Source organism: Dendronephthya gigantea, unplaced genomic scaffold, assembly GCF_004324835.1.
Source record: "Dendronephthya gigantea isolate DGI-Jeju-01 unplaced genomic scaffold, DenGig_1.0 000006F, whole genome shotgun sequence".
In the NCBI taxonomy this organism is placed as follows: Eukaryota; Metazoa; Cnidaria; class Anthozoa; order Malacalcyonacea; family Nephtheidae; genus Dendronephthya; species Dendronephthya gigantea.
In genome coordinates, this window is record NW_021163016.1 from 3,616,971 (window position 1) to 3,723,060 (window position 106,090).

At 38.3% G+C, this 106,090-nt stretch overlaps 10 protein-coding genes and 1 long non-coding RNA gene across 12 annotated transcripts; 5 read left to right on the forward strand and 6 right to left on the reverse strand.

The window, feature by feature from the left end:
* Window positions 1–8,401: 8,401 nt before the first annotated feature.
* Window positions 8,402–32,884, forward strand: LOC114516411. 2 transcript variants are annotated; one of them, XM_028535878.1, is made up of 4 exons: window positions 8,402–9,625; window positions 31,586–31,628; window positions 31,755–32,170; window positions 32,338–32,883. In XM_028535878.1, the coding sequence occupies exons 3-4, from the start codon at window positions 31,836–31,838 to the stop codon at window positions 32,657–32,659; spliced, it is 657 nt and encodes a 218-aa protein (XP_028391679.1). In that variant the 5' UTR covers window positions 8,402–9,625; window positions 31,586–31,628; window positions 31,755–31,835; the 3' UTR covers window positions 32,660–32,883. The 2 variants fall into 2 exon arrangements, with proteins under 2 accessions (XP_028391679.1, XP_028391678.1); XM_028535877.1 differs by lacking the exon at window positions 8,402–9,625 and adding an exon at window positions 31,326–31,453 and having other exon boundaries at window positions 32,338–32,884.
* On the forward strand, window positions 12,457–13,558 carry LOC114516412 (peptide deformylase, mitochondrial-like). The gene has a single exon (XM_028535879.1). The coding sequence runs from the start codon at window positions 12,509–12,511 to the stop codon at window positions 13,196–13,198; it is 690 nt and encodes a 229-aa protein (XP_028391680.1). The 5' UTR covers window positions 12,457–12,508; the 3' UTR covers window positions 13,199–13,558.
* On the reverse strand, window positions 13,624–21,131 carry LOC114516410 (membrane-bound transcription factor site-1 protease-like). Its single transcript, XM_028535875.1, is given in 27 exon segments — window positions 13,624–14,333; window positions 14,507–14,673; window positions 14,791–14,919; window positions 15,023–15,241; window positions 15,583–15,819; window positions 15,822–15,866; window positions 16,145–16,180; window positions 16,282–16,361; window positions 16,461–16,556; window positions 16,631–16,707; window positions 16,778–16,915; window positions 17,141–17,185; window positions 17,268–17,315; window positions 17,536–17,696; window positions 17,826–17,926; window positions 18,007–18,081; window positions 18,168–18,244; window positions 18,329–18,431; window positions 18,525–18,592; window positions 18,689–18,805; window positions 18,906–19,015; window positions 19,129–19,288; window positions 19,358–19,426; window positions 19,514–19,611; window positions 19,786–19,891; window positions 20,155–20,306; window positions 20,813–21,131. Coding segments are annotated over 27 exon segments (3,135 nt in total). The 5' UTR covers window positions 20,994–21,131; the 3' UTR covers window positions 13,624–14,093.
* Window positions 21,337–22,047, reverse strand: LOC114516413. The gene is made up of 4 exons (XR_003686293.1): window positions 22,018–22,047; window positions 21,825–21,923; window positions 21,591–21,680; window positions 21,337–21,445 (listed from the first exon to the last, which is right to left on the reverse strand). It is a non-coding gene; the product is annotated as an uncharacterized LOC114516413 (long non-coding RNA).
* Window positions 22,106–31,248, reverse strand: LOC114516635 (Fanconi anemia group A protein-like). Its single transcript, XM_028536162.1, has 44 exons — window positions 31,006–31,248; window positions 30,814–30,909; window positions 30,600–30,645; window positions 30,312–30,484; window positions 30,143–30,241; window positions 30,000–30,070; window positions 29,776–29,882; window positions 29,555–29,619; window positions 29,398–29,431; window positions 29,266–29,314; window positions 29,008–29,197; window positions 28,818–28,883; window positions 28,613–28,697; window positions 28,279–28,412; window positions 28,024–28,137; window positions 27,674–27,769; window positions 27,529–27,591; window positions 27,227–27,315; window positions 27,038–27,098; window positions 26,909–26,958; window positions 26,757–26,818; window positions 26,574–26,684; window positions 26,309–26,439; window positions 26,097–26,182; window positions 25,889–25,997; window positions 25,576–25,680; window positions 25,403–25,443; window positions 25,128–25,216; window positions 24,965–24,999; window positions 24,827–24,884; window positions 24,538–24,691; window positions 24,287–24,418; window positions 24,026–24,164; window positions 23,875–23,939; window positions 23,690–23,801; window positions 23,528–23,590; window positions 23,401–23,441; window positions 23,262–23,325; window positions 22,997–23,196; window positions 22,830–22,917; window positions 22,642–22,707; window positions 22,467–22,505; window positions 22,324–22,366; window positions 22,106–22,248 (listed from the first exon to the last, which is right to left on the reverse strand). The coding sequence occupies exons 2-44, from the start codon at window positions 30,889–30,891 to the stop codon at window positions 22,106–22,108; spliced, it is 3,846 nt and encodes a 1,281-aa protein (XP_028391963.1). The 5' UTR covers window positions 30,892–30,909; window positions 31,006–31,248.
* On the reverse strand, window positions 32,687–39,099 carry LOC114516636 (NACHT, LRR and PYD domains-containing protein 3-like). Its single transcript, XM_028536163.1, has 6 exons — window positions 38,542–39,099; window positions 36,753–38,259; window positions 36,474–36,575; window positions 36,251–36,298; window positions 34,565–35,230; window positions 32,687–32,717 (listed from the first exon to the last, which is right to left on the reverse strand). The coding sequence occupies exons 1-6, from the start codon at window positions 38,945–38,947 to the stop codon at window positions 32,687–32,689; spliced, it is 2,760 nt and encodes a 919-aa protein (XP_028391964.1). The 5' UTR covers window positions 38,948–39,099.
* A 130-nt stretch (window positions 39,100–39,229) lies between these two features.
* LOC114516637 lies at window positions 39,230–69,760 on the reverse strand. The gene is given in 85 exon segments (XM_028536164.1): window positions 39,230–39,621; window positions 39,695–39,874; window positions 40,003–40,182; window positions 40,523–40,615; window positions 40,710–40,805; window positions 40,881–40,982; window positions 41,156–41,248; window positions 41,358–41,475; window positions 41,611–41,713; window positions 41,832–41,979; window positions 42,164–42,442; window positions 42,696–42,839; window positions 43,386–43,685; window positions 43,855–44,143; window positions 44,259–44,467; window positions 44,632–44,796; window positions 44,999–45,292; window positions 45,549–45,837; window positions 46,031–46,398; window positions 46,475–46,780; window positions 46,908–46,976; window positions 47,181–47,456; window positions 47,538–47,576; window positions 47,666–47,968; window positions 48,077–48,124; window positions 48,389–48,673; window positions 48,825–49,106; window positions 49,210–49,485; window positions 49,643–49,951; window positions 50,113–50,395; window positions 50,529–50,893; window positions 51,068–51,097; window positions 51,210–51,236; window positions 51,339–51,614; window positions 51,795–51,821; window positions 51,957–51,998; window positions 52,093–52,374; window positions 52,510–52,812; window positions 52,903–53,202; window positions 53,506–53,794; window positions 53,887–54,257; window positions 54,362–54,382; window positions 54,456–54,740; window positions 54,842–55,123; window positions 55,212–55,496; window positions 55,607–55,763; window positions 55,766–55,881; window positions 55,960–56,061; window positions 56,137–56,229; window positions 56,450–56,632; window positions 56,780–56,971; window positions 57,079–57,132; window positions 57,267–57,526; window positions 57,607–57,759; window positions 57,874–58,063; window positions 58,158–58,166; window positions 58,397–58,576; window positions 58,692–58,823; window positions 58,909–59,085; window positions 59,236–59,412; window positions 59,625–59,801; window positions 59,993–60,169; window positions 60,345–60,491; window positions 60,594–60,764; window positions 60,867–61,043; window positions 61,146–61,322; window positions 61,577–61,753; window positions 61,877–62,053; window positions 62,227–62,502; window positions 62,599–62,808; window positions 63,027–63,920; window positions 64,034–64,203; window positions 64,335–64,393; window positions 64,470–64,576; window positions 64,734–64,884; window positions 64,979–65,199; window positions 65,326–65,535; window positions 65,763–65,885; window positions 66,009–66,212; window positions 66,335–66,682; window positions 66,799–67,743; window positions 67,872–67,952; window positions 68,117–68,380; window positions 68,747–68,850; window positions 69,383–69,760. Coding segments are annotated over 84 exon segments (17,052 nt in total). The 5' UTR covers window positions 68,802–68,850; window positions 69,383–69,760; the 3' UTR covers window positions 39,230–39,553.
* A 2,905-nt stretch (window positions 69,761–72,665) lies between these two features.
* LOC114516868 (probable D-lactate dehydrogenase, mitochondrial) lies at window positions 72,666–76,849 on the forward strand. The gene is made up of 12 exons (XM_028536461.1): window positions 72,666–72,855; window positions 73,927–74,172; window positions 74,261–74,402; window positions 74,532–74,598; window positions 74,801–74,893; window positions 74,960–75,065; window positions 75,191–75,284; window positions 75,478–75,609; window positions 75,692–75,819; window positions 75,956–76,046; window positions 76,167–76,278; window positions 76,482–76,849. The coding sequence occupies exons 1-12, from the start codon at window positions 72,778–72,780 to the stop codon at window positions 76,651–76,653; spliced, it is 1,461 nt and encodes a 486-aa protein (XP_028392262.1). The 5' UTR covers window positions 72,666–72,777; the 3' UTR covers window positions 76,654–76,849.
* A 271-nt stretch (window positions 76,850–77,120) lies between these two features.
* On the reverse strand, window positions 77,121–79,263 carry LOC114516708. Its single transcript, XM_028536259.1, has 4 exons — window positions 78,712–79,263; window positions 78,110–78,413; window positions 77,847–77,963; window positions 77,121–77,687 (listed from the first exon to the last, which is right to left on the reverse strand). The coding sequence occupies exons 1-4, from the start codon at window positions 79,237–79,239 to the stop codon at window positions 77,338–77,340; spliced, it is 1,299 nt and encodes a 432-aa protein (XP_028392060.1). The 5' UTR covers window positions 79,240–79,263; the 3' UTR covers window positions 77,121–77,337.
* Window positions 79,264–83,055: 3,792 nt separating this feature from the next.
* On the forward strand, window positions 83,056–87,020 carry LOC114516789 (A disintegrin and metalloproteinase with thrombospondin motifs 3-like). Its single transcript, XM_028536368.1, has 13 exons — window positions 83,056–83,265; window positions 83,485–83,527; window positions 83,958–84,049; window positions 84,153–84,369; window positions 84,489–84,616; window positions 84,805–84,888; window positions 85,142–85,260; window positions 85,373–85,392; window positions 85,746–85,848; window positions 86,024–86,149; window positions 86,274–86,424; window positions 86,549–86,659; window positions 86,819–87,020. The coding sequence occupies exons 1-13, from the start codon at window positions 83,185–83,187 to the stop codon at window positions 86,858–86,860; spliced, it is 1,317 nt and encodes a 438-aa protein (XP_028392169.1). The 5' UTR covers window positions 83,056–83,184; the 3' UTR covers window positions 86,861–87,020.
* A 4,568-nt stretch (window positions 87,021–91,588) lies between these two features.
* Window positions 91,589–105,691, forward strand: LOC114516514. Its single transcript, XM_028536022.1, has 23 exons — window positions 91,589–91,756; window positions 92,104–92,149; window positions 98,925–99,016; window positions 99,438–99,648; window positions 99,859–99,983; window positions 100,182–100,274; window positions 100,407–100,525; window positions 100,614–100,633; window positions 100,738–100,843; window positions 100,938–101,060; window positions 101,435–101,576; window positions 101,693–101,800; window positions 102,247–102,410; window positions 102,582–102,648; window positions 102,810–102,909; window positions 103,148–103,294; window positions 103,384–103,631; window positions 103,815–103,920; window positions 104,046–104,188; window positions 104,261–104,456; window positions 104,682–104,941; window positions 105,047–105,146; window positions 105,458–105,691. Exons 1-22 carry the CDS (start codon window positions 91,661–91,663, stop codon window positions 105,128–105,130), a joined length of 2,796 nt encoding a protein of 931 aa, XP_028391823.1. The 5' UTR covers window positions 91,589–91,660; the 3' UTR covers window positions 105,131–105,146; window positions 105,458–105,691.
* The last annotated feature ends 399 nt before the right edge of the window (window positions 105,692–106,090 follow it).

The following is a 106,090-nucleotide window of genomic DNA, read 5'->3' on the forward strand; positions in this document are numbered from 1 at the left end:
ATAGTACAATACCACAAATCATTCATAAACATCAAACATCTTCATCAACCTCACAGCAGTAAAACAGAGACAAAGATATTCAGACAGTCAACTCTGCGTTCTCGTTAGTACCTTCAGCCCCAAGAACTGTCAATCAAAAGTCTGGATAAATCCCCTGGCTTTCCCTGCGAGTTTTCAAATTCATATTTCAAAATATCTGACATTGAAAACAACTCAAGTTTTTTTACTAATTGCGGACTTATTTTATTCATTAGTACTGATCCATGAGATAGTTTGAACTGAAGACTTCAGCATTGTTGGGTATATCAGTGCAGTATGGTAATCCAGGTTATATCCCAATGGCAGACCATAATCTCGATGAATCACCCTGGAGGAGAGGGGAGGGGAGGAGGCCAGGAAGGGGAGGATGCACATTCGTTGGTCTGAACTTAAAAAAAAATTGCCTGTTGAAAACAAATTTCAGCAAAATCTCGTTGAGTTGCCACATTGAAACAGAAAACAGCAAAAACCCACTTCGAACGTAATATTGTAAAAACTAAAAAGAAGCTTTACGCCCGCAATTTTTTCACCAGCGCAGACAAAATTTCCACCACTGATTCCGACCGTCCCACCTCTTCACAGTGGGTAATTTTTTTTGTCCAATAGGATTAGTGATTCGTTGTCATGTGACAGCACGAGGGCGCGCCGGTATTTTCAAAATTTTGTTGTAAGCTCTGGTTTGCTGTTTGAGAACGGAATTACTGTAAAAAGTTTAATAAATTCATTAAATTCAGTTTTTTAAACCGTTTTTTTTAAACCTGACAAAGAAAAGAGGTATGTTCTTGTGTTTTATTGTAAAGTACTCCACATTCATGGCCTAAAAGTGATTAAATTTCTGTGTTGAATTCGACTTCGTATTCGGCCATATTTTGGCTGCGCCCGTGTTAAAAATTTTCAACGTTAAATCTTCAGCAATGTTTTTTGTTATTCGCAAAGAAATGCACGGATATGATATTCTGGTTGTGCTTTAGGTTGAAATTGCTTTACAATAACTGTTCATTTCTGTCGTTTTAGGCTTATAGCGAGCAAAATAAATCGCTTGTCAAGTGGCTATATTCAAGACTGAAAAATTCAAGTGCATTGAAGGAGTTCCAACAATCATCACTACCTTGCTCCATAAAAGGTAAAAGTTAGATGCTTTATTATGTATATTACATTTGTTTTTCTCGTACTTTATTAGTAAAATATGAAATGGTATTTTTCTTCGCTGTTATTTTTCGTAAATATAATGAATAATGTACCACATGTAGTGATAAAGTGAAGCGACGAAAGTGCTTACAGTAGCATAAATAATTCTTACAAAATAAGTTCAGGCGAAAAAGCCGCTAAAGAATTGTAGAATTGTACAAATCATGAACATGAATAATCTTTTAAGGCGTGGTTGCATATATTTTGTGTAAAGCCGAGAATGAAATGATTGAGCCGGAGTAGTCTGATGCCCTGGTTTTATCACAGTGTGGTTTTATTGATTAAACAATTTTGATTGAAAATACTTGAATTGAACTAAAATGCAACAAACATTTACATCACTTATTACACATTAGTTTGCATTTATGACCAACTAAAAATTGGCCAGCTCGCCAGGAGCTAGCTGGCATGCAAAATACAAAGCAAGTTATCATATTTCTTAAAATCTAATATAAAAAAATGATATAAAAATTATACAATATACGCGCCTAAAAACTGAACCTGCGGTATTCAACATGGCTGCTAATTGCGTTCGACAAAGAAGAAGGCATTCTAATTGTGACACGCGCGGTGTCCCGCGTGGTTTTGCATGCTATTCGATTTTAGACTTTGACGCCATCTTGGATGGAGTATGTCTCACGTTGCTATTTCTGAACATTAACTCTAGCACAAGTTGTTCACATTTTGTTCTGCACTCTTTCTGCAATCGTAATTTTTTTTCAATGTTTTGTTATTCGCCTTAAAGAAACTTCAACCAAGCCTTGTAGTTGTCTCTTTTGTCACTGCCAACCTAGCCTTGCAGTTGTCTCGTTTGTCACTGCCAACCTAGCCTTGTAGTTGTCTCTTTTGTCACTGCCAACTTAGCCTTGTAGTTGTCTCGTTTGTCACTGCAAACCTAGCCTTGTAGTTGTCTCGTTTGTCACTGCCAACCTAGCCTTGTAGTTGTCTCTTTTGTCACTGCCAACCTAGCCTTGTAGTTGTCTCGTTTGTCACTGCCAACCTAGCCTTGTAGTTGTCTCGTTTGTCACTGCCAACCTAGCCTTGTAGTTGTCTCGTTTGTCACTGCCAACCTAGCCTTGTAGTTGTCTCGTTTGTCACTGCCAACCTAGCCTTGTAGTTGTCTCGTTTGTCACTGCCAACCTAGCCTTGTAGTTGTCTCGTTTGTCACTGCCAACCTAGCCTTGTAGTTGTCTCGTTTGCCACTGCCAACCTAGCCTTGTAGTTGTCTCTTTTGTCACTGCCAACCTAGCCTTGTAGTAGTCTCTTTTGTCACTGCCAACCTAGCCTTGTAGTTGTCTCGTTTGTCACTGCCAACCTAGCCTTGTAGTTGTCTCTTTTGTCACTGCCAACCTAGCCTTGTAGTTGTCTCGTTTGCCACTGCCAACCTAGCCTTGTAGTTGTCTCATATTCACTGCCAATTGCTATAATTATGCACTAGACTAGAGTTTTATATATTTCGCCGTATATTAGCAAGAAAAAGTCCATAGAAAATTTATAGTACAAAAATCATTTGGTAATAAAAAATCGAACGCACTTGCCTAAACTTTGCCGGATTACTACTAGTATATTACATATACTTTGTATAACCAAAACATTATATCCCTACCCACGTTCAGTTCCAACTAAAGTTCCATCAACACAAACTGACAAAAAATAACTCAAGGATAACTATATCCGACAGCAAATACATAAATTATGAACTCATTTACAAAATATCAACGCAATTTATTTGTCTTATTATCTAACATTTTGTTCATCCCGATAGATCGGAGGTTGTCTTATCCTTTATAGTGGATATCTGCGCTGTCTTTCTTGACGTTCTGCTGGTTCTTCTTCTCTTCCTTTTGCATCAATGTCTTGAAACAGGTTGTTGGCCACTATCTTAACTCTCTTCCCACGACTTTCCAGTAAATATCTTAAAGTGAGAACAATCCTCGTGAATCGTGATCTGGTGGTCATGTCCTTAATTAATGGCTGTAATTTTATATGCTTTGTGATTGAACCTTGATGTTCGTTTATTTCGGTTTTTCTTGTCAAACCAAAACTTGATTTCCTATCTTAAAATTAGATTATTTCGCCCCACGACGTTTGTCAGCATAGGCTTTGGATTTCATTTTGGTTTTGGCATACGTCTGCTTCATTTATCCGTTTGTTTATCTCTTTCATATCAGTGTTCACTTCTTGGTGGGGTATCCTCGTGCGGTGGGGTATCCATCATTAGTTGTACAGTGTGGTGTTGCGTGTTGCGCGACTGATAATTCGTGAAAAATTTCTGTAATTCTTGCTTCCAGTCTTTGTTCTCAATAACTGCAGTTTGAAGACATTTCTTCAGTGGTTTCATGAATGTCTCAAAATAGAAAGCAAGTCTGAAATTTTATTCAACAAGCGAACTAAATGTTTTTGAGTTTTGACTTTAATACAAAGATATTGTCTACAACTACATATTCTGTGCATAATATTCAAGTTAACTCATTCCAGAGAGATGTATGTAAGAGTGTTATTTAATTTTGACTTAACCACACACTTATACAACTGGCCCCTGATCTTACAGATTATTCAACATCATCAACTCTTAAGAAATATGTCAACTATAAGCAACAATTTTTTGTTACAGTACTTGCCATGTTAGCTAATAGCTACCTGATAGTAAGTAGTGTTGCCAATCAGACAACAATTCAAGTAATGACATATTTTTTAATAAATATACGTAATGTTCTGACAGATTAGTGTTCAAATGTGCACAAGTTACAAGGCCAAAAACTGAAGCGGATCCTCATGATGAGCAACTGTGGGACATATCAACACAAATCACTCTTGGCAAATGTCGAAAGAAACAATGGAAAGATAAGTGCATTTACAATATTTCATGCAATATGGTTCATTCTATACCTTTCGTTTCCCTTTCCGGCATGTGTCAATTTTTTCGGAAGCATTCATTTTTTCGGTAGCGTTCATTTTTTCGGTAGCGTCCAATTTTTCGGTTGCGTCCATTTTTTCGATAGCGTTCATTTTTTCGGCAGCGTTCATTTTTTCGGTAGCGTTCATTTTTTCGGCAGCGTCCATTTTTTCGGTAGCGTTCATTTTTTCGGCAGCGTCCATTTTTTCGGCAGCGTTCATTTTCTCGGTAGCGTTCATTTCTCCAAACGTATAAGTCCCCTGTTAACGGCGGAAGGTATGCTGAAATATGCCACTAGTACTTTCTTGTTTGTTAATATGGCTTTTCGTTTCGCTAAATTGCGGCAGCGTTCATTTCTCCAAACGTATAAGTCCCCTGTTAACGGCGGAAGGTATGCTGAAATATGCTACTTGTACTTTCTTGTTTGTTGATATGGCTTTTCGTTTCGCTAAATTGCGGCAGCGTTCATTTCTCCAAACGTATAAGTCCCCTGTTAACGGCGGAAGGTATGCTGAAATATGCTACTTGTACTTTCTTGTTTGTTGATATGGCTTTTCGTTTCGCTAAATTGCGGCAGCGTTCATTTTTCCAAACGTATAAGTCCCCTGTTGACGGCGGAAGGTATGCTGAAATATGCTACTAGTACTTTCTTGTTTGTTGATATGGCTTTTCGTTTCGCTAAATTGCGGCAGTGTTCATTTCTCCAAACGTATAAGTCCCCTGTTGACGGCGGAAGGTATGCTGAAATATGCTACTAGTACTTTCTTGTTTGTTGATATGGCTTTTCGTTTCGCTAAATTGCGGCAGCGTTCATTTTTCCAAACGTATAAGTCCCCTGTTGACGGCGGAAGGTATGCTGAAATATGCTACTAGTACTTTCTTGTTTGTTGATATGGCTTTTCGTTTCGCTAAATTGCGGCAGCGTTCATTTCTCCAAACGTATAAGTCCCCTGTTGACGGCGGAAGGTATGCTGAAATATGCCACTATAGTACTTTCTTGTTTGTTGATATGGCTTTTCGTTTCGCTAAATTGCGGCAGCGTTCATTTTTCCAAACGTATAAGTCCCCTGTTGACGGCGGAAGGTATGCTGAAATATGCCACTAGTACTTTCTTGTTTGTTGATATGGCTTTTCGTTTCGCTAAATTGCGGCAGCGTTCATTTTTCCAAACGTATAAGTCCCCTGTTGACGGCGGAAGGTATGCTGAAATATGCTACTAGTACTTTCTTGTTTGTTGATATGGCTTTTCGTTTCGCTAAATTGCGGCAGCGTTCATTTCTCCAAACGTATAAGTCCCCTGTTGACGGCGGAAGGTATGCTGAAATATGCCACTAGTACTTTCTTGTTTGTTGATATGGCTTTTCGTTTCGCTAAATTGCGGCAGCGTTCATTTTTCCAAACGTATAAGTCCCCTGTTGACGGCGGAAGGTATGCTGAAATATGCCACTAGTACTTTCTTGTTTGTTGATATGGCTTTTCGTTTCGCTAAATTGCGGCAGCGTTCATTTCTCCAAACGTATAAGTCCCCTGTTAACGGCAGAAGGTATGCTGAAATATGCCACTAGTACTTTCTTGTTTGTTGATATGGCTTTTCGTTTCGCTAAATTGCGGCAGCGTTCATTTTTCCAAACGTATAAGTCCCCTGTTGACGGCGGAAGGTATGCTGAAATATGCCACTAGTACTTTCTTGTTTGTTGATATGGCTTTTCGTTTCGCTAAATTGCGGCAGCGTTCATTTCTCCAAACGTATAAGTCCCCTGTTGACGGCGGAAGGTATGCTGAAATATGCCACTATAGTACTTTCTTGTTTGTTGATATGGCTTTTCGTTTCGCTAAATTGCGGCAGCGTTCATTTTTCCAAACGTATAAGTCCCCTGTTGACGGCGGAAGGTATGCTGAAATATGCCACTAGTACTTTCTTGTTTGTTGATATGGCTTTTCGTTTCGCTAAATTGCGGCAGCGTTCATTTTTCCAAACGTATAAGTCCCCTGTTGACGGCGGAAGGTATGCTGAAATATGCTACTAGTACTTTCTTGTTTGTTGATATGGCTTTTCGTTTCGCTAAATTGCGGCAGCGTTCATTTCTCCAAACGTATAAGTCCCCTGTTGACGGCGGAAGGTATGCTGAAATATGCCACTAGTACTTTCTTGTTTGTTGATATGGCTTTTCGTTTCGCTAAATTGCGGCAGCGTTCATTTTTCCAAACGTATAAGTCCCCTGTTGACGGCGGAAGGTATGCTGAAATATGCCACTAGTACTTTCTTGTTTGTTGATATGGCTTTTCGTTTCGCTAAATTGCGGCAGCGTTCATTTCTCCAAACGTATAAGTCCCCTGTTAACGGCAGAAGGTATGCTGAAATATGCCACTAGTACTTTCTTGTTTGTTGATATGGCTTTTCGTTTCGCTAAATTGCGGCAGCGTTCATTTTTCCAAACGTATAAGTCCCCTGTTGACGGCGGAAGGTATGCTGAAATATGCCACTAGTACTTTCTTGTTTGTTGATATGGCTTTTCGTTTCGCTAAATTGCGGCAGCGTTCATTTTTCCAAACGTATAAGTCCCCTGTTGACGGCGGAAGGTATGCTGAAATATGCCACTAGTACTTTCTTGTTTGTTGATATGGCTTTTCGTTTCGCTAAATTGCGGCAGCGTTCATTTCTCCAAACGTATAAGTCCCCTGTTAACGGCAGAAGGTATGCTGAAATATGCCACTAGTACTTTCTTGTTTGTTGATATGGCTTTTCGTTTCGCTAAATTGCGGCAGCGTTCATTTTTCCAAACGTATAAGTCCCCTGTTGACGGCGGAAGGTATGCTGAAATATGCCACTAGTACTTTCTTGTTTGTTGATATGGCTTTTCGTTTCGCTAAATTGCGGCAGCGTTCATTTCTCCAAACGTATCAGTCCCCTGTTAACGGCAGAAGGTATGCTGAAATATGCCACTAGTACTTTCTTGTTTGTTGATATGGCTTTTCGTTTCGCTAAATTGCGACAGCGTCCATTTTTTTGGCAGCGTCCATTTTTTTCGGCAGTGTTCTTTTTTTTTCGGCAGCGTCCATTTTTTTCGGCAGCGTCCATTTTTTCGGTAGCGTTCATTTTTTCGGTAGCGTTCATTTTTTCGGCAGCGTCCATTTTTTCGGCAGCGTTCATTTTCTCGGTAGCGTTCATTTTTTCGGTAGCGTTCATTTCTCCAAACGTATAATTAAGTCCCCTGTTAACGGCGGAAGGTATGCTGAAATATGCCACTAGCACTTTCTTGTTTGTTGATATGGCTTTTCGTTTCGCTAAATTGCGGCAGCGTTCATTTCTCCAAACGTATAAGTCCCCTGTTAACGGCGGAAGGTATGCTGAAATATGCTACTTGTACTTTCTTGTTTGTTGATATGGCTTTTCGTTTCGCTAAATTGCGGCAGCGTTCATTTTTCCAAACGTATAAGTCCCCTGTTGACGGCGGAAGGTATGCTGAAATATGCTACTAGTACTTTCTTGTTTGTTGATATGGCTTTTCGTTTCGCTAAATTGCGGCAGCGTTCATTTCTCCAAACGTATAAGTCCCCTGTTGACGGCGGAAGGTATGCTGAAATATGCTACTAGTACTTTCTTGTTTGTTGATATGGCTTTTCGTTTCGCTAAATTGCGGCAGCGTTCATTTTTCCAAACGTATAAGTCCCCTGTTGACGGCGGAAGGTATGCTGAAATATGCTACTAGTACTTTCTGGTTTGTTGATATGGCTTTTCGTTTCGCTAAATTGCGGCAGCGTTCATTTCTCCAAACGTATAAGTCCCCTGTTGACGGCGGAAGGTATGCTGAAATATGCCACTAGTACTTTCTTGTTTGTTGATATGGCTTTTCGTTTCGCTAAATTGCGGCAGCGTTCATTTTTCCAAACGTATAAGTCCCCTGTTGACGGCGGAAGGTATGCTGAAATATGCTACTAGTACTTTCTTGTTTGTTGATATGGCTTTTCGTTTCGCTAAATTGCGGCAGCGTTCATTTTTCCAAACGTATAAGTCCCCTGTTGACGGCGGAAGGTATGCTGAAATATGCCACTAGTACTTTCTTGTTTGTTGATATGGCTTTTCGTTTCGCTAAATTGCGGCAGCGTTCATTTCTCCAAACGTATAAGTCCCCTGTTAACGGCGGAAGGTATGCTGAAATATGCTACTTGTACTTTCTTGTTTGTTGATATGGCTTTTCGTTTCGCTAAATTGCGGCAGCGTTCATTTTTCCAAACGTACAAGTCCCCTGTTAACGGCGGAAGGTATGCTGAAATATGCTACTAGTACTTTCTTGTTTGTTAATATGGCTTTTCGTTTCGCTAAATTGCGAGAGCGTCCGTTTTTTCGGTTGCGTTCATCAGTTCTCAAACTTAGGTTCCCCTGTTAACGGCGGAGGGTAAGGAGTAAGTTTTCGCTAATTTTTGTTATGTTTTAACAGCTTAACCGTTATACTGCTGAAAGAACGAAAACAGTAAGAAGTCTTATGAGCGATTGTGGATGATACCATAACAAAGAAGATCTGTACAGATTGGCAAATGTCGAAAGAAGCGTTGAACAGAAAGTGCATTTGACCAGAAGACTATACACTAGCATTCGCTTTTAATCAAGGCTGCTGAAAGGCCACGGGAATGAAGGGAACAGCATCTTCATAAAAATGCTGACATAATATCATGCAGCATTGGACCTATATACAGTGGGTCCAAATTAACGTCACCGTGAAGAAAGTTAGAATTAAACAACTTTTGATGAAAATATGGTGGCTATTGCTGATGAAATAAGAAGTTAACAATGCTGGCTAGCATTTTGTTCCAATTTAGCTGCTATCCACGTATCCAACGGTGTAATAAACTTTTAACAATTGGAAATGGTCAAATCTCACGTGTATTAAAACGAAATGACTGTAAAGTAAGTTCTCCGTGGCAAACATTCATTCGATATTACTGAAATGTGGATTTGAATTTATGCTTTATCATGGTTGCTGGGCAGTTCGCAGCTGAACAACCTAGCCTCGTGGTGGTGGAGTCCTAGAAGATAAGAATTAAGTCCACTGTGGCTTGTCAAACGTTGTCAAAACAGTTGCTATACTTTACAAAAGCTAATAGCTTAAATCGGAATGCTGGACTTTCTGTATGAGAGCAAGCATCGTAAAAAAACATCACCAAAGTACGACAATCCTTTCAACAAAATCCAAGAGTCAGTGCTTTGGCGTAATCCAAGAAAAATGTCAAAGTCCCACGTGATCCAGCACGACGTGTAGCATTTTGCACATGGCTCAGTTGTGCAAGGAGATGCTCACTTCTGGCCTAACCTTGTCATCGGCGATGAAGCATCAATAAAGCCTGATTCTCATATGTCACCGACGGTCGGCGATGTATTGTTTGCGGTTGTTGACGAAGAAGATTTATACAAAATAACAAAGATTCATTATGAGAATCAGGCTTAACGAATGAACGTGTGTTATCGCAACATCGCGTGGAAATTCGAATCAACTGATGGTAAAAGTAAGTTATATAATTGCTTTACTAACAGGTAATCAGATATTTATGAAAGTTGAAAGCAGGAGTTTGTGTCTTATGCATGTCCCATAGCAATTTCAGCCGGGGTGAGTTTTATTTATGAATGTACAGCTGTTCGATATGTCAGGCTAATGTTTTAAAACTAATGTTTACGAAAATTTGACTGGGTGATTTTCTCGAGACTGAAAAAATTCACTTTTGAAATTCTCCGAGATTATTTTTTTGACGAAGAAGTATTTTGTTTTGAGCTACTGTGCGTGTCTTTTTGAAATGTTTGAAATGTTTTGTTCGGTGTGTTGTTGCTATCACATCAATTAAGGTCAGTTTTGAATCTTGTAATCCTTGTTGGGACTTTAATGATTTGTTTAAAGCCATGATTTGTTTTAATAATGATGTGCTTGATTTCCTTGTTGTTTGGTTGTTGTAAGTAATCTGTATTTAAATCACCTAATAGAATGGTCTCTTTGTTTTCACAAAGACCGGTACTTAGCATATCTTGAAGAATGCTTTCGAAATCCTTTTGCAAGTGTTTACTGGGAATTTGGAGGTCGATATAAAATGCAAACAAGGAAGGATTTTGACTGAGTTTTTAACAAATATTTCCAACCATAAAGTCTCCTAACCTGCTCTTTCCAAGTCAGCTCGCCTTTGCCATTTTACATCTTCTCGAATAAAGCAACCGACACCACCTCTAACTCCGTATTCATGGTCTTTCCTGAAAAAAATATATTCGTCTTTAATATCATGTTGTAGATGGGTTTCAGTTATTGCAAATATATCAATACTTCGGTTGGTTTCTTTAAGTAACATATCAACCCTGTCGAGCTTCCGTATAATAGTCCGTTCATTTATATTTTGGTGAATTACCTTTAGCCCCTTGTATTGGCAAATTCTTTTAGCTTTTCATTGACCGAATTACAGCAGTTTGTATGAGGTTCGGCTGAATCCTGCGTTATTGGTGTACATGTCGAACAAAACGATGTCTCGCAGCCAGATATGACCGCGTCCGACAAACACTTTACATGGTATAGGCTGTTACATTCAGAGCACAAGTCTGAGCTTTGATTTCTTCTCACCGTCTTTGAGAGCAGATAAGGCATTTAGTTGCCGGTCCGGGGCAAAGTTCGACATCACCATGCAGCTAAAATCAGTTGAGTGTGAATGTCGTCCTGTAGTTATTCCTTTTTCTTGCTTGAAAACCCACAGAGAAGGTATAATTCGGGAGTTGCATATGTCTTTGGTTTCATCACCATAAGAAGAATAGAAAACTGAGTTTGAGCTGGCAAATCAGTGCTTTTTAACACTTGAAAATATAAAGATCGCAAGGACGAATTCAAGTGCAACCATGCAACATGGCGGATTTCAATAAGATACCCATGTGGCATCACAGTTAATAGCGAAAATTTCCATCTAAAACAAGATTCAAACCTCTGGATGTCGACACATGAGATCAACATCTTGACCATTAGACTACAAGCTCTTGTGCTGAACGGCAATGGTTATTTATAATAAACTCTATCCTTTTCCCGATGTTCATCATGGAAAACGGTGATGGTAGGATTCGAACCATCGATTTACCACTTGGGAGACCACTGTCTTCGCCACTAGACTACACGATTTTGTGCTGAAAGGCTATGGTTATTTAACTTTCTTATCCTTTTCAAGAAGTTCATAATGAATAACGGTCATCGTAGGATTCGAACCATTGATTTGCCACCTGGGAGACCACTGTCTTCGCCACTAGACTACAAGATTTTGTGCTGAAAGGTTATGGTTATTTAACTTTCTTATCCTTTTCACGAAGTTCATAATGAAAAAATGGTTATGGTAGGATTCGAACCATCGATTTACCACTTGGGAGACCACTGTCTTCGCCACTAGACTACACGATTTTGTGCTGAAAGGTTATGGTTATTTAACTTTCTTATCCTTTTCACGAAGTTCATAATGAAAAAATGGTTATGGTAGGATTCGAACCATCGATTTACCACTTGGGAGACCACTGTCTTCGCCACTAGACTACAAGATTTTGTGCTGAAGGCTATGGTTATTTAACTTTCTTATCCTTTTCACGAAGTTCATAATGAAAAAATGGTTATGGTAGGATTCGAACCATCGATTTACCAGTTGTGAGACCACTGTCTTCGCCACTAGACTACAAGATTTTGTGCTCAAGGCTATGGTTATTTAACTTTCTTATCCTTTTCACGAAGTTCATAATGAATAACGGTCATCGTAGGATTCGAACCATCGATTTACCAGTTGTGAGACCATTGTCTTCGCCACTAAATTACAAGATATTGTGCTGACTGGCTTTGGTTATTTAATTTACTTTATCCTTTTCACGAGTGCATAATGAAAAAACGGTTATGGTCGGATTCGAACCGTCGATTTACCACTTGGGAGATCATTGTCGTCTCCTACAAGATCTTGTGCTGAACGGCTAAGGTTATTTTATTTGATTTACCTTATCCTTTTCTCAAAAGACATAATGAAAAACGGACATGCTTGGACTCGAACCCCAGTGTGAAACATGAGAGAGCATTGCCTTCACCGCCAGACCAAGAGAACTTATACCGACTATTACTACACTATTTTATTTTCCTCAACCTTTTTTCGAAGGATTTTACGTAAATTTATATAAGTTTACTTGGATAATGATGGTTTATTCTCTTGTCTAAAACTGTCAAAATGGTAGTAGGAACTCTATTGAAGCCTTAAAAAAGACGGATGTTGTTTGTGGAATTATTGTTCGATTGATGGAAATTCCAGCCGTACTTGATGGACGTTTCAAATTTAAAAGTGGTAGCACTGGTTCCAGATGATATTTCTTACACGAAGTACTCCTGGACTTAGGATGAAAAGGAAATGTTCTTTCGAATCACAGCGCGGAAAGGTCTTTTAAAAAATATTCTAAAATCTCCAAAATGCTTTAGTATTCTCCGTAGAGAAAAATCAAGCTGGATGGAAACTCTAAAATCCACAATTGTCGGCACAAATGTGCCAAAAGTTCGTCAAATTGGTGACCCAGTACTACGAGAGGTCGCCCAACCAGTTGATCCAATTACCATCCAGACAGCCGATTTTCAAAAGCTTCTTGAGGTAATGATTAAAACAATGAGATCACATCAAGCTGTAGGCATTGCAGCGCCACAGATCGGAGTTGGATTGCAAGTTTTTGCTATGGAGCACACGCAAGGTCATATGAACCGACTGAAAGAAATGGGTTTCACTTTGGAAGACCTCAGACAGAAACAAATGGATATAGTTCCACTGAAAGTTTTCATTAACCCAGAATTGAAAATTACCAATTCTAAAATGGTTGCATTCAGAGAGGGGTGCCTCAGTCTTGAGGGGTTTTCAGGTGTTGTCCCCCGTGCACTCGAGGTAGAGGTGAGAGGGCTGAACGAGAATGGTGAAGCTGTGTGTTGGAATGCATCAGGATGGCCTGCGCGTATTGTTCAACATGAGATAGACCACTTACGGGGGAATATTTATATAGATTCAATGACTTATAAATCATTTATGAATAATAAGTGGAACGATTTTGTAGAATAATATAGTTGAAAACGAACACATGTTACAAGTTAGTACTCCATAAAATATATAGAGGTCACTGAGAACAGGTTGCTAGTCCTTATTATATATAGAGCTCACCAAACTAGAAGTAAAGATGAGCATAAGATGAGTTTTCAATCTAAGATTTTTTAGCTAATAACTATCTGAAACAAACAATTTTAAATCAAGTTTTAATACCATTTGTTCAGTTTGTGTATAGATCTCAGTTGTAACCCAACACCTTCACTTTCAATGTTTAATTCTCATAGACAAGAGCAATGGGGATATTAAACAGTTACAAAATAACAAAGGAAGAGGCAAATCGATTTTTTTTCTTAGGAAAGCGGAGATTTAACCCAGACCACACCTAATGACACAATGCCACATGCAAACAAATAGAAGAAAATATTTACTTTCATAATAATCATTTATATATTAAAAACTTTTTTACATTTCCCAATGCAAGCCCATTTGAAATATATTTACAATAATTGCTCTAACCTAATTACACATTCACTACCACTATGATTTTCTTAATGTGGGATCAGAAAAATTTAAAAAGGCACCTAGGTAAACGCACTTTGGTTGACATGGAAACTTATATACAATTTTCTGCATATCAGATCTTGTGCGAAATCTTGTCTCAGGGCCTAACACAGGTCATGACTTTGCATGGACTGTTTACATAATCTCACTCAGTCCAGACTGAATGAGAGTAAAACGGCTTTGAGATATTGAAATGAGTATATACCCTTGGTAGTCATGTACTCATCCCAACAATAGCCTGTGGTTATTTAGCTTCACAAACTTTCAATACCTCAAAATCTTGTGCTTCGTTGAAACAGCCCTTTTAGATGTGCCTGAATCGCTGAGCTCTTTATTGTCTGAATGGTGGCTAGACAAACAGTCTTGTTGTAGGGATACGAAATGTGAACGTCCTATTGTCTCCAGGCTTCTTTGGTTTTCTGTGTGACCTACAGGTCAGTATAGCACAGTAGACAAGGATAATGGATGATATCAGAGCGACATAGATTGGTATGGTGTACCAGATGTCTATTGTAGGACTGTCTGGTTCCCAGTCGTGAGGAACTTGGAAATTGACTTTCTTTCTTGAGGACAAATCAATCACCACAGGCTAGATGAAATTGCAAATACATTGTGAACCTTTGTATATAAATATTTGTTGGTAGTAGCTACATTGAAAGTGGATTCTAATGGCCTAGTTTAGAAAGTATGAATCAATACACTGTCGTTGGTTGGTTCAAGAAATGATGAGAAACCTACGTGTTTACCACATGCAGTATTTACCTGACCAATCCACAGCAACTTGGGATGTTTATATAAATCTCCAGTGGAAGATATATTCAATGCTTGTGCTTTAGACCATGTGTACTTGTGGCAAGCAGGAAGACTTTTTGCCTGCGCTGGTCCCAGCCTCGAATCCAGAACTTTGGAGTAACGGTTTAGTTGATTACCTGTTAATTGAGAAGAAGTCGGACAACTTTAATGTTAATGGGATAACACAAATCTATAAATGTTCACCTTGTGATACAACCTTCAGATATAGGAATGAGGGAATTTTGATAAGTTACCTTCCATTCTTTGAGGTAGACTATCATCTTTGCTTGTTTCAATGACCTGTCCTTTGAAATCACCAAACGTCGGAGATAACTCATTGCTCGCGGTAAACTGAAGCATGTCACTTAACAACCAAAAACAATCTACAAGAAGAATCACATTTTTAAAACTGAACAAAGCATCCTGATGAAAATACAATTAGTTGATTATGCAATGTAGACGGTCAACGGTGAACCAAAGACGCACCTCTCTGTAACGGAGCACCATCCAAACAGTTTGAATCACCATACAATACTATCCGACCACCTTCATCGAGAGTTGTCTGGTACAATCCCAAGATTGGCACGTCTGAAACGGTCTTCGTTTTTCCTGCGGTCACCTCGAAACCCTGGTCATTCAACGTCTGTTTTACCACGATACCATCCGAGGGGAATCTCAGCAAACTTGTTCCAGACGCGTAATAGACTAGAAGCATATCGTACAGTCTGAGCCACGATAATACACGCAACACAAGATCTCGTAAAAAATCTATGGATTCACCCCATTTTTGCCCTGAATTTGTTCAACTCATCAAGTAATGCTTTCACAATTTTGTGCTGAATTTATAGAAAATTGTGCACTTTTTTAATGGAAAACTTACGGTATTGCAAGGAGATATTGTATGTGTCTCTAAACATATGTAAAACTTTAAAAAAAATTCGGTGATAAAGGTGCAAAAAGGAGGAAATTCATGGCACCAAGTTTGGCTCATCGTCGTTTACGTGCGGAGTTATTTCCTAATCCAAAACTGGGCAAAAGAAGTTTACCTCCATTCTCAGCGAGACGATAGTCTCCCTCGTAAATCTGGTCACTAAATGCCATCCTCCAGGGTGCGAGCAGTTCATTAAGAGCAGGAATATTCGCTCCCCCCGTATCTGGCATCCACCATTGCCTAGTATTCTCATCGTAGAACTTCACTTTCTTCATCACCTCAACGTTGTACCAATCAGCGACGATGATCAAGGAGAGGCCAAGGTTTTCAACGTCCGCACGAAGTTGATTATTTCCTCTGGAAAATATTCCTCCTCGGGATCTACGATCAGCAATGTCCCTGGGGGAGAAAAGTTAAACAAAACTTAGATTTCAGCTCAAATATAATCAACTGACGAATCCCCTCAGGTCGAAACATCGAGAAGTGTTCTCTCTATTTTAGGCAGTTGTTATACCACATTTGATGCGAAGTTGTTTGAAGACGCTGCCACGCTACTCCCTGTACAGAAGTAGCTTGTGAATTATGACATTAAGTCCACTTTTCTTGTGTACAGTGCTCATAAGATGGATAAATATTTTCTCACAGAATTAGGAAGTTTTGCATATAAAAGCACGTACCATAATGTGAAGCATTGAAACACGTGAAAGGAGATCCTAAAAGTGAAGAACATTTTAACGAGTGGTTCTCTTTAGAATGTCCAATCAAAAAGAAATTTTAAAAGAATAAACCTCGATGTAATAGCAAAACAGCTCACCAAGAACTTCAATAAAGTATCCTTGTTTGGTGATGTAGTTAAACATGTCTCGGAAGTTCGTGTGGATGTGATCACCATTCCTAGAAAGCAACGAGTTTGCCATGTATTTCTTAGAAATATCATTGACGCGATGGGACCGTGGGTGAACGTACAGTACTGTATGTAAATGGGTGACTTACCAGTCCAATGGATTGTTTCTCATCTTCAAGTTATCGCGAGGAAAATAACCGGGAGGGTATCGTAGATTATGGTATTGATCCCAAAGTATTCTCTTGCTAGATGATATAATAGACAAATCATGAACAACGCTTGAATATTAGAATCTATTCTTAATATCGTGAAAACCAACCTTCGTTCGGGAGTTGGAATTACTTTGACTTTCACTGGTAATTTAATCATCGACATTCTCTTCTCCATTTCATCTCCCTGCAACAAACATTGGTATCGTTCAGAGCTCAAATAATGCGTCGAAATGGTCAAGTGTTTTTGGCCTCACCTGTGGAGGAGACGATATATTCAATGACACGTGGCCTTGAACTATTCCAGACCACGTGGACGAGGCTGGTGTTACCCGGATGGACAGCGCGAGGTACCCTGACCATGGCCACAAGATTTGAGAATACGAGAATGAAATCTAGAGAAGAAGTAATTCAATAAATGTTATAGTCCAAGTGATGGATATTATGGTATAAAATGAGCTATTTCTCTATCCCTTCTCTATACCTTCTACTGCCTGGTACCACCTTCTACTGCCTGGTACCAACTACAACAACCACACCAACTACTACCACTGTACTGTACCACATTCTACTGTCCATTGCTACCTTCTAACACCTACTACCACCTACTATCAACTTACGTCTATTCTGTCGCCATTTTGCGGTAGATATGGATGCCAAACAGGCTAGAATGAAAAACGTTCATTAAGACGGAATGAAAAATAACTATTATGGTATAGAAATCGGAATACGGAATTAGAGAGATACCTTTCCTACGATGGAACCGGTCACGCCCATACCATTCAATATCGTCACCTAAAATTACGAAGATAAAGAAGCGTAGGAATGGAAGGAGATGCGTTAGCGTCTTTCATGGAAGTCTGTCAGAGTGCTGGGGAAATGAAGCATTTAGGAAGCTAGACCCGAAGCAAGCATGGCCTAATAAAAGGCTGAAAAACAAGGTTATTCGTAGTTTATATATTTCGGGGTTATGTCCATGCTACGGAGAGAACTAAATGTCCCTTTTGCCACTTACGTTGACGATGACAGGAAGACCAAATGCGTAGAGTGGCTGAACACAATATGGCCACATGTAGGGACATTCTGTGAGGTCAATATAACTTGGACTCAAGCTGGCCTGAGGTTTATAACTTGATAAGACTTGATATGCTTTAATTAAATCCAGTTTGCCATGACCTGAAACACACAAGAATCAAAGTTCGTAAACCCTGGACAAAGAAATACCGGCCATGCGAGGACCATCTTTTGATATGAGACATGCTTGGGGAAAACTAAGAAACCGACGTGAATGTATTTGGCTCTGACCTTGCTCAAAGATATTAGCATCTGGAACGCGACGGGCGGACGCCAAAAATGCTTGCTTCATACTGGCTGGGTTGATGACGTCGCCGCGATGTCGCACAGAACTAGACAGATGAAACATAAAAGGAGTGAATTGATTTTCATATAACAGACATTGCACGAGACTAGATGATGAAATATTTACCTCAGCAATAATGAAACAGCCCCAGCAACGACTGGTGAGGCAACACTGGTACCAGACAAAGAACGACACCCACCCCTACAGAAGACAAGATGGTTTACGAAACGCAAATCTCAACTACTGTACGATGAAAGGACAAACACCACAACAGGAATTAATCGTACCTCAAACCTGAACCACGAACGCCAGATCCATACGTGACAATATCAGGTTTTACACGACCATATCCACCTGGTAATTCCTAAACAAATGATGAACTCTCATCAAGTATTACTCTACACCACACACACACACACGCACACACAGCGGTTTATCCAAGTCTTACCCATGTTGTCATTCCTCTAGAGGAAAATCTCGCAATTTGATCTTCAAAATTTATTCCACCAACACCAATGACATCCATCTGGTCTGCAGGATTGTTTAGCGTCCTGAAATATACATAAAATAGACATTGATCATTGCCATCCTTGATTTGGGTATATTCCAGTTTACAAATAAATCATCGTGGATTGTAATCTTACCCATACAATGGACCATCATTTCCAATCGCTGACACCATTATGACGCCATTTGCAGTTAACTCCCAAACCTGCAGATGAGAAATATAGATTTACTGCACTTGAAGAAGAACAGTTTAGAGCTGATAATTTAAATTAATAAATTGGTACATCCAAAGTTGAATAACCTTGTCAACAAAAGGTTGATCCATGAAGTCAGGTCCACCAATACTTAAGTTCAAAACATTCACTTTATTTAAAATCGCGTAGTTGAAAGCATCCAGAAACCAAGAGGTGTAAGAAACCTGCGTGAAAAACAAACAAGGTTTTCATATCAATTCTGAGATGGAAGATAACTGATGTTTCATTGCCACAAATAAAAAAGAAGAACAAGTAGGACCTTACCTGGTTATTTGTGAACACTCTGTAAATATGAAGCTCAGCATCTGGTGCAAACCCCAAACATTCCTTGGAGCTTGCAATGACACCTGCCACAAATGTTCCATGACCCAAACCTGAATAAAAAAAGATATTTTTAGGGTCTGTGTCTAAGGATCAAATAAAATCAGCAAGATCCCAAGACTGAAACTTGAACTGGTTTGAGAAACTGTGATGGAATATTTCTTACCATCGTCCATGAATTGTTCATTTGTCCAGTTAGTTCTATCTTTGATGTTTTTAAAGTGAGGATGATGTTTATGTAAACCAGTATCAAATATTGCCACCTTCACATCCTCTCCAGTATAACCCATGCTCCATAAGATATCCGCTTGCAATGCTTGCGTGATCTGAAATGAAGATCACAGTTTAATAACATCAGCTGACTAAATTTGAGTCTGTTTCGACTTTTTGCAAACCTGGCGTGGAATTGCTCGTAACAACTTCCTTCCTTTTGCAGCATCTTCTGAGAAAGAAAGTGATTGTCCCTAGAAGAGAAGATATTTACATAATACTACACCAGTTTGTTTTATATAAATCAGAGAATGGTTTAATAGAAAAAGCGAATGATTTACCATTGAAAGGCTTGAGCGAGTTCCCTTCCTTGCGCTCCAATCTTTAACAGACCAGCAATCATTGTGACATTCTGAGTTGTTCCCATCTTGTAAATCATCTGAACAATGGACGACAATGATGATGCAGTTCAGTAATGATACATTCATATCAATATAATACAGATAAATAAATGAGAGACAAAAAGAGTCAATTGCCTGTTGTCGGATTTGAACATTCGTTACCAAGCTCTAAGAGATGGACTATACTGGGGTGATAGGTCAAGACATTTTACCTTGGGTGAAATGAAGAAATCTTTGAACTTTTCTTTGTGGTGTTACTTTTCGTATTCTTGGATGCATCTGAAGAGCTTCCACCCCTTCTTCTGCATTTTGACGTAACTATTATAGCATAAAAGAACCCTGCTTCAGCCATAGCTAACACTAATCTTTAAAACTAGTGCTGGATTGAAGATAAACCAGGCCAACCAAACTTATTATTAAATCAACGAATCCTCCTCTGACCTCCAAACTAAAGCTAGATAGGTCATGTTCATTATAGATCTGAACTGGATTGTGATCCCGTCTCGAAACTATGCCTCATGAACAAACAACAGTTACTGATCTCTTAAAGTAGAATATAACCATATGTATCTAATTATTACCCTGATCAAGGAGAAGTCACTTGGGAACTGACGGGCAGGGTTATTTCTAGGAATTACTTCCCACGACGGAACATTGCTGATGCTCAGTGCTTCACTAACAATCACATCTCGTCTGGGTTCAGGATAGTACCCTTCAAACAACACTATGAACTCTAGAGAAAGAAAATATCAAATGTTATAACTAATGACCAGACAGTACCTGATGTATGTAACTAACTATTCATAGTTTGTAAACCCAAAAGAGACATACAACTGTGGTAATGAATGTTTAGTACATTTCCAAATAACTAGGGAGGATTGTATTGCTGAATGTTTGAGGTGTCTGTGCAAAGAAAAAGCACAAAATCTATAAACATGCCCGATTTGCAAACATTCTAGCGTGGTTTTTGGTCAGTAAGTGTCAGTTATGTGCACATTCTATATTCCCTGGTCTTATGCATCCTGTGCAAATGAAAACAAAAAAAACTAGTTTAATAAATCACAGTCTCCATTCCTGAATCAGATATGTATTCTAGGCATGCCTAAGAGGAACCCTGCCAGGAAGCTTTTTGATAACTCAACTTTGTTATTATCTTTCATCCATTGAAATAGCAACAGTAAAGTAACCAAGGTTTTGTTGAAAGAAACTGGGTTAATATCAAAGACAAGAAGCACTCACCATTTTCAACAACAGACGACTTGTAATCATAGCGTAGTTCCCCCGTCTGATTTAATACCACGCAATTGAGAGGAACATGAGTCCCTTTTGTTGCAACCGATATCAAAATAACCCAGACTAGAAAGCGTAAACACCGCTTCTTCTTCCACCACGATTTCGCGAATTCGACAAGAAAAACCATGGCAAATGCATTAAACACAACGCTCGGGTATCCGTCTTTTCCATATCGCTACATATTTGAGAATCTTCGTTCAATTATTTAGGGTTACGTGGATAATCTGACAATGAACCCTTATTCATTACTTCACTGCCATCTTGAAAATTAATACGTCTTCACGTGGTGTGTTTCGAGCATCGTGATTGGTCCATTTTTGTATGCTGCTTGGAGACTCGAATTTTCTCTCAAACGCGCTGTATTTTGCATTTCTCCCCCCCCCCTCCCTCCGCTATCAACATGTTTACTGGAAACCCCCCTTTGAAATAAGCCAGGAAATCCCCCTGAGATGAATGTTGAAAATACTTGCAAAAATATTTAATTTCAATAAATAACGAGTAGAGATAATTCATAATATATACAAAGTTCTATCTTTCGATATATCTTCGAACCTCCTGAGGTAATTTCTGGACAACGAACTAAATAAAGTTTAAAAAAAGTGAATTTTAAGCTCCTTCCAAAAGGATATCACAGACATCACAACATGACGTCATTGTACAACATCTTTACTAATGACATCATACATAACGTGAGTTGCAAAATGACGTCATTCAGACATCTTACTTCTGGAATTCTTAAGTCAGCTGAGTGGAACAAACGAAGATAATCTTTGACAAAGGTTGTAATCTTCACATAAACATCTAAATCGAGAAGCTGAAGAAAGGAATATGATCCTGTAAGATTTATTATGGTTTTCATTTTTAAAACTTTAAAAGCATTATATTCCAGCAAACTCCGACCAGTGGATATCTGACCGTACTGTCCTGCAACTAGGGAATCTTCATTCGGTAATTTTACCTGTTTTGGACAAGAGCGATCAGAAAAATTTTGGTAAAGATCTGTGTACTGAATGTACATGAGCAAAACAGCATGGGTAAAAGCCCCGTATGGTAATCTCTGAAATTCAAAAGAATTCGACCAGTCAGTCAATTTGTCTCGTGTGCTTCGTAAAGAGAGTACATGCTACAGAAGTGAAGAATCCCTGACTCACATCTGTTAAAATCTCATCATCTGATGCGTGACCATCCTAAAGGCAAAAAAGAAAAAAATGTTCCCTCAACAGTTCCACCAGACACGAGTTAAAACCTAGCGTCATCTCCTAAGAAAAAACCAGCACATCTTTCTCCTAACCTGAAGAACAAGATGGACAGAAAGCGACGAGTTTTCTTTTCAAACAAAACATATCTTGCTGACAATAATTCAGCGCCCTGATTCAATTCTTCTATAACGAAAAGAAAGGAAAATATCATTATTTTATACCCAGATTACAGATCGATGACTGAAATCGTAGACTTACGATTAAAAACGCACAGAACCTCCGGATACAAAAACAGAATAGTCTAAGAAGAAAGCGCGGAGGATTTGAACGTTTTAACAAATTATCATAGGATTTATATGATTTGAGCAGAGGAAAGATTTGTGCAATAGTTTACTGTTTACCATTGTTATTTCATACCAGGCCTCTTCAGATTCCTTCGTCTTTAAAGAAAAAGAGAAAACACTTTCTGTTTTATAATGTGAGCTAAAGCTGCACTAACAACGCTTCAAAATGGTTCTTCATTAGTTTCTGTCTAACCAATGCGATTATTATTATGTATTTGGATTGGATCCATACCTCATCATCTTGTACAATGTTCATAGCCAGATAACAGAAGATGATATCGTAGAGAAACACAAGAATCTGTATGAACGATACAAATAGAAAAATTGTTAACAGGCCAACAATTTTAGTATATGAAACCTAATAACCATAAATATCTAATGCCCCGTGGTTCTTTGAGGCTTCAATTGAAGATATCTTACTCTTTTTCCTGGCTGCGAAGACGACAGTCCTTTCAACAAGACAGTCATCCTATGCACAAAATTTTCGTCCAAGGTAGAAGCTTGTGATCTAAAGTATTTCAAAAGTTGAACATGATATTAAATAAATAAAAGGCTGACTTTGATAATAAAACAATTGTCATAAATACCTTTTTAAAATATGCAGAAATATGACATAACTTTGTCCAACTTCGTAACCAGCAAGAACTGGAAGAGTATTTTGTGCCACTGGTTGGTCCTTGCCGGTCAAAATATCAGTCAACCAACCATGGTAAGATTGCAATTGTTGAAGCGTTTCACTGGCGGTGACGTAGGGATGATAGAGTGGCTTGAGTTGGACCCAGTAGTACTAAAGAGAAATACTTGTTGAATTAGCTGTATCTGCATGGGTTGAATTCAAAAGACAATACTTACCATAAGGGAGGCAAAGATAAAATGACAATCTGTCAGAAAACATCGCAGTATCGATTCAGCTTTCCTACGAATAAATAAAAAAATTTCTCCTCTGGTATCTGCTATTCCATTTATCACAATTTTTAAATCTATCGCATACCTCGGCTCCTCTCTTTCCAAGTTAAATCGTTTCAAGAAAATCTACAGTCAATAAAAGAACCAGATTCTCAACTTCATGTATGGCCACAAGAACATATCCTGTATGCATGTGTTCTGTCGGTACTCACTTTTAAAATATGCGCCGTCAAATTGAACGGAAAAACCATAGAATCTGGAAACAACTCTGGTTTCTGGAAAAAAAACTGCTGCTTGCTCGACTTTGTTACAATGTATAGAGTATCTCATCCTCTTAATGTTAGACCACTGAGTTGAAATAAACAAAAACCTACCAAATTATCATTAAGAAACTGGGAGAATTTCTTCGTATTTTCGTCTTTCAACAATTTCCATTCCATCTCAGTGTTTGCTACTAACAACCAGGATGGTAATTGTGTCGCCAATCTTAAGAAAATATTCAATTCATTTGAAGTGAAGTGGTCAATCATGTGAGTTATTGCGTGGAGTAAAAGCTTACCTGATGAAAGCAATCGTTTCAGTTTGAAACTGAATTTCAGCGGAGGGATCTTCGCCTTTCTTTATCTACAAAGAGGATGTTCTCTCGTTTCAATTAAAACTGGTTATTCTATACTGAAAACTATTATCCACAGGAAACTCTTATTATCCACCTCATTGAATCTTGACTCAAAGAAATCTAAGAACCAAACGTCAGTTCTCTCTTCTGAAGACACGTTTGACAAATTCACGAGATCTTGTAAAATTATTATCAAATTTTTTCCCGCAGAAGAAACATCCTTCATCGGTGATCTTAAAAATATAAAACACGAATTAAAAATGTAACCAAAATATAATGAAACAGCCAAATCCAAACCAAAGGTATAATCAAAGCCGAACTAACTTCAACCAAGCTCAACTCTTTAGACACCAACCTCGTCCAATGATCCATGATAGCAGACACAATGTCTTTGGCTATTTCTTGAATTGCAGCCAATTCTCCGCTTTCAACATCTTCCAGTTGTGGTAGAAATTTTTCATAAACGATCCAGTTGTAATACTGCAGTCTGAGTGTGTGAAATCGAGCAGAATTGATGAGTAAGGTGAACGATTAACTGGAGGAATGTGTAACTAAACTTGCATAAATGGTTCATATGAAGTTATCATAAGTAATTTCATGGAATACCTCTCGTTTTCTACTAAAAAGTCTTCGCGGGTATCAAGCTCCCAAAGCAACCATTGTTTGAAACTCAAACACGGTGATTCACATCCTCGGTCTTCAAGAAGCCTGATTTCTTTTAAAGATCTTATCAGACTGTCCAAGACTTTCATTTCTTTGCCTATAAATACGAAATCAAAACAGCTTGCAGAAATATGTACAAATGATTTTCATTTTTGGCGGTTTTCGTTCGGAGATAAAAGCCAGTATATTCTTGTTACTCATTATTCCTGAAACCTGGCTTGCGTTAACTCACTTTCTAAGAAATCCTTTCTTGGTGCTTGAAACTTCAACTTATTGCACAGATATTGCACCTGTAATAACAACGTTATAATACAAAGATTAGGCAGTTCAGGTGACTCATTTTAAGAGGAAAATGGAGATTGAAACTTACTTTAGTGAGCATCGTTTTTGGAACATAAGCCTGACCTTGAAAAAAAAGAAAGAAATGAAATTTAGAATAAGATATTGTTGCAGATATTGTTGTACAATATCAAGGCATTCTTGCTAATAAACGAACTAGAATACGCGAAGAAAACGAGGCTAGGATACACTACCTAGTGGACCATCACATGTAAGCTGGTTTAGGTCTGTAGTGAGAGATTCAAACACAACCATAGCGTAGTGAAGATAATGAGAACACCATCTGAAATGAATGTCAAATTAAGTTTCGAAAGATAAGACTATTACAGCGAGTGGCTTCTGGTTTATGATGGAATTTTAATCATATGGCGGAGCTTTCTAATCGAACATGCACGCAAAGCATATTACACAAAAAAGAGAAATATATTTCGAAGCCACAAATGCAAGAGACTCAGACCACACACAATACCTTAGAAAAAACTTGGAGGATGTCTTTGATGATAACGAAATCTGACTTAAAATAAAGTCAACAAGTGTTTGGTGACAATCAGAACTCTGTGAAATATTTTAAAACAAGTGTCGGGACAATCTGTCGTGTGGTGGAGAGTTAGAAAGTAGCAAATGATACACCCAGATGCCCACCTCAGGGTTGGTTGTCTGAGCGCGAATGCTCCAAGTCTTGAAACATGAAAGGTGACAGGTTAAGATTGCCAGACCATGGATGTGTTCATCAGCAAGTACGTGAGACTGAAAAATCATTAAAGTCTCTTCAGTCCCAAGAATGAATGCTTTATCGCGAAGGTTGATTAACCAACCTGTTATCATGTCATTGTTAGCTATTACATGAGAATACTGGAGAACCTTGTGTTTGGTAAAGTCAAGTCTGAAGCTCTCTTCTCAAATGTTTCTCTGAGAACGATTCGTAGTTTAAGAAACTGTATGAAGGACCACTGACCTCATGACATATCGTACTCCAAAGATGAACGAACACACATTGAAGCAGACGAGGAAATGAGACCAAAATTGAGACAAACTTCGATGCCCAATGAAATTTGAAGAGCGCTCTAAAAATGCAATAATCAATACAATATGTCTGTAGCGTCATTAATCTGTTCCCAGTGTGTATAGATTAAGGATTGTCGATGGTTAAGACAATAGCTTACCTCCTTGGTGGAAGGTCGTTAGAAGTTGTGATATTTTGCACAGCAACACATGCTTTACAAAAGATGTTTATTACGACGTAAGATGCCTAAAAACATGAGGGGGACTGCACAAATAACTAAACGTCGGTTAGGCAGAATTTTTTATACTGAGATTTGGTCCTTTTCTTCGATTTCTTTCAAGAGATTGAACCTAACAATGAACTGCTACTGACCTGAAGGCAATCTTGGTCCATTTCAACAGCAGCCAAGTCAACGTCAATTAATTTCGTTGAGCATTCACGAGGGTCCGTGGAGAATATCAATTTTACTTTCCGAGAGAAGGAAGAAAACCAGGATTGTAAATCTGTAGCAAGAAATGAAGATGAACCCTGATTGGTCAGCTCGCCGGGATTGTCCAATCAGATACAAGCTCCGTCCGCAGACAACGTCATAATGCAGACTTCTACGAGCACACACTACTGGCATGACATACTAAACCTTGAGTGGCGTCATCGCTTGCTGCCATGCAAACCAGAATATTAGGAAGTTTTTCCAGACAGTCGGTGAGTTCTTTAACATTGTCACGAGGTTTATCGTCGTCGGGGAAGCCTGTCAAAGCAAACGGGTGTGATTTCTTGACGTGCATATTTCAGTGTGTTAAAATACGATCAATGTTTATACCTTCGAGCCGTTCGCATCGTCGTTGATATGATTTGAACATGGCTTGAGGAATTTTTCCCGCCCTAGACAGAAATTTTCGCAAAAGCAAAATGTATACAAAGTGTTATAATCCTTCGTGAGTTTACAGTTAGATCGATGGATGTTTCTCTGACCTGTTCAGCTCATCAATTAAACGAGTTTTGATGTCGCCTTCTTCTGGTAACTACGAGAATAGGGAAATAAAATAAAAAAACAAGTGAAAGATTTTGTGCAGCGATTCCTCTGGGCAGAGCAATACGTACATGTCTTGGTTGAAACAAGGCTGGAAGAAATCGGCCAATGAAATATGGCTTCCTGAAAATGCTGAAAAGATAAAACATTCTGTAAACATTTACCATAGAAACCTCCTTTCCTAATAGTCACTCTATTACCCTGAGCTGCAAAAAAACAAACATGAAAATATGACTTCAATTAGGATGGTTAATCGTCACCTGGCCTCCATGATTGAGATTGGTATTTTCCCAGATTCGTCATATAATAAAAGACATTTCTTAACATCAAGTCTCGCCTGTTCCATCACCTGAAAATAATCGTTACTATTTCGTTGAAATACTTCCCAAATCGATCTCAACTCTTTCTTTACCTGGACTCTAACAAGATCTTTTTAACCTAATCCTTCATTTGACGTCACTAATCTTAACTCCAGTCCTAATCCTTCACTTGACATAAACTAATCCTAACTCTAGCCTTAATCCTCGTCGATAATATAGAAAGAGAGTTACTTATTCCTGACCTTAACTTGCTCATCCTGGCTTGAATTTTGAGTAAAAAGTCCAGTGTTTTCTTCCAAAGGTATCTTTAGAAAAAATGAAGCAGCAGAAATCTTAATTATCCAAACCAACAATGTTTTATCAACGAACAAGTCGCAAAAATCTTACATTTAGGTCAGCCAGTCGCGTCTTTGCTAATGAAATGTAATCATCAGCATAATATTTATATTTCGACGGCACCTGAGGACACTTGAAGATATGCACCTGGATGAAACATAAATTATAAATATTGACTATTGTTTCTAATTTTCCATAAACTGTATCAGTTGTAATTGATTGTGTCTTGTAGAATACAGTGATACTACAAGAGCAAACATGATATACAGTATTACAGTATTCTATAAGTTCTGAACGCTTTTTCCTATAGAGACCGGACAGGATTATTTCTTATTGTTCCAGTACTAGGGAGGAACCATTAACCAGTTCTTCCAAGAGATCCACAAAGGATTGCCTCGTACCTTCAAAAATTCAGGTTTATCGTACGGAACTAGTTCTGTGAGACTTTTAAAGAAGAAGTGAATGGTTTTCTTCACGTTGAGACCAAACGACGATCCTCTTGTAAGAAACGTTTGCTGCAAAACAACGGGAACGGGGAGATTAGTATCAGAGTTCAGAAGTTGCCACGATCAAATTAAAGGAAAATATTCATTTCGTCGGATTAACTATTAAATGAGTGAGTGACGGGTAGAAATTAAGGTGAAGCGACAAATCACCTCAAACCAAGTTGCGTACGAAGGTGAAATGTGATTTCCTTCAAAGACAGCTTGTCTACGTAGAAGCAAAACTAGATCAAACTGTAACTCATCACAATTATCTAGCGAATCCAAAAGGCATTGTCCAAGGAAATCTATGAAGGCATTGCAATGGATTAGAAAAACGTTTGAAACAAACACAATAATATTCAGAAAAAACAAGCATCGTTATGTCAAACACGAGGTCGCATGCTTTGATAGAAATTATTTCCTCGAAAAAGGCATAGAGGCTTTGAGCAATAAAGCCATTACCTCCATTTCCAGATAAATGAATTCAAAAAATGAACTACTATACCATCAAATGATTTACGAGATTCTTCATTTTGAACAAGGGAAACAGTGAAAAGATGGCAGAGTTCTTTAATATTCACAGTTTCAGACTAAAGCGACATAAAAAAATCATGAACGCTCGAGCTGGTTCAAGAGAGAGACGGTTCGTCAATTTGTCAGTCAACAGTATAACTTTGCAGTAAACTCGGTATCTATGGCAAAACACTTACCTTGATTGACTCAACAGCATGTTGAATGATTTGAATGATATCCTCACTGCTAAACACTGAAACAAACTAAGAACAGAAAAAAATTGTTTCTTTAGAGGTCTAGTAGACAGAAAAGATCATTTTTATGATCTGCAAGATCCCGCATTCATCATGATTATCTCCTGACTTGACAAAAATCCAGCCAACAAACCTGTAAATATTTGATTCTTGTTGCTCCAGAGAGGAATTCAAATGTCCATTTATCTTGATGTGAAATGGCATCCTTGACTGACAAACTGCAAGGTGTTGATAAAAGATCTGATAACAATTCTCGGAGAAACCTTTGAATTATTTCTACAGGAACCTCTTCCAACTCACGGATAACTTTACACACAGATAACCTGAAATGAAAAAGAAAAAAATTAATACATTCTGTTATTTTTATTATAATTTTTTTCTGAATTCCTACCAATTATTCACCACTTCTTCTGCCTCATCTTGCTTTGCAGACTCTGTATCTTAAATTACGAAAATGAAGCGAGTCTTTAACTCTTATATAGTTATTAAACTGGTACAGGGTGAGATAAGAGTTTTGACTTACATTTCATGAGTTTAAAAAGACTTTCCTGAGTTTTCTTGTGAAATTGAGAAGATATAACATGATAAATTTCAAACATAATTCAAATGTTCGATTGTTTAAAAAGTAGATGTTAACTGCACCTGGAAATTACCTAATTAATCAAAACATGAAGACATACCTTAATAACCTCTTTGTTTTCCTGTAAGTTTCCATAGCCCATTAGCAATAAATCTCCAATGAAAACTAAATATTGAAAGATAATCATATTCACTCCAATTCTATTTATATTTAAGTACTGATGGCCATATTTTATGAAACAATTATGTATGTCAGCTACGTCTAGCCACCATCTTATCCAGATATACTGGTGAATTAAGGTTTATGTCTGACCAGACTGACCTTGAAGGATTTTCTTTCGAAGAACAATGCTATCTTGGTCACCATCACAAAAAAGACTTGCAATACCTTTACAAAACCTTTCCAACCATTCCTCATTAGAATACCAACTAAATAATAAGAATAAGCTCTGTAGATTCTCAGCTATCTACCATGAACATATTGATTCGATCTGTACACACAGTACGTGCTATACCTGATGTAACAATTTTGGTACAAACTCTTACCTTAAAAAACAAGTTTGGAAAGACACAACAAAATTTTCATTTAACAGCCAAATCAGTTCCATGGGAATTGCCTGGAATACAATTAATTAAACTGTCATAATTTTAGCCAACAAACAAATGCATTGCAAGTATTATTGCTGTACCATGGCTGGAAGACTTTTGATGAAGTTCAATTTGTCAAAACAATTTGTTTCTTTGTCTTTGATTCTATTCATAAAAACCAACAGGACTTCAACTTTTGTCTAAAAGAAGCAGAATGGATTGTTGATTACAGAATCTTCCAAGAGCTCCCTCTTGGATATCAAAACTCACCTTTACTTCATAAGATAACAGATGGTAGTAGTTATGACCAACATTTTGGTTGTGAGGTTGATCAACTTTGACTACATCCAACAACTGTTGTGCAAATATTTGAGAGGCAACCAGACTAACAGGGAGGCAGGTAGTCTTTGAAATTGCATGGAAATGTTGCATGCAAGAATCTTCTAAACAATAATGAAAAAAGGAAATATATTTTAAATATTCAGTAATCTTTACAATAGCAGCTGTTTCTGATAAAAAGGCCTGCATACTGTAGGCTTACGATAAGTTATTTCTCACCAGTCATTTGAATTATGTCATTTGAAGGAACAGCATCTTGAGAAAGCTATAGAGAGACATTAACCATAATTACTGGATACAGTAGGTACTGACGTACTGTTCAATTCTTTGGCTATTTGCTGAAATAAAATGTTTCATATGCAATTGCTCTGGGCAAGGCATTAGCTTCACTGCCTCTAGGAAAAATATTTCTACAGGGGTTGTAAACCTTAACCTCTTCCAGGACTTTGCTGATTTTAACATTGTCCAAAACAAAAGCCAAGACTTCCTTATGTAGCTCTTCTGCATTCATTTGAGAATTTTCTCTTTTCTATCAACAAAATACGTACTGAAATTTAAACACAGCCAGAAATACCTGGTACCTAAGTCAGAAAACAGAATAAAGAAAATAAGAAGTGGAACTTACTAAGCAGTTGATTAAATTTTATTGCAATTTCACGTGAGTGATTTGAGTCTTGTCTTCCGCTCCCAGGCTGTGTTCAACATTACATACGATGAAATTGATCTCAAAAGTCATTATTACAGTACATATTTTGAATCTTTGAGAATGTAAAATGCCCCATTTAACGCGCGGAATCTCTTAGCAACAAAAATTATATATTTTAAATCGAAACTTTTTGTAAAAACGTACATTTCATTCATTTCTTTGCATTCGATTTCGTTGAATTCAAAATTTTGCGCGAAAATTTTGGCGCGGCGCATTTTAATTGGCGAGAAAAATGGTGCTAAAAATGTTGCTAAGGCAATGTTGCAATTTGAAAAATGTAAACAAACAAAACTATTGAAATAAACATCACAGATCGTTCATCGATTATTGTAAAAGTTAAAAATATGCCAACGAAAAAGAAAGGAAAGTAGGTTTATTAAGCAGAATTCCTTTGTGTTTAAAGACATAAACTCCTTGTAAATTTTGTGCAAATGTCCAAACAGTTACCTTGTACTTTATTCCTGTGTAACCGTTTATAGAATTATATCGATGTTTATAGGAAGAAAAAACAACCAAAGAAATCTAAAGAAGAGCTAGCAAAGGTAGTTTTCAAAACCAGCATCGCTAAAGTAGATCATTATATGATTATCTTCATCTAATGACGAATGGTTACTTACAATAGCATTCAAAGTGCAGAACGAGCTAATATTTACCTTTTTTTTCAACAGGAGAAACTTGAGAAAGCAGCTGAGGCATTTGAAGCAGCTGAAGAGTTACATCAATCATTTGTGACTCGTATTGATGAATGGATGCTGCACAATTATGGTAGAGCTATCGACCTTTTTCGACGTTTCGACCTGAATGGTGATGGGTGTTTGACATACGAGGAGTTTTATGCTGGAATGAGAGATCTTGACGCACCCTGCAATAAAATTGAATTATATCTTCTTGCAAAGAAGTTGGATCAAGATTCGAATGAATTGATCGACTATTTAGAGTTTTCAAAAGGGTTAAAGTACTTTCGTAAATCAGATATTGTTCCAGACACGGATCTTCCCAATTTGACAATTGTTAGAGAGAAACTTAAAAATTGTCCATGTTGTAAACTAGGATTATGGAAGCCCATGAAAGAAGCTTTCCCAAGGTGGGTATAGTTCAGTATCTCATCTTTCATCAGATCACTACAGAAAATGGTTGGTCAGTTTGCAAGTTGCTTGCAACAGTCAGAAATGACATACTAGAATCATCTATGCTGATTTATAAAATCTTCCATACATCTTCAAAATTTCAGTGAAAAATATTTTTTTTCAGATACATACAACTAGAATTGAGGCTTGTCACGTTTGCAAATGTCAACAGCTATCCAGGGAACTTTGAAATCTTAATTCATGCTCATGTGAGTATCTACTCTATTGTGGAACTAATTCATGAGAGACTTGGTGAGTCAACACAGAATTTGACCATCTACAAAGACAATGAGAGAGAGATGGTGGTCCTGGATCCTAATGTGACATTACAGGAGACTGGATTTGAGGGTGGTCCCAAAAACTTGCCACAGGATGTTGCACTTTTGTACGATTATATGACAGAGTTTAATGACTGTCCCATACTAACATCAGATCATTATTTCTAAATACCATAGATGTAAGAAATTTTTCTCTCATTTTATTTTTGCAAGCTTGTTAGTCTGTCTATATAATGTTACAATTATAAATCACATGAAAGTTTTGGCATGCCCACTATCAAAACACATATTGTCAATTTAAATTTTTGCTAGTAACAGTTTGAAAGTGTTCTTTGTTAATATTATGCAACCTGGTAACAACAAGTTGGAAATCTGTCTTAATTACAAGAGGCAATAGTAGGTTGTAAAATACCTCATCAAAATCACAAGGTTGCAGGATTTATTACCTGCCACAGACAAAAATATGTTTTGCTTTAAACCCCTGGCTCTCTTTCTCATTTGAGATGTTTTAAACAATGGATGATCAAACAGTTCAGTATATTGTCAACAATTGAGCGGCATACTGGTAGCCTGTTGAGATAAATTTCCCCTTGCACCAACAACAATGTCCTCGCTCAGGGGTTGGTTTGTATGAAGATGATCCAGACCTGGTACCCAAGCTAGCACTTTGATGAGATCACTGAATGAGATGGATAATCATGGTCGCTAAGACAAAGCATAAGTAGTAATTTTTTTATTATAAAGTTGCCTGAGACCAAATTTATATTAGTAGTAAAAAGTTTATTTTAGCCTAAATGCTGTTTACATGATCCCGGTTAACGAAGCGTGAGATGACTTTGAAGTATTGAAATGAGTATGTGTAATCTTCCCGACAATAGCATGTGCTTGTTTGGTGTCAAACAATCAAAGTTGCTTTCCTGAGACAAAATTTATCCATGTGTTCATATAGGAAGGTCTTCGGACGAGATGTATAGAAAGACAAAGCATTAAGAGTAGCTGTAAAAAGTTTATTTTAAATACACAATGCAATACACAACTGTCCAATCGGCAATCACTCCAGTGTCCTGCGAGTTAGTTTAAAGAAATCTACCTTACGAATGATTCAAACTACAAAATACTTATGCGAAATACAATCATATACAATTAGAAATAGTATTTACAAAACAATAAAAACTTAATAGTCAGAAACTACAAACATTGATTGATTTTTAAACAATCTAAACTGATTTATTAAATGTTTGGTAAAAAATTCCATCAGAAATTTCGCATAACGTCTCATCAACATACGCAAAATATATTCCACAAAAAACATTTCAAAGAACATTTGCTCGTATAAAGGAATAAAAAAACTATGAGAGTAAAATACCTGATGTGTCATGAAGAAAAATATTAATATGATTTGCCTGCAATATACAGCTTCACAAAAACATTTCACAAGGTTTGACGCGTTTTACACAATTGCAGTCATTACGACTTTACATTTAGTAAATCAGTTTGCAGTTGTCTCTCTTAGCATCTCTTAAATATTTAGCACCTTCAGTTTTTAAACCATTGTAACTTACATTTAGTTCAGTAAGTTTACAGTTGTCACTCTTCAAAGCATCACTTAAATATTTAACATCTTCAGTTTTTAAATCATTGCTACTTACATCTAGTTTAGTAAGTTTACAGTTGTCATTCTTCAAAGCATCACTTAAATATTTAACACCTTCAGTTTTTAAATCATTGAGACTTACATCTAGTTTAGTAAGTTTACAGTTGTCACTCTTCAGGGCATCACTTAAATATTTAACACCTTCAGTTTTTAAATCATTGACACTTACATATAGTTTAGTAAGTTTACAGTTGTCATTCTTCAAAGCATCACTTAAATATTTAACACCTTCAGTTGTTAAACCAATGCCACTTACATTTAGTTTAGTAAGTTTACAGTTGTCACTCTTCAAAGCATCACTTAAATATTTAGCACCTTTAGTTTTTAAATCATTGCCACTTACATTTAGTTTAGTAAGTTTACAGTTGTCTCTCTTCAAAGCATCACTTAAATATTTAGCACCTTCAGTTTTAAAATCATTGCCACTTACATTTAGTTTAGTAAGTTTACAGTTGTCACTCTTCAAAGCATCACTTAAATATTTAGCACCTTTAGTTTCTAAATCATTGGCACTTACATATAGTTTAGTAAGTTTACAGTTGTCACTCTTCAAAGCATCACTTAAATATTTAACACCTTCAGTTTTTAAATCATTGGCACTTACATATAGTTTAGTAAGTTTACAGTTGTCACTCTTCAAAGCATCACTTAAATATTTAACACCTTCAGTTGTTAAACCAGTATTGTTACTTACATCTAGTTCAGTAAGTTCACAGTTGTCATTCTCCAGGCCATGCTTATCTTTCTTCAAAAACTCAGCCAATTCACGGATAGTAATGTTCGTCACAGTACAACCATTGATTTTAAGCTGTTTCAAGTTCTTGATGTGGCTTAAAAATTTAAACAAAGCCGTAGATTCTGCTGGTGCAATATTTAATCCAAACAAAGTAAATCTTTCATGATCATCCTCAGATGCAAACAAGTCATCATCCTCAGATGCAAACGAGTCATCATCCTCAGACGCAAACGACGAAATCATTTTCATGACGCGATCTTCTTGCATTTCCCAAACACTTTTTATCACGAGTAAACTTTTGTCATTACTCCAGTCAATACGTCGTTTCTTTGGCATCCAGTCTTGAAATCTAGATTAAGATATTTTGAGAGAAAAGTTTAGAAGTTTAGAATTATATTTAGATAAAACTTCGTAGTATAAATGGCCATTTCATCAAAAAGAAAATCCATTCACGGTGTAAAGACGACAACACATGTACAGACTAATACTGATTTTGTTTTTTGTAGAAACAAAACTACAAAAGTAAAAATTTCTGAAAAGAAAATATAAATTCTGTGACAGCTTTTCTTTAAAAAAAATGGTGTTAAAATGGTTTTTCCCTTTCGTCTGCAAAAATTGAAGGTTATCGTCTTTCCATAAGAAACAAAACTATTGAATTCGTATTAGCTTTTTGATAAATTGTTGAAAACAGTAAAATATTACCTCATATTTTTGAATTACAGCAACAAAAACGTCACTTAAATATTTTAAATACATCCATTCAGGTAATTTTAGCTTTTTCTTCTTTCTTTTTAATAATTTTGAATAGTTTTTCAAGGTTTTTTGTTTGTTTTTAACTAAGTTTTCTCCTCATCTTCGCGGGGCATAAAAAATACAAAATTGAGCCGCAGCCGAGTATCACGTGAATCACTGATTAGCCAATCATATCGCTTCAAACAACCTCAACTGGCACGTGCTTGTCCTATAAAGTCTATAATCAGTATAAACTGTATAATTAATATTTCATTGTACTCTTTTTACAGCATGCAAAGCTATTGACTTGGAGACTACACTGGAATCAATCAAAGTCATCAAAAGTTATAATTTCATTAAATCATCTGATAACAGATGATTATAATTATGCTAATAATTGTTTGAATAAAAAATAAGTACAGCAACCTTTCACAGAATTGGCTAATCAGAATCATTCATAATTTATACAACAGGCAGAGGTTTTATCAACTTTGGAAAATCCTCAATGTCGCTAATGCTGGGTAAGGAAGCTGTTGCAGATTTTTGTTAAGGGTTTTAAATTGATGCTAGCTAGCAACATGCATCAGCCATAACGCAATACAACCCAATATGCCTATAAATTGTAACAATTTTTTACCTTTTGCATATACGTTCAATCACTTCACTGTCGTCATGCTTTGCTGACCTGATCAATAATTAATGTGAATGAATACAAGATTATATAGACTAAATGTACAACAATGAATAAATAATATAAGAAGATTCCCTTACATGTATATGGCTATCAAATTGAGTTGTGACTATACAATATCACTGGCTACTATATAACTTTATCTAATTTGAAGAAAAATTAAGCATACCTTAACTCTCTCATTTTATCTCCAAGTAACCCAGCTACAAATCGGTTAACGAAATGCCACCTGGGTTCATCGATTACTTCACTGTTTTCATGCTCTGCTGACCTGATCAATAATTAAATGTGAATGAATACAAGATTATATAGACTAAATGATTCAACAATGAATAAATAATATAAGAAGATTCCCTTACATGTATATGGCTATCAAATTGAGTTGTGACTATACAATATAACTGGCTACTATATAACTTTATCTAATTTGAAGAAAACTTAGGCATACCTTAACTCTCTCATTTTATCTCCAAGTAACCCAGCTACAAATTGGATCACCAAATGCCACCTGGGTTCATTAATGTGATCTTCTAAAAATCTTTCAACATTTTTAATATCATCAACCACATGTAGTGCAGCCAGAAACTCTTGAATTGTAAGATGAAGAAAAGAAAAGATGTACCGATTTTCATCTTCTAACTGATTAAATACACCAGAATTTGCCAAGTCAGTTATAAATTCATCGCTGCCATCAAACTCAAAAACTAGTTGGTCATTTCCCATCCCTTCCCTTGCAATTTCTTTCAGTTTGTCTAAATCCTTTCGAAGCTGCTCTGGAAGTTTTGCAGTCAAGTAATTTTTTCGGGGTTCTTTATGGCGGTATTTTGAATTGTGTTTGAACAGCAAAATCTTTATAGCCCTTTTGTACAGTTCAGTTATTGTTCTGGGAATCCTGCTGTAGTTTCCATCTGTTGCATGTTCACCAAAATAAAGGCTTTCATGCAATGTCAAGCACACAATGGAGGAGTTAACCGGTACATAACAGAAGCTTAGTAGTTCTGGAGAGTTCTTGATTATGTTCCATATTTCTGAACTTTTCTGTGTGTCATCATAACAAAATTTCCCAACATACTCTTCTATTTGTTTCTCACTAAAACCCAATATCTCCACCTCTCTTTTAAAATCAAGATTTTGGTAGATGTGTTCTGCTGTGGGTCGAGATGTGGTTAACACAGTGGCTCCAGGTAATAGTTTGCCTTTCACCAGCTGTTTAAAAATCAGGTAAATATGTGCAAGCTCTTTTGGGTTGTTTATGATTTTTCCATCAGTTAAACATTTATCATCTACTTGAAGTTCATCTAAGCCATCGAAAACAAGGACTGCATTGCTTGGTTTCTGGCAAACATATTCATAGATGGACATGCTGTTGGACTCAGGTAATGATATTGACTTTCCAAGACCATGAGCCTGATGTAACATGTCTTGTAAACTTGTTTCTCCCTTGTTAAAATTACGGAATAGAATCAGAAGTACAATTTTTTCATGCCAGAATTCAGTTCTTTTATCTCGTAGCCACTCGTGAAAAATTTTTTCAGTCAGCAAAGTTTTCCCGATACCTGGTCTGCCAACTACAAGAACAGTTCTAGGATGGTCTTCACCAGCTTCTGCTGCTTGAAATAATTCTGCTGTACTCTCAAGTACTTTTGAACTGGGGGGCTTTTCCAATTGAATGTCATAAATCTCATGTCTACCTTTCTTCATAAATTCACTTCTAGAATCCCTTCCATCTTGAATTATAACATTGATATAAATTTCATCCAGGTTTCGTTTCCTTCTAAAGCCTTGACTCACATTAAACAAATTATTGGATTGTCCTTCCCGAATCAGATTAGTTATTTCTAGGATTGTTTTGGTTCGTTTTCGTAGAAGGTACACGTTAATAAACTCCTGATCAGTATGAAAAGTGGGCCTCTTCCATGCCGACCACAACAGATAAACAATCTCAACGAGTGTCACTGCATCGAAAAGAAAATTTATCGTGATAAAGCCGACAACAACTTGTTCTTTCTTTCCAGCCATTGAATAAGTGCAGTCCAAAAATGAAGAATTCGTAGTTGACCGTGTGACGTTCTCATGGGAAGTACTAGTTGTTGTTTTCATATTGGGCAAAGAACATTCAAAATCGGTCGGAAAATTGAACGAGGTTAAGAGAAATGCTGAGAATATTGTCAGTGGTATTATACGACAAACGAATAAATGGATTATGTAAGCCATAAATACAAAATAACGATTACTACCTTGATAGGCCACTGGTGTGGCTGGCGATGCCTCAGACAATGGCTGACTTTCTTCTACGCCCTCGTTCGTCGTTGTGTTTGGATTATTTGTGAACATGTCCACTCTATGTTTCACCAGGTAACCGTACACGACACTACATACAACGACAAGTCCAAAACTTATCACAATCTGGACATTGAGAGATAACGAAGGGAGGAATTCTTGGGCATATTGAAGACGACATTGTGTTTCAATGTACTTCCCCTTGAATAAAGAGCTTGTGAGGTCACATTCTAGACTTGATTTCGACTCGTTATCACTCGCGATTGCAACCAGAACCACGCCAATTGCTACAAACAAAGCAAGAACTACTGAACTGTACGTATTGTAACAGTTACGAGGAATCAGTTTTAAGCAACTATCCATGTCTGTAAACTGTAAAGGAGTACTTGTCTTTATTCTTTGCCAGAAGATTAGATTTGGTCACTTTGACTTTACCACAGAATACTTTCTCACCATCCTGCTGTTATTCTGCACCAACACCCTCCAGGACTCATATGATTGGTTAATATAATTAGGTCCGCGCAAGCGTACATGCATCTGCGCATCTCGCCCGCTGCTGCGAAAACCGTTGGGTCACACGAGCTCATCTCCGGTTGTCTCGACTCCTGCTGCTGGTTAAAATATCTCTTTTTTAATTTTGTCAGTTGTATGGAGTTTATTATTTCATATTTGCCATTCTCTCAATTTTTGCATAAACTTACAAAGACAATGAACACAGCTTAAGTAACACTAATGAACGTAAATAGGATCCTGGCAAACCAGGAAGTTTTGGCTGAAAAATACTGCAATGTTGGAGCTTCACTAAACAACACTTTATATACAAATATTTGCGGTCAAATATATCAGGTAGATATACAAATCTGCACTACCTCATACAAAATCATCTAAATATTTTACAACTTCATTAAATAAATCTAATAAATAAAATAAATGTTCCTAAAATTTCATAATAGTTTTCCGGGCTCACAGTTAAAACGGCCTCCTCAGAAAATGCTCCAAAAAGCCTGGCGTTCTTTGTCGTTTGCGTCTTCTTAGGTCTGTATAAGAAATCAAGAGATTGATCACTAAGTATTGTTGACTGAGAGTCAATCAATCACTCCCAGATCCTACCTGTGGAACATGCCTGGTTACATGCACTTTCCGAGGCGAAGTTATTCCTGTTTCCTAGGCAACCGGAGAACATGAATTGATCACATGTTCGAGTCTGCGCATTAAACCTAAAGCGTTTAGTGTCCGTCTGACATTTTGCTGGATTCCAAACTCTGGAACAGACTGTGTTTGCAGTCGGATCTATAATGCCATTAAAAATCATGTTAGATGAATTCTATGAGCGCATGCCAGACAATAACCCTGTTCGTGTAGTTCTCGTGATTACTACGTGTCAAAGTCCCGCACCACGCAGGGCACACGAAACTTACCACATTGTTTCTCGCACTCAGCCTGGGTGTAGGTTGAACCACGCGCTGGACAATTGTTTAATACTTCAGTGAGATATTTACTACATCCTTCGCTTCTTTCATCAGCTTTTCCATTCTTGATCTCTTGTCTTAGATCATGTAAACATGGTCCAATTTCAAGTGGGAGTTCACATGTGTGTTCTAAATGAATAAACCAGACACTGAGATACCAGAAAACTCTATCAGTTCGAAACTGTTCTTCCTAGAGGTCCAGTAAGGATCATCTCTTATTGATCCAGTGCTACTACAGGAGGAAACCTAAACTAAACTAACTTTATTTATACTGGATAGCTCTATCAGTTCTAAACTGTTCTTCCTAGAGGTCCAGTAAGGATCATCTCTTATTGATCCAGTGTTACTACAGGAGGAAACCTACACTAAACTAACTTTATTTAGACTGGATAGCTCTATCAGTTCTAGACTGTTCTTCCTAGAGGTCTAGTAAGAATCGATCCAGTGTTACCACTACCGATGCACTTACCAATTTGACAATATTCACCAGAATATCCCGAGGAACATTCACATTTGCCATCTTTGCAAGTTCCGCCATTGATGCAATCTGGTTTACACGAGGCTGGAAGAGTTGAACAAGGAGTTCAAAATGTTGTTTTTCTTTTTGTGCTGAGACAACGCCAGTAAAAGCGCTCGCATGGGAACACAAAACTTACATATCTCGCATCGGAGTCCAGAATACGCAGGCAGACATAAACAGCGGTTAGGCCCAATACAAATACCACCGTTGAGACATCTCAGCGTACACACAGCTGAACAATAAAAAATACAGTCACGTATTTGTCTCGACGTGCATTGAAAATTTTGAATTAAACCTCACACATTACCATTTTCACAATATTGTCCTTGGAATCCTTTTGCACAGCGGCACTCGTTTGTAGTCGGATTCACACATTCTCCGCCATTCTTGCAAGGCACTGGGCACAAGGCTGAAAAAGGACATGCGCAGTATTAAAGGGGTAGAGTGCTTCGCAGATTTTAACCATATAATTTCAGCAATTGGTTAATGAAAAGTTGAAACAATTCACTCTTAAAGCCGTTGACATGGGCGACGCAGTGTTAGCGTTAATATGAGTTAAAAGAGGAAGAAAAATTGTGAAACCTTTTTCGCAACTTGCTCCTTCAAATAGACTTGGACATTGGCACTTCCCTCCAATGCATTCGCCTCCATTCTTACACACAGGAACACACGTCCCTAGGAATGATATATCAGATAGCACTGGATCATGCAATACGAGATGAAATATGGTCCACTGGCAATAACTGGTCATCGATACTAAACAAAGTAATCTCAGGTAACTCACGTTTTCCATGAAACAACAGCAGCTGTTTTTCCACAGGTTCTGTCTCACTGTTTACGCCAGTCAACCAATCATAAAATGGAAACTCGTAGTTCTGCAGGTTATCATCTTTTACTATAACCTACAGCGAAATCCCAAAAATAAAACACTCAGCCAGACAATACAACAAACGCACAAGACATCTTTCTCGATTAATTCAACAATGTTGTTCTTCTGCCTTCAAATGTAAGCTTCATAAAACGTATTTAAAATTTACCTTGTTCAGATACCACGAAGGTGATTTTCCTCCACCGTCATGCTTTACTTTTACTTTAATAATCTTACCAATATCCAACGCAGGAACACGGAATTTGTCAATTCTAAATGAAGTCAAAGCAAGCAGTTAGCTCCTCGTTGAAATCACAGTTTCGGCGCTTGAGTGAGAGAAATAATATGTTCAACGAGAAAGCTTGGGTTTTATGTCAGATGAACACTCACTGTCCCGGATTAAATTCTTTGGCTCCAGAATGTTTTAAAGGTAATTCTTCAGTTCGACCTTGGTTACCAATCAATTGAACAAACACGTTTGCACTTGTTCCTGCGTCTGGCTGTGTCCCAGTGTGTGTGATTACTGTGTAAAAGTGACCTACAAATAAAAGATTTCAACGATGAACTACGAAAGAAATTGATTGCTTTAGTGCAGGCAGTATTCCACAATAAGCTATCGTGGTTTGTGTCTGAACTACCTAAAAAAGGTATCTCATATAAGTCATAGTTTGAACGTCAGAGTCTGAACTACCCAAGAGTCTGGTATCTGAACTGGAACTTACTTGGTTTGCTAATCGTGACGTCCATAACACGATCAGGATCCTCACCAAGTGTAACAGTTGAAAAAGCCTGATTATTTAACACTAACGATTCTCCGGTACTGTTGTCAATCGCTTCAAACTTATAATGTTTAGTTTCATGGCCAATTAATTTTATTTTTCTTATTTCACCCTTGGTAAGCAAGTGTGCTGGTTCCTGGCCGCCGCTCTCAACAATTTCAACATCTTTGCCAGCGTTATTGTGAAGCTGGAGTGTTGCGTAATACAGAGTTGGGAGACCGCCTGGAGGAAGAAAGAGAAGAAAGATGGCCGCTAGAGAGCCTTTTGACATGTAGTTATAACTTCAAAATAGAAGTTTATTAGTTTAATATATCAATCCAGTGAGTTTATAAGATCAATAATACGGCTATCTAATAAGACTACCAAATTCCTATGCGAGCGAGGAATGCAGCAAGCCTAATGCTCATGTAAGTGTCATGATCTGGTGAAAACCATGATATTATTAAACACTTCAAGTTCGTTCCCAATCCCTCACCTTTACGTTGACATGATTTCGTCTCTTCCTCCCATTTCATACCAATTCCACACGGTATTCTCTTGGCTGAACCCGCTGTGCAGTTGATGTAACCAAACTCGTTTGTTGGGTCCGGGAACAAACCATTTGGCGATAGACATTTCACTAAAACGCACATTCAGTTTCATTAAAAGTTTCATTCTACAGGGTGTCCCAAAAAAACCCGAAAACTTTTGATATCACTCATTGTTAAAATTTGAATGCCGTGTTAACGAATTTCAGCCCGTGGGGATTTAATGCAACTTATAAAATGCTAAATGCTTTGTGTTGCTAGAGAAAGGGGACATGTCGAAGGTCATGGTCCTTGAGATGCACATTTAAATAATGTTATCCATATTTGTAAATTGTAAATATTGTTAATAAATATCATTTTTGCGAACAAGCAAATTTTACTGCATCATATATGCTTGCGTAAAAATGAGTATGGTAAACATTTATACACCTGTGGGTCCCAACAGAGTGCTTAGGCATTCAAACTCTAACAATTGCATTGTTATGGGTGATTTCAATAGTTTTCGTTTTTTTTGGGACACCCTGTAGACTTCGAGGAGAAAAGAGAGTGATGTTATCAAGGAAGGGGGGGGGGGGTAAATGTCTTATACTGCAGTGAAACTTCAACTCGGAACTAAAACTTCACTGGTTCAACTTTACCTGACGAAGTTACTGTGGCAACGGTCATATGAGTCTTCGAGTCGCTTGGACTAACTGCCAGCGGTTCCTCTGACGTGTTAATCAGGAGCGAATCACCTGACATCTCATCCTGCGCGCGAAACGTGACTGGAACATTCGCAGACGTTCCCTTGGCAACAAAGGAGAGTTCCAGTGACATATGAGGCTTGATAGAATACCCTTGATCCTTTGCGCCGCCTTTACTTGGAGTAATGCGTACATTCGTACCAGCTTTGTTGTCAAACCTTACTTTGATGTAACGGTTTGAAAACGCGGGAGCTGCTGAAAAAGAGATAACAAAATCATGTTAGTACTGGTCTAAAACTACTCTACGATTAATCTCAAATGTTTGTGCCTATTTGTCATATCTTTGGTCATTCTTGTCAGACAAACTGTAATGCTACACTATCATATCTTGTGTTACGTCCAACAAATTCCGACCACAACTTACCATTTCCCCAGTAATAAATATACTCTCTGAGTGCATCAGCTTTTGATAAATGCTCGTCAAAGAAAGCGAGAGAGTTGATGGTGAACTGCGCATGCCCGTAGGGAGGGCCAGCGATATTTCGTGCGATTTCAAAACGAGTAAACTTGTCGTTATGGTGAAGACCTGGTTTGTTGACGGAGTGTTTCATATGATCTTCGAGATGACCATTCACGTACAGAGAAAGTCCTTCATTTTTCTTCCAAGTGAACATAACATATTTCCATTCGTGGAAAGTGATTGGCGCTGAGACCTGGTGCGAATAATCGAACGTACAAATAAAAGAAATTCAAACTTACAGGAATGGAACTAATCTTTGTCCAAACTTTCATCAAATGCATGAACCAAATCTTGGTCAATTTCCTTACCTTCCATTCTGCATTCGAGATTGAGGCAACACAATGCAATCTACCATCCTGGTAATGCAGACTAAAGCCACGTGACTGGGCGTCATGAGCACCGCTGTCCAGAATATACCGTGGCTCATCAGTGTAGTTCTTAGCCTCGTCATTAAACTTGAGTTTGACCGCCATCGCCATTCCTTCGTCACACATCTGTGGATCACTAATACACGAACCTAGACGTATAAATTTAACAAACGGGGGTCAATCACCCTTTATATCCTAAACCTCACTCAAAGTAACCACCCTTTAGACCTGGGCTCACTGAAAAAACTTCATACGGCGGTGTTTTGCAAAACATAGCTCAGAAACAATTTTCCCTCCTATTTCGATACCATACCTCTAAAATCTCCCACATCGACCCAGGTTTCGCCTGGTAAAAGACGCAAACTGTCTTCTTCTGGCTTATAGAAACCATGTACCATCAACCTCGGCTCACTGTCGCGAACCACGCCCATATCCACGTGTTTGAAACTCCAGATGAACTTGGGAAGAATCGAAGGGGCTGAAATATTCAGAAAAAAAAATTATATTAAGATATCCTTATTATCCTACTTAAGCTTTAAGGCAGACGTGTTGGAGCGATGTTTGATAAACAATGTCAAAAAGTGTGTTTTCGTATGAAGAATAATGATGTCTCACTCTTAGTCATTCAAATATGATCAGTTTAATCAACTGTGCCAAGACGAGAACTCAACAAGACGAACCTGGTGAAGTTATGAGGATTGTCGTCAATTCCTTCTTCGATTCTTTGGGGACCACAACAAATGGTCGTATAAAATGATTGATCATCAGTTTGGTTGAGGTTTCTGCATCAATTGCGTGGAAAGCGACTGGTTCAATTGGATTATTATCCGTGCTCATGGACATCAGAACGATCTGTTGTGTGCTGTTTGGTTTGATCGGGAAGCCATCGTCGTTGCCTCGGTTTGGTTTCAACACGGCTGGACGACCAGCTCCGTTGATGATACGAAGGGTTGAGTAGTAAATCTTGGCTGATTCTGTAAAGACGTTTATGGCAATATCGTTAGGTAATGTCTTTCTCATCTTTATAAATTAGATTCGATCTGATTCAGAAGGAAGCCTACACTAAACAAGATTAAACACTAAACCATATTTATAATGGAGAACGTTTACAGTTTTCATTTGTTCTTTCTACAGTTCCGCTAAGCTTCATCTCTGCAAACACTTATCTAAAGCAGAGATCAGCAAAACACTGCACTTCGGCACGCAAGAAACAGAGGCTGTTGCACTCACTTCCACTCCAGAAAAACAAGAACACACGACTGACGTCATCCTCGTGTAAATATTCCTCGAATACGGTCAGTGACGCCATATCAAATGCTGCGTACTGATAGGGTGGTCCTTCAATATTTCGACCAATCAGAAGATTCTTGTCCATGTCCACAGGATGCGTGTCAGGCACAGGTGTCCCAGTATTATCCATGCTTCGTAACTGAGCGTCGTAGTACAATGATAAACCAAGACCTTTCTTGAAAGTCATTATGACGTATATCCATTGGTCTAATGCTAGGGGAGTCTCCGTCTAGATGAAATAAACAATATGTCGCTGCTTGTCGCTTCCACCTACCCAACATCTAATCTCCCTCATCATTTTACTTCTCAAATTCCCATTTATCTCATCTTCCCCCAATCATCCCCTATCTGATCTCCCCCCTCACCAATCCTACATCTCAACTCCCCCCACTCACTCACCACCTCACCCTTTCACCACTTACCCTATATCTTATCTTCTTGGTCGTGACTTCAGCGACAAGTTTCTTATTCTCCACAAACAATGAAACTCCCCGAGTATTCTTTCCGTGCCCCCCCGTATCCAATATAAACTTCGGCTCAGTATAACCGTTGGCTATCTTATCGATCTTCAATTTCGCGCCAAAGCTAAATCCTTTCGCGCAGAGCTCTGTATCGTGGAGACAATGCGAGCCTTCGATATAGGTGTCCATTGATGACGTTGAACCATCAAAATGTAGTCCATCTCCAGCCTTGCTGACCTCACCGTGTACAGAGAGACTGGGACTGCCTGGTATAACTGAGCCATCATATGATGAGAAAGACCATGACTGGATGGGTCTGGCGTGCGGAGCTAAATAAGAACCAAGTTTGGGTTATATTCGTGTATTTAGAAGAGAGGATAATCACCAGAGGTTTCGGCCCAGTACCTTCCGCAGATATCGAGATATTCGTGACGGCTTTTGGTGTATCCGAAGGAGTGAGTGAGATTGGAAATAGAGCTTTATTAAGAAGGAACTTCGACTGAGTTTCCAGGTCTTCTCCTCGGAAGGTGATTGGTTCAACATACTTTTCTCCTTTGATGATAATGCTGACTTTGACAAAACTGTGCGGTCCAATGACGTATCCTCGGTTCCTATGTTTTCCCTTACTGGGTACGACTCTCGCTGCTCGACCCAGTTTGTTGTGAAGAATGAGCGAAATGTAACGGTCTGGGACTTGGGGAGGTTTGGGTGCTAAGGAAAATGTTGGAAAGAATTTAGGAATCATCCTTTGCTGCACTTGTCTGTGTTTGTGTTTCATGTTTCTGTGTTCGTGTTTCTGTGTAGTAATTACTAAGCAGTTCTAACTGGGTTAACTCACCAGCGCAGCTGACGATGTGACAATCTTTCTGAAGAGCGTTTCCATCAACCTTCGTCTCCGTCAATTCTCCTGGAAAACATTAAAAGCGAAATTATTAATAAACCCACCACATATCAGAGATTGAGCGCTCCATCGTGTCTTGAAGATTAATCTTTCAAAGCCTTGATCGGTGACGAAACTATAAAATTCTAAACTTGCATTACTAGAATCAAACCGGAAGTTTCCTCTGCGACTAATCTCACAGGGTCACATGAACAAAGCTAGCTTTCATACCTCGAGGTTTGGTAATATTCACATTAGTATTAAATGTTTTATCAGCGTCTGGTGTAACGGTGAGTTTTGCTTGATGGTTCAGTAATAATGGTTTATGATTATCTCCACTTAATGCCATGTACGTCATCGGATTACCACTATCCACAGTCTCCTTGATGTTCATAGCCGTGCCAGGATTCAAGTGAAATCCGCTCTTTGGAGACTCTTTGACTGGGAAGAAAACAGTCTCACCGGGAGACTGGTTGCTAACATGCAAGTTCACATAGAAAGGGGTCTCTGGAAATGAGTGGAATTGAGAATGAGGTTCGTAACTAGCAAAGGAAAGGCTCAGATTGAGGACAAATTACTTTCACTTACTTATTTCTGGCTTTAACTTTTCATCTTGCACAATATTTTCTAAGAAAGTAGTTATCGTTAAGGTTAAGATTATTTTTTTACTGTCACACTTTATTGTCTTGTTTCCTTTTTTAAAAATATCATGTTACCTTTGGTTCTCAGGTTTAACACAATGGGTTTTCCCTTTTTCAGCGTGGGCAATAATGAAACCTCGTCTTTTCCGTTTATACTCAAACGCTGCTCTGTTCCTGCCTTCACAGCTTTGAAAACAACAGCTTGCTTGCTGTGGGATTTCTTCGTCACCGTTTCGAGGTAGCCTTTTCTCACTTGGAACTGAGGCGGTTGAGAATCGTTTGGTATAATTGTGGCGTCAGAACCAGCGCGGTTCGCAATCTTTAGGACGAGGTAATAGATTGGCATTGCTGCTTGTTGCTCAAGAGTTGTTGGAGTATCTGGAAAAGATGAAATTGAAAATGTTTATGATTGAAATACGGTGAAAAAAACAGTACGAAGTATTTCATCAATTGAAGTTCAAAGCATTTTTCATGCAGGGTAAATACCTTCGGTAGTCGTTGGTCTTTCTACCTCAGTTTTCTTGGCTGCATTGACTAAAAACACAGAAATAGAAGTAAAAATGAATAGAAGTAACGAATGAAATATTTAGTCAGGTTTGCGCTGGTATCATTCTGGACAAATCTTCAAACCAATGCTAAGGTCGACGCTGGAAACTGGGAAGGGTGTTAAGCACCTAAGTCGTTTTTATGTCATAATATTTCTGCAGTCAAAATTAATGAATTTCCAGGTGACTTCCTCAGTCACTTTCTCAGACTTCCCCAGATCTCGTTAGTATGAAACATGAGCCCCACACTTACCAGTTCCACCTACGAGCAAACTAACAGGCTGACCTCGAACCAAATGAGGTTTCAGAGTTACTTTCCTGTGTTGATTCACCAAAATGGGTTTCTTCGTCTTCACGTCAAACACAGAGTAATCTACGGGTATGTTGCTGGATGATTTCTTCGTGATGACTGCGATGTTATTGGGCTTTATGATGTAGCCATTCTTGGGATATTTATCACTGGATAAGATAACAATATCGCTGCTGTGTTTGTTGATAACTTTCATTGAAGTGAAATAGACGGAGATGGCTTTTGAACCTAACAGGAGAAAGAAATATTTGTATAAGATTATGCAGATATACCCTCTGTTTCGAAACGTAGCTTTTTTCAAGTGATCCAGTCTTAGGAGGAAGATGTAGGATCACAGGGTATGTTGAAGGATATTAATACACTGAATCTTCATCTTCACCTGGAGCGGGTGTCATGGCGACTGTAAACGGTTGGCCTTTGATCGGCGACGGTTTCAAAATTAAATTCATCTTATTATTTAAGATAACATTTCCTCCACGGCTGTCGATTGCTGTGAACATGACTGGTTGAAGATTAGCGACCGTCTTTGTTATCAGAACTACCAAACCTTGCTTGATTTTAAAACCAGACTTCGGATTATGATCGCTTGTTTTTAAGATAACATTGGATCCCGCTTTATTGAGGAGTTTTAACCCAATGTAATACTTTGGTCCAACAGACCCTGAAGAATGGAAAAAAAGTCGATAGGAAAATTTATCTTAAATCATTTTCAATAAAATCTCATTTCTATATCCAGCAATTAGTTGAATGAGATGAATGCATACCTTGAGCGCTTTGAACAGTGATTTTTATTGGCTCTTGTTTTACGGCGCTTGGGGTCAGAGTCAAGTGACTTTTACCGTTGAGTACCACCGCTTTTCCATGAATATCATTGGCTGAGAATCCCACAGGTGTGATGCTATTGGTCAACTTTGTTATGACGACGATGAAACCCTTTTTGACAGCAAAACCTTGCTTAGGGACGCCGTCTGTGCACTTTATGAAAATATCTGAACCAGCTTTGTTCAGGACTTTCAAAACGATATAATATTGTGAGGTTTCTATGAATGAAAAATACAGATATTGCAGCTGTTTGGCTTTAAAAAAGACACGATAAATTATTGGGTATAGATGAAATGACACATTGTTTGAGAGTAAAGTTTCAAGAAGGATTGAGTTAGGATTTGAACTCAAATTGAAAATTTCAATTCAGCTTACCAGTAGAGATCAAACCAGGCTTTGTCGTGGCAAATATTGTGAATTTCTGCCCTTTAACACTGGATGCTTTTACTGTCAACGACTTCTTTCCATTAAGGAATATAAGCTGACCTGTCATAACATCTTTCGCTGTTAAAGTTACAGTGACAGCGCCGGTGAATTGTTTAACGAAGTCTAACATGACTCCTTTGATGATGGTTAATCCTTTGGGCGGAACCTTATCACTTGACATAAGAACGATGTCTCTTCCAGCTTGATTGGATATTTTGATGTCGATGAAGGTCTTGCCATCTGCGGGTTTGGCTAAACCTAAATATTAAATGAAGTTACCATTGAGATCACTGATCGTGAATATAGTTGTAAAAATTGAACGTTCCTACGTACAAAACTATCAGGACGTGGTACTTCTTAGTGGTCCAGTCAGTTACCACAGGAAGAAGATCAGTAGTTCTCCCCAGTCCATTACGTACCTATTCTCCAGTAATAAGTGTAAACAGGTCTCATTCCAGATTCTGCCAGGAAAGTGGTGAAGATCGAAAACGAGGCAAGATAGAATTTGGCAAATCCTGTTCCGGCTAACGACCGACCAAATACGATATTGGGCGATGTGGTTCCGACAGGAACCAGGTTTTGAGGTGTTTTCAACTTGGTCTGTGCGATTAACCTCCCGTTATTGTAGAGATATAAACCTTGGTTCTCTGACCAGGAAACGCCAATGAACATCCAAACATCACCTGATATTCTCATGCCAAGCTATGAGGAGATAAACAACACTAAAATAAACCTTCCTCCGTAGAAATCCAGTAAGGATTTAAATTAACATGCCTATCAAAGACTAAACTCTGCTGTCCTAAAGTCAAGTGAAACAACAATACTACGACTGTACCTTCCATTGCGACGCCATGGTCATAACGACACAAAACAATTGACCATTCTGTAAATATATTGAGATCCCTCGGGTGCCTTTGCTCAAAACACCAGTGTCGACAATATACCGTTCCTCAGGGAACTTAATTAATCCTTTAAAATTAATCTTAAAACCAATAGAAAAACCATCTCTGCAGTTAGTCGGAGCGATGAGACAATCTGTGCTGGGCAGCGTCGCACCGAGCCAAGAAGAAACGCCGTCGAAAATGGTAACACTGTTCTTCACTACAGTCTTGCCATGGACGGTAAGAGGAACGTCCCCCGGGATTTTGCCATTCAATATATAAGTAAAGATCCAGGAATGTCTGGCGGCCACGGGGGGAGCTGGAAGATAAAGAGATTAATTATAAACTGATAACTTTATCACTCTTTCGCAGACGGCCAAGCAGTTAGCAGGGGGATTTGTGGATTGTTATTTTACTTGGGATAAAAAAGGTGATTCTTGATAAACTATCAGCTGCATGATAAGTCAAGATGATCATTATCCAGCAAACTCACCTTCAACGTCAACTTCTCCTTTGTTGCTCTCTAGAAAACCCAAGAATTTTGTGGATTAATAATTTTGCTGCACAGGATATGTGTCTTCAGTTCAGCGACTGGTGCAAGATGATTGGAACAAGATTTAATATCGTTTGCTTACCAGTTGCAATCGCACCTCCTTTGAACGCTGTGAGAAAATTCAAAACATGATGTCAGATCAAAATTACAACAGAGATATGTCCCGGCTGCTCAGATACGAACGTACAGCAGTTCCTCGGCAGTAATTTACCTGTAAGAGTTACTGTGACAGGAGAAGGTTTTCCCTGCTTCGCTGACACCTCGATGCTCTCTTTCCCATTCAACAAAACCTTTGCTCTGCTGGGATCCTCGATTGCTCGGAATATAATCTGCTGTTTACTGCTCAAAGTTTTACTGAGGGTCACAATGAATCCTTGCTTAATTTTGAATCCTTGGGGAGGATCATTATCACTTGAGAACAGAATGACATTACGATCAACTTTGTTGACGATCATCAACATTATATTCCAGGGAGATGTCAGAATTCCTGCAATAGAAAAAAATATTAAAATATATCAATTTATATAACTTTCATCGACGTGCATATATCAAAGGTTTTTTTTCTGCCAGATATGCAGATCTAACTCAGTTTCTTCATCTTATATTGCCAGCTTCAAGAACGTCTTAAAAAAATGTGAAGATTCAAACAGTATCTAGGCAGGCATACCTGTACCATCGCCAAGCAAAGATTTACCTATTTCAAGAAAAATTGACATGAAATGTTTGTTAATTGTTGTATCCATTTCTAAACGATTCAATGCACATTAAAGACACTTGTAAATGCCGTAGTCCTCTATTATTTCCCAAGAAGAATTTTAATGTAACTTACTGATCGGGGACGTGAAGCTCTCAACACCAGAAGCAGTACCTCCTAGAACACAATAAAACGATGAAAACACTTTAGCTACAGCTCGATAACTGTCTTTTGAGAACTGAAAACAGCATTTTGAAAAGCACATTCTTACCATCCTTTATCTCCACTGTATGAGGCGCTCCTTTCACAGTAGAAGGTGTGATACTGACGCTTTTTCTTCCATTCATAGACAATCTTAACTCTGGTGAACTTGCATCAAATGCTTCAAAAATAACCGGCGTTTGGTTTGGTATATCTTTCGTCAGTTGTGCCACGCCATTAACCGGTATAACCTGATCAGCCGGTTGGTTGTCTGAAGATTTCAAAATGATTGGCTTGCCGTATTTATTGTAGATGTTTGCAGCCAGGTAAAACATGGCTCGGGGAACGGCGGCTGGAAAGGGAAAACTTGATATGAAACGCGGGAATTTTGATCAATTTTACGCGTATATTTCCTGCACTAACCATGTTTAGAAAACAAAAACAAAATGAATGATAATAATGACATTATGAAATCCTAATTTCTCACCCTGACCAGTGAATCTGTAAACAAAAATAGCGTTTGGTTTGCCAACTCCATTGCCACACTGCAAAGATTTCCCGTCTTTTGAGTAGGTCGAGTCCGCACTTGGTCCACTCCAACATTCACCAAACGCCTCAACTCCAAAATATTTATAATTTTTCTTTTTAGCAAGTAGCGCACATCTCATGACGTTGTTTTTAAAAGCTGATAAATCAGTTGGAGAACTGGGGAAACTCTGCAACATTTCAGGCAACGGTCTCGGGTTTCGTCTGTCGTTGAAGCAGCCTACTGGTTGGAATTGACTTGTGCCTGGAAAAGAGGATAAAATATGAATTGCATGTCCAAATTCTGCAACAATTTACCGTGTCGTTGTATACCATTGAATGGGCAACAACTTACCATCAATTCCAGATTTTGTAGAGACTGTAACAGTCGTCATTTGCTCTTCGAATTGAGTTGGTGTGACGCGAAGGTTTGGTAAATCATTTACAAATAGCGTCTTCTTTGTTACGGGATCCTCAGCATGAAGTGTTATGGCTGTTGGACTGTTTGTTTTTTTCTTAATATTGGCAATGACGTTGGTTTTCAAGAGGAATCCATTGGGAGGAATATTGTCACTGAACTTTATTTCCACTGCACCAGAGAATTTATTGATGACTTTGAGATTGGCGAAGTAGAGTTTACTTGGTTGAACGAGAACTGCAGAATACAAAAGAAAAGGAATATTTTTTCAACGACGGAGCGGAAGAGATTTGAGGTTTGTGCAATTCGATTCAGTCGTGAAGATTAGAAAAATGTAAATGTAAATTTTCCTTGTCAATTGTTGTAGCTGAATTGTTTGTAGAATGACTTGCAATGCATATGTGTAGCAAATCAGTTAAAACTAATGGAATACTCTTTATCAATAACAGACTACACTCCTATACATACATGAATTGGATACGACAAAATTGGATCGATGAAAAGGCGTTAATCATACAAGAGAAGATGAACCGAGCTTACCGTTGATCCAATAATACTTATACACAGGATATATCAGCGCATCTGATAGAAATTCTTTGAATACGACCAGAGATGCGAGATAAAACTTAGTGTAGTAGAAACCTTTCCCGCCAACATTTCTCCCAAGACAGAAATTCGGGGTTTTTATTGTAGGCGCTAGTCCAGGTTTAGGGCTGCCTTTGCGATCAGAGGATGTTGGAAAGCCATTCAGGGCAATGAAAAGACCAGAATCTGATCTCCAGTTGACGATGATGTAGAGCCACTTGTCGTAAATTAAGTTGATTTCCGTCTGGGAATTTCGATACACACAAAGTTAGATTGTAAAGGTGACGTCTGGACAGCGAATCCAGAGAAATCTGTATTAAAATACAATAAATTTACCTTCCATGTTTTCATAGGCGTTGCAAAATACGCGATCAATTTTCCATTCAAAACATAAAACGATATTCCTGTCTTTCCGCCGCTTTCTGCCCCAGTATCCAGAATATACCTTGGCGTGTCATATTCCTTTGCTGTGCCATCAAACTTCAGCTTTATGCCAAAAGCCAAACCCTGTTTTGCCAAACCTGGGTTAACCAGGATATCAGCTGGTGAGAGATATGCGCTCAGGAATGCAGTCAGACCATCAAAATATAAACCACCGTCGATAACCTCGATGTGACCTTGAACGTTGAAAGGAAGATGACCAGGAATCTTTCTATTGATGATTGTCAGGAAAGACCAGAAGTAGAATGGCTCGACCTGAGGTTGATCTGAATTGAAATAAAAAAATGAAATTTTATATCAATACGATGATATTTTAAGGCTTCCTTGCCTCTGAAATTGTAGATTGAGAATTTAGTATTTCAACACAAACCTATTTCTTCGCTTTCTGGATCTTAAATAGAAAAGAGAAAGGAATTGAAGATCATTTGAAAGCGAACTTCAAGCATCACAATATTCATATCTACCTGAGGAAATTGTCAAGCTTTCAATATGGTCTTTACTTATGGTTGGAACCAGGGACACATTTGACTGTTTATTTATGAGTAATTCCCCGTCACTCTCCGCATCAATTGCTGTGATTACGATCGGCTGTTTCACCCTCACGGTCTTCGTGATGAGAGAAACCGTCTTTGGACCAAGCGTGAAGCCCTGGGCTGGCTCATTGTCGTCTGGTATGAGAACGATTTTACGTGGAGTTTTGTTAATGACTTGAATCACCAGATAATATGCAGAAGCCTTGATTTCTCCGGCTGGAAAGAATTGAAGTTAGTTTAGTTCAGAAGAGATGGCTCTTTCACAGTCTTCAAAAAATTCTTTGCTTTTCTTTTAAAAGATGAAGGTTCGTACACACCTGATCTTGTGATGGTTATAGGTTCTGGTGCATCAGGAACAAGTCTAGGAACAATGCCAATGCTTGTGCCACCGTTAATATAAAATTGTTGTTTTGTTTTTGCATCCATCGCAGTAAATGTGACTGCTGTCGATTGTTGAGTTGTTTTCTTTATAAGAGCAATGACGTTGTTTTTCACGAGCAAACCTTGCTTTGGCACGTGATCACTCGGCATTAGAATGACGTCAGTTCGAGCGAGGTTCGTGACTTGCAAGACAATATGGTAAATCTTTACAGGTGGAACTGAAAATGAAGGAAGGAAGGATCAGCTTAAGAGCAAGCCTGAAAATGAATCAGCTCGCTTTAATACGAATATTATAAGTGTACATACCCGTTGTTTTGATTATCAACGACACAGGCGAGCCTTTCGTTTCTGTAGGTTTAACACTAAACGATTGTCGACCATTAACCCACAATGCTTTCTGTGTGGCAGCATCGAATGCCTGGAACAAAACTTCTTTAGGATTCGTCGTTTTCTTTGTTATTTCAGCGATGACATTTGATTTGATGTTGAAGCCTTTTGACGGCACATTATCGCTCGCTTTTAACAAGATATTTGCTTTCGCCAAATTGGTGACTCGTAGATTAGTGAAGTAGAGCTTCCTGGAAACGGATTCTGAAACAAGAGATAAACACTACTTATTGAAGAGGGACTCACGTGAAAATAACCATGAATCTAGTTATAGCCGTAAGAAAAACAAGCCTACGAGAACAAACAATTCCTACCCGTTATAGTCAAAGATAGAGGTTGCTTTACAACTTTCCCTGGAATGATTGTGATTCCTGCCTTCGTATTGAGAAGAAGAAGATTTTTTCCACTTTTTACTTGGAATGTGACTGGAGCATTGCTCAAAGATTTCTTCTTTATTTCCCTACGATACGTCGAGCGCCAATCAACGATCCCTTCTTCGGTATACCATCACTGGAGAAGAATACGACATCTTTCTTTGCCAAGTTTGTGATGCGGAAGTAGAAAACATAGAGTTGACAGGCTTTACCACCTACGACGAGGCAATGATTGAGTTGGTTACGACACGTTCACATCTGGTTTCATTAAGGCGACAACTTAATTAACTTACTTTTCTCGCATGTCAATCCACAGAAACCTTTTCTGCATCGACAAAGATTCTTGAAAGGATCATAACACAAACCACCGTTCATGCAACGTTTCTTACATATCGCTACAGAAGAATAATAAAACAGTTAGACCAAATAATACATGATATCTCAGAATCTGGTGATGACGAGGAGCCCACCTTTCTCACAAGATTTTCCTTCGTACATTTCCGTGCACTGACATTGTTTTCCTACACATTGACCACCATTTTGACATTTTGGCTCACATTGACCTGGAGGAAAGAAATTTAGGAATTTAATCATCTACAACTTGAATTTGTTCCTTGTGAAAATGGTGCATTGCTCTGGGCTGCGCTACAACTCACAGGTGTTCACAGAATTGCCCTGACTTCCACCTGTAGTGACAATGGGTCAACAAAAAGACGACAACAAGACTGGACATCGAGGAAGAGCTCAATGTGATAAATCTAATCTGCAGAATTCACAACTTACCTTCACATGGTTCAATATTGCAAGCTTCTGATTCCATTTCTGAGCCAAGCTGCTGGTCAAAACACGTTTTTCCTTCGTTCGCTGGCGCAGGATTGTTACATTTCCGATTCCTCATTCGGGATCCTCCGCCGCATGTCACTGTACATGCAGACCACGGGCTCCAATCGCTGTAACCACCATCAACTAAATAGAATTAACAATGATCAGGGAGAGAGATAGGATAAACAAGGATTGTGATTTCTCGAAAGATAGGTCCCTACATGGATAGAATAGAGAGAAACATGATGAAATAGGATAAAATAGGATAGAAAGTATTGCTCCTATATATACCTATCTGTCCTGGACAAACAGCTGCGTTACATTGTCTGCTTTCTTCGTCACCACCAATACCAAGATCAGCACAGTCAAGACCACCATCTATTGGTAATGGTGATGTACAGTTTCTGGTTCTCATCTGTCTACCACCGCCACATGTCTTGGTACAGCTCGACCAGACGGACCATTCAGTATATCCACCATCAACTACAGTAGATAATGAAAATCCAGGATAAATTTCGTGACCAGAACAAAGCTGGAAAATGACCTGAGTTTATGGAAGAAGATTCTGGTGAAAAAACATGAAATCAAACCTGGTTTGGGACACATTTTGTCCTTCTTTGTCGGATCCTTTTCGTACAGAGGACCTAAATACGCAAACGAATATAACATAGTCATTGATTAACATATTTTTTCTAGCCTAAACGTGGTCGTCGGTAGAATAATTCTACCTTATATCCCCTCCCCGCTGGTGTCTGCGGGCTTGGAAACAAATCCTTACCTGGTGACTCTCTGATCCAGTACCAAACTACAGTAGGATTAGGATCAGTTTCTTTTATCCAGGTGGGGGCGTTTGGATCTCTGCTCCTGCTGATGATCGAACCAAACTCCCCCCCCGGTTTTCCCTCGGAAGTAGTGAGCAGGGAACTACCGCTTGACAGCCAAGGCATTCGCTGGCTCAAACTATCTTTACCATATTTCCAGGAACCGAACTTTGAGACATCCAGTATTTTCACCTGAGAATTATCTTTCTTTGTGAAACTGCATTGAAAAAAAAAATAGACGAAATGTTACTTGATTTCACTTGTTAGCTATATCAATCGTAACCACATGTATCCTACCTGTATCCTTGAGGAGCCTTCCATATCCCACCATTTGAGCCTCGTTCCGAAGACTCAAGTCGAAATTCAAATCCCCCTGTGGCAATACTTCTTATCCCGTCCGCGTATTTTAAAATCGAATAATCATTGGTAATACTGGGTTCCTCTTCGTTTCTGGAAAGAGAGAAAGCCAAAATTTCATATTTGGGTACGCTAGAATCTTCCTGGATTCCAGAAGAGAACAGATTTTTGCACTCATAGAGCTATCCAGCATGAATAATTCCGTACCTCAAAAGGACAGTTCGGTCATCCCAACCAGTTTTAGATCGCGACGTGACTAACAATGTCCAGCCACCGCCATCTTTAGTCATGTCACAATAGGCTCTAGTCTCCCCACCGTCTTTATTGAAAATCGTGTAGACGCCATCCACATTGTCATGACAACGTCGCTTATATTCCAAACATGAACGGATTGGCACTAAATGAATGGAGGATTGAATGAATGGATTGAATGAATGAATTGAATGAATGCAAAATTCAAATTCTCTTTCGTTACAGAACAAGATTTTTACCTTTTGGAACTGTGGGTGTCATCATAGATGGAAAGAGAAAGAGAGAAAGACAAGTTAGTAGAGACAACAGGTGAATGTTAAGATCCGGAAAGAGCCAAATTCCAGGAGCTAGGAAACTCATCTCAAATATTAATTTTCTAATCAAATACAAGACAATGTTTTGAGAGAATGAACGTTCTTTGATGATCCTAACATCTGTCTAACATCTGACTCTAACCATCATCATCATCGTAACCTACCAGGACATTCCTTAGTGTTGCATGTTTTAGTCTCAGTGTCTGGTCCAATGGCAGAGAGACAGTCTTTACCACCAAACTGAGGTTCCGGGTATGTACACGTTCTCCGCCTGGTAGCCAGTCCTCCACCACAAGTGGCAGTGCAGTCCTTCCACTCACTCCAGAGACTGTAACCACCATCAACTAAGAAGAGAAAGTTGATTAATACCTCAGGTAGAGAGCAGAGTGGAGATGGTGCATAAATGAGTATTGTTGAGCAGAAAGACTTTATACAATAAGACTTAATACGAAGACATACCAGGGCATTGATCTGTGTTGCAGAATCGTGATTGAGTTTGCTCTCCATTCTTGCTCGCCCTCGACTGTACTCCCATTCCACAAGACTTCGTACATTCTGACCACTCGGTGTAATCAGACTCGTTCAGATAAACTACAAGAGGATAGTCGACAAAAAGTTCAACAAATGCATCTCTTCTGCTGATCCAGCAACAAACAACCTCAACGCTATATCTTACCTGGACATTTGGTGATAAAACAAGATCTCTTATCAGTCGCTGGGCCAATTGCCAGACAATCTTTCCCTCCGTCTTGAGGTGGAGGATTTGTACACTGTCTTTCTCTGTATTGCACACCTTCGTTACAAGTGCTTGAACACTCAGTCCAGTTCGACCACAAGGTGTACCCACCAGGCACTAGAATAAACGTAAAATTATACTGAGACTATGGGCAGTCTTTTGTCATCAGCCTCTGATGACAGCCGGGTGAGCTATCAGGTATGCGAGCGCAAATACCTGTTATACCATGTTAAAACACAATTCTAATTGACAGGCCTAGTTTTGTACCTGGGCAAGGAACTTTGTTGCATTCTCGTTTCTCCAAGGATGGACCACCCAGAGTGCAGTCATTCCCACCAAATTCAGGGACAGGATTCGTACATGTCCTACTACGAACTTGCTCCCCTCCACCACACTTCGCTGTACAGTTTGTCCAATCGCCCCAGTTACTGTAACCACCGGTAACTGCAAGAAAAGATTGATTCATTTAATATTGGAAATCTCGATCAGTTCTGAATCGTTCCTTCTGGTAAATCTTCACAAGTACGCTGTTTCTCCCTCCGGAAATCTACCGGTTTTGGTAGCAAACAGAGAGACTCTTCCCACCATGAGGTTAGCGAACTGCATGCTGCGTAAAACTGCATAAAACCTCGATAATACAACGTCGGTATTCCTACCTGGACAGCGGTCTGGATTGCAAGGTGACGTCTCTTGTTCGGGTCCAAGCTCCGAGCAATCTTTGCCGCCAAATGCTGGGGATGGTGAGGTACAATTTCTATATCTCGTTCGTATCCCCCCACCACACGTTGCGGAGCACATTGTCCAGTATGTCCACATGGAGTAATCACCGTTCACTAAAAACAATGTTAACGTTTTTTTAAAAAATATTTAAACAAATCATTTGACGAGTGAAACACACAAATAGGGCTTGCACTTGAGTGTTAATCAGAAGCCAAATCACATACAAAACCTTTCTTATTTGGGGTTGTTTTTTGGTCAACAATTTGAAGTACATTACATCTTTATTTCTCTTCGATCATCTCACCTGGGCATTCTTTCAGAGAGCAGTTTCTTGTTTCTAACGAAGGACCAAGCAGCTCACAACCCATTCCACCATGTTTGGGTTCAGGATTCCTACACAACCGCGTTCGTTGTTGAATGCCTGAACCACAAGATGAGCTGCACTTTCCCCAGTCTCCCCACGATGTAAAACCTCCAGACACTAAAATAAAAAATTGAAAACCATGAAATTGAAATCTTCTAAGATTAGAATCCTGCTGAGAAAGAAATATCTTTCACCCTTTAAACATCCGAAATTTTGTAGAGCACGTTGATTAGATAAGTACCAAAAGCGTAAGATGTTGTTTTGTCTAACACGAGAAGTTCTGGGTTTTTACCTGGGCATGGTTGTATATTACAGCTTTGTGTTTCTGTTTTAGGTTGACATGAAGGATTATTTCCACACTCGCTACTTCTTGACCTCACCCCTCCCCCACACGAGGCACTGCATTCGCTCCACTTTCCAAAACCATCTCCTGCTTCAACTGAAATAAATAACAAGTTGTGTAGGTTTGTCGTGTGTTCTCATCAACACTGCGTCAACGACTCAACAACTAACATTACTAAAGATAAGTTATAGCAACTACCTGGACATGGTTGGACACTGCACATCTTAGTTTCCACCAAAGCACCTTCACAATCTTTCCCCATAAACTGTGGTGTGGGGTTCGTACATGTCCTCATCCGTGACTGTACACCTCCCCCACAGGTCGTGCTGCATTCTGACCACTCGCCAAACGGCGTAAACCCACCATCGACTAGGAGAGAGAGAGAGAGAAGAACTTGTGTTATGTCGCTGCAACACTGGTTGAGAGTCGAATAATCTTCTCTGAATGAATCGACAAATCAATAATCCTTACTTGGACAGCGTTGCTCGTTGCATTTCATAGCTTCGACAGGTGCTCCAAATTGAGAACAATCTTTGCCCCCCATTGCTGGGGCGGGGTTGGAACATGAGCGTGTTCGCGTCATATTACCCCCACCGCAAGTCACGGAACAAACTGACCAATTACCAAATGCTGAGTACCCACCATCCACTGAAACATTTAGAAATGATTTGTTACAATTCAAAAGCAAGCATAAGCCAAGCAAAAGACAGGATATACAATCCTCAAGAGCAGAGGTAACGTATGAACTACCTGGGCAGAGGTTGGTGCTACAAATTCGTTCCTCTCTCGGGGGTCCCTTAGCGTCACAGTTCATCCCACCATACTGTGACGGGGGGTTAGTACACGTTCTTGAACGGAACTGTTTACCCCCTCCACAAGTTTTGCTGCATCGCTCCCATTCCGTCCACTCGCTGTAATCACCGTTCACTAAATATTGAAAGAATCATTTTTGGTAACTGGAAGATTATAGTCAACTTCACATCAGGCATATTACGCTACTGTCGTTGGAAGTCCTGAATGCAATCCTTGTTAAAAATGTTATCTTCAATCTCAAACAAGTTACATTTCGGCAACCGATGCTCTGACCATCATCAATGATGCTACTGGCACACCAACTCTAGGTGGAGCTGAGCATGACTGATATATTACATCTGAAATAATCTAGATGATGAGATACCCACCTGGACAGAAGAATGTGTTGCACTTTCTTGACTCCTGGACACCTCCAAGATGATCACATGATTTGCCACCAAATTGAGGCTTTGGATTGCTACATTCTCTGGTCCGGAGTTGTGACCCTCCGCCACAGGTCTTCGTACATTGAGTGAATGGAGACCAATTAGTAAAACCTCCATCAACTAGAAAGTTTAGGGAAAAAAGTTTGTAATGCAATGTTTTGACAACTTTTACTCAACCTGGCTTCAATCCTCAGTGAAATACTTCAATCAAGTCATGCGCTAACAAGCTTCACATGTGATTACCTGGGCAAGGCTGGGCATTGCACGTTCTTGTTTCGGAATCAGGGCCCAAATCATTGCAATCTTTTCCACTTTTGGCGGGAATTGGGTTCGTACAGTTTCTGATTCGTTCTTGCATCCCGCTTCCACACGATGATGTACATCCAGTCCACGCTGACCAGTCAGTGTATCCGCCATTAACTGTAACGTGATAAAATCATTCAGTGTGAATAAAGTTAGTTTTGTTTTGGTTTTCTTCGGTGGATAAAAAAGAGGTGATCCGCACTGGATCTTCTGAGGGAAATAGTCTGAGGTCTGACGTGGTATATACGGAGGAAGAAGATATCTAGGAATGAAGGTTATTTCGAACTTACTTGGTCCAGGAGGAGGAAGAGGTGGGGCAGGTGGAGGGGCAGGTGGTGGGGCAGGTGGTGGGGAAGGTGGAGGGGAAGGTGGTGGGGAAGGTGGAGGGGCAGGTGGTGGGGCAGGTGCGGGGCGCGTGGGAGATAATGCGGGTGCTCTTGTAGGAGGAGGTGCTCTTCCCGGAGGGAGAGTGGTGGGTACATTGCTAGTTGCTTTTGTCGGAGGGGGGAGTGGGGGTTTGGGACCACGGTGACATTGTTCTGTGACTTTGCTCTCAGTACCAGGACCTATTGGATAAGACGAATATTCAGCAATTTATTCGTAATTCAAGAACAAAAACTGATCTCAAGTCTGAAACTGAATAAAAACTCTCCAATCGTTACCTGCTTTCATAGAACAAGTGCAAGAGAGCTTTTTGATAGTTTTCAAATCCAAAGCGGTGGTATAAATTACAAAATCGTCCAGCGAGCCATGAAAGGGATAGTGTCCGTTACAACTACCAATTTCTGTTCCTCCTGCCCAGTCTTGAGTCAATTTACCCTTTGCTTTAACTTTGGTGATTTCCTTGGAATCCACGTAGATTACTGCTTCTCCTGAAGAAAGAGTGGTGAGGACTGAGGGTTAGAAGATTTAGTTTTTACCAGCTTTGATTTCCACAGCATCAATATAACAAATATCCGAGGTTCTCTGCTATTTTTCTGGCGAAATAACATTGGATAAAAGGAGTTTCTTGTTACTAAATCTAATTGTTTAATCAGTTCACGTAATGATTAATCTTTTAGTGCAAAAAAGTGTTACAATGGTAACTTACCTTTACTATTATCATATGTCACAGCAACATGGGTCCACTGATCAGCAAGAACTGTGCGCTCAGATGACGTAACATTAAACAGAGTCTGTCCCAGTTCATTTTTGTGGCGCCAATTAATTTGACCGTCTTTTGAGGCCAAATAATAATTCGACGCGTAAGAGCCTTGTTGAGACGTTGTGAATAATGTTTGTTCACCCTTTGTAGTTGAAAATTTTACCCACAAGGCAATGGTGACTGCCTGAGAAGGCATGGGATGAAATCTCCTACCATCTACGGTTATTGAACCTCCGATAAAAGTTCCTGCCAGACCGCAGCCATTCTGAACGCCGATGACATTCACCCCCGGGGACATTTGTCCCATGTTACTGTGTCCTGACATATCCGTGATGAAGGGGAATTTGTGGTTGTCGAAGGTGTAGTAAAGTGCAAGGCGGTCCCAGTCAGGGAGAGGGGTGGACTCTGAGGGTGAAGGGCCCTTAGGAGGCTGGGATGTGGGCGGAGGGGGAAGACGTGTTTCAGGTGGTCTTGGTGGAGACGGTTGTGTAGGAGGACGTTGTGTTGGTTTAATGGGTGGGGCAGGAGGTTGAGGGTTAGGTTGTGGAGGAGGAGGGCTTTTTGGTGGAGCAGGGGGGCTTTTTGGTGGAGCAGGAGGGCTTTTTGGTGGGGCAGGAGGGTTTTTTGGTGGGGCAGGAGGGCTTTTTGGTGGAGCAGGAGGGCTCTTCGGGGGAGCAGGAATGCTGGGGGATTTGGCACTTGGAAGTGAAGGTGAAGGAGTTGGTGGCGGGGAAGTAGGCCGAGGTAAAGGTGCTGGTCTTTGACTAGGTGCAGATGGTTGTTGTTTAGTTTGACTTGAAGGCTTAAGCGGTTGACAGCCATTAGCATTCTCTGCAATACCTGAACGATTATAAAAGATGATGTTTTGTGATTGTTGGGTATGGTTGTGCCCAGATGATGGAAACCCCAAAGCATGAACAATAATAGTCCTCTGTAGAACAAACATTATTTACCTGTCAGCATTAGTGACTCAGGAAAAACCTCTTTTCCTGCCAGAGTTTTGTTTTGATCAAAGTGATCTTGAAGAGGTTTGAGAGGATGGTCGACAGCTTTAGCAAAATGCAGAGTAAAGTAGACGATTACAGAGCTCACTCTTTTTGGATCGTAGGGATAACAACCAGGCCTGAAAACAAAAAATAAGCTTACGACAATCTATAAATCTAACCGTGTAGTATAATAAATGCTTGTTCTTTCCCAGAAGTCCAGTAGGATCATCCCTCAAATAATTCAATAACTTAATAAGAGATGACGTACTCAAAGCCATTGATTTTTACACGATCAAAATCCTTTTCCACCGAGTAAATGCTTGTAATCTGAAATAAAAGAAGAGAATGATGAAGCTGTCATCTCGACTGTTAGGGCAGTTATTGATTTAAAATTGGTTTTTACTTCTTTTTTCAACGAGCTTGCATATCGTTGGTAATTGCGATCATAACTTTGTGATAATCTATCAAACCAAACTTGCTTCAAAACAAACGAGCCACAAATGTCTTTGGCTAAACAAGAAAAAAAGAGAGATTTCTTGTCATGGATACTGCAGTTGAAGTGATTTAAAAGACACTATAGAAGAACAACAGCAGTTTAACAAATGGGAGAAGAAAACAAATCGTTATTTATAATATACTTTGTCACGCTCTTTGTTAAGACACAAACCTTTCGGAATTGACGGTCGATTGAGGGCACAACCTTGATAATTTGGTCCCATGGCAACAGTCACACCATCAGGACAACAACCACATACAACTTCAAAACACGGGACGTTCTCACTTTTCTGACGCTCAGGACAACCTTGGCTGTTTTCTCCCTGAATAAAAAGAGGATGAAGGCATTCCAAGCGTCTAGTTGTTAATTAGAAATTGAATTTTGTTTCCATAAAAAATTTCATCAAATGACCTTACCTTCGCAGCGGTTTTATCATCAGAACAGCAACCATATTTTGATGTTCGACAAGATTTGGATGGTTTAGTTGACGTGACTTTCTTTCCTGACTCTTTTGGTTTGTTGTAAAGATTTTCAGGACAACCAGCCATAGCAGGGTCAGGTGACGGAGTTTTGCCATCCGCGCAACAGCCGTGTTCCCCACAGTGAGGGTCATATGTTGACAATGCTTTGGAAAGTGCTAGAATTAAAGGAAATATCAAGTCTTATGTGGGCGATTGCACAAGTTATCGCGCTAGCTACGTCCCTGAAAAATCACCACACCATCTAGCTTTTCACTAGAAATTTCAACTGAACACCCGCGTACCTTTTTTGCAGTCAGGTATCTCTCCTCCCCTGACACTACTCCCGGCTATTTCTCTACCATTTACGTTCACGCACCAACATCGTGTCCCGTAATTCGCGTGCGAAAAACATTGCAGAGCTTTATAACTGCCATCGCGTTCACATTCCGGAATAAATATATCTTTTTGATTCCTCGAAATCTTCTTTTCCGCTTCGCATTGGGAAAGTTTGGCTGAAACGGAGAGGAAATTTAATAAAGTATAACAGTACATGGTTAAGTTTTAAAACTCCCGGATTTTCCAAAGCAGAATCGCAGAAGACGCCGGAAAAGGCTACCAGAAAGAGAAATAAACGATAGTGGTTCTCGCGTGATATGTAATAGTTTAGCTTCGAAGGGAGACGACACAGTCAAAATTGAATCAAAACTTCCTGTGACGCTCGGCGAAGTCAGTTAAATACCTTTGACGTGTGATTCCACTATGTATTTCCGAGAACCCTTCCCCGACTTTCCCGATGTCGACGCTGAGTTTAACGTCAAATACTTCACTTCAGCAGAAATCTTCTTCTTCTTCTTCTTCGTCTCTGCAAAAGATTTTCGAACGAACATTGGGTTGTGTAATCATGGTTGATGGTTTATCGAAGGAGAGAAGAATTGGACGAGGGTTCACTTTAGAGTTTCAAGCCAGATCTGGGAGGCCACCATACCTTTCTCACAGGTGGGTGTGCTGCCATCCGTAGTCCTCGTGTCTCCAATCTCTTCCCCCTTGTCATTCACGCACCAGCATTGTCTATCAAATCCTGTGTGTTGAAAACACTGCACGGGAGCGTAGCTGCCATCATCCTGACACACTGGAACGAAACTATCGCCCATGCTCACCGCCATTTTACGCTCAATGTGACAAGCCGTTTCTAAAAAGAAAGGTTTTGTAAAGATCAAAACAAATCTATCTCCTAACATCATCTATCATTGTTATTGTTAAACATGTGCTTCTAAATGCAAGACCTCGGATACAAAGACAATAAAAACAAACTTTTATGATCGTCCTGGGACGTCGTGTCCTGAAACCCAACAGCTTCGGCGGCGATCGCTTTATTCATGGTTAGTTCAGGTACATCTGTTAATGATGGGGGAACCTTTAAGGGTTTTGGAGGGTAATAATGAATTGTAGGTGGATGAGGTGGAGGAGACGATGAAGGATTCAAATTATCCAGTTTTTCATCGGATGTAGTCGCGGGTAGGTTGTTGAGGGGTTGTGTTGTGCTGGAGGAAGCTGGAGCTGAACTATCAACTGAAGCTGGACTATCAACTGATGCTGGACTATCAACTGATGCTGGACTATCAACTGATGCTGGACTTTCAACTGATGTTGGTTTTCCACCTTAGAAGAGATGAAGACAAAGAAGAGGTTAGAATCTTCCGACAGCATTTTCATGCGAATGCAATCATGATTCTCATGACGTGCAGCAGTAGCTAAGGTCTCTAATCAAAGCATACCTGGTAATTTCTTTTTCCGCGGAGTCTTCGGTTCCGTGTGTTTCACATTCTCCTTAATCACGTGAGCGTCAAATGGTTTATCCTCAAGGGTCGTGGATGAAGTACCATCATAACTGAACATTTCACCATCATCACCATCATCTGCGGTTACACCAGCCTGGACAGCATTAACCAAATGCTCGTTCGTATTTTTTGGAGCCACCCCAGCAACCAGGCTTCCGACAAGTTTGTTAGCATGAGCTGACTTGCTCAGCTTAGTTAAGCTGCCACGCACGAGATATAAAGTGCCATTTATTTTAACTACGGTACCATTTACGACGGTAGAGTTAATTTTAACGCCTTTCTTGTCATGGTGAAGTCCTTGTATGGGTAATTTAACTAATACTGGGGCAACTAGCTTACTACCAGCTGGTAAGGTTTCGATAACAGGGAGCGTGAATATAGTTTTCCCGCTCGGCTTGTGTTTCATGGGGGTCGCAGCTATCGATGGGTATTCTACCGGAGTATTTAATACAGTGGTACTTTGTCCCGGATTTCCTCCGAGTGGAGTACTAATCTCCGGGATACTTTGCGAGGTAGTTTGTACGGTGATGGTTTCTACTGGTTGCACATGAGTTCCTTGTTCCGGGGTCATTTCTACCGTGTGTGAATAAGTCCCGGGAATGGACTGTTCAGTTGTCGTTGTTTGTTCTAAAGGTGGCTCGCTGCCAGTTGTTTGAACCGTATTCTGTTCTAGTGGTGGAGCACTTGTGGCAAGGGGGAATGCGCTGATACTTTCCCCAGGGGAGCCAGGGACGTTATTCTGATTGTATTCGGTGGGGTTGATGTGAACGTGTGGGGCGTCGAAAGAGTTTGGCATCTCTGACCTGGGGTGATGAGACGTGGTGATGACGTCAGATTTCTTTGAACCAATGACGTCATTCTTTTCTGTGTCTTCCACGAATTCTAGAGAAATGGCAGAAGAATGGTAAAAAACCGCAAACTGTTTACCACTGAGAACCATTTACGAATGATGGTGCCATATCACACGGCATGTTTTAGTGACAAAATCATAAATCATCCATGGAACTTACTGGATGTTTTGATCTCCTTTGGACGGTCAAACAAAACAACTTGATCTCGTTTATTATGCTTTTTCTTCTTTCCCTTGTAACCTGGAAAATCAGAGTTTAAAATATGACTGAATTAGAACTGAACTGGACTGAATTAGAACAGAATTATGACTGAATTAGAACGAAATTATGACTGAATTAGAACAGAAAAGTGAATCGAATTAGAGAAAAACAGAAATGGGAGAATGATTATATTTCACAAATACCTGTAGCGTAAATGGAATTCTTCCAATCTCCTCCGCAGTATTGGTCTCCAGGCCCCTTACACTTGCTGTCACACATCTCGTCAGGAAGTTTACCAAACCTGCCATAATGGTCGCCACAGAAACACAGATATGAAAACTGGACTGCGGCATACTCGTATTCCTGATCATAACAACCATTCACACAATTATCCACCGTCACATTATTATGATGTAATCGCTGTAAGAGGTCACGTGGAGAGCCATCTTTGTAACATCCGAGATAATCTGAAACAAGAATTTAACAATTCCTTCACTAACTTATTTTTTCAGCAGATCCTAGCGCTGATTTTCAGGTGGTATCCGTAACTCTGCATAGCTCCATTTTTGTTGATTTTTAAAGAAGATGCTCTGATTCTCAAACATCGCATTTTGCATGTTTCTTAATTCAGACAAGTTACGAGATATTTTAGATGATTTTCAAATATTTCCAAAGCATTTGACATAAAGAAAAAGCCAAGTTTTAAACAGACGTTACACGGAATATTTGGTATTTGCCATTCAGTATCTTATAGAACACAGAAATACATGCTTTCAAGTGATTCATTGCAACTCCAGTGAGTCAACGCAAAACAAAATAAAAAATATACAAACCTGAACTTGAAACGATTAGCGGAAACAAAGAAAGGCAGAAAAGCAACAGTTTCATGTCTCAAGAACGAGGCTACGTTGCCACCTCTGATAAAACCTACAAAAATCTTAAGTGATGGAAATCAGTGAGATTTAGTCGTGCAATAAAGCAACAAGGTCTGGTCCATGCAAAGCCGGACAAGGGCAGTCCAATGTAAAGAGGTGATTAACAAACTTAATTGAACGATAACCAGATTTACGGCAAGTGTTCTGACTTTGATTTGAAATCAGTCGGTAAACCAATCGCTAACTGTAAAATTTCTTTCTTCAGTCCAAGGGGAACTTTGACTTGGTTTTACTCGGTCAAACATCAGACGATTTAACACTTGTCGGTCGGTAGGTGGTAAAATTGACAAGTACGAAGCAGGGATAGTTCAAAAATGACAAATGTATGTATACACGTTCAGTGATAATAATTCAATATAGTTTTATATATGTTCGTCCTAGCGAAGATGATTTTCGAAATTTTACATCTAGCAAGCTAAATCGTTTACGAATTACCAAACATTGAACCATGAAACACTAGCTATATAACTGTTATTCCCCAAATATATACACACACACAACCAAACATTTTGGAAATGAAATATATGTCATTACCTCACTGCGAAAATATTCTCTCTAATACAAAAATTTCTAAAACTTTACTCGTGACATCAGAAAATTCCTCATCAATGAGTTGAGCTGAAATTCCTCGTCGATGATCTAAGCGAACAATGTCTTCTCATTATTTATTAATGCAAGGTTATCTTTGATTCGTTTGACTTCACTAGACCTGTTATATACACTCATGCGTCGTTTCACATGGGAAAGAACACGTTTAAAACAAAATACTCGAGAAAACACAGCGAATCTGTTGTGTAGAGCAGAAGTTGGAACACTTAGTGGAGTTTTTATCTTACTTTTATAAAAAGTATGAAGGTTTAAAATATTTGTTTTGAAGTAAAGATAGATTGTATTTTTAAGGCGATTATCATCAGTCAGGGTGCCATGATTGTTGAGGAGGCTCTAACCATTTTTAGATAATAAGAAAACCTGTCAAGATGACAATCGCTATTTAAGATAAAAAGCTAATTAGCATAACTATACGAGAAAGTTCAACACAGATATTATGTAATTGACAAACATTATGTAATGATATGTCCGCGGTTTAGATTTCTATACCTTATTGAAGAACCTCTTGCAATTCGTTTGATGAGGATAATATCATGTTTATGTATAACGCTAAAATACAACTTGAGACTTGAGTATATGCAGCTAGTCTATTTACTGTTAAAAAAGCCCCGTTCGTGCTTTTGGGTACAAAGCTAATTCAATTTGTTGAAAATAAGAATTTTAGAGTTTAAAACTACATTCAAGTTAGGGTTGGCATTCAGAGAAGAATGGAAGTGGTCTTCGAAGACATAAAATAAAACTAATCTTAGTTAATCCAGCACACTAGCTATCCTGAATAAATCCCTGATCTCAAGCAACAGGCTTGCATCTAAAAGACATCACATGGAAATCTTTGGAGTTTGGACGTTTTACAGACATTAAAAAGTCTGCGCAGACTATCAGGAAAAAAAAATAATTTTTTTCAGTGTAAATAAAAAACAGTAATCATGCGTGCACGCTCGGACATTACATTTGCAAAGAAAATATCGATATTTTATGGACATTTTGTGGTCGCTAGCAAAGAGCTCAAATTTTCCGTTATTTCGCATTGATTGATGCAGGAAGAAGATGGGGATATGACGCGATATTCATCAAGGAAAGAAACATATCGCTTGGTCTCTGTTCTTTATCGCTTATGTTGAATATAATTTGAAACTTGAGGCCTTTTTAATACCATATTCTAATAGCGATTATGGATTGTACTGCCTTACACACAACTTTGTAAGATAAGTTGAAATCTTTTGAACTATGGTGAAATTTAGTCAGTCTAATAAATATTTCTTTTTTAGCTGTTCAATTATTTGCGTTCACAGACATTATACGTAGCATTAAAAAACGTAAACTCTTCCAGACCCAGATATTGGAGGTTATGCAGGTTATCAATTCAAGTTATTCTGATCTATTTCACACTCAAATTCTTGACGTGTTTTGTGTTGTTTATTTGTTTTAAAACGTACAACAAACAGTTGTATTGAATGTCGACGGTGGGAAACCATTATGAGATATGCAAATGATCCGCCATGTAAAGATTTTCAGCACGTGTTTCAAGACATTCACAATAAAAGTTTATATAAACATATTAATCAAAGACAGTAGCATTTATTAATATTAATTATATTTACTTTTTAGTTTTAAACAAGGTAGTTCCATCATTTCTAAATCATCCGGCATATTAGTTACTCTTTTAAGTCCGGTAAGAATCATCTTTTATTGAGTTATACTACAGTACAAGAGGAAACCTAAACTAAACTAATTTTTATTTGTACTGGATAACTCGGTTCTAAAAGAACCATCTTTTATTCATGCTGTACGGCTTCTCTATGTGGCCCGATTTTCGACGTTAATTCGAAAACAACAGATCAGAATCTACGAAGCTGTACAGTGGCCACAAGAAGCTTTCGAAAATGTCTCAAAGTGACGCCATTTCTCCTAAAACTATCTTCGCGCACTTCACAAATAGCTTGTCGCCTCGTTCTCGTGCATTTCCCTGGAAACGATTGCGTCGTGGTAACTGCGAGAATGTTTACGTCATCACGTCTCGACTCTGTAGCCAATGAGCTTGTCCCATTTTCCCGCCTCATGTCTGTGCCTCGGGGTTTTAGACCCATAGCAAAATGACGGATGGATTAGTTTTCACCGAAGAAGCAACACGACAACTAGGAAACAGTATTATATCTTAACACAAACTATGATCACGGCAATAATCTTCTTAAAAGACGTCGAACTTCCACCAGTGTCGCTGTAGTGCTTGCTTCCTGAATCTTTGAATTCTGTTCTGAATTGACTTCTTATAAATATAAATTCATCAATTCCGCCAAAAATGAATAAACAGAAGCAATTTGTAAACTGCTCGAGTTCCTATGAGTTGTGATGTTGAGATTAGTGTAGTCCAGTCACTTCAAACACAGTTGATTATTCTTCCAGACAATTTTGAATGGATAATTTTCCAGACTTTCCTGCTTTCAAACAAACTATATATATTCTACGACATTCAAATTTCTTTTCAATTAGCGTTGAACGGCATTAACGCAAGAACCTTTCTTTCATAAAACTTCAATTTCATTGAGTCTTCGTTGAGAACCCGAAATCACATCCGAGTGTATTGATAACTTCTAGATCCAATTTCAAGCTTAAAAACTGCTTTCTTGCTTCGATTCTAGTTCCATTTAAACGTGTCTTCATACGAAAATGAAATAACACCTGTCTGTACTAATTAACATTACAAAGCCAACTTTATCTGATGGAAAGCAATTGGGGGATTATGCGTATTTACCATATTATAACCGCCAGATGCGCGCCAAACGCCACGCGATCTCATTTACATTTGCAGAGACATCATATAGCTAATACCTCTTTTTTATCATTTCAAAATTTGGGAAACTGACATGCTTTTTTTGCAATAAATGAAGAATTAGGATAATAAATACATAAATTTAAACATATTTGATCGTTCAACTCCTTGTCACGGAGTCATACAAAAGCGCTGTAGCGTAAAGAATGTTGCATTTAGTTTGTTTCTTAGTGAAACAACGTTGTTACAACTTATCCCAGAACTTGAGTTACTTTACTTTGTCCTGCGTTTAAACAGCTTTTACAGTATTTATCAGTAATCGTCCCCACACTTAGACAATAACTTGTATCATATTCTGTCGCGTTGGCAACATGCCTTGAAACTCTATACATGCAAATTTTTCGGCGGAAGTAACATAAAAAAACATTTAAAATGGAGTCGAACACTACTGGCAATATAAAGCAGTTATTCAGGCCAGGCTGAAAGTTGATGTATATTTTCAGAACTTACCATCAATCAACACATTGAAGGCAGGATTGTAAAGCGAGCTATGGCGAGATATTTTAAACATAGCTTCAGAAATCTTTCCAGATTAAGTCTATGTCGATGGTATTCACAGAGTCAGAAGGTGATTGTATTAAAAATAATTTAAAGAAATAGTTATGATGAATGAAACAGAATTCACTGGTAACCTCACTCTGACATGCAGAGCTATAAATAATAATAAGTTCTTGTGACTAAAGACTATACCAAACCCCAGTTTACATGCATTGCAGCTAGTGAAGGTTTTTGGGATCTTGAACGAAGAAGCAATTTGTATGTTTAAAGTTCGCCTACAAGTATATCTTTATACGATATTTCGATTTTAACCACAGTCGATAGTGCAAAATGTACAATTGTACAGATTCATCGAATTCATTTGAACTTGATTTTACAGCAGCGGTTGAATTGCGTAGCATGAAATATAACCTTTGCTTATATATAAATAATACTTATTATTAAATGAAAATGTACCGAGGTGTCGTAGTCTTATAAACCTAGCTATTGCAATTGAATTCAAGCGGATTTTTATCCAGCGCAAAATTTCGCCGCAATGAAATCAACCGCGCAAAATTATTCACTGAATGGAAGATTATGGCAGCCCTCAACATGACCAATATCGTGGGATATTTTTGTCGAACTATAATCACTGACCCCCTTGTCCTAACCTAAATATTCCTGATCATGAGCCAGGGGTATTGCGTGATGCCTCGGTCAGCAGTCACCGAAGACATATTATATAATAACTATAGTGAAACACGCAATGTGATTGGTCAATAGCCGTGCAGGATCAGACAATCCTGCACGCGTTTTAGACAATCCTGCACGCGAAATTTAATTTTAATAAAGTTAACCGTTGTTTCACTACAGTTATTTTATAAAACAATTACCAAATGATTTTCCGTGCAGGATTGCGTGATCCATGCACTTGGGATGTTGCTCGACTTTCGGAAAGCGTGAAAATACACTCGCCTACGGCTCGTGTATTTTCACGCTTTCCGAAAGTCTCGCAACATCCCGCGTGCATGGATCACGCAATCCTGCACGGAAAATCATTTGGTATTCCTTTAGTCATGCGCTAGAACGACTCTGGTATACACTCTAGTAAAAACTCAATCACTATACATTTAAAACCTTTACAAAAACTTTTTCTTAAAAGGTTGAAGGAATGATTGATCAACTCACTTCAATTGTCGGCCCGAAAAACATCTCCAGCTCACAAGCAGTCAGAGAGCAACATGGAAAGGACGAATCACATCACAGTATTCAGTCACCTGACCTCGTGGTATGGCCTGGCAGCACAGAGGAGGTCAGCGGTGTTGCAAGGTTGTGTAACCAACACAAAGTTGCGATGATACCGTTTGGGACTGGGACAGGCGTGGAAGGCGGTGTTGTCGCGTCTGAGGTGAGAAACACTTCGAAGATCGTCAGATTTTCTCTGCTTTCTTGAGTTACGTACTTGAGTTGTATCAGCAGTGATTATGTTCTTTCAGGGTGGTGTTTGTATTGATCTTACAAGAATGGACGAAGTAACGAGTGAGAATCATGCTGATATGGACGTGACCGTCGAGCCTGGGGTCACCAGAAAATATTTAAATACATATCTCAGAGATTCTGGTCTCTGGTTCCCTGTTGGTAAGGAGAAGAGATGGCTGATTCCTGATTGAAAATGAAGTCTGTGTTAGTCGGGTGATTTTTATTGATAACGAGCAAGCCTACGGGCTGACATAAGATTACATAAAATATTTTAAAAAATATCTTTAGATCCAGGCGCTGATGCATCGTTGTGTGGTATGGCAGCGACCGGCGCGTCTGGGACGAATGCTGTGAGGTAAGATAATTGTAAACTTAAATGAGTCAGAAGGTACCTCTTCTGCGAACTAACTCTTTCTTCGCAGTGTGTTCCCGTAAACCGACCAAGCAAGGTATTTTTACTGGATAGTCAGTCATAACAATTCTTCTTTGAAGTCCAATATAAACATCTTGACAGAATAGTTTCAAATTCGGATGCTGCGTTTTGAAATCTTTCACAGGTATGGAACAATGAAACACAATGTTTTGAACCTTGAAGTTGTCTTGGCTGATGGGACGATTGTGGACACCGCAGGACATGGGAGACGTGCAAGGTGAAGTGGAGTGAAAAATATCTTTAGATAAAGCAGAGCAATTGACTTTAATCTTCTCCAATTTAGAAAAAGTTCGGCAGGTTATAACTTGACAAATCTATTCGTTGGTTCCGAAGGAACTCTTGGAATCATTACAAAAGCAACTCTGAAGGTGTTTGGGATCCCGGAATCGGTAATAAACAATGAATGCTTGAAGATAAACTGCTTTTCAATCCGAAATAATCCAAATCTGATCACAGAAGTAGTTTGATATTCTGTAATGTTGTCACGTCCAGCCAGAACTTTGTATATTTCCAGGCTTTGTCTGCTGTGTGTTGCTTTGAAAACATCAAATCTGCCGTTGATAGCGTGGTGGAAATCATGTCATTTGGTATTCCCATTGCAAGGATAGGTATATTCAATAACAAGGCTATATTCTATAGTAGAAAACTCTGTTTTGTTCCTCCGAGATCCAGTCTTTACGCCTCTGCGATTTCCAATTTCCACGACATCAACGTTCTTGTAAATCATCATTCTTTCCCTGATCATTCTCCCAGCATTCCACATTCAAAGTAACGCTCAATAAACACGACTGTGTTTTTCAGAATTACTCGACGAAGTGATGATGGACGCGTTCAACAAATATTCAAATGAACTCAGCTATAAAGTCGCACCGAGTCTTTTTCTGGAGTTCCACGGAGGACAGGAGGAGATTGAACGTCAAGGAAAAATGACAGGTCAGGGAGGAACATCCTTTATTTTTCTTTATCAAAACCACGAAAGCTTTTCAACTGTCGTATTCTCGCACCATCCTTGCAGGTGAGATTGTCCAGAGTAATGGAGGCTCTGATTTCGTGTGGTCTACAGACGCCGAGGAAAGAAATAAATTATGGCAAGCGAGACATGAAGTATTATACGCCGGGCTTAATTTAAGACCAGGATGCAAGGTACGCGCCAATTAAAATACCGTACCTTATTTTAAGGGCAGGAAATATGACTAACGACGCGATGGTGACCCCGTGTCGAATTCTAAACTCCCAAATGAGGATCAGGAAGACGCATCAGAGATATTTTTTTTCCTAGGGCTTAACAACCGATGTTTGTGTTCCTATATCAAGTCTGCCTGAGATTATTACGAAAACGAAAGAGGACATTAAAGAACTTTCATTGATTGGTGAGAAATAAAATATAAAGAGATTTAATATCTTTCGCAGTTGATTCAAGCTCCTGTTTCATCAAGATCTCTTTGCGTTATAAAACAAGGATTTTGATTTTATTATGTTTCATTATGCAGCACCATTGGTGGGCCATGTTGGAGATGGAAATTTTCATCTTCTGGTTTTGTTTGATCCAAATGACGAGGAGGAGACGTCCCGAGCAAATGATCTTAGCAAAAGAGTAGCCAGGTATGGCGTTAATGAAACATATCCCTGGTTTAAGCCTAGTATAATAACTGGCAAATATTGTGTCCTTCGTTTGTGAAACTTTGCGAAACATGGCTGGGAAACAATGTTTTCTAGTCTGTCCAACTTCAGGAAACATGACAATGAGAGAACATCAGTAACAATAATGATTGTCATTCTTTATTATTTTTCTTCACCACCGCCAGACACGCTCTATCGTTACATGGTACGTGCACTGGGGAACATGGTATTGGAATGGGAAAAATAGGATTACTGGAAGAGGAATTTGGAAGTTCAGGTATTGGAGTGATGAAGAGCATTAAGAAAACTCTTGATCCAAATAACATCATGAATCCTGGGAAAATATTTCAGCTTTGAAGCATTTCTGGCGTATCTTATTGCCATATTATCTTCACAAAAATATTTGTGAAGTAAATACTACGCTAAATACTCCGACATTTGATGTTACTATTTTAAAAAAATAAACATTTGTAAACTTTAAACATTGTAACAAATCCCAATAGAAATGTTGGTTTTGTATCAAATTTTTTTCCGTATTTTGAAATTATATTCATTCGTTTATATACAAACGTTATTAAATATTATTTGCTTGCCTCTTTGAGTTAGTTTATAAAAATGTGTCCCAAAATGGCGACATGTTGGTCATTGTGATCTTGCGTTGTTAGTTGACATTAGAGTCATTGTCGAACATTTAACAAAACAAAACTTAACTATTCACAGTCAAAAAATATCAACCTCAACAATGGCAATGATGTGTGCGACAATAATGTGGGGGTGGGGGTGGGGGTGAGGTGATGTGGGGGGGGGAGGGGTGATGTGGGGGGGAGGGAGGGTGGCATGTGTAATGATGTGGCAATTTCTGAACTGATAAGATCTACCTTCCACTTTGTGAAAATGCTAGTTTTTTTCGCCCTCTACAGACAACCATTTCTGATATGTACTAGTGTACATACCTGTCACACACATGACATCTAGTCATACTTCAGCAATTTTACCCTAAAACCACCCTTAAAAATATGAACCTTACAAAAAAATGGCACATTAAAAATTGTGACTTTCATTTACAGTTGAGCTCTCCTTGGTCAAGCCTTGCAAACTCTCATATCTATTACCACAAGCGGCCTCTTTAGTTTTTTTTCTGCCATTTTGAAGCGTGACAATATCCTCAAGTTCTCGTGTAATCACCGGAGATACAATCAACTTCTTGGCTTTAACATGTTCCAACACATTCTCTATATCAGAACTAAAATTACTGCTCTGACCTGCCTCTTTATACTCCATTTCAAGAACACCAAGCTCCGTTCTAAACACCTTTGGTGAATTTTCAAGAACTAGCAATTTCTGGATGCTCTTGCAATGGTCTTTGATCAAAAGTTGGGCACAGTAGAGCTCTGTAAAATGAAGGAAAAATCAAGAATTTGATTGTGTCAAAATGAAAATACATCAGTATGAAAACAAAAAAAAATTGTGATAAAGAAAGGGTATTGTCTTTCAGAATTTTTAGGGAAATGCAGGAGAAAGATTGAGAAAGCAAAGTTTTTATTTCCTACTTGCTTCTAGTCTTTGTTTGGCTTCTGCATCACCCTTGACCACAAGCGATATTTCACCTTGCATCTCACCAACCACCATTTTAAGTTTTTGAAAACTGTTTGATGTCTCCGCAATAGCTGGACAAATAAAACCAGTGAAGAAAGTAAGTAAGTAGAACCGTAAGTGAAGCTTGTATGACCCCTATGACGAACATAGTTATTGGATTTGGCAATGGAATAGATGATGGACTTGATGGAAAACTACTAAAACAATAATTACTTACATTTTCTATCATACCAAATACATGTTTTATCAGGAACATGAGCAACCATTGACGGAAATCTTGCTTTTTCAAGTTCTGATTTTTCATTATTTCTTTGTGATGATACTTGTGATGAACCTATCTCTGCAGATGAATATCCCATCCTCACCATATTCTCGTCAACATTATTCAATTGTTTAAGTCTTATCTCATTATTAGCCAGAAGACGACCTTTATTGCAGGTCATGCATTGTGCAATGACCTTTTGAACAACCTCTCTGGTGACTCCGAATTCTCGTCTTTTGATGGTGAAATCTTTCCCCAGCTGAAAGGTATATGCAAGAGTTTAGAACTTTCTAAGCTTAGGAATTACTAGAGAAGGTAATTCAAGCTGCCTATAATGGTATATGAAACACATGGTGGGTTATCAGGGTGGTACCAGAGGAGTAAGGCCAAGGGTTAGATTGTGAGCAACAAGTCAGAAATAACAACATATCTGAAACAATAGTTCTACGAGAAAACATCCACTAAATTTGCCTATTAAATGACTCTGTGAAACGGCGAAAACCTCTGACCTCTCTCCCCTGAAACCTAATATTTTCAAAACACCGAATTTTACCTACCACTGTTATTGTGCGTCCAACGTTATAATGTTTACACTTTCTTTCGTCCACATTCTCGCCATTCGCTCCGTTATTTCCCCACAAGTGTGCTCTACGAATGATCTTCTCCAAATCCTCTTTGGGAATAATAATTTTCCCGGACCGTTTGACCACAAGAACATCTTCTTCCAAATTCGAGCTCAGAACGAGCGAACCTTGCACGATATGCAACTCAAAGCGCTTCAAAAGTTCCTTAAACCTTTTCCGATGCCGAGTTCCTTTTGTTGTAAAAAAATCTAGCTTCCGAAGTTCTTTTGTGGTGGGATAAGCTGGTTCACCGTATTTTATTGAGCTCACAAAGAGATTATAAACTTCTTTCGAAAATGGCGGTCCACAATATCGGGTGTCTTCAATCTTTGCGGGCATTTTTTTTGTTTTCTTTTTGCATATTTTTTTGTTGGAATCTTTAAGTATCGTTTCATTTTGGCACTTTTCTTGCAGATTTTCACTTGTGGACGGACTAGGAGATGAACAATTTGCTTCAGTCATTTGATTTTCGGCTATAATTATGGCAGGTCGTGAAACGATCGCGAGTTTGCAATTGCGCATGCGTTGAACGTTGCAACGATGCATTGTGGGAGATTCTCTGCTAGACCATAAGGCTATGCGCGTGTATGTGGCAGTGATCTATGGTAAGGCATTGGGTACGAGATTGGTGGACGCTTTTCATGAAAATTAGGTACGCTCATATTGTGCTAGTATATTTTTTCAAATGTTTTGAAATCTTCTTTCCTCAATATTTACAATATTTTACGTTCAATCTGAGAAGCCAGTTATTCAGGATGAAAGCGACGAAAACAAATGAAATAGAGAATTGCTGTTACTGAAGTTTTGATATTTTTGACCTCATAAAGCAAAATAGGGTGTGTCAGCGTCGATTAGAACTGATTAGGTTACCATTTCTAGAACAATTTTTTGTGTAAAACATTTTCTCAGTCTACAAGTCTCACAGTGGGGGCAATGTTCCTCACAGTCCATTCAATTATAGAAAGGATTTACCTCCAGCCTACGAAATATTAAAGGCTGGATATTTTGTGTTGAATCTACGTTAAGATACTCAGCCATTGAACAAAGTCGACAGTCGATTTTATTATTTTCAACCACTCAAGATGTCATGGCAACTACCTTTTAATCATTGAGCTAATTTTTCTCCTGTTTCAAGTATTTTTCACTTTTGTCATCAAGATTTCATTATTTTTGTGCAAGTGTTCTGAACGAGTGGACTAAAATTTCCCATGATTTTAAAGATACCTTGCGGAAATGTCAAGTACTAATTATTTTTTACTGCCACAGTTAGTTGAGAAGTTAAAAGCGTTTTTGAAGCAGTCGTGGACATGTCATGAAAACATGATTGAATAACTACATGTATCATGACATGCAAAATTTGATTTTCAAAATTAATACATAATTCCAGGGAATTTGTAAACAGACAGAAAATTGTTTTTACCGCAGTTCAGCTGAATAGTCAATTGTTGAAATACTCAAGATTTCTCAGCACTGCGGTTTCAAACGTAAATGGTTATCCAGTTATCCGGCCTTTGTCAGAAATTGCGCGTGGCACTCGGATATATGGTCACTAGGATTTTTTATCGCATCTTTCCGCTTCTTAACGCCGACGAACTTTGCATTCAACTTTAACACTTGGCTTATAAGTCTAGGAAAATATGTTCCTATATGAGATCAGTGTCGACGTCCTTTGACCGTAAAGTTGAAATTTGTATTTTATACCAAATATAGAAAGTTTGCTTGTTTTTTCCTTTCATCGTAAACATGCCTGAAATTGTGCACGCGCATGTATTTAAGTGAATTTCAGCAATGTCGTTGGATACGATAGGGAACAAAATAGACGTGATGTTTGTTGTTTTGTAGTCTTTAATCGTGTTATTACGCATGGAGTTTGTGAATGGACAGTAAAAGACATAGAAAGGGACGAAATAAAACGTATAAGACATTATTCTTGAGGCGATTACCTGTTATACGGTGACTATAAATCGTTGTTTAGGATCGAATCTTTGCTTACAACTTTGTTACACTCGGTTAAAAAAATGGGCAAACGACACCTCGCAAAAAAACAATTAATCAATTTAAAAATATATGACCTTGCTGATCATACACGTCATGTAGTTTTGAATTTTTTTATGATTAAAGTTTTGCTTTTTGGACGCAAATAATTGCTCGGTCACGAACTAAAATTTTACCGTAAATGGAATTTTGGCATTTATACCAATCACAGAGGAAAACAATAATCGCCAATGATTGAGGTCCTTTGTCATTTTCAATAATCTTTTATCGTATTCGAACACCAACAATGCGTCACCTAACGCTGGCGACAGAAATTTAGAACAAACGACAAAACATCTCAATTTTTGATCAGGTGAAGGAAATCTATAGTACATGTGTGCGACCTAAGTGCCCAAATTAACGCTGAGATATTTCATTATTGAATATTGTTAGGTTATTCTACTGAAATAAAAAACTAACATGAAAAATTAAAACGATTTTCTAAATTCTAGAAATATAATTGTTTGCCAGGACTTCTATATTTGCGATTACGCGACTTATGCAAATGACGGTAGCTGTTTACTGTCTTTTGACACGCGCTGTGTCAGACACTTTGCAATTTATAAAGTTTAATTTAACAAGTCTGGGTCTGTGCGAAATAAATATTATTACAAAAGGTGGAGACCGACACTTATCAGGGAGAATGAGATATTTCATGAACATATGTTGTAATTTAAAGTGGAAAACGGAAGAAGAAGTGAGAAGATGATCATTACGTGGGTTTGTATCCTTATGAAGGCGGTCTGGTCCGGTGGAAGTTTAAGAACTCGTTCGTGCGAGTTCCTGGAATAAATGGTACTTTAATTGAATTAAACTAAAACTAGCGTTGTTTACTAACCAAAGTCACGATTCATTAAGAATCTCATTATTTTAAACTGTCACGTTTTGCATCACAAGAATGTTGAAAAATTCGCAGGCAGGCATCGTCACAAGTAAAACCTCTTAAAGGCCGTGGTCAGATGACATGATTCTTTGCTGGCCAAATATCATTTGGTAAAATAACAACTCCTTCTAACAAAGATATCGCATGAGGTTTCGCATGTGCTGATCCGCCCTTCCTCCCAAAGCTCCTCTTCCCATTTCTCGCAGTTCAGACGAAAGTTCGGATGTTTACACAGACTTTACTTTCTCAGAAGAGCCAGCCAGCTCGTCTGGCCATTATCATTGTTACATGCTTTTATTTCATGCTAGTCTTCCACGTGCACTTGATTAGACAAAGCGATTTTTTCAACGCACGTTCGCGCTGTCATCAGAGAATCACATCTGCCTGCGTCTGACGTAGTTGGAATCATTTGCAGTCCATCAAACAGTGTGAGATGCAGTTCTTGTCTCGCCATTCATCATTGCCGTATATTTTAAAAATGCATAAACACTGAAGTCCCAAACAGCACATCACACAAACAGTGACATTATACATCATTATATCATAAAAAATAGCAGTACAATCCAAAATCTATTTAATAGCGGTGAATTAATCGCGATAAAAGCGATTAATAGCAGTGAATTAATCGCTTTTCCGCAATTTATTCAAATTATTCTTTAAAAGGCGTTTGCTGTCTCCAGGTAAATTAAATCATTACTGACAGACCGGACTACGGTCAGTCAAGGTTTATAATGATTTAAGTAATTTGCTGTAATAAAGTCTATAGAAATAGTCAGATATGTTGAGATATGTTCATGTGCTGTTTCATTAATTGTAGGAACTAGATAGTGTTTTAATTTACAATAAGCCAGCTTCCAACTTGTAACTAGTATTCTACAATAAGTTGTCGTGGTTTTTGTCTGAACTACCTGAGAAAGATATCTCAAACGTGGTGGTCCAGTGTAGGTAGTATTCTACAATAAATTGTCGTGGTTTTTGTCTTAACTACCTGAGAAAGATATCTCAAACATGGTGGTCCAGTGTAGGTAGTATTCTACAATAAGCTGTCGTGGTTTGTGTCTGAACTACCTGAGAAAGATATCTCAAACGTGGTGGTCTAGTGTAGGTAGTATTCTACAATAAGCTGTGGTTTTTAAGCCGTGAAACTAAGAACATTTGCCACGAATCCGATTTGGCACGCAAGTATGGCGTGACAATCCTATCCCGTTAATGTACAGGGACATTAAATTTGATTATGACACCCTCTTTCCTGTATTAGGAACAAATCACTTATCGTCTGTGGAAATTACACCAAAGATATTTCCTGCTTGCGCGTGTGACGTCAACCTCATGTGTTGGTTATTCCTCGAGTTATCCTACATAATTTGTCAAGTCAAGATTGCATCAGTATATAAAGCTCGCGACAACATTTCTGAAACTAAAACGACTTAGAAGTCATTGCAAAGAGTTGGCCTTTATTCAAAAGAAGTTTATTGTGTACTGCAAGAAAGATGAACTGTTTGACACTATTGGTTCTGTCTGTGTGCGTTCTGTTTGCCGTTGAAGGACGCAGTACTTTCTACAAAGAAGAGGTACATTGACGATAACTGTTGTTTAGGAATGTACTACTGCTTAATAAGACTTACAGTCGTTGATATTTCGGACTGCAAAGCAACGACGGTTTCTATACCAATTTTGAGTGATATAGTTGCATTCCGTGCGGCGAATCGATTAAGAACGGCAATAATGTATTTTCATTTCAGTCTAAATGAATGTTTTGTCTAAAGATGATATCCTCTCATTTTGAATAGTTTCCAACAAGAATAAGATCTCTCGAAGAACGATTATTACAAGGTGAGAAGGATTATGAAACGTTAGTAAAAATACGAGATTTTATTTAACATAGAAACTGAAACTGATTTCTATAATGGCCGTGTTTCATTACGTTTATGGTTTTGAGTTCTGCGATGCAGAATTCTAGCTTAGAAGCATTGTATAATAATGTGATTCATTCACGACAGAACACCCTTTGAGGTCACTTTCTCAATCAAATCTCGGTAGAAATCATTATGAGTAAAAACCGGATATAAACTAAGCTTTCTGTTTACCGGAAAGGTTTAATGATTCATTGATTAGTTGTAACGTCGGAAAATATTAACGGCTTAATAAATATATCCAAATTATCCCCAACTATCCTCGGCCAAAATGGCTAAATCCCGGAAAAAAAAGGCGTCTGCAACACAGGCAGATGTTGTTCTAGAAAACTGAGGCTTTGTTATTTCAGATGGAATCGATCAAACTCACAAAAGAGAGCGAAGATCTGAAGAAAAAAAGGCATACGTATTTTTTGACAACAGATCAGAACGATCGGTCCAAGTTAGTAGGATATTTGACTTTGCTATCATAGTTTGATAACGTCATTTTACAACACTGAGAGCAAATTGTTTAGCATTGAAAAAACCCATTCAATTTTATATAGTTACTGTGGCGGGATATAAACAAGCCAAACGAAGGATGGCAAATGTTTAAACGACTAAGACCAGGGTCCACTGTACGTGTAAACACGTTTGAAAACGATGAATGGATGGCAGAGGAACTTGCAACTAAACGATCAACAACAATAAATGATGAAAACATTCTTAGACCAAAAGCTAATACAAGAAGTACAAGAACTGTTTGCATCATTAAACGTCCAGGTAATTTCGTTTTCCATAGTTGGTGGCAATTAAGCCAGTGTCAAAGTTACGCGCTACTCAGATGGTGTTTGTCAATCAAAAAGAGTTCCTATAGCGTTCCTTAAACCGACTTTTTTTAGATCAAAGCAAGGCGGACATTGTCATAAAAAAGTTCGTCGAGACCTTCGTTGTTGTTGATAAGAGCGTGAGGAATATGTTTGAAAACAATGATGAAGTTGAAAGATATGTTAAAGTCTTGCTTGGCTTGGTAAGTTTGATGAGAAGAGACACCTTTCTTTAAAGGCTATTGTCCCTTTATATTGTCTCTTCGGGTTTAATCACTTAGTCCTTGAATTTCCTGGTTTTTGGGAGTCTTATAAGTCGTCGAAGCCGGAAGATTAGAACAGAGAAAAATGTGCGTTTTAAAATTAGTAAAATATTTCCTTCTTTCTTTAGGCCACACGTGTATTTCAACATAGCAGTGTAACTCGATATGAACTGAAAATTATTTTAGTTCCATCCAAAATAGTATTTCTTGAGGTAAGACATGAAGTACATCGCAGTGCATGGTAGAAATCCACGATAGGTTCACGCAAGACATCCGCGGTGAAATAAGGTGGTCTAATATTCGCCGATAGTTCATCAGGGTTAATTCTCAGTGGGATCTCGTACCATTGGTGGTCCATTGTTAATAAGCAGCAATCTTTTAACGCCATTCTTTAGTTACTTGGCAAGAACGCTACACAAGTGTTAACATGCAAAAATAAATGAAATAATCCCGTTTTCCATGCAGGATGAAATAAGGTTTGACATAGCAAATGATGAGGGCAACCTGAATATCGCATGTGGTCGCATGAACAATATTGCCAGGAATCAGAGAAAAAGATATGATCACAAGTTATTTTTAACAAGGTACGTTTTTCGTATTACATGTTTGTAGATGAAGAAGATCTTGACAGTCGTGTTGAGGTTCAACATATGACAAGTCGTCAGATAATCTAAAATTTCTATCTATTTTTCGCAGGAATTCATTTGGTGCAGCAGGTAGGCTGAAGAGTTTTCAAGTTTTATTCTTGTGGTGTTTCTTGCTAGCTTAGTTATCAAAATACTGTTCAGAATTTCATTTAATGACTTTTTTTCATATGTGTGTACGTAGCTTTTAAAACCAAAAAGCAAAACGTAAATCGTCTGAACCTTCTTTCATCCCAAAAACATTCATCATCAGTTCATGCACGACAGATCAATCAACAAATTAATCAACGATATTATATATCACATGCATTAACTAATAATAATAATTATGCTGCCAGTCCGGTATATATTTGTGTATAGTGTATGGTTATATCATGCGTAAATTATCATACGTTTTTCTAATCAAGTGTTTCGATCAATTTCAGGTTTTGCGAGAAGAGGAGGAATGTGCAGTCGATCTAGCTGTTCAATCATAAAGGATCACGGGTTTTCCTCAGCGATGACCATCGCTCACGAAGTAGCCCACTCGTAAGTTGAACCATTGATGTTTCGCCCTTATGAAAATCACGTGGGAATCCCAGGGGGGGACGCGTATTCTCCCATATTTTGCATGGTTCCCCTATGATGACATCATCATTTATGGTAAAATATGTGTTGTATAATCAGTGAGCTTTGAAATGAATGATATTACTTCATTATTTAGGCTTGGTGCATCACATGTATATTTCAATCAGTATTCTCGCTACATTATGAGGCCGAGTATAAATTCCTGGATCCATAATCACCGATGGTCCTTGCAAAGTCAGAGTTCGCTTCTCTCAAACACAAGGTCAGTCAAAAACAAGGAAACGTAAAACACGGAAATATTTTTACGGGAGTTTTTTTTTTCGTTGAAACGACGCAATGAAAATGTTTGATTGTAACTGGTGTTCATATTCATTTCTGTTTTATAGAAATCACTATTTCTGTCTTGATAACCAACCCCAAATCAGGGAACGAGGCGATGAACTTTACCACCTTCCAGGAAAATATTTTTCTTTTGAAAAGCAATGTGATTTGGAGTATAACAAGGCGTACACGGCTTGGAAGCCAACAAGATGGCAGGTTGGTTGTTGTATAGAATCGTTGAGGTTCTGTTTGACTGCATGATTAAACGGCAAAGATTAAGAGAGACACGGTTACAAGTTTGATCTGAGTCATATTCACAAACGATTATCTTACATTTAAGCGAAAAGACCCATGTGAGGAGTTAAAATGCAGGATGCCAGGGAAATATGCCTATCTTACGAAAACACCCAACTCCCCTGCCCTGGACGGAACAAAATGCGGGGAGAACAAGGTAATCTTTATTTCCTAATTAGAAGCTCAAAATTGCGATCCATTTCTTCGATGACCTCTTTCAAGGAATTCATGTGTTTTATTCTTTGAAGCGCCTGACAGGCCTCAAGCTATAGATTTCTGTAAAGATTATTAATGTCTTCTTTCTTTCATTCTGCAGTGGTGTATGTCTGGCGAATGTCACTGGAAAAATTCATCGTAAAATCGCAGCTGTGAAGTGACCAAACTTAACATTAAATTATAAATATAGCTATATCTTATGATTGTACAAAGATTTTATACATATAGTTTATGTTTATAGTAGAATAGATTCGTGCGTGTTTGTAAGAAAATGTATTTTGTTCTCAGTTCATCAATAAATTATGTACATAGTCAAACCGTGTTCTTCTTAATTGTTTATTTAAAAATATTGAGTGGAGAATCCAGCAGCACAGACATGAAAATCCAGTACAAGTAAATCTAGTTTAGGTTTTCCTGTATTGCAATAAATATGAGATAAGCTCCCCCCCTTCCCACTTAACTGATAAAGATATCCTTGGATGGAATAGGTTTCCTCCTGTAGTAACACTGGATCAATAAGAGATGATCCTTACTGGACCCTAGGAAGAACAGTTTAGAACTGATAGAGTTATCCAGTGTAAATAAAGTTAGTTTAGTTTAGGTCTCCTCCTGTAGTAACACTGGATCAATAAGAGATGATCCTTACTGGACCTCTAGGAAGAACAGTTTATATAGAGAGCTATCAGGGAAAATATGAGGTTTTGTGAACGGTCTTTCGGCAATAAAGTTTAAATTTAAAACTAATTATTTTTTCTTCTTTCATCATAAACATTCCTGAAATTGCACGCGTGTAGAAGCTGTGTTGTATCGTATCCTATCGTATCCAACGACATTTCAGCAATACGATAGCCAACGAAATAGACGTAATGTTTGTGGTTTTACATCATCATAGCGTCTTTAACCGTTTCATTACGCATGAGTTTGTGAATTAACAGAAAACACATAGAAAGTGACAAAGAAAACGTAGAAAACAGTATTCTTGAGACTTGAGGCGACGACCTGTTAGGATTTTATATTCTGTTGAATGCTTGTTTACGATCGATCACGTCAGTTATTTGTACGTTACGCATTTCAAAATAAAATTACAAAATTGACACTCGAATAAACTTAAATTGAAAAATATATTAACTTGTTTGAACGTAAATACACGAATATATTTGCACGTAGCTTTGAAAATTGATTTTTTTTAATTTGTTTTTTTGGATGCCACTTTTTTTCATATTGCATTTTTGGACGTTACACTACAAAACCAATTAATCAAATTTAAAAAAAATATATAACCTTGCTTGAACGTGGACGTCATGCAAGGTTGAAATTAATTTTTTTATGATTAAAGTTTTGTTTTTCGGACGCAACTAATTGCTCAGTCACGAACTACAATTTTAACGTGAATGGAATTTTGGCAATTATACCAATCACAAGGGAAAACAATGATCGCTAATGATTGAGGTCCTTTGTCATTTTCAATGAATCTTTCTTCGCCTCCGAGCTCCACAATAGTTCGCCAAACACTGGCGACAGAAATCGAGCATGCATGAATGACAAAATATATCTCACAAGTTGTCTGCAAAAAGCACTTTGAATACGTTAGCATTCACCTCTCAAACATGATTGAAATCAATAAACCATGATGTACGTGCATGACATGAAAATTCAGTGCGACAAGTGCGAGGAAACCGGTCAATAATTTGTTTTACATAAATACGCGGCTCTGACATTGTTTATCAAAAGAAGTCTATAATTTCCATCCCTGTTAGGAAACTGTGGAAATTAGAGCAGTGTTAACTTCCGCGTCGCAGATTTGGTGAATCTTAAACTTACAAATATCACGGCAACGCGGACACGGAAAAACTTTACTGGTTTTTTCGCAAGTTAGGTTTCACTCTGTAGTAACACTGGATCAATAAGAGTTGATCCGTACTGGACGGTCTGGACCTTTAGGAAGAACAGAACAGGACGGGAGTTCAGGTAGTTTCTGGGCAAAGTTAACCGCTACTTGAGGTCGATATCTCAACCACGATATCCAAAGCGTTCTCGTGCGCGCTGACGTAAATTAGGACATGTAAATATGATGTGGTTTTCTGTCAAAAAGGGAAGTTCAGGTTTTAAAGCTATGAGAAAAATTGAAGACGGGAGACGGGCTCCTTCCTAAAATAATTATGGAACCTATTAATAATTGTCGTTTCAAATTGTTTAAATTTTCGTGGCCGTGGGTTAAACGACTGTCATGATACTGGGTCTGAAACATATTATATAGCGTGGGTGTTGCCAGTGACATTCAGTGACATGACTCGAGCATTCTTCGAGTCTCTCATCGGGTTTTAGGCAATATTGCTGCATCATATTATCAGAAAATATATGAAAAATGTTGACAGTTAGTTGGTTTACTATTCTCAAAAAAAAGGCGCGCAATTCATCATCGTTTCTTTACGCGCGTCTGAACATTCGAGATTAGACTGGAAAGAAGCAGATTAATATTATGTATATAGGGTTACAACATGCATCGTCCTTGATTATCATCTTCGCCCATCTTTATGTGTCATACACGATATACACTGAGTCACTGGAGTGTTTAGATAACAGAATATAACGTAATGATACCAAAGAATCCTATAGGAGAGCGAAGAAGCAAAGAGGTTTACATGAGTCAACTCATGGAGGAAAAATATTGTAGATTTAACAGACATTATTAACGGAATTTGATGATGAAAGGGCTTATGTGCCTGATAGTTGTTTGGAAATAAATCGTTGTTGTGAGAAACTTATCGATTAACTTCAAGACTGATCGACTGTTTTGAATGTTAACGAGTCGCTTACAATCAATCCTGTATTAATAGTCTGCAAAATTGTGTTTAAAATATGTATTGTTCGTTGTGTTCAGTTTAAAAATGACTAAATCTGTCACAAAAAAATGTAGTTTTCCTGTTTTCAAACTTGTTGTTCAACTGCTAAGGACAGCAATACTCGTAAGAGTTTCTAGAAATTAAAAACTAATCTTCTTATAATTTTTTTTCTCTCCGAATCAGGAAAATCGTTTCACTTAAAAGCTTGGCTTTATAAGGTTTGTGTTTGCAACTGTGTTTTTTACTCTCATCGATCGCATCCACCGCAAATTAAAATGGGAATAAAATGGTGATTTTTTGGGAAGAAAAACAATAAAACAATGTATTTTTTCTCTCTTCTGATATCGCATTCTATACTGATATTCATAATTTATATAACAAATACATGCACCATAGTGTTTCTACAAATCGATGATTTAAATATTTTTATTTAAATAAGTGCATTTATTCTATATTGCGTGCACTCGCGGTATAAAAACCGTTTTGGCTTCGTGATCAATAAGATTAAGAAAAAAGTCTAGCCATGCATTCATTCAGTATAAATTAGGAAGTTTGCAACAGCCGGAAGGAAAGTTCAGCCGTCGATTGTCTGAGGTACAACCAAATAATTTGCGTCATGCGTAAGAGACTGAATGTTAAATACATTAGGAAAAACGGTGGTGGGACGCTGACAAGGTTATTGACGTTTTAACCATGTAATTTACACAGGAGGTGGGTGGAATCCTTTACTTAACCACAGCCATGCGGCCAGATTAAGATTGCTGTGTATCAAATCAATGACAATGCGCCTGACTTTTCATCATGATTTTTTGTCGAACATCGCCACTTTTCATCAATCTCTTTCATCTTCTCTTTCTAATTCAACTCTAACCAACTCGAGTTCTTCCGCTGATTGTTTGCCGCCGTCGTCAATTTCACCGAATTTCCCTTGCGTGAAGACAATCAAAATCTCTTCCTATACAAATTAAGTGTGTCAACAACCATGCGCACGTCGATGAAAAAGTAATCTCAGTGAGCTTTCCTTGCCATAAAAGGAAGCATATTTCTCTTCCTATATATTAATTAGCATTTACTCGATAATCATTAATAAGTGTTTATGTCTTAAAACTTATCTGAAAGAACTGAACAAAATCTCATTTCTTGTCACATTTGCCCGTCAATAAAAATCGATATAAAGTGTCATTTCCATGCAGCAATCGTTTAAATCGAGATTTAAATTGTGGTGTGAATTACGATGGGTTTCCGTTAAATACTTGCAATAATCTGCCCGCTTAAATGTCGAGCTGGAAATTTAAGAAAGCGATTGCAATTAAAACATAGCTTATGGCCTGGCAACTCCGCATCAAGAATGAGAAACAGCAGGAACGTCATGGTACTTGAGAGTTAATAACAATTCATTTAATTTTCCCTGTCAAAGAACAAAATCATGCATACACAATTATTTAAAGAAAATGAACAGAAATACTCATCAAATATTTGTTTTTTTGCACCTGTGCACGCTACACCATGCCATATGTTGTTTAGTAAATACTACTTATATTCAACTCAAAACTGGCCACCCACCCAAGAATATTACGAACCTTATCGAACATTCCAATAAATCAGTTAAGAAGTGAGCTTTGTAAACATAACTTTTTACACATGAAACATGTCTCATTCCAGTTGATTCTATAATCCATATATTGTACAGACTGCAGGCCAAGTTAAAGATCATGTAAAATGGTGAAATCGAAATGCATGATCCGATGAAGGCGATTTCTATCGTAAAATACTTAGCAAATGTTATTGAAGGCGTCAAGGCGAATCGTGTGATTGTTTATCAGGTAAAGATAAATAATGTCAGATTTGTCTAAAGTTTAACCCAAGTATAAGTATACCATTATATTGATAAATAATTGCATGAGGAATATCACGCGATTAGAATGAACGTCAAGCATCATTATGGAGTCATTCTGACGTGTCATCATCTCACGTCAGCAGTCAACAGCCAACGCGTCCCGCGCAATCGTATAAAAGCCGTTAATTTGGTACGCAATCTTCAGTTCGGACACATCCTGACGAAGCGCTGAGGCTTGTCGATAAATAATAACATTTGAAACATGTTTAAGTTCTGTATATTCCTGCTTCTCCCAACCGTCTTGTTGGCAGAACACGAAGAAAATCACTCCAAGCGAGGCGGTATTGTTGCGTTCAAGGTATGTTTTAAGGGTGCTCTTAACAATGAACTGAGTGAAGATACATAAAGCATCGTTTATAATATTACTTATGAAAATGAGACGCACGCAAATTCCAATGGAATTATTACGCGCTAGACTATGTTAACAAAATTATTCTTATTCACACAGTTGCTATAGTTGAAACTAACCTCAAAATGGTCGATAAAATAAGAATTATCCTGTCAATAATTTCAGCTGTATTGCTTCGCTTTGTGTTCAAGGTTATGTGCTAGGATTACAAATACTTAGCTGTAAGTGGATTTGCTCAGCTGGGTCGCCATCTGTTGGCTCAATATCACTAAAAAATTGTTTATTTGCATTCACAGCTAAAACGAAATGCTGGATTCGAATCGGGGATGAATTTGAACGAAGGTAGTACAATTATAACTGTTTTATGAACATGCGTGAATGTGGCATTTTCATATGCGTACTCGCGCACTATTCTGCGCTGCTTCAACCTGATTAACATAATGCGCGCACAGATAATGTCAAATATCACAAGGTATGCGGTAGCAATTGAGTAAATTACAAGCTGTAAAGCAAGTGTTATTATTCGTCGTTATTGCCGAAGATTGTATAAAAAGTAGGGAATTAAGTGCAAAAACGAGTGTTTTAGTTTTAATGTCAAACACACAAAGAGCTACGGTACATTTGTCAGCTGGTTTCCAACTTCCTTCTTTGGCAAGTGTGTACTAAAGCATGCCGTAACTACGGAAACCTCATTGCAAATGGTGATGAACACAGCAGAGAAACAAAGGTTTTACAGTTTCACGACGTTGTTTTCCCACTGTAAACAGCCATTGTCACCGTCGCTTTCAATATGGCGACTGTAATTACCAACTTGTCTATTTCGACGATGACCATTTGAAGATCTGTTGTGGCTAAAATGCATCTTTTCAACGCCGTGTATCCAAGCCTCCCAGTTGGCGTATACAATCGCTTTATCATAACAGACGCCAGGAAACACAATTTCTAAAGCCAACTGTTTTTTTTTGCTCTTTCACGCCTATCGGCTATCATCAGATGCGTTATTCTTGCCAAAAACGGATATCTGTCAATGGGACCCGGTTACTGCTAAGCCCTCTTAATTAAATCATTTCTTTGCGCGAATATATTTAAGCGTTTGCGGTAAGTAATTTACTATATTCGTCTCGAAATTGTACTTGTATACTTTAAAGCAATGATGCGCCATGATGGGCCATGGCTGGCGAATTACTTGTTTATTAGCAATAAATTTACAGACATCTTCTAGTTCTTGACGAGCTGCGTTCATGCATGCACCCACTCGAATCGAAGGAAGGCGTTTAAGGCGATAAAAGTCAAGACCCTATACGTTTTCCGTGTTCGTGCGTAGGTCAGAAAAAAGAACAGAAAATCTGGTTTTACTCAGAAACAACAGGCGTAAAAAAATGTCATTAGAAGCTATTGCATTATAAGCACTGCTTTTTAACACCACAAGAGTTACACTTCAACCGGCAAGACATTCATCAATGAACGCAAGGCTAATTGAGCCTAATTCTTCCATTCGTGATGAAAAAACCCAATTCAAAATAACCAAACAATATTAGTTGAATTTTAAATGGCAATTGAAGCCAAGCAAATGACTTTAAAAGACTAAGACGTAACAAAATATAGATTCTAGTGAACAAAACGTCGTTGCACTATTTACAACATCATCACCTAATCAGCTCATCCGGTGTATCATGTCCTAATTTCATATATACCCTTTTAGTACGAGCTATTTCGAATCTAATATTACATTTAGTGGGTGAAATTCTTTTTAAAACCAGCGGAAAACGTTTAGACAACTATTTTAACCACAATTGCTCAGCAAGGGGGGAAACATGGACCCTCAAATGAAGAGGTCTATCATTGATATAAAATGATATGCTTTTAAGACCGAGTTGATTGATTTCGCAATAAACCACAGATGGAAATTATTTATCTTAACAAGGAAACATACCATAATACCATGCATGGTGTCCATGTTAAGTAAATGATAATGACACATATCTCTCAGTGTGTTATTTCAGAATGTTTTCATTAAAATTGGCAAAACAATCTCCTTTTTTAGTATGGCTCCACCATTTCTAAACTTTTCTAATTCTTCAGCAGAACTCCAGTTAGGATCATCTCTTGATCAAATAGAACTACTGCACTACTTTATAGATCAAAATTACAGAAGAACTTAGTTTTACTGGATGGCTTAAATATTAAACAGTTTTTATATAGTATACCAAACAACAGGCGTGGAAAAACCCCGGAAATGTAACATTGCATGCATAGAGATAGATGGTCAAAGATAATATGTGATGACATTTAGCATTTATAATGATGGAAAGTGCAAACGTTACGTGGATTACTTCAAGCTCCTTCGGCGCTCGAAAACAAATCAACAGAAGTCATTTTTGGTCATTTTTTATACGCAATACTAAACGGAATTCCGGCACTTCCCAACTGTAATTCCGCATTGATGAAACAATATGAGAAATACAATGTTTACGTCAACACCGTACGACTCTTATTGATGGAAATTTCATATATCGGTGTTTTAGAACATTGGTGTATGGCCAAGAGGATTTTTCCACACTTTCAATTGAATTTACATGCATCGTTTAGAAATACTATACTTTAATCTGACCGGATATGTACATACGTATTCACAAAAGGAAGCCATACGCATACAACCGTGATTCTGAAAGCGTTCTATCCCCTGTGAACAGCGTGGGCCTAAGAACTAAAAGTCTAAAAGATTAAGGATGAACCTGCATGATGAGATGAAAACCTCGTGAAAGTTTTCCCGGTTCAAAGACGCGGACATGATCAGCTTTCGTACCAGTTTCTTGTCAGGGAAACTTTTTGCCGTTAAACGAACGAATATATACAACATGTCAAGTAACATTGTTCGTCAGAAAAATCTGTCGTCTGCAGGCGTGCAAGTCCTTTGTTTTGACTTTGACCTTCATTCAAGGGTTTTATTAAATTTTAAGTTCTTTATTAAGTATAGACCGATGATTAAAAGCGGCGAATTGTTGGAATTTCATCACGTAATATCTGCAGCCTTTCAACTTTCATTTTTGCTTTTCATTTTCATTCAACGAATTACGATAATGAACTCCAGGCTTGAATCACTTCGACTGAAGTTGTTTAAGAAATTAATCTAAAAATAATTAGATTTTTAATAGCTTTTTTAATGTTCAGTTTCTATGTAACAAGAGACGAAATGTGATCTGACTCAGGGGCGCCGGACACAGTCAAAGGCAGGGGGGGCAGCAACTCGAAAAAGGGCACTTTAGTTTGTTAAGAAAACAAGAAAAAAAGTTAGACTTAAAGTTAGAAAATGCATGTCTTTTTTCAATCTTCAAATAAAGAATGGTTTCTTATGGAATTCAACGTTGTGCGCTTCTGCTTTCGGCAATAAACCGATATTAAAGAACAAAAATTACAAAATAAAGATGTAATAATGCTTTAATGAAAAATTGAAATGATGAAATTATATAAACAAACAGTAACAAACTAGTTATTCCACGATAGAGTTAATTAAACCTTTTAATTAACATTTTCCAAAATAACGTCGCCGTTGTTCGTTTGCCACTATGAACTCTTTAGCAATATTTTCGCTATTTATTTCGTCAATTCGTCCTTTGTGGATAGCAGCGAACATTCTATTATTTAGGGTGTTCTCGGACATGGTCGATCTGAGCCATGACTTGATACGGCGCATTGTGCTAAAAGTTCTTTCTGCTGTAGCGGAGCTGATGGGAACTGACATGTAAAATGTCAACAGTTTATGAACTTCCGAAAGGCATTCCTTGATGCTCTTTCTAGAGTTCAAAATTTCACAAAGCGTCGATAGGGTGGTGACCGTCTTGATAGGTAATGCATGTTCTGCGTTGTAAAGCTTTAACACAACTGGTAGCTCTTTTAGCTGCTCCTCCAAGATATCAGTATTAATAACTGCTGGTAAACTTTTTAACTGTGGTCGAACTTCTTCGAGGAATTTTTTTTGTTTGCTGCTGCAAGTAAACATGACTCTATTGCTTCAAGAATCTCTAAATCTTCTTGACGAAAACGTCCCTGTAGTGCTTCCACCACAGCATCAACAGCTTCATAATAAATACGCAGTAATTCCGTTGTAATATTCATTTCTGTCGCAGATGATGGCGAACTTGAATGAGCAACATACTCGGACAGACGACATGGAGCTTTTCTTTGCCTTTTTGACTTTTGTGTTTCATGTTCTTCTCGTAACTCTGCCAACTTCATTGTCTGCTCATACAGACGTTGAAACTCTTCTTCGGACCTTATCTCCTGTAGACGCACTTGCAATTTCTTTATACTATAAACTGCTTGTTCTGCCGTGAGTGATGCGGATTGTAAATTCTTGGAATTATTTTCTAATAAATTTGCAAGTTCATGCATAACAACCACTTGAAACATCGGTCGCACTGATCTAACTTTTCCAAGCAATCCACGTGATTTTGCACGACACTCAGGAGTGATGCTAAGATCCTTTGATAAGATTTCTAACGCCTCTTGTAACTCTGGAGTTTTTTTATGAGCACCGCAGCTGCTGAACCTCTTGTCGTCCATCTTGTTCGAGATAAATTCTTTAACTTCAGAATCTCTGAGAAGCTCTCTGAAGAATTAGCGATTTCTTTTTGTATATTCTCAAAAGAAGGACACGTTTTGGACTCACGCCCACTAGAACATACAAATCTTCGCACAGATCTTGTGCTTCAGCAATCAACGGGGACAATTTTGTGGCATCTTTAAACACAAGCTCATTGCAATGTGCAAAACAGTGGATATGGATTATGTTATCCCCAAACTTTATGAGTGCGGCAAGTCGTGTCATAGACGATGCTCCGTCAAAAGCTGTGCCAACGAGCTTTTTGTGTCCATATTGCATCGCAACATTATGTCGTGAATATACTTCAACAAAGCGTCTGATGTCAAGCCTTGTCGCATGACAATACGCCAATGAAGTTTTCCGGTTGTCTCGTAACTGTTGTTGCAAGTTCGGACTGAAAACGACAATTGCTCCAATTTTGAAATATCGCTTGCTTCATCACATATGATAGAAAAGAATTGTTTGAATTAATTTCTTCAACTAATGTTCGTCTTGCATTCAACACTATCAATCTTTCTTGCTCATTTAGGATATCGTGAGAGAAATATTTTTCACTTATTAGCATTTTCAAGCCGGGGTTACTTTTGGCTTTGTCCCTATTAAATTGAGCAATATTGGATTCTTCATCTTGATGACCTCGAATAGCAAGTCCCTGCCTTAAGAGAGTTTTCATAGTATCCAAGTGAGCGACTAAACCAGTCTGTCTCAGTTGTTGCTGCTTTCGTCGCTCACTATCTATTTGACAAGCTACGTCAGGTTGGTCTTTTTTGGATTCTTTAGCAGCACTTCGATGCTGTTCACTGCGTTCATGTTCCTCTATTCTTTCCTTGCCTTTTTTCCAGTTTTTAAAACCTTCTGCCTTATCGGAGAAGATAAACGGCGAGTAATCATGTGGTTGTCGAAACAAGGTGCATTCTCCACAAAACGCAGCCCTTTTTTCTTGGTGGTACCACAACCAGTTATGGTGATGAAACCATTCCTTTTGAAAATACCTTCCTTTGTTTTCACTCATTTTTTTCACGCTCGATGTAAAACGAAAGTCATAATTCGTGGCTTTAATCCAAGGATCGTCTGTTTCATCACATAAAGTGGAGGCATCACTAACACTGCTATGTCTCTCTTCTGTGGTACACTCAGCATTATCATTAAAAGCGATAGATTGTGTGGAAAAGGACAGTTTAGTTTGGCCCCTAGCTTTAGAAGCTTCTAAAAGTTGCTTCCTAGCAACACTTTGCAAGCGATTTGCTCTTGGCATTGTATTGTCACTGAAAGAGTTTTTTATATAATTTAAGTATCGGAACTCGTAAAGGGAACATCTAGTAAGCATCTTTAAAGTAAACATCTGTGTTTTATATTTTACAAGTCACAGGTGGCCTTCTATTAGATTGCTTTTAGATGAAGTATTTCTTTATTCAAGTGCTGACATATAGTAGCGCTGGCGCCATTATTCTCTCAGCGCACGCCATGTCGCCACCTCGGTCAAATACTCAAATTTGCGAAGTGTCAATATACCGAAATATACAAATGAAAATACTCGTGCTTAAATAAAAATACTACAAGAAGCAAAACTACGCTTGAACTGACTTCCCTAAAACATTTGCAAAGCACTCTTTCGTTTTAAAGCCATTGTAAACATGAAATCTAGAAATTTGCGAAAATACAATTATACAAATTTTTAGGCCCTGTTTTCTCTCTGGGAAATTATACTCAAACAATTAGTGACCTCAGGTTCGTTAATTACAAGCTGCATATTTACGAGATGGCTTGTTATCACAGCTCACATTTGGTAAATAATTGTGAAATAGTAAACCTAAAACCCTTCATGCTTTGGCATTTTCACCTGTACACTTTTCAATGTACACTTCTTTGGCAAGAAACCTAGGTCCTAGAATACTGATCGAGATAGAAGAGCTTTGAATACTTAATATCAATAATATGTATGAAATTACCTTTATCAATAATTCATATCAATTCGCTTTGGATAGGCAAGCTCCCATATTTCCTTGTGCATGTGTACATCAATCCCTAATTATCCCTGGGACAACCGTCATACCCTCGCGCGTCCGCCATTTATCTCTTACGCAACCCACAACCGTATAAAAAACACCAGTGGACAGCGGAATGGAGTAGCAATTCAATTTTACACGGGTTTTAAACTTGTCAGTAGGCAGTAGGAGTATCGGCCGATGACTATAAAAACTGACAACTACAAGTTTGCAACGATTCATTGGGAATTAATTCCCAAATTGCCTGAAAATATATACATTCAATGCCTATGAACATATAAAGGGCAAGCTGCCCCCGCTGCCCCCGTGAACAAAGGGCAGGGGGGGCAGCTGCCCCCGCTGCCCCCGTGGTTCCGGCGCCCCTGATCTGACTGTTGATTGTATTGAGTGTTGTATTTCCTCGAGCATTTACAAAACTCTTCAGCACCGAGTCCTGACAATATCACACATGCATACAGTACGTTTTTAAAAAGAAAATTATCCTTATACAATCTTCCTTCGTTCACAGAGCTGCAAGAAGATACGATCCACTCAAGAGAGAAACGAGCAGAAAAGCAAAGTTATATTTATCTTGATAATGTCAGTGGAAAAACTGTCAAGGTACATTATTTAAACTCAAACGAAGCTCGAGGCTTTACCTAACCCCCTCCCTTCTTTGACTCCCTCCCTTTCCCGCTCCCCCTTCCTTCCTTGACCCCTCTTTCCTGCTCCACCCTCCCTTGCTTGACCCCCCTCCCTTCCTTGACCCTTCTTTACTGCTCTCCCCTCCCTTGCTTGACCCCGCTCCCTTCCTTGACCCCTCTTTCCTGCTCCCCCCTCCCTTCCTTGACCCCTCCTTACTGCTCCTCCCTCTCTTTCTTGACCCCTCTCCCTTCCATGAACCCCCCTTTCCTGACCTTGAACTCCCTTGTCCCCTCGCCCCAGGCTCAGTATTCCCTGCAAATTAATAGACGTTATAAGGATAAGGTGCGCGATTTCTCGTGGTTTATGTTAATTTGTGAGTTCAAACATTATTATTAAGATATTCTGGAGAGACATAAAGACAAGAAACCCTGCAGCTTATTATAGAACACTTGGTCCTGGTGACGGAATTAAACTCAATACCTATGAAAACCATGAGTGGACGGTGGAGGATCTTTACAGAAGACGCCTAATGATTAATGGAAAACCTTCGATTATTCAGAAAGAGAACAATCGTATGACAAGAACCATTCTCCGTATAACAAATCCAGGTATAAACATTGAGCATTGTGTGAAAATCCCGGATTGTCCAGAAGACCTTGCTTGATTACTGCATGGGAAAAAGTTTGAAGTATCAATGACTTAACTTTAGACGCAGTGAGACTGTGTGAGTGAGATTCTGCGATGTCGCATTGAAGTGCTAATAGAGAAAAACATTTTCTAATGCTGGAGGTTCTAACAGCGAGATATTTCCCATTAAGGTCAAACCGTCAGAGAAATCGGAGAGCGATACATAGAAATGATGGTAGTCATAGACAAAGCTGCCGCTGATAGACACAAAAATGACGAGGAAATAAAAAAATATGTCCTGACATACATGCAATTGGTAAGTGAACGAACACGGTCAAATATCTGTGTTGGTTTCCCTTGTTTTGTTCTTTCCCAGGTGCCTATTAGTCTTAACTGCCTATTATTAATCCAGCGTAAGGTGTAAGAAAAAATGACCAACTGAGAGCAATCTTTTTTTGAAGATCGAGATTTTATATCCATCAAAATATTAATGAATTCATTTTATAATTTCCAGGCAACATCAATCTTTCAACACAGTTCCTTAACTAAATTTGGAATTAGGATTCGTTTGGTTCTTGCAAAGTTGGTAATATTGCGAAGTGACTTGGTGAGTGGTTTACGAATGAACGTAATACTTATTAAGACAAAGCACCAAAAATTGTTGGTTATAAGTGGAGCTCCTGAACAAGCAGTGCATGTCCTTTAGCAAGCACTAAGTTCAATACATCTTAAACTCTAGGCCGCGGTGAAATTGGATCCACGTATTAAAGACAGAAATTTAGAAAAAGTTTGTACCTATATGAATCGAATTGGGAATGTTGGGTCCAGGAGATATGATCATAAAATGTTTATAACAAGGTTAGAAATGCTCCAATATCATCATCAGTGAAACAAAGTGTATTGAACGTATTGAAAAGTTAATAATTTTTTAAATCAATTTTTAAAGGAATTCCTTCGGAATGGGAGGTGGGTAAGCTTACAGTCTCGTGTGCATGAACACTTTTTAAATTTTTCTCCTGTCAACAACATTCAACCCATTTTTAACCGTGAAAATGTGTTTCTTGATCTAGGCTATGCGATGACATCAGATTTGTGCAGTCAGAGAAGAAGTTGTTCCATCGTTTTTGATCATGGATTTACTGCCGCGTTTATCGCTGCCCACGAAGTTGCACACTCGTAAGTTTTCGTAACTCCCGAACTAATAATCATATCACCCTAAAAGTAATATTTTAAACCCCATCATGGGCCTCATAACGCTTTCCTTTTATAGGATTGGAGCAGATGACAAAGATTATGGCCAACATTCAGGATACGTCATGTCTAAAATCGTCGATGCACGATTTGATTTTCACCGCTGGTCAGCAGACAGTCAAATTTCTATCCTCAAGAGCAGGTGCTCGAATCTATCATCTATGATCTATACCATTTATGATCTATACCATCTATGATCTATACCATCTATGATCTATACCATCTATGATCTATACCATTTATGATCTATACTATCTATGATCTATACCATCTATGATCTATACCATTTATGATCTATACTATCTATGATCTATACCATCTATGATCTATACCATCTATGATCTATACCATTTATGATCTATACCATCTAAGAACTATGATCTATATCTATAATCTATACCATTTATGATCTATACTATCTATGATCTATACCATCGTATACCATCTATGATCTATACCATAAGATTCAGCAAAGATTAAGCTGTGTGGTAAACAAAATCAACTTTATTTTCATAGAAATCTCGACTGCACAGTAAACAACCCTGGGAGGATTCCTGGGTTCCCTATCATACACAAATATCCCGGAGTTCACTATTCATTTGCTCGACAATGTCAATTGGAATTTGGTGACGATCACACTGAAGATAGACGACTAGGGGTGAGTGTCAGTGAGGCTTATACAGACTGTCATTAGTGTGTTATAAAAGACGTGTACTGTAAGATTCTGTTTTGTATTGCTTCTTTATCTAACTATACTTCATTTGTTTTTTTCAGCTTGATCACTGCGAGAAATTACAATGCCGGTTACCACCCCCCTTCAGCTTTTTGCTTAAGACGACTAGTTCGGCCCCACTTGATGGAACAAAATGCGGAACGAACAAAGTAATAATTTGGTTTATCATTAACATAGCTGTACAAAATGAAAATGTATATATTTTCTTAGAGGTCCAGTAAGGATCATCTCTTATTGATCCAGTATTACTACAGGAGGAAACCTAAACTAAACTAACTTTATTTATACTGGATAGCTCTATCAGTTCTAAACTGTTCTTCCTAGAGGTTCAGTAAAAATCATCTCTCATTGATCCAGTGTTACTACAGGAGGAAACCTAAACTAAACTAACTTTATTTATACTGATAGCTCTATCAGTTCGGAAATGTTCTTCCTAGAGGTTCAGTAAGGATCATCTCTTATTGATCCAGTGTTACTACAGGAGGAAACCTAAACTAAACTAACTTTATTTATACTGGATAGCTCTATCAGTTCTAAGCTGTTCTTCCTAGAGGTCCAGTAAGGATGATATTCATTTTTCCTGTTATCGTTTCAGTGGTGTTTATCAGGAAAATGTACGAAAAGAGCCGGGGGCGATATTGTCGGATCAGATGGTCCTAAAGTTGACGGAGGATGGGGATCATGGAGACAATGGTCACCATGCTCCAGAACGTGCAACAATGGTGTCCAAATACGTCGGCGAATGTGCGACTCACCCAGGTATTATACCAACATTTTGCAAATTAAAATTTCGATTTCAAAGTATTATATTTTAGACTGTCCTGTCAAACCGTTTCTCTGTACTTAATACTAACCAGGATTTTTATTGAGCTTCAAAAAACCAAAATACTTTTGCGCTAACATGAGGATGATCATCATCTGTCTTGACAGGCCAAGCAATGGTGGAAAACCTTGCGTTGGATCAAGTAAGCAAGAGAGAGTATGTGAGACGAGAAGGGTAAGAATAACTAAAAAAGATGATAATATTTCCATGCGGAATATCGCGCAATTGTGAAGAAGCGAATGAAGCCACTTAATTCGATGAAATATTGCGATAAGTTCAATAAAGGGATTTATTTTTAATCAACTTATACAATTTTTTCCTTCATCTTATCCAAGACTTGTCCAACATCCGTCTCAGAAAAAGATACTGTCTGTTTTACGAACGGTGAAAAAACAAGATCCCCACGACGATGGAAATACTATGATGACACAACAGGTTCGTCGCATTTTCGTTAAACTGCATTTATACGGACAGAAATAACCACAAGCATCAGAAAGTAAAACAGAAGTTAAAACAAACTTAATATAAGATAAGCAATGTTATTAAAACGATTAAAAGGCGAAAAGTTGAATAATCAAAGGAAATTAAGTACAATAACATTATCTTAGCAATGAAATAATACCGAAGAGCCATAATTGATTTCTTCACTGACAATTTGAACCTTATCTTGTAGTGAGTATTGATTGTACGTTTGAAAAGAGTACGTGTGCTTGGTCTAACGACAAAAAAGCCGGACTCAGAAGGTGGACTCTGCATAAGGGTAGCACGTCAACGTCCAACACCGGACCATCGTATGACCAGACTCTTAAAACGAACGAAGGTTTGACGAGAATTTCCCTTAGGTTGATCTTTAGTGAATCTTTAGGAAGAACAGCTCAGAACTGATTGAATTGTACTCTTCCTATCCAGGTCAATACATCTACTTTGAATCCTCGACGCGAGGTGATGCTAAAGCAATACTCTCCAGTCCTCTCATAAAGATTCGACGAGGTTGTTTGAGATTTTCCTTTCATATGTGGGGAAGCCGAAGAATGGGTCAATTGAAACTAATTAAAACTAGTCGAGAAATCAGCACCACCCTTTGGAGGATTTCTGGAAATCGAGGCAGGAGATGGTATAACCACACTATTCAAGTGGTAAACTATAATCCCTATCGGGTAAGTTGTTTTGATCCCGGCTTGAAAGAAATCTTAGTTTAGTTTCTTTTCCTGTGATGAGACTGGATCAAGAAAATACGACTCTTCTTGGAAATCGAGGAATAGCAAAAAATGCATGTAAAAAGTGATGAGTTATTCTTTATAAATACTGTTGAATTAAAAAAATTTTATGTCATACCCTAGCTGTCATTCCTGGCAAAGAAAAGAGGTGGTACAGACAAGAGCGACATAGCTTTGGATGATATTACATTCACCGAAGGCTCGTGTACCAGCGCTGCTGTAAAGAAAGGTATTAAGTTCGTGTCTTAAAATTACATTATCTAGAATACGCGCACAGCGAGTATGAAGCTTGTTTCGTAGATGATAGTTTTACCCAAAGTTTTTCAAAATGTTCCGTCTACTGTTATGTTTCAGTGGAAACGAATCCTTGCCAGATAAAATGCACGACAAGCGATAACAGAAATCCTACAATGGTCTTAAAGAACATCAATGTCTTTGATGGGACTGCTTGTTCTACCTCGACTACAACTGGAGTTTGTTATAACGGAATGTGCAAGGTAACGGTGATTTAATTTGAGAGTAAAATGAGAAAATCAAGAGATACGAGAACAACGTATTTGTTATTTTAGACTGTCGGCTGTGAACGGATTTTGGATGGTAAAAAGTGCGCGAATCGAGACAACCAGGCCGCAACCAGAAGGTCTTCAACCAGAAGGTCTTCAAGTCCTTTGGACTGTGATTTTGAGAGAAACATCTGCAGTTGGAAAAATTCACGTTCCCAGCGTAATCAAATTAATTGGTTTAGGCAAAGACAGACGGGCAAAGGTATATATACCCTTTGAAAACATAATACGGTTTACAAAACACACTGGTTCACTGAAAAAATGGCCTCCGGGAACATGCTATTGTTGTGGTGATTATACGACTGCCATGATCATGTTATCTGCTCATTTCAATACCTCAAAATCATCTCATGCTTCTTTGAATCTCAGGTAACCGGGCTCATGTAAACAGCCCCTAACTTGTATTTGATCTATAATTTCTCCCAAGGTTATTACCTGAGAATTCGCCATGGGGGAGGACGTGAAATGAAAGTTGGTTCTTTAGTTAGTCGTGAAGTAAACGCCAACCCAGCCTGTCTATCGTTCGCTTATAAACTAAATAATAGAGGAGGTTTCGCCAGACTTCGAGTAAAGTTGAATCAGATATATGGAAATCGGACAAAACGACCCAGCACTGTAACGACTTTGGCCACCACTGAGATGTGGAAAGATATGAAAATAACATTGCGGATGAGTCGACGTTTTGAGGTAGGAGAATGAACCCAGGTCAACTACTAAGATATAAACTGTTTCCCCATGCATACAGGAGGAACCCTCCAAGCGTTGGAATAAAACTTGTTTCTGTTTCACCAGGTTGTATTTGAAGCGACTTTATCATCAGGACACACGGGGTTTGTTGCAATTGACAGCATTCGATTCCAATCAGGAAGGTGTTAGTTACACCTCGAACACGGTTAGTTATGGTAAAAATATCAAACTACACAATAAACTAATTTTGCTTTCTAAACGTCTGTTCACAAGATCATTTTTTGTCGGCACGAATTCACTTCTGATGTATGGAATGTAGTCTGTTATTGATAAAGCAGTACTGCATTGGCTAAGTTGATTTCCTGCCCATATACATCACAAGTCAACAGACTATAAAACATCCCTCAGAAGTGAATCGAATCAGACAAAATAAGATTGTGTAGACAGACGTTAACATAGCTTACAGGCGCTGATTAAATAAAGCTAATATTATTAACTTATTAAACTATGTTTCAGGGTTAGTACAGATGAAGGTGTCCACATATTCACAACTCACACTGACGTAATCATTTATATATTCAAAAAATATATGCAGTTATGATGGAAACCCGCCGGGGATTGGAACATTTTCAATGTATAAACACTATGCACATATATTAATTATAGTATGTAATCTTTTTCGAAAGAAAAATTGTAAAATATATATATTTCCAATATATAGGAAGATTTGTTGATAATATATTAAAAATATTTTCGGGATATATATTGATTTGATTGATTTATTTTACTGACGTATGCTAATACTGCTCAGTCTTGAGAAGTCTTGATATAGGAGGGGGAATGGAGCTAACTGGAAGACTGTAATAAAATAATCTTATATAGATATAGTCACATAACGTTTTTACGAGTTTACTATATAACCCAGCAAGCTGTATCATTTGTTAAAATCCTTTGATTGAATATAATTGAGTATAATTTTATGAAAAAATCTCTGCGTTCTTCAAAACGGTTTTCAAAAACATCGGCATGTATACAGAGGCCAGGTAACGGTGAGATCAAGCAAAACAGATGTTGATATTGAGCTTCCTTTCGCAAAGGCGACACAGAAAGAATAACGGCTGATTAACGCGTTGATTAAACAGTGCTATT

Excerpts from the sequence above, each read along its gene's own strand:
- LOC114516708 (XM_028536259.1), bottom strand. The coding sequence starts at position 79,239 with ATGACTGAAGCAAATTGTTCATCTCCTAGTCCGTCCACAAGTGAAAAT. Across the intron at positions 77,964-78,109 it reads TATTTGGTATGATAGAAAAT|CTATTGCGGAGACATCAAAC; the intron begins GTAAGTAATTAT and ends TTATTTGTCCAG. Across the intron at positions 77,688-77,846 it reads CAAACAAAGACTAGAAGCAA|AGCTCTACTGTGCCCAACTT; the intron begins GTAGGAAATAAA and ends TTCATTTTACAG.
- LOC114516411 (XM_028535877.1), top strand. The coding sequence starts at position 31,431 with ATGCCAACGAAAAAGAAAGGAAA. Across the intron at positions 31,454-31,585 it reads CCAACGAAAAAGAAAGGAAA|GAAGAAAAAACAACCAAAGA; the intron begins GTAGGTTTATTA and ends CGATGTTTATAG. Across the intron at positions 31,629-31,754 it reads CTAAAGAAGAGCTAGCAAAG|GAGAAACTTGAGAAAGCAGC; the intron begins GTAGTTTTCAAA and ends TTTTTTCAACAG.
- LOC114516868 (XM_028536461.1), top strand. The coding sequence starts at position 72,778 with ATGGCGAGATATTTTAAACATAGCTTCAGAAATCTTTCCAGATTAAGT. Across the intron at positions 75,066-75,190 it reads TGTTTGGGATCCCGGAATCG|GCTTTGTCTGCTGTGTGTTG; the intron begins GTAATAAACAAT and ends GTATATTTCCAG. Across the intron at positions 75,610-75,691 it reads ACGTCAAGGAAAAATGACAG|GTGAGATTGTCCAGAGTAAT; the intron begins GTCAGGGAGGAA and ends CCATCCTTGCAG.
- LOC114516789 (XM_028536368.1), top strand. The coding sequence starts at position 83,185 with ATGAACTGTTTGACACTATTGGTTCTGTCTGTGTGCGTTCTGTTTGCC. Across the intron at positions 85,393-85,745 it reads GAATTCATTTGGTGCAGCAG|GTTTTGCGAGAAGAGGAGGA; the intron begins GTAGGCTGAAGA and ends GATCAATTTCAG. Across the intron at positions 86,425-86,548 it reads GGAAGCCAACAAGATGGCAG|CGAAAAGACCCATGTGAGGA; the intron begins GTTGGTTGTTGT and ends CTTACATTTAAG.
- LOC114516636 (XM_028536163.1), bottom strand. The coding sequence starts at position 38,947 with ATGGATAGTTGCTTAAAACTGATTCCTCGTAACTGTTACAATACGTAC. Across the intron at positions 36,299-36,473 it reads GATAAAATGAGAGAGTTAAG|GTCAGCAAAGCATGACGACA; the intron begins GTATGCTTAATT and ends ATTATTGATCAG. Across the intron at positions 32,718-34,564 it reads AAACTAAATGTAAGTGGCAA|ACAGACTAACAAGCTTGCAA; the intron begins TGATTTTAAAAC and ends AACATTATATAG.
- LOC114516412 (XM_028535879.1), top strand. The coding sequence starts at position 12,509 with ATGTTCTTTCGAATCACAGCGCGGAAAGGTCTTTTAAAAAATATTCTA.
- LOC114516635 (XM_028536162.1), bottom strand. The coding sequence starts at position 30,891 with ATGAATGCAGAAGAGCTACATAAGGAAGTCTTGGCTTTTGTTTTGGAC. Across the intron at positions 30,485-30,599 it reads TGACATAATTCAAATGACTG|AAGATTCTTGCATGCAACAT; the intron begins GTGAGAAATAAC and ends ATTATTGTTTAG. Across the intron at positions 26,959-27,037 it reads CCTTGTTTCAACCAAGACAT|TTACCAGAAGAAGGCGACAT; the intron begins GTACGTATTGCT and ends CTATTCTCGTAG.
- LOC114516514 (XM_028536022.1), top strand. The coding sequence starts at position 91,661 with ATGTTTAAGTTCTGTATATTCCTGCTTCTCCCAACCGTCTTGTTGGCA. Across the intron at positions 99,649-99,858 it reads TCTCCGTATAACAAATCCAG|GTCAAACCGTCAGAGAAATC; the intron begins GTATAAACATTG and ends TTTCCCATTAAG. Across the intron at positions 100,275-100,406 it reads TAATATTGCGAAGTGACTTG|GCCGCGGTGAAATTGGATCC; the intron begins GTGAGTGGTTTA and ends CTTAAACTCTAG.